The following is a 144179-nucleotide window of genomic DNA, read 5'->3' on the forward strand; positions in this document are numbered from 1 at the left end:
ACAAAGTCATTACAATTAGGTAGGGTGGTTGCTAAAGAGTAAGAAAAGTCATTAAAATTATGTGGAGGCCGCCGCCAAGACCCTTTGGGGCAGATTTAGGCCTTAAAACAACTAATTTGGGCCATTGGTTTGGACTCCAATTGAGCTCCTTTTGTAACACCTCCTTTTGGACCTCTTTTAAACTCATTTTGAGCCCATTTGGTGGACTTCAAGGGTTGATTTGGGTGACCCAATCTTCCTTCTCTTGGACTTCAATTTGAGCCACCAAATAATTGTAAAACTTAGACAATTCTTCTCCTTTGGTCTTGAGCTCTTCCTCTATAGTTAGAAGCTTCTTTATTTGCCATTGAAGTCCAGCAACCTTAGTCTGCAATTCTTTAGCTTAAGATCTTGTAAATGGCCTTCTTGGAGCTTCCAAAACTCTATCCTTATCAGTGATGCTATCAATGAATAATTTAAAGTTGAGTTATTTCCAAATTTAGAAATGTGTCATTTATTTTAGAATAGGCGAAAAAGGAAAGTACATCATCTAATTTGAAACAGAAAGAGTAACCGGTAAATAGGACCCGCCACTACGAAAAAGAAAGAGTAGTGTGAACACAACATTGACCACTAGCAGTTTAAGATAAAATCCTACCAGACTAACCTCACACTCATACGTATTATAAATATGCTCAACTACCTCATAACCTACAGCCTTAATGCTCGACCTCCACAACTTCATATCAAGGGCAATGTCCTAGGAGATCTGAAACTATGTCATCTCGTGCCTGATTACCTCTCCCAATACTTATTATGCCGCCTCTACCTCTTCTCGTTCCCACCAGAGCCAACCGCCGCACCTCCTTATAGGGATATCCGGGTGAGTAGAAGGTGGAATATTAGTACTCATTGAATTAAATTCTTCACGTTTAGTATGCTAGTTAATTAGTTATTCTTTTAATCGTAACTCTAGTTAGTAGAATTAATCAAACAAAAATCACCTTGAAATTGTTCTTGATTTGATAAATTAAAATTTGTTTTGATTTAGTTGATAACTGATCACAAGTTTTTGTGAAAATAATATTCTACTCACTCTTTTTTACTTAATTGACCACGTATATTTGCGTGTGTGATTTAAGTCATGCAAAATCGTCAGCAACCTACTTTAAATTTCTGGCACGAGGCTATTTTGCCAAAACTTTTCTTAATGGATCAAATAATTAAACGTGGCACTAGTCCTATTTGTGCAAATCTCCCTTTAGTAAAGTTTATCTTGGTATTGGCCCAACCCTGATCAACAGCTAATTTCCCAATTTCACCAAAGGGTCCCAACTAGGGTTTCTCACTCGAACCGTATCGGGAAAGGGAAGAGTAAAATCGAGACCGTAGAGATTAAGCTAAAATCGGCGGTTTGCGATGGATCTAGAGGTGGTGGGCCGCCATGCCCTACTCTTCGACGACGACGCCATGGCGGCGTTCGTCAACTCCGACGACGCTCTTGTCGAATGGAATTCTCTCCAAATTGATCGTTACGATGTCCGCCACCTTCTCTCCGCACCTCCACCTTCCCGCCGGCGGTCTCACTCTTCTACGTCTTCGAATCTCGTCGATGCTTCGATTCAGTTCGAGCTCGATCATGAACGTTACCTCGATCTTCCTTCGCCTTCAGATGAACCAGGTAAACTTAACTCTTGTTTCCTTCCTCTTTTTATTTATTTATTTTATTTTATTTAAATTTTTTTATATAAAATTCTAACATTGCGGGGATAACTTTTTCATGTATTATATTTTGTGAATAGTGTTCTGCGCGTAAATAATCAGGAAGCTAACAATCCGATAAAACGTAATGATTCGCTAGCTGATGTTAATATCGTTAAGTGGTTTATTGTGCTATATAAGTTTCAATTATCCTTCTGTGTGCTCACTGTGTTAGATTCATTTCTCTTGTGCAATACATATATTTATGCTAAATTTGTAAACTTAATATGCTGGATCTGCATCTGTAATAGTTTGTTGCGGTAGCTATATATGATGCTTCTAAATAGGATTTGCTATGCATGAACTTCCCAGGGGAAAAAAAAGATTTGTTTGCTGTAGTAAACTGATCTGATTGACATTGCGAAGCATAAAATAGTATTGTAAAACAATCTTGTTTGTTTAGTTGAGGGTTCATCCTGCACCTGTCTTTGGTTTTCTGGTCGCTGTGGAAACTTCCTCTGATGGTATGCCTCTTTCTGTTTTAAATAATATTCGTTTGCAACTTCAAGGGGACAGCTGAGAATACGATTTATTGTTATGGAAATAATGCTGTTAGCAAATGTTTTTATAGGCAGACAGTGCTTCCTAGAGATGATATTTTGGTGCTGGCGTATCTTAAAATAAGGTAGATTGAGGAAATGTAGCATGCTGGCTGCCTAGTTAATGGCTGTAAAATGTTCTTTTCGCAACGTGTTTTTAGTTACTGGACCTTTTAATTACACATTTTCTGTATCTCACAAGGAGTAAGATCATCTTTACTTATCCGTGCAAGTATCATTATTTTAACCTAATCTTGTTCTGTCTGGATTCTTTTTCCTGTGGCTTTGCATTAGTTATGATGCTCTTGGTCTTGGATAATACATCAATATTAATATGATTTAATGATTTCTTCCTTCAGAAGTGGAAGAAGACGAAAAGTCGGTGGATGCTGGTGCTTATCGTGCTGTTGGCTTCTCATATGGACATACTGATGATTCTGCTTACAGAAAAAGTTCTGAGGTGGGCCAGGAAAGCTCCGAGTTTCGTCCCTCCTTTCCAGTGCCGGAAAGCCTACTTCAATGCTTGGTAAGCTTATGCTCTTCAATTTGGTTTTTTGTCTGCTTTCATAAAGCTTGGATATTGTGTTTACATGCTAACGAGGTTTTCCCCATGTGGCCAATGCTACTAGTTGTCTAAAGCTTATGTTATTCTAAGGCTCACCATGTCTAAGTTTTCAGATGCTCGGAGCAGGGATGGAGTTCTTTTCATCTAAGGTTGCCATTCACAGGCACCTTATTCCCTTTTGATGCATGACCAAGGGGCAGTGCAGGTGGGATTAGGAATATTAAGAAGTTATCTTTATAAGGACAATTTGTTGCTAGTTGAGAGGGATCTTCTCTTAATTTACTTAATATTGCTCTTTTAATTTCACTAATGGGCACACATTTTTGTGGATTGGTATGTTTGAAGCTGTGATTGTATCTAAGGTTCTAGCTTATTTTTTATCCAGAATTGTGAATTCTACATTTTAATGGGCTCTTTGTTGCTTTTGGTGCTTTCTATCTTTTTGCAGCCACCAACGGAAAAGGTACATCAGATAATTGCAAGGACTGCGCTGTTTGTGAGCAAACATGGTGGGCAGTCAGAAATTGTTCTGAGGGTAAAGCAGGGAGACAATCCAACATTTGGGTTCTTAATACCTGACCACGATCTTCATGCATACTTTAGGTTTCTTGTTGATCACCCTGAACTTTTACAACCTGGTAGTGATGTGAAAGCTCAAAATGAAGTAGGAAAGGATTCCAATGAGCAGAAGGAACATGATGGTCGTGGAGGTGCTTTATCTTTGCTTGGTTCTGTATATGAGTCCGGAGAGGACGAGGAGCTTGCGAATGGGGATGATCCTGGATCCAAAGTTACCAGTGCAACACTTGATACCTTGAGTGCCTTAAATGTTTCCAGTCCAATTGAAAGGGCTGATAGTTCCAAGGAATTTGAAAAAGATGAGAAAGAAAAAGATGAGAGAGTTTCTACAAATTCACTTCGTTCTAGTAAAGATAAAGAAAAGGCTGCTGCACTGAAAAAGAATAATTTGATTAATGCTTCCAAGAGCGGAATTAGAAGTAATATGCGGAAGGAAGATGACGGTGGTTCTTCTGCTGCATCTAGAAAGACAAAGGCAGAGGTGTCTGGTCTAGGAGTGGTGTCGAAGACTGGACCTTTGGTGGAGCCTCCATCTGATCTGAAGAAATTGATTAATAAGATTGTGGAGTTCATTCTGAAGAATGGGAAGCAGTTTGAGTCAACTCTTATGGAACAGGACAGCAAACATGGCAGATTCCCATTTCTCCTTCCAACCAACCAATATCATCCTTACTATCTAAAAATACTCCAGAAAGCTCTAGAGGTGAAAGCTCTTTCTCTGTCTGGGAAATATATGTGTTGTCCTGCAGTCACCTGGCTGAAATTTTTTGTATAAATTTTGAATTTGAGCATACTATTTTATTTTCCTGAACTTATAGTACTTGCTTCTTTCACAATGTATTAACACAAAAAACCAATGACAGTATTTTTCTCTATGATTTTGGCATATTGGTGTAGCTGATGCATGTGAACCTGGTTATACTACTTTCCCTTTGGAGAGGAGTGTGTGGAATTGCTTTAACATTGTGTCTTTTGCTCTTCTCTTTGTTGTGCAGTCAAAAGTCCATGGATCAGAAAAAAGAGCTTTGAAGGAAAGTGATTCTCCCTCCAGATCTGCAGGCTATGATCTGCCATATGTATCTGATAAGAAAGAGAAGTTTAAAATGGTGATTGGTAAATCCAAGAAGGAAATGCAGGACTCCCTGACCAGAACTTCAGAGCAAGAGGTTGGAGTCAATGTGGACGCTGCTGCTGCTGCTGCTATCCTTCACGCAGCCACTAGAGGTATTAAAAATCCCAATTTGAATATCATATCAGGCTCATCTAAGAATGGTGATAGTCAGGGTCACAGCAGTGAGGGTGGCCAAGCCTCAAGTTTCCTCAATGTCCCTCCATTTAGTCAGAGGTCTGACCAGAGGATGAAAAATAGTGTTTCGATTCCAAAGGCGAAGGAAATCGCAAAGTCTGCTGCTGCTGAAGCTGCGAGTGAGGCAGACTCCTCTGAAGCACACTTGAGCAAAGAGCAGAAGCTGAAAGCAGAGAGGCTGAGAAGGGCAAAGATGTTTGTGGCCCTCTTAAAAGGTGGAGCAGCTCCTGTGAAAAGAGATTCTTCACATGGAGGGTCAGTGGAACCGCAGGAATCTGCCTTATCAGGTTCTGGCACAGAGGTTAATGCTGCTACTAGAGAAAGAGAAGGCAGTGCAGCTCCGTCAGAATTGACTGCTCTAGGGAGAGAAGGCAGTGCAGCTCCGTCAGAACTGACTGCTCTAGAGAGAGAAGGCAGTGCAGCTCCATTAATTAATAATGTGTCCAATGAAAATGAGAAATCTGAAATAAAACATAATGCTGAAGAGAATGAGCGGCGATCAAGAAGGAAATACCGGTCAAGATCTGATAGACCCGACGAGGAGGATGAAGAGGAAGAGGGAGAGGGAGAGGAGGAGGAGAAGCAGCTGTCCAGGAAGAAGCACCACTCTTCAAGAGAAGATGAAGAGGAAGAAAGTGGAGAGGTAAGGGATGATAGACGATCCAAAAAAAAGAGGCGTTCACACCGTCATAGACACAAAGATGGTGGCAATGCATATGAGGATGAAGATGATGAAGATAAACGATCAAGAAAGAAGCACCGCAGGCGGCATTCATCGCCTGAATATGATGAAGATGATGATGAAGATGATAAACGATCAAGAAAGAAGCACCGCAGACGGCATTCATCCCCTGAAGATGATGATGATGATGATGAAGATGATAAACGATCAAGAAAGAAGCACCGCAGACGGCATTCATCCCCTGAATATGATGATGATGATGATGAGCGAAGAGATGCCGAGAGACATCATAAGCATGGAAGGAAAAAGCATTCCAGTCATCAGTCTTCACCTGAAAATAGGAAAGATGATTATGAGGAGGATTATAAGCACTCCAAGAAGAAACATAGATCTCATAGAACCTCCCACCGGAGTAGAGAGAAACTCAAACACAGGCCAAAGCATTTCAGTGATGATGAGTCTGAACATGGGCATAAGCGCCCGAACTCTTCAGATGATGAAAAGCAGCACTATGGCAGGGCCAATAAGAATGAGAAGGGGACCAAAGAAAGAGAAGAACTGGAAGAGGGTGAGATCGGTACCAAAGTGTCAGATCAATCAAGAGGAAGTCCGGGAGGTTCCGTCAGCAGAGAAGCTTCGGTGGATGTATCTAGTTCCCATCAAAGAGCCGCATCTCAGCATTCTGAATCTACTGAGATATCAGATGATCTTCGGGCTAAAATCCGTGCAATGTTAATGGCAACTAGGAAGTAGTTGATGAACTGCCAATATTGGTACATTACCCCGAGAACTTCTTGCAGTGTAAAGGGCATTGTAAACGTGCTTGTGAATCTTTTGATATACTATTAATCCTTATTTTCATCCTCCTTCCTGCTATTAAAATTTCTGCCTCTTCTGTGTGACCTTCATATATTGTTAAGTTTAGTTGAAGAATGGGTTCATTTTCAGGGAGCTCTCCCTACCTTTCGTCGCTATGCCGATTGAATATCTGAGTTCTCTCAAGTTCTTTCATAATTACATTGAGTTCATTCATCTGATTAATGGACAAAAGAAAAAAAACTTTTCATAAATCGAATGTCTGCCTGCATATAATTATCAAGAGATGTGGTGAGATGAATGAGATCACCTTGGCCTTTTACCAAAGTTCTCGGGCTTGAGCCATGAGAAAGAATATTCGTAAAAAGGAGCACTTCCCCTATGTAACCTAAATCTGGATTCGTTGGACCAATGGATATTGAATATCAAATGATTAAATAAAAATATAACTGTGTATGATAAATCTAGTTTGGCAACATAAAAATGTACACTAAAAAGTAACATGGTAACCGAATAAATATATAGTTTAGTGTATAACATTTTTATGCTGTTAGTCTATTTAAGTAAAATCCTGCGCTCGTTGGACGATAACATTATCCATTTATAGAGTTTTTAGTCAAAATTGTCCCTTATGTTTGAGGGTAGGTTTAAATTTGTCCTTTATATATTATCTTGAGCACTTATTGTCCCTTAAGTTTATATAAGTTGAACACCTTTAGTCTCTGTTAACACCAAACCCAAACAGATGCACAAAGCTAACGGCTCCTTTAGTTCTGTCATGAAATGCACCTGACGCCGTAAAAACAAGACCCAAATCGAAGTCTTCTTCCTAGCTAGAGCTAATGAAACTAGATATCTGAATTTGCCAATGATATACTCTGCAACAATATCCTCTCCTTATTCCTCATAGCTTTTCGAAAGATTCTTGCCCATTCAACTAGTCAAGGAATTACATGAGTTTGAGAAAACTGATCTAGCCGACTAGTTAGCTGCACGTGGAAACTGGAAAGATTGATCTTGTGAGTGAATACCGTGAGCAAATTTGTGAAATTGCTATAGCAGAATCTGCTAAGATAACTTACACTAAAAACTTATTATCTTCAAAGCATGGATGGTTCTCATGCGTTGTTTGACCACTCAACTAAAAATTAATAATTGCAGAAGTGCACTAATGGTCCACTAGCATATTCAACCTTTTAGTTTCTGATGCAAAAATGCTCTTCAATGACTGTCTAATTGCAAAAGTAATGGTGGGAACTTTCTTTACAATCATATAGTTTTAACAAAAGAGAAAAAAAGAAGAGTTGTTAAAGAGAGAAAGAGCTCTTCTGGCACCGAAGATGAAAACAATCGACGGAGACACTGACGGCGAGAGTAGGTCAAGAAGACCCTAAGCGGGGTTTTATTTTAGAGGTCGTTCGGTAGAGTATATTAGAGAAAATAATGCATGCGTTAGCTTTGTGTATTAGTAATACTTTATTTGGTACATTTTTTTAATCTATGTATAACTAATACAAGCATTAGTTATACACTCTACTTGGTATTATTCTATATATAACTAATGCATAAAAAACCATGGTATTAGTAATACCAAGTGTATTAATACATGCATTGGCATGATTAAAGATAAAATTGTCCTTAAAGTTCCTTAAAGCTAAAAAATAATATTGGGTATTTTTGTAAACAACTAATTTATTTAAAAGTTGTGCAATGCATTTTAATACACCATACCAAATATTGTATAAAAAATAATTTCTGCATAATTAATGCTTGCATTACTAACCCATACATTACTAATCTTTGCATTACTAATATACCATATTCAACATTATTCTTATACACCCTACCAAACGATACTGTGCTATGTTCATTGCACTAGGAAAGGAACTGTTAGTTTTGTGCATCTGTTTATGAACACTGAAGAATATGATGGAAAACTATATGTGTATTGAATGCCAAGCTCAGTTTAAATACAAGTCTTCCTAAGAGTACTCCTTGAATTAGGAGACTTATTCAAATCAAAACACTATCTAAAACTAACTAACTGAATGATAAGTATGAACTAAAAGGATAACTCTAAATCTATATCTAGTCTAAGATAAGCATGAAAGCTAAGAACTAATCCAAAACAACTAGGTATAATTGTTGTTCCAATACGCCCCCCTCAAGTTATGCGATGTGTAACTAAGCCTAACTTGAACAAATTTCGGTCAAAGGCTGGTTTGGCAAATGGCTTGGTGAGCGTATCAGCTAGTTGGTCAGCAGAATGAACATGAACAACTTGAACCCCCTTCTGTTGAACATGGTTGCACACAAAGTGAAAGTCCACCTCAACATGCTTCATGCGACTATGAAGGCCTGGATTTTCCCCTATGTAAGTGACATCAATGTTGTCATAGTAGATTGTGGGAGTATCTTTGATAGAAAGCTTCATCTCAAGCAATAGGTGTTTCACCCATAATAGTTCAGCAAGAGCGTTGGCAACAGCTCTATATTCAGCTTCAGTTGATGAGCGAGCGACAATTTTCTGCTTTTTTGAAGACCAACTGATGGGGTTACAATCAAGAAACAAAATATAGCCAGATGTGGAGGATCTATCAGTGAGATATCTAGCCCAGTCGGCGTCAGAATACATGTGCAGATTAAAATCACAACTTGGGGATACACGGAGGCCAAACTGGATTGTACCACAAAGATACCTGAGAACACGTTTCACAACTTTCCAATGCAGGTCTGATGGTGATTGCATAAATTGGGACAGTTTATTGACCGCATAAGAAATGTTTGGCCTTGTAAAGGACATATATTGAAGTCTGCCTAGGACTCGGCGATAGCGAGTTGCATCTGTAAGGTCAGTCCCATCATTGAGTTTGAGTAAGTCGGAGTTACTCATTGGTGTTTTAGCACTTTTACAATCAGACATCAATTCTGCACTTAGAATTTCATTGATATAATTTGCTTAAGATAGAATAATGTCATTTGAACTGCGAATCACCTCAACACCAAGAAAGTAATGAAGGTTTCCCAAATCTTTAATTGAGAAGCGAGAAGCAAGGGAAGCTATAACCTCATTCACGGTGATAAGATTGTTGCCGGTGATGATAATGTCGTCAACATATACCAGAATGAACATGAAACTAGCGTTGCTGATCCGAACGAATAGAGAGTTGTCTGATTCAGTCTTGAAAAATCCCATGTACAAAAGATGTCCTTTGAGTGCATTGTACCAAGCCCGAGGTGCTTGCTTCAGGCCATAAATTGCCTTGCGCAACTTACAGATATGAGTCGGGTTGTTGGCACAAGTAAACCCCGAAAGTTGCATCATGTAAACCTCCTCTTCAAGATCACCTTAACGAAATGCATTGTTGACGTCAAGCTGACGAAGGGGCCAGTGAAATTGGAGAGCAACAACAAGAATAATTCGGACAGTGGTAGGTTTTACTACTGGACCGAAAGTCGAGTAAAAATCAACACCCGGCCTCTGAGTAAATCCTTTTGCAACTAGTCTTGCTTTGTAGCGATCAACCGAACCATCTGCTTTACTCTTAATCCTGAAAAGCCACTTACATGAAATAACATTTTTAGAAGGATCATTTGGAACTAGTTCCCAAGTACGGTTATTCAGCAAAGCATCAAATTCTGATTTCATAGCTTTGCTCCACTCAGGGTGTTTCTCAGCTTGTTTAAAGGTATGTGGTACAAGTGAGGTTTCTAAATGAGCAAGGTAGTCAAAAAATTTCTTTGATTTTTGAATGTTATTCTGTGAATGGGTGATAATACGATTGGGAGGGGAAGGGCAGCGGGAAAGTATGGGTTTGACTGGTGGTGCCGCTTGGTTGCTGCTGGTTCGAACAGAGACAGTAGGAGGAGGTGCCATAGGTTTGGATTGGGGTGTTCTGCGGTGATACACTCGAAGTGGGGGAGATTTTTTTGAAGGTTTAGATGTAGAAGATGGTGAATTTATAGGTGTGTTGGGGTTTGGCGGTTGACGGACAGTGGTCAAAGGTATCGGAGAAGATGCGCAGTGACAAAGAGACTCCTAGGCAATGGAAATTATAGAAGAAGAAGAAGGAAAGAGAGGATTACCTGGAGTTGAAGTTTTGGAAGAGTCCGAATTTGCTTCTGCCACTGGTACGCCGAAAATGGATGATGGTAGTAGTGGGTCAATTTGGTTTGGGGAACGAGATGTCATTTGGGTTTGGGGTTCTGCCGCAGGAGTTGGTATTTCAATGTGGGAGGGGGAAGTATAAAATATTAGAAACATTAGGGGTGAGATTGAGTGTATTAGAAAATGCACTAGTTGTCCATTCGAGGTGCCTTTTTTGAATTATAATATTAGAGAACAAAGTTTTGAAAGGAAAGTTATTTTCAACAAAATGAACATCACAAGATAAATAAATTTTTGATGAGATTGGATCAAAGCATTGGTGGCAGTGATGGGACAATGAAAAATCGAGATAAACACATGGGGTGGATTTTGGTTCAAATTTTTTTTTAGAGTATGGTTTAAGCCATGGATAACATAAACACCCAAAAATTCTTAGAGAAGCATAATCAGGTGTTTTACCAAATAATTTTTCAAAAGGAGAATTATTATTTAAAAGTGTGGTAGTGAGTCGGTTAATGAGATAGACCGCATGGTGACAGGCAAAGGACCAAAAAGGTGATGGGAGAGACGCCTCATGTAAGAGTGTTCGTGCAGTTTCAATAATGTGACAATGTCTGCGCTCAGTAAGAGCAACTCTTTGAGGTGTATAGGGTGGAGTGGAAAGGTGTTCGATACCGTGAAGCGAGAGATAAGGGTCAAGACTTTTATACTCTCCTCCACCATCAGTATAAAGCGATAGAAATTTGGTATTGAAATGTTTTTCTATCAAAGGATGGAATTTTTGAAAAATGTCTCTGACTTCAGATTTATTTTTAAGTGTGTAGAGCCAAGTGTATCTTGTGTATTGATCAACAAATATACAATAATATAGTTTTTTATTAACAGATAACACAGGAGAGGGTCCCCATAAATCACTGAAAGTAATTTGAAGAGGTTTAGAGCTTTCCAGAGTTAATGTGTGAAACGGATGCCGATGGGCTTTATTAGACAAACAAGAATTACAATAAAGAAACTTGTCTCGCTCAACAAATGGGAGCGATAATTTATTCAAGACATATGCAAGAACTCTAGAATGCGGGTGACCCAATCTTTGGTGCCAAGTGGTCAGAGAAGTTGAAGTGGTAGATATGTGAGCTTGTGGATGTGATTTGGGCCACTCATACAGTCCATTTTTGGTCCGACCTCGTGCCAGCGGGGTTCGTGTTTTCAGATCCTTCACAAGAAAAGAAAAAGGAAAGAATTCAACAGATGTTAGATTGTCCTGACAAAATTTAGAAACAAAAATAAGATTTTGTTTGATAGCTGGAGCACATAAAGTATGAGTTAGCTTAAAAATATTATTTGATGCATTTAACTAAGTAGAGCCAATATGTGAGATGAGAATTTTGTTACCATCACCCATGGAGACATCCTCGTTGCTGTGATATAATTGTAGGTTATGAGGTTTGGTTATGACATGGTGTGTGGCACCCGAGTCCACTATCCACGGGTCGGCACTAGTGTTGAAGCCTGTGATATAATTGTCTTTGGCCTCAAAATGATTATGTGACTTGGATCGACATACATTTGTAGTACGACCAATCTTGTTGAATAATTGGCAACGAATAACACCCATGGGGTTATTATTTTGGGGTTGCCACTAGATGGATGAATTGGAGCGAGTATTCTATCGCCATGGTTGGGAGTTGTTGTTATAGGATTGGCGGCGATTGTTGGCAGTGTCGTTTTGTTTGTTGTGAGTAGCAACTGCCGCTGTGATAGGACTGAGAGTTTTCTTAGCATCCTCATGTCGGATAAAGAGCTCGTGATCGAGCAATTTTTCATACAATTCCTCATAGGTGACGGTGGTGTCACATGCTCGTATGGCAGCAGATATCTTACGAAACTCAGGGCCAAGTCCACTAAGAATCTTGACGATAAGTTCAGAGTTAGTGACCGGAGCACCTACAGTGGCAAGTTCACCAGAGAGGGACCGAAAACGCTAAAGGTACTCAGTAATAGGAATTTTGTCTTTTGTGATTCGTGCAAGTTGGTCACGAAGGCTGAAGATCCGAGTCTGGGACTTGTTTGCATAAGCAGTGTGCAAGGAGTCCCAAGCATGTTTGGATGTGTTGGCAGCAACAATTGTGGAAGCAATGGTAGGGTCAACGGACGCCATAAGAGCGTTCTGGATGAGTTAATCCTGACGGAACCAAAGCGTATAAGCAGGATTAGGAGTTGTATTGGTGCCAAAAGTAGTGGTCGGTGTGGGAATCAGGGTAGACCCATCAAGGTGACCATAGAGATCATGGTCGTGCATAAGCATGGAGAACTTAGCTTTCCAAGTGGCAAATTGTGACCGTCACTAAGTTTGATAGGTAGTTGGGAAGCAGGGTTGAATTGGATGATGGTTGTGGTGCCGGTAGTGTTGTCGGCATTGACAATTCTGGTAGTGTTTCCATCCAATGAAGAAGGAAAAGAAAAAATATTGGATCGTGCTCGTTAGAGCTGTATAGACTCTGATACCATATGAACACTGAAGAATATGATGGAAAACTATATGTATATTGAATGTCAAGCTCAGTTTAAATACAAGTCTTCCTAAGAGTACTCTTTGAATTAGGAGACTTATTCAAATCAAAACACTATCTAAAGCTAACTAACTGAATGATAAGTATGAACTAAAAGGATAACTCTAAATCTTTAGTCTAAGGATAAGCATGAAATCTAAGAACTAATCCAAAACAACTAGGTACAACTGTTGTTCCAATACTGTTTGGATTTGGTGTTAACAGAGGCTAAATGTGCTCAATTTATATAAACTTAATTAAGGGACAATAAGTGCTCAAGATAATATATAAAGGACAAATTTAAACCTATCCTCAAACCTGAGGGACAATTTTGACTACAAACTCTCCATTTATACTATATCAAGTCTCCAATTGAAAAGGATCAATTTACGACTTGCGTGTTATTTAAACTCTAAAATAATATGGGACCCGAGTGTTATTAGTTGCTACCAAGAGTGTTGACAATATTTTTTAATTTACATTACGACTCAGTCAAACATAATTTACTTCAGCTTCTAAGAAACAATAAATTTATACTTCAAAAGAGTAATAAATGTTGTTAGAATGTGTAACAACTCACAAAAGCAACAAAAAAAAGAAAGAACATTCTCTGGTCTATTTTAATCTTTAATTTGTATCCACGTCTTGCTCTTATTGCTTTTAATTGCTCCAAATAAAATTTTCTTGGTTGAATATTAGTGTCTTAATTTTCTTAAAAGAATATTAATTCAGTAGAATTTCAATTTGGAGAAAAAGACAAAAAGAAGATACTTTGATGAAGAAGATCAAAGTTCAGAGTGTTGGGAGATCACAACAAAAATCCAATGGCTTTATAGAACCTCTACAATATCTAAAGAACATGCAAAATCTATTTTATGGCTCATTTATTTATTTTTGTGGCAACCTTAGTTGCCATTAGGGGTGACAAACGGTCGGGTCGGGTCGGATATGGTTCGGATCGAAAACGGGTAATAAAAAATGGATCAATTATCCAACTCGACCCATATTAAATACGGATAAAAAACGGGTTAACCGGCAGATAATATGGGTTATCCATATTATCCATGACTTCTTGTATATGATTACTTTTGGGAGAATTCTTAGTCTCTCTAACTTAAAGAACCCCCAATTTGAGGCTTTACAAATGTAAAAGTTAGACCAATTGGTTATCCATTGGTTATCCATTTTCCAAATGGATAATATTCTTCTTATCCATATTGACCCGTTTTTAAAAGTTCATTATCCAACCCATATTTTAGTGGATAATATGGGTGGTTAACTGTTTTCTTTTAACCATTTTGCCATTCCAAGTTGCCACGAAAGTTAATAATAAAATAATAATAATAATAATACAACATTGTCATATGTACATTTACATTGGTCCAAGCATTGGTGAAATATTTTCACAAAAGTTATATGTAAAAAAAAAATTGGATTAGCCAATATTTTCTATGAGAAAAGTAATAATTTAAAGAACAATTTACTTGGCTTCGAACAACTCATTTTCATGTTTGTTACTATTAGTGCACTAAAGAAAATAAGTTTTCTGTACAATATTAGTGGCGACCATTTAAGTCGCCGCCAAAGGTATAGGACGCCTTTGGCAGTAGCACCCAGCTTAAGGTTTTTGGCGAAAGGCACCTTACGGTTTTTTCTAGACCCCACCTATGAAATTATACTGGATTTATTGTTGTTGTTGTTGTTACATGATAGTAGGCGATATAGTTGATATTTACACCTTAATATGACCATACTTTGTTGTTGTTTTATAGATAAACTGCCAACAAACTGCTCTAAATAGTGTTCTAGTGTTTAGCAGGGAATATTATATGAGAGGAAGCAACATGGAGTATTTTGGAGGCGATAATGTGAAGAACAACACCCACTCGAGAAATACCCGAACACAAAGAAGCATAAATGGCCTGGGGAAGAAGGCCATCGCGACAGGTTACTGAGGCAGAAAGGTCAGCTTTCACCGCGGTCGATCGCGGTTGGCCGCGACCGCGGTGCACTGTTCACACAGCTGGAAGTTTGAGGACCAAAGTGTAACTTCGGGAAATTTTTTGTAAAACCCTTATAAGCTTTAGAAACTCGCCCAAGTGAGGATGAAGCTAATTTTAGACTATTATTGGAGGAAGAACAAGTGTGAGAAGATCAACAAAACATTAGAGTTTTTCTATCTCCTTTTAATTCTTGCAATTTTACATTATGAACAATTTAGTAGTTTTCTCTTATTTTGTTATGACTAGCTAAATACTTATCTAGGTTTGTTGGAACCAATTGTTGGTTGAAGTTTTGACTCAAGTTGTTATAATCGAGCCGGATTTATGATATGATTGTTCAACTACGTTTTGTATGGTGATTAATTGAATGGGCCCTTGATTAATCGTGTTTAATTACCTTATATTGCTTGAGAAAGAGTATTAGGTTAGACATCGGTTGAACAACACCACTTCTGGGTAATTGAAGAGATTCATTACTTAAACTTAATAGTGGGTTTAGAGATAACAAAACTTTGGTGAGATACTTTAGAGTTGCATAACTATTGTCAACTAGAGTAGTTCGAGAGAATGCTCTAGTAAATTATTGTAGTTGATCGAGAGATAATTCCGATAACCCATAGCTCTTAATCCTCATAGAGTATTATGGCGAGATTATAGCGGAAGAGTCAGGACCTAAACTAGCAATAGGGGAAATCACCGCCCTAGACCTTTTTACTATTGAATTATCTTTGTTTTAGCTTACCGTTGCTTTTAATAGTAGTCAAAGTAGTTAAACAAAAACCCAATCATTATTGATAAAAAATCGGGCATCTAGAGATTGATTGAGTTGATAATAACATTGCCGAAGAGGGTAATAGACAGGTTAGTTCCCCGAGGATTCGATTCTGGACTTAAAAATCGGATTATATTTGCAACGACCGCTTTGTCCTTTAAAAGGCATAGTTGGGCGTTATCAAATTTTGGCGTCGTCGCCGGGGAACTAACGGTGTTATTTATTACAACTTAAAAGTAGTGTTAAAATTATTAGTTCAAATCAAATTTCAAAGGTGTTAAACAATTTTTATTGAAATTCTAACATTTGAATTCTTGTGGAATTCAAGTGTATGCCTAGAAATTCTTTGAGGACTGGAGAACTGCTTGAAGGACTTTCAAACCCCGAGAAAACATTCAGGGCATTGAACTGTGCCAACAGGAGGATCCAACAAACACAACAACTACACCAGCTTGAATTTAACATGGGTAATGTAGAGAACGTCAACGGAAACATCAGGGATGAGCCAGCTGACCCAAACATCAGAGTGGTGGCACCTCTTGTGCTAGAAGCTGCACTTTATGATTGGGCTCAACCCACAGCTGACAACTTGGCAACTACCATAGCTGTGCCCGCAATTCAAGCGGAGTCATTCCAGATCACCAAAAACATGTTGCATCTGCTGCAGAATAAGGGATTGTTCTCCGGGTCACACATTGAAGACCCTCAGCAACATTTGAAAAATTTTCTGTCAATTTGTGTGACTCAAAGGCAGCCAAATGTGACCCCAGAAGCTATCAAGCTATTATTGTTCCCATTCTCTGTGACTGGGGAAGCTCAGACTTGGATGAATTCGCTCCCAATCAATTCCATTGTCACCTGGGAGGATTTAGTAAAGCAGTTCCTGAATAAGTTCTACCCGCCCAACAAGACTGCAAGGCAGATTGATGAAATATTGCAGTACAAGCAGCAGCCGACTGAGACCTTGCAAGAAACTTGGGAAAGATTTAAAGGAATGCTGGTGAAGTGTCCTCACCATGGCATTCCAGACCAGATGCCTGGCCAGAGATTCTACAAGGGGTTAGCTAACAATCTAAAGGCCAATGTGGATGCTTTAGTTGGAGGTGCATTTTTGAGTAAGACATTCACCTAGTGCAAAGTCCTTCTTGACAAGATGTCCTAGAATTCGGGGTGGATGACTAGAGGGACAACACTGACACCCATAGTGCATTCAGTTCCTCTTGACCCAAATAATTTGCATGCAGAGAATATGGCCACACTCATGACTCAGATGAGTATTTTGACAAAGAAGATAGATGAGATGGGTACCAAACAGGTGCATATTGTTGACACGACAAATGGAGGAATGTGTACAACCTGTGTTAATCAGTCTTATGTGTGTTCATGGAGCGGAGAAGGTGAAAATCAAGGGGCAAGGGAAGATATGAATTATGTTAACAACTTTGGGGGTCAGAGACAAGGAGGACAACAGTGGAGACCGACACCAAATCAACAATACAGACCTAACATGCCTCAGCCTGGGGGCATGCACGTTCAAGGCCAATTGGTGCCATACCACCAGAGACAACAGGGCTATCCACAGCAAAACCAGCAATAGTTGACATATCAGCCACCTCCTCAGCAGCAAGATAACAACATGGTAGAGATCAGGGGGATGCTCCAATAATTCATTGGGACAAATGGTAAGATGCAAAAAAAGTTGGCAGTACATGATTTAGCTATAAAGAACATTGAAACTCAGTTGGGGCAGTTGTCTATGGCTTTAAACAACCGCCCCAGGGAACATTGCCAGCGGACACAAATATTAACCCCAAGGAGCCAAACCCGAATCAGCTGATGGCAGTAAGTCTTCGGAATGGGAGAGATTTAGACAAAGAGCAGGAGGTTGCACAAGCCAGCAAAGAGACTTTGCCAGCCACTCCAATTCCACTAGAGGTAGATGAACCATCAAATCTGACTGAAGTGGTAGTTGAATAGGGTCAAGATGAAAAGGGTAAGGCTAAGGTAAATGAACAAGCTGTAGAGTAGGTGGTGCCTCTTGTGCCACAAAACCCCAATAGAGAGAAGCCAACAAATAGTGCACAAAGGGTGATACCGGCACCATTCCCTCAGAGACTGGTAAAACAAAAAAAGGAAGATCAATATAAGAAATTCATGGAGATGCTGCGTCAAATTCAGTTGAATATTCCTTTGATGGATGCCTTGAGGGAGATGCCAGGTTATGCGAAGATGATGAAAGATCTAATGTCACGGAAGTTTGATTTTCAGGACCTATGCACAGTGACTCTGACGCAGACCTGCAGCGCAGTTGTGACCAAACCGATGGCTCAAAAGATTTCAGACCTAGGTAGCTTCACTATTCCATGCACGATTGGGAGTTATGCCTTTGCAAAGGCATTATGTGATTTGGGAGCCAACATAAATTTGATGCCTCTGGCTGTATACACCAAACTGGGCATTGGTAGAGCCAGACCGACTTCGATGCTGCTGCAGCTGGCTGACCGCACCGTAAAAAGACCTACTGGGATTCTTGATGATTAGTTGGTGCAAGTGGGGAAGTTCGTGTTCCCTACAGACTCTGTTATTTTGGACTGTTAGGTAGATGAGGAGATACCTATCATTTTAGGTAGGCCATTTTTGGCCACTGGGAGAGCACTGATCGATTGTGAGACTGGGGAATTAAAAATGAGACTGAACGATGAAGAAGTCATATCAATGTTCAGCAATCTATGAGGAGACCCAGTGAATATTCTTATTGCTCTCTAGTGGAGGCAGTGGATGTGATTCTGCAAGAAGATGGCGTGACCCTGACTGTTAAAGATCCATTGGAGGCATGTCTGACAAATTTAGAAGAGATGGATGGTGAAGGGTTAGCTGAGTGGGTCATGGCACTTGAAGGCCAAGAATTCTGGAAAAGGGACCCTCAGTTCGAGTCCCTTGAGTTAGAAAAAGGGCTACACCTCCAGCAAAGCCATCAGTAGAGGAACCACCCAAGCTGGAGCTGAAGCTGCTCCCAGTTCACCTCAGGTACATTTTCTTAGGCCCTGATTCTACTTTGCCTATTATTATATCATCCAGTTTGCTAGATGTGCAGGTAGAACAACTCTTACAGCTACTGCAGGAAAGTAAGACTGCCATTGGCTGGACCATGGCAGATATAAAGGGTATCAGCCCAGCCTTCTGTATGCACAAGATTCTCTTGGAAGAAGGGCACAAACCTTCCAGAGAACATCAACGAAGGCTGAACCCGAATATGAAAGAGGTAGTAAAGAAGAAAGTGATCAAATGGTTAGATGCGTGAATCATCTTCCCCATCTCTGATAGCAATTGGGTCATCCCTGTCCAATGTGTGCTGAAAAAGGGGGAATGACTATTGTGCAAAATGAGAACAATGAGTTGATCTCAACTCGCCCAGTCATGGGATGGCAGATTTGCATGGATTACCAAAAATTGAATACATCCACCCGGAAGGACCATTTCCCCTTGCCTTTTATTGACCAAATGTTGGATAGGCTGGCCGGGCGATCGCACTTCTATTTCTTAGATTGATATTCGAGGTACAATCAGATATCAATAGCCCCCGAAGATAGAGAGAAAACATCCTTCACTTGTCCTTATGGCATCTTCGCCTTTCAGAGAATGCTTTTTGGGCTTTGCAATGCACCGACGACATTTCAATGGTGCATGTTAGCCATTTTTACAGACATGGTGGAAGATATTATGGAGATCTTTATGGATGATTTCTCCATGGTGGGAGATTCATTCGAGGACTGTCTTCACAACTTAAGAAGAGTGCTCAAAAGATGTTTGGAGACAAATTTAGTGTTGAACTGGGAGAAGTGCCATTTTATGGTACAAGAAGGGATAGTCCTGGGACATCGAGTGTCCAGTAAAGGAATTGAGGTCGACCATGCTAAGGTTGACGTGATTGAAAAACTAACACCGCCCACTTTAGTCAAGGCAGTGAGAAGTTTCCTTGGGCACGCCGGGTTCTACAGGCGATTCATAAAAGATTTCTCCAAAATTGCTAATCCATTATGCAAACTCCTTGAAAAGGATCACCCCTTTGTGTTTTCTAATGATTGCAAGTTGGCATTTGAGGAGCTGAAGAAGAGATTGGTGACTACACCCATCATTGTTGCACCCAACTAGGAGCAACCATTTGAGCTCATGTGTAACGCAAGTGACTATACCATAGGAGCAGTCTTGGGGCAGCGAAAGGGTAAACTGATGCACCCGATTTATTACGCAAGCAGAACGTTAAGCGGTGCACAACTCAATTACATTGTGACAGAAAAGGAGATGTTGGCTGTTGTTTTTGCATTCAACAAATTCAGGTCATACTTGATTGGCTCGAAAGTTATTGTTTACACTGACCATGCATCAATTAGGTACCTGATAGAAAAGAAGGAGTCAAAGCCACGCTTGATTCGCTGGGTTCTTCTGTTAAAAGAATTTGATCTGGAAATACGTGACCGAAAAGGGACAGAGAACCAAGTAGCTGACCACCTCTCAAGGTTGGAAGGAGCTGAAAAGAAGGTAGAGGTTGAGGGTATAACAAAGACATTCCCGAATAAAAAGTTACTGGCAATGACAAGGGATGAGGCACCATGGTATGCTGATATTGCTAATTATTTAGCAAGTGGTATTGTACCTTATGAACTCTCCTCAATTCAAAGAAAAAGTTCTTTCGTGATTGTCGGTATTATTATTAGGATGAACCTCTATTGTTTAAAATATGTGTAGATAACATGATCCGGCGGTGTATCCCCGAGAAAGATCAACATTCTGTTTTGCAGGCTTTCCATGCTTCACCATATAGTGGACACATTGGAGGAATTCGGACAGCAGCTAAGGTGTTGGAGTCAGGCTTGTACTGGCCTACTCTATTCAAGGATGCCCATGCTTGGGTTAAAAGCTGCGATGATTGCCAAAGGATTGGCAACATATCTCGTAGACACGAGATACCAATGACCACAATTCAAGAGGTGGAGATTTTTGACATGTGGGGGATTGACTTCATGGGGCCATTCGTCAGCTCGTATGGTAACAAGTACATACTGGTAGCAATTGAATATGTCTCCAAGTGGGTCAAAGCAATGGCTCTCCCGACCAATGATGCCAAAGGGGTACTAGGCTTTCTAAAGAAGAACATTTTCACGTGCCCAAGAGCTATACTCAGTGATGGCGGAACCCCATTCTGCAATAGAGCATTCGCACGACTGTTGAAAAAATATGGAGTTCGTCATAAAGTAACCACTCCGTACCATCCACAATCGAGCGGGCAAGTTGAAGTTTCCAACAGGGAGATTAAAAGTGTCCTCACAAAAACAGTGAATGCAACAAGGACTGACTGGGCAAAGAAATTGGATGATGCATTGTGGGCGTACCGCACAGCCTTCAAAACCCCAATTGGTATGTCACCGTACAAGTTGGTGTTTGTCAAGGCATGCCACCTCCCAGTTGAGCTAGAGCATAAAGCACTTTGGGCATTGCGGCAGTTAAACTTAGACATGGAGACAACAAGTACTAACAGAATCACTGGGTTACATGAGCTAGAGGAATTTAGGTTCCAGACCTTTGAAAGTGCTAGACTATACAAAGAAAGGATGAAATTAATATATGATAAGCACATCTTGGATCGAAACCTCAAACCCGAAGATCTAGTGTTGTTATGCAACTCGAGATTGAGATTGTTCCTAGGTAAGTTAAAGTCCCGATGGTCTGGACCCTTCAGAGTGGTGCCATTGTTCTTAAGCAGAGCTGTAGAGATTGAATCAGAAGATGGGACAAACAAGTTCACAGTAAATGGGAAAAGGTTGAAACATTACCTTGGAATGGTTGAAGAAAAAAGGGATAGAATGGTAATCACTTTGGAAGAGACCCAGTACGCGGATGAGGAATGATGATCAAATGCTTGCGTCATGTCACAACGTTAAATCAGGCGCTGTGTGGGAGGCAACCCACGAGTGTGTTGTTAGTGTGTTCATGTAACTTTATATATATAAAAAAAAATAGAAAAACAGCGCTAGCACCGCGACCGCGGTGAACCACGGTAAACCACGGTAGAAGGCAAACATTCTGCCTCAGATTTTTCACCTTACCGCGACCGCGGTGAAGCGTGAACTTTCTGCCTCGAATTTTTAAACCCACCGCAGTTGCGGTGGACCGCGGTCGACCACGGTGGGTCCCAGGTAATTTTAATTTTTTAATTTTTTCCGTTTTTCTTATTCCTTTTCCTCCTCTTTTAATTTTACAACCCAAACTCCCCCCTCTTAAACCCAACACACCCGTTCCCCTCCACTCTATTTCCAATTTCTCTCTCTCTCTAAACCCTAACCCCTCAAATACTCTCTTCTTCTTCCCTCATACTAACATCCCCCACCTCCATTCCTTTCCCCATTCTTCAACTACGGTATGTTCCTCACCTTTTCTTTCTCTTTTCTTTAGTATTGTGTTGTATTGTGTAATTTTATATTGTGTTGGGATGTAATTGTTGGTATACTCTTTTTCTTCTTATTTTTGCTTTTAAATTTCGTTTTTGAGTTTGATTGGTGAAGGGGCTGTGCATTGCATGTTTGAACGGTGTTATTGGTGGATGATTGAATGAAGTAAGTGTGGGGTGTGTTGGTGTGGTTGTATACTTGATTGGGGAGGAACTTTAATGTACCGATGAGGGTTATATGTTTCTGGATAGTGCCCTGCTCACAAGGTGTTTGGGAAATTACCCCAATAGAGATATAATGAGCTATTGTGACATGGTTATGGTGAAGTCTGAGTAACCATTCATAGTCACATATTTTGCGCACTCACTAATAGGCGTTTCGTTGTATGACAGGTACAATGAGTTCTTCCAGGAAGCGATGAAACACTGGACCCTCCACTAGTGGCCCGGGAGGCTCCTCATGAGCTAGGAGCCAAGCCAGTGCACCTCAGTTCGATAACACTCGGTTTTGTTAAATATGGCAAGAATTGATACTATGTAAATATGAAAAGATACACAAATCCCTATAATTAAGTAATTAGGAGATTTTGTAGGCTTGTAATTGTAGTCTTTCCTTATTTGTATTTCTGTCAAAGGTTATTTAAACCCATCAGCTTGAGGGAATAATCAAGCACTCTATTCACCATTTTTCTTCTCTTCTTTTTTCACATGGTATCAGAGCTAGGGTTTTTTAGTCCCTGTTCCATCTCATTTTTCTTCCTTGAATTAAAAGACTATAGAAGAACCAGATCCTCCTTGGTCGACTCTTCAGTTTTCTCTATTTCTTCATGTTTCTCTTATTTTTTGTAGTTACTCTCATTCACTTTCAGCTGTTCCTGTGTAATAAATACAACAATGGGAGATGATAAAGCAGTTGAAAATCAAATAACTGGAAAGTTGATTTTTTCCTCTTCACCATCTCCAACAATTACTACTGTTAAGTTGGATGGAAGTGGAAATTATACCTCTTAGGCAGCTTCTGTACAACTGTGGTTCATAGGTCAAGGATATGAAGATCACTTGATCAAGAATTATACAGAGATTGGAGCATCTGACATACCAACTTGGGTTAAAATAGATGCTCAATTATGCAGTCTTCTATGGAACTCTCTTGAGAGTAAGCTACTTAATCTTTTTCAGTCATGTAAGACATGTTGCAGGGTTTGGAACAAGGCCAAAACCTTGTATACAAATGACATACAACTTATTTACAAGGTAGTCTCAGACATTGTCCACCTGCAATAGAATCAACAAGACATGGCAAGCTATCTTGGTCAGGTAAAATCTTTAAAAGATCAATTTGATTCTCTTATGCCTTTTACTGACAAGTTGGATGATCAGGAGAGACAGAGAGACAGATTTTTTATGGTTCTAGCCTTGATTGGATTAAGATCTGATCTCTCCTCAGTTCGAGACCAGATTCTTTCTAGCGCATCCATTCCTACCTTGGAGGAAGTATCTACCAGATTGTTGCGCATCACATCTACACCAGAGGTAAACTCATATGACACTTCTATAATGGCTGTACAAACTAACACTTTTCAAAATGGACCCAGAAAAGGAAAAGGGAAAAACACTAAACATTGCACATACTGTGATAAGGGAGGACGATGTTTGTTGGTTGCTTCATAGTAAGCCTCCACGTAACAATGATCGTCATCGACATGCAATCAATGTGGCTCACAGCGGAGATGGTATTCTACCTACACCAGATGTCAAGGATAGATCATCTCACTCTATCACTTTGACTGGAACAAATTATAATGATTATCTTCAGTACTAGGCATCAAAGCAACAGTCATCTACCTCATCCACAGCTTGCACAGTGCAACCTGGTAACTCTTTTGCCTATGTCGCACAGTCTTCCTTTCCTGGACCATGGATTCTTGACTCTGGTGCTACTGATCATATATCCGGTAACCAAAATTTTCTTTCTGTCCTTAATTCTCCATCTGTGTTTTCTACTATTACCTTAGCTAATGGATCAAAGACTGCTATCAAAGGAATAGGTGCAGCTCACCCTCTACCTTCTTTACCTTTAACCTCAGTTCTTTTTGCACCTGAGTGTCCGTATAATCTTATTTCCATTAGTAAATTAACCAAGAACCTCAAGTGTCTTATAATCTTCTCTGAGGATTCTATTTTTGTGCAGGACCGGAGTACGGGACAGGTGATTGGAAGAGGACATGAGTCATACGGTCTATATAAACTATCTATTCCAAAACCACCAGTTGCCTTCACTTCCGCTATTTCCTCTGATTTGCTTTATTGTCAATTGGGACATCCAAGTCTTTCAAAGTTGCAGAAGATGGTCCCCAGTCTATCTAGTTTACCTTTGTTAGAATGTGAGTCATGTCAGCTTGGGAAACACACTCGTGCTTCTTTCCCAAAGCGTGTCAATAATAGGTCATCCTCTATGTTTGAAGTTGTTCACTCGGACATATGGGGCCAAGTCGTTTCAGTTCTTCACTAGGATTTCATTATTTTGTTACATTTATTGATGATTATTCTCGGTGCACTTGGTTATTTTTAATGAAAAACAGATCTGAATTGTTCTCTATTTTTCAGAACTTTTATACTAAGATTCACAATAAATTTGGTGTTTCCATAAAGAAATTAATCAGTGATAATGCCTGAGAATACTTCTCTTCTTCTCTTTCTTCCTTCATGTCATCACAAGGTATATTACACTTGTCTTCTTGTGCACATACTCCACAACAAAATGGAGTTGCAGAACGAAAGAACAGACATCTCATTGAAACGACTCAGACATTACTTATTCACAATCATATTCTTTTACATTTTTGGGGTGATGCAGTTATTACTGCGTGTTATTTAATTAATCGTATGCCCTCCTCTATTTTGCAGTACAAAATTCCACACTCAGTCCTTTATCCCAAACAACCTATGCTCCCACTTCCTCCACGTATGTTTGGTTGTACTTGTTTTGTTCATGACCTTACCCCGGGAAAAGATAAACTTCAGCAAAAGGCTATCAAATGTGTCTTTTTAGGGTACTCTCGTCTACAAAAAGTATACAAATGCTGTGATCCATCTAAAAATAGGTACTTAATCTCAGCAGATGTTACCTTTTTTGAGACTACCCCGTATTTTTCTCCTAATTCATTAAATCAGAAGGCCATATCCACAGTTCTTCCAGTTCCAACCTTTTCGCCTCCAACTCCAGCTCCAGCTCCACCACTCCAAGTCTATTCTAGACGCCCTCGACCTAATTCTCAACCTACTAATCCAGTTGATGCTTCTGATCCTAATGCAGGTACACAAAGCCCATCAGGTGACTCATTGCCTCCTCCAGCAATGTCTCATGCTTCGGTTGAGCACTCATCAAATGTTACTGATCTCCCCATTGATCTACGAAAAGGTACCAGAACTACTGCCAATCAAACTCCCTCTTATACCTTTTTAAGTTATCATCGTTTATCACCTTCATATCATGCCTTTATTACTAGCTTATCCACCGTCAAGGTTCCAAAGACTGTGGAAGAAGCAATGGCCCATCCAGGTTGGCGTCAGGCTATGATTGAAGAGATGACTGCCTTGCACGATAACGGTACTTGGGAGATAGTCCCTTTACCTAAAGGGAAAACCACAGTTGGTTGTCGATGGGTGTTTACAGTTAAGGTAGGTCCAAACGGAGAAGTTGATCGCCTTAAAGCAAGACTGGTTTCTAAAGGGTATACTCAGGTGTATGACATTGATTATGGTGATACTTTTTCACCAGTTGCAAAGATGGCATCTGTTCGTCTTCTTATCTCTTTAGCAACGATGAATCATTGGCCTTTTTTCAGTTGGACATTAAGAATGCATTTCTTCATGGAGAACTGGTTGAAGAAGTATATATGGAGCAACCACCAGGGTTTGTTGCTCAGGGGGAGTCTGGATTAGTCTGTCGACTTCGTCGATCTCTTTATGGTCCCAAACAGTCTCCTAGGGCATGGTTTGGCCGTTTCCGAACTGTTGTCCAACAATTTGGAATGACTCGAACAGAAGCTGATCATTCAGTATTCTATAGGCATTCATCTCATGGTAAATGTATCTTTCTAATTGTTTATGTTGATGACATTGTCATCACAGGTGATGATCATGAAGGTATTATCCAACTTAAGCAGCATGTTTCAAGTCAATTCCAGACTAAGGATCTGGGCAAACTAAAATATTTTCTAGGCATTGAGGTGGCACAATCTGGCAGCGGCATTGTCATCTCACAAAGGAAGTATGCCTTGGATATTTTGGAAGACACTGGTATGTTGAACTGCAAACCTGTGGACAGTCCCATGGATCCAAATACTAAACTTGTTCCGGGACAAGGTAAACCTCTAAAAGATCCAGGAAGATATCGGAGACTTGTTGGTAAACTCAACTATCTTACGATCACGAGACCTGATATCTCATTTGCTGTAAGTGTGGTTAGCCAGTTTCTCCAGTCACCTTGTGACAGTCATTGGGATGCAGCAATTCGCATCCTAAGATATGTCAAAGGTTCTCCGGGACAAGGTTTATTGTATGAAAACAAGGGACATGCAGACATTGTTGGGTATTCTGATGCAGATTGGGCAGGTTCTCCCTCTGATAGACGGTCGACTTCAGGTTATTGTATTTTAATTGGAGGCAACCTAATATCCTGGAAAAGTAAAAAGCAAGATGTGATGGCTAGGTCAAGTGCAGAGGCAAAATATCGGGCTATGGCATTGGCTACTTGCGAGCTTTTATGGCTAAGGCAACTTCTACAGGAGTTAAAGATCGGAAGGGACGAGCCGATGAAATTGATTTGTGATAATCAAGCCGCATTATATATCACTTCAAATCCAGTATTTCATGAAATAACGAAGCATATTGAAGTAGATTGTCACTTCATTCGACAAAAGATTGAGTCTGGGTGCATTGTTACGAGTTTTGTCAACTCAAAAGACCAACTAGCATATGTCCTCACAAAATCACTCCGAGGATCCAGAATTGGTCTGTAGCAAGCTAGGAGCATATGACTTGTACGCTCCAGCTTGAGGGGGAGTGTTAAATATGACAAGAATTGATACTATGTAAATAAGAAAAGATACACAAATCCCTATAATTGAGTAATTAGGAGATTTTGTAGGCTTGTAATTGTAGTCTTTCCTTATTTGTATTTCTGTCAAAGGTTATTTAAACCCAACAGCTTGAGGGAATAATCAATCACTCTATTCACCATTTTTCTTCTCTTCTTCTTTCACAGGTTTGTATCCAGAGCAGCGGAGGATAGGTACAACCAGAAAGCAGTTAAGAAGTTACAACCTGAGGTGCACATTGATCGAACAGCTTTGGAGGTGGAATGCCCCAATATGTTTAATGAGCTGAGGCGGTGTCAGCTGGACATCTTCTTCGAGGTACCGGAGGAGGCTAATGTTCAACTAGTAAGGGAGTTCTATGCGAACTTGCCAGAACATGAGAATGAGGTTGTGATGGTGCGCAATACCCCGGTAAATGCATTCCTTGACACCATTCGCAGGGTATACAAGCTGCCTGTGTTTCGGGGTGAATTTGATCCTTATCGTACTTTTAGCGGAACACGGGCCTTGTGGGGCACTCTTCTTGATACTATCTATGTGCCGGACGGAGAACACCTATGGATCAAGCATAGGATTACTCTCAACTCCCACTGTCTGAATTTGGAGGCTAAGTGTTGGCTCACCATTGTCAACAGTCGATTGTTGCCATCCAACAACATGACAAATGTTAATCTACCACGGGCGTCCACAATCCAATGTTTCATGTCCCACAGTGATTTTGATGTGGCCCGGCTCATCCATGAAGAGATATTCATTAGATCACATGAGCTAACCAAGGGCCACTACTTCCCTTCCCTGATCACCTGGCTGTGTCGTATTGCTCGAGTCCCTGAAGACCCTCGGGTCGATGGGAGATTGCCACTAAAAGCCCAGTTCCGGGCGAGAAAAATTGGAATTGGACGAGAGCCGGTAGTGAATGTTGATGACTCTGATGATGATTCAGCTGATGATTATAATGATGCTGAGGTAGCTGAGGTTCCCCCTCCTCCGAGAGCTGATATGGCAGGCCCATCACATCCATGCCAGAGCACCCTTATGACAGCTTTGGAGCAGAATATGGCTGAGTTGCGTACCTCAGTCACTGATTTGGGTGTCCGTATTGATGCGGTGGCTGAGAGACAAGTGAAATCGGAGAAGAAATTCTTGGGCTGGTTGAGAGCGCTGGGACGTGCGTACAACGTGAACCCAAACACTGTCTCCAATCAGGAGTGAGCCTTCAGGGAAGTTCCTTAACCTCACTATTCTTTAAATTTAAGCCATGGGGACATGTCTTCATTTTAAGTGTGGGGTGGGGATACTTCATTGTATGTTTGTAATTGTAATAATTGACTATTTAATTTTGCTTGTTTTGTTTTGCCTTGATTGTTTTGATGTAGAGTAATAGTTCATTAGGAAAGCTAAAATAGTAAGTGACTTGTCCCGACGACGAATCTCTTTCGACGGGGTTCTTGAGGGACTAAGTTGAGAAAAGAAAAATTGGAATATGGAGACTCTTCCTGATGACGGATCCTTTAGACAATTTTCTTGAGGGAAGTAGTCTAGAGAAAAGACCAAAAAGATTTTTTATTTTATTTTTAGGTAGTGTAGTAACTCCCCCTTGGTTTTTCTTTGGGTCACGGTTCTTTTCCAAGGGTTTAGCTTGAATCGGGTATAGGTAATTTTTGTTTTTGTTCTTTTTAGTTTTAGGTTAGGATTAATGGTCTACGAGCGAAAATTGATTTTTTACACCTGAACACAATAGACACTAGAGTCTAACGCCTAGCTTCATTGGTTAAATCCTGTTAGAGTGCCTTAAAATTGTACGTTTGTATCTAACTTGAACACTCAAAAGAGAATGTCTTGATAAACCAATCCGGAGTGAGTCACGTGCCATGTGTGTGTGAGTTTTACTGTGTTCCATGTTTCATATTTGATGCCTAGAACTTGCCCTGTGTGTTTGCAAAGCGAAATAGTAGTTTCTTTCAGTTTTAGAAGTGATATAGGCATTTCTTTGTTGAGCCAGATATATAAAGTAAACCCACCTAAATGCAATACATCGTAGTTAACCCCGCTGAACCTATAAGCCTATTTCTTTGGCAACCACATTGCGAACCTTACCCAATTGTTTGAATAGCTTGCCGTTTGAACCCTTTTACCTCCCAATAAGCACTTGAACGGTAATGGAAATATGCAAAAGTAAAAGTGTGGGGTGGTGGTTTGGTTTTTGAGTGGAACCATTGAGATAGAGAAAAGGTGTGGAATTTGAAGCATAAAAGAAAAGGCACCACGAAAAGAAAAAAAAAGAAAAAGAAAAATATGGGTCATAAACAATTATAATGGTTGATAAGTGGTGGCTTGTACAAATTGCACCTAATGGATGGGGATGTTTTAAACAAATGAGGTGGAGTGTTTGGTTGGCTCAACTATGATCTTTAAGTTTAATGTAAGTATTAAAAGTGCTTAGGGAGGTTAGTCACTATATCTAAATATATCCTACCCGTCCCTTAGCTTACATTACAACCAAGTAAAGTCCTATTGATCTTAGACTGAATGGGCTCAATTAGTAAAGTATTACACTACGGGCAAGCCTATGGTGCATCTTTGTGGCATGTGAACGTTCTTTCTGAGAGTGAGTGAATTTTGTCTATCTTAGTTCCTACTTGTTCTAATTATCATTATATGTGGAACTACTCTCTTGTGTGATGTGAGGGAATGTGATCCACAAAGGAAAGGTAAGTTTTGACTCTTGTATAGAGTAGTTTGAGTAAGTACAAATGTTGCATGGTACAAAAGGTTTGACTCTTGAGGTAAAGGTTGTTCACTACTATGTGCAAATTTTTGTAAAATGTTCATGGTGTTAGTCGTTAAAGGAAAAACTTAGGGAAGAAATTTTGATGGAGTGTGGTGGATTGCTCAAGGACTAGCAATGATTTAAGTGTAGGATGTTGATAGTAGGCGATATAGTTGATATTTACACTTTAATATGACCATACTTTGTTGTTGTTTTATAGATAAATTGCCAACAAAATGCTCTAAATAGTGTTCTTTTGTTTAGCAGGGAATATTATATGAGAGAAAGCAACATGGAGTATTTTGGAGGCGATAATGTGAAGAAAAACACCTACTCGAGAAGTACCCGAACACAAAGAAGCATAAATGGTCTGGGCAAGAAGGCCATCGCGACAAGTTACTGAAGTGAGGCAAAAAGGTCAGCTTTCACCGCGGTCGACCGCGGTGCACTGTTCACGCAGCTGGAAGTTTGAGGACCAAAGTGTAACTTCGGGAAAACTTTTGTAAAATCATTATAAGCTTTAGAAACTCGCCCAACTGAGGGGGAAGCTAATTTTAGACTACTTTTGGAGGAAGAACAAGTGTGAGAAGATCAACAAAACATTAGAGTTTTTCTATCTCCTTTTAATTCTTGCAATTTTACATTATGAACAATTTAGTAGTTTTCTCTTGTTTTGTTATGAGTAGCTAAATACTTATCTAGGGTTGATGGAACCAATTGTTGGTTGAAGTTTTGACTCAAGTTGTTGTAATCGAGCCGGATTTATGATATGATTGTTCAACTACATTTTGTATGGTGATTAATTGAATGGGCCCTTGATTAATCGTGTCTAATTACCTTATATTGCTTGAGAAAGAGTATTAGGTTAGACAACGGTTGAACAACACCACTTCTGGGTAATTGAAGAGATTCATTACTTGAACTTAAAGGTGGGTTTAGAGATAACAAAACTTTGGTGGGATACTTTAGAGTTGCATAACTATTGTCAGCTAGAGTAGTTCGAGAGAATGCCCTAGTAAATTATTGTAATTGATCGAGAGATAATTACGATAACCCATAACTCTTAATCCTCATAGAGTATTATGGCGAGATTATAGCGGAAGAGTCAGGACCTAAACTAGCAATTGGGGAAATCACTGCCCTAGGCCTTTTTACCATTGAATTATCTTTTGTTTTTACTTACCGTTGTTTTTAATAGTAGTCGAAGTAGTTAAACAAAAACCCAATCGTTATTGATAAAAAATCGGGCATCTAGAGATTGATTGAGTTGATAATAACATTGCCGAAGAGGGTAATAGATAGGTTAGTTCCCTAAGGATTCGATTCCGGACTTAAAAATTGAATTATATTTGCAGCGACCGCTTTATCCTTTAAAAGGCATAATTAGGCGTTATCATTACACCTTACGGTTTTTGATTACGACTTTAGCGGTGACACTTAAAGTCGCCACCAAAAGGTCTTATTATAGGACGCTTTTCGCAATAGAGACCAACCTTATGTTTTTGGGAGACGCCTTTCAGTGAGAAGTAGTATTATATTTAGTTCTATAAAGTAGCGACTTACCTAAAATCTATTTTATTATTTATTTTTTATGGAAAATTTTAATCGCCAAAAAAGTTAATAGGGGCGAATACACATTCACGTCAATCCAAACCTTCATGGAAAATTTTCATAAAAATTATATGCAAAATAAAAATAAAAATGAAAACAGTTTGGATTGAGCAATATTTTGTATGAAAAAAAATAATAGATTAAAGAGTAATTTACTTGATTTCATCAACTTACTTTCATGTTAGTTCCTACTAAGCACTATAGTAAAGTTTTCAGCATTTGTGGCGACCTTGTTAATCACCACAAAAGGCAAAGCTCTATTTTATATCGTTACACTAATCTGATGTTATATTTTCTCCTCCTAGACCACTCCCACCACCTATGGCATTTCATGTTAAAAAAGAATAAATAGAATCAAAGAAAGACTTCGAGGCGTGAAATCAATTTCTTTAAAGTATATTGTTAGTATATTGGTTTGAAAAAATACAAGCAAGTCACTTCAGGAATATTCAACATATCGTATGGGCTCGTTTGACATGAGTTATAAGAGATAATTAATTTCAGGATTAAATTTAAGATGAGTTTATCCCATGTTTGGTTGGGATAAAATCGTGGTGTAACTAATCATAACTAATCTCCGGATTAGCAATCCCGTGATTGTAGTATTTTTTATCCCTATGGAAGGATGTGATAACTAATTCCAGGATAACTAATCTCGAGATTACTAATCATAGAATAATTTGTTTTCCAATCAAACGACCTCAATGTGTACACACCTAATGGCAAAGCCACATGTAAGAAAGGGAATTCGTCCAAATATTGTATACCACGAAAAAAAGGCAAAAAATTAGTTAAAGTGGATTAGAGGGAGTACATGTTAAAGTCTATCTAACTGTATTATATGAAAAGGAGAATTACTCCGAGAAACCAAAGTTGAGGACCATTTAATTTCTTAGGGAGAAAGAAAATGATTAATTATCAGCTAACTGCATATAAAAGTTTTAATTTGGATGTAATGTAAATTTGGGTCCACAAATTCTAGTTGCAAGCATAAGCAAATCGAGAGCAAAGTAAATTTTATTAATTTAATGGTAAAAAGAAGAAACAAGCGGGGATAGCTCAGTTGGGAGAGCGTCAGACTGAAGATCTGAAGGTCACGTGTTCGATCCACGTTCACCGCATTCTTTTTCGTTTTAACTTTTAATTAATTTACCAGACTTTGAAAATGAATTACCGGGCTGACAACATTTGGCTTAGTCTTTGGGGTACACTGCAGCCCAAGAATATTTATGTTTTTAGGCGTATTATTACTTTTAACCTGCGTCAGAAATTATTTACATTCCGTGGTCGAAAAGTTTATAATTTTTGTATATAAAATTATATACAACATGTAAAATGTGTATATATTTTTTCGGCTATTATTTTGAGCGCGGCTAAACCGTATAATTTTCCTATGTTTTTATTGGGTTGAGTTAAATTCCAATTTTATTTTTGCTCATCGCTAATTAGAATTGATTAAGTCATTTTAGTTGAAACTTTGACTTATCCTCGACCTGGAGTATTGGATTAGTTCACGAATTTTTATAGAGACGGTCCATAATTTTAACTTGAAGGAATCAACATGTTCCGAATAATATAATATTTGTTAAAGTTTTATTGTATATCACGTTCTGTGTCGAGAAATACATAGGCCAAGATTCGTGATAGGTTAAAATGTAGCTTAGTGTTTACCTGGAAAATGGTAACTACAATTATATTTGATTTTGTGGTTCTAAAAATACGAAATTTATTCCAATACTAATTGTTAGGCATTAGATGCTAAGTACAAGTGAAGAAAATAAAAAATACAAATCAATAGGGTCACAAAGCTGGGCCTCGAGCTGGCTGGAGCATAGCCTCGAGGTCTAGATGGGGCAAATAGCAATGAACAATTGATGAAGAATTAATGATAATGAGGGCCCCCAAAGATGGTCTTTTGTGGTTAATAGTGAGCAATAAATGAAGAACAATAAATGAACAATGAAAGAATAAGCGATAAATGTGAAGAACAATTGTGTTAACAAAGAGTAGAGAATGTTGTTATTGTATTCAATATGTTGTGTAATAATCTGAATCCCTTTACAGGATGATAAGGGTCCCTTTTAAAAGTGTATTATCACTTTTAGTCTATGCCAGAAACTATTTACATTCGTTAGTCAAAAAAATTTATAAAATTTGTATAATTTTTGTATATAACATACAGAATGTGTATATATAGAAAAGAATATATATTTTTTCGGCTATTATTTTGAGAGCAGTTATACCGTGTCATTTTTTTATGTTTTTATTGGGTTGAGTTAAATTCCAATTTTATTTTTGCTCATCGCTAATTAGAATTGATTAAGTCATTTTAGTTGAAACTTTAGCTTATCCTCGACCTGGAGTATTGGATTAGTTCGCGAATTTTTAAGAGACGGTCCATAATTTTAACTCGAAGGAATCAACATATTCCGATTAATATAATATTTGTTAAAATTTTAATGTATATCACGTTGTGCGTCGAGAAATACATAGGCTAAGATTCGTGATAGGTTAAAATGGTAACCCAGTATACAAGGCATTCCACATTTACGAAGGAATTGGGAGAAGGGCCATGCCATAAGAAGCCAGTAGGTGCGATGGAGGCAATCTACATTTTAACTCGATGGAATCAGCACATTCCGAATAATATAAAATTTGTTAAAATTTTAATGTATATCACGTTTTGTGTCGAGAAATACATAGATCCAGATTCGTGATAGGTCAAAATGATAACCCAGTATACACGGCATTCTGCATTTACAAAGGAATTGGGAGAAGGGCTGTACCATAAGAAGCCAGAAGGTGCGATATAGGCAATCTACATTTTAACTCGATGGAATACGCACATTTCGAATAATATAATATTTGTAAAAAATTTAAAGTATATCACGTTCTTTGTCGAGAAATACTTAATTCATTTTCATGTGTCGAACTTGTAGGTCACAAAACTATTTTACCGTCACTATAAGACTACCCTTTATTTGCGATAGTTTAGAGACTAGAATAAAAATAGTCTAATTATGATGAATAATTATACTATTTAATTTAAAGTTGAAAGGAAAAATTGGCTAATTCAAGAATCATAGCCATATTTTACATAAAGAATGTATGATGATGTATATTGGTATAATTGCAAGAAAAGGCATAAATATTGATCTTCAAGATTTGCATAGAGAAAACTGAGGAAACGAAATCCTAAATCTTCGCTTCTGTTTATTCTTGTTCTTGAATTTAATGTCAGGGGAGGAGGACTTGGGATCGCGTAAAACACAAACATCGCCATTGCAGACGAATTCGCCAGAGTCTGAGGACTCAGGTGAGAAGCAGCTACAGAAGTTGAACAAAGCCATAGTAGGAATTGAACCTAAGTAAATTATATATCCCGATCAAAGAGCTGACGAAAGGAATGAGCAGAACGTGGAGTGTAGTGGATATTATTCGACTAACGAAGACTCTTGGAATAGTTAGAGTAAAAAGTTCCCAAGAGAGCGTCTTTATGGCGCGCGTCAATCACATACAACAAGGATCAAGGGAGATCTCGTTGTTGCATAGCATGGGCCGAGAACAGATTAGATCCTCAGATGAAAAGATGGTGTATTGGGGAATGATAAATACTATATATGGACAGCTGCAACTATGCCAAAATGGAAAGGCAATGGGATAGTTCCAGCTTGCTTGCTACAAATTTCCATGTGAATATGGCAATTAGAGTCAATTTATAGGTACCATGGCCTACCAATAACAACAACCACGGCCAGAATAATTCTACAAGTGGGGTTTGGGGATGGTAATATGTACGCATATCTTACCCCTACCCCGAGGGATAAAGAGGCTGTTCCAGGAGACCCTCGACTCAAGACCTACCAATAAGCATATCAATATTTATACTATTGTTGTAACTTACAGCTCGTTTAGATGGTTGTCACTCATTGTATCGTATTGTATTGTTATCCCAAAACAATATTTATTTTGATTGTTTCATTAAAATTGATTGTATTATATTGTATTATTAAATCTGTTGTTCGGGAACAAGGAAAAATCTCATTTTCTGAAACAACCGATTTGGTGTGGTGGAATTGTTTCCTATTTTTCTTTTCAATCATGCCCTAACTTATTACTCCATAATTATGTTTTACCCCTTTACCTTTTTTTATTTATCTCCAAATCTCCCACCTATAACCTACTTTGTCTTCGTTCCTCTTTTTTTTTTTTGAACATCGCCGTAAAATTGCTAATTTTTTTAGAATTTGCATGAATTTAATTGCTTAATCTATTTATAAGACATATTTTGTGATAAATTAGTGAAAAAGGATTTTCTTAAATTACTTTTATTCGTAATTTTTGATAAATTTAATATTTAAACAAATGAAGATATTTTAGTAAACTTATCAGTTATAGTACAATATGATGCAGTCAAACCAAACAACAAAATGTTATTTAACAACAGTAAACAATGCAATCTATCCAAACATTATATTTATAAAACGATACAATACAATATATTATAGAAAGATGGGTAATAACCATCCAAACAAGCTGTTAACATATTAAAGGACGTTATTTATTTTATTTTTCAGGTTACCAAATAGTAATATTTATATTGCACAACTTAAATCTTAATGGTATGAAATATTATATACATTGTATAGTGCACAAACTTAAAACTTTATAAAAGTTTTTTACATTATCTCATTACGTAAAAGTCAGCTAGAATAGTAAACATGAATTGTTAATTTGTAACAAAGGATAGAAAACCGGCTAAATGCCATTAAATTATACTGATAGAATGTTATTATATATAACTGGAATATTTTTTGTGGAAATTAGAAGGCATGCGCATTCGACATTATTGAATTAATTTCTATTAATTAGTTGCAACTAACAAAACGTGTATTGAATACGGCCGTCCAGAGACGGAGCTAGAGTTACGGGAGCGGATTTAGTCGAACTCATTAGTTTTAGTTCGAATTTTATATTTGTCTTAGAAATCCACTGAATATTTATAAATTATTAATTTAAAACTCAATAACTAAAAGCGATAAAAATTTCGAATCCATAAACTTAAAATCGTGGCTCGGCCAATATGCGGCCGTCTCATTGAGAGAAAAATACATATCAATGCATCTGTCAGATGACAGTTGCATGAATATGATAAATACAAATGACAAGCATTAGAATAACAGGTAAGAATGTCCAATATTTCTACGTGATTTGCGTCAGGATATTTGACTTTTTCATCTGTTTTCTTTTTCATTTCCTTCTTGTGTGCGGTTTTAATTAAAGTGGGATAAATTTCACAAATGGTTATATAATTATGATTTTTTAACGAAAATTATATAACTTTTATTTCTCACATAAAATTTATAAAACTTTAATTAACTCATAAAAAATTATAATGGCCAAAAATACAACTTTTCGGTAGTATTTTTTATTTTTAATCTAATAATAATCCAATAAAAATAGAAATGACCTGCCCGACCCATGCGACCCAATACCTATGTATATAAATTAAAATAAAACTAAAGGTGAATCCTCTTCTTTTCGAGATCTTCATTCAAATTAATAGCATTATTGTGTCAACAGCTCTCTAAGTATCCATACTTTTTATATCTTTTTTTTTTGTCAGAATCTCATGCAATGTAAACTAAGTTTTTTGGAAGGTTCACTTTAGTATTATTTTAATGGGTTAATTTATGCAAATTGGTATTGGGTTGGGTAATTCCTATTTTAAGGAGAAATTACATACGAAAATGACTGATCGATCGAAACTAATTGCATTCGCTAGCCAAAAAATATGTGTGTATAATACATATTTTATCGACTATTATTTTGGGGAACGGCTATAAATATATACTTCTCCTATTTTAATTACGTTATTATTTATTAGACTAAAATAAAAAGGGAAAAACGTGGAATAAGAAAATACTACCTGGAAGTTGAATTTTTCAGTCACTGTGGTTTTTGTGTGAGTTAGTAAAAGTTTCATGATTTTTGTATGAAAAAATATAGTTATATGACTTTGGTGAAAAAATATCATAGTTATATGACCACTTGTGAAATTTACCCTCTCAAACTGTTGTTTCTACATTTGCTATGTTTTTCGGTCCAAGTGCAACTGTGCAAGAAGGAGAGCTTTCGAGCAACAGTAAAGTTATCTTAGTGTGACCTGTAGGTCACGGATTCGGGCCGTGAAAGCAACCGCTAATGCTTGCGTTAGGGTAATATATCTACATCACACTCCTTCGGGTGCTTTGTACCCAACTCTTGCGTATTTTTATTTATATAAGTATTTTACATTTACGAAGAAATTTATGAAAATTGACCCACCACTTTTTATTTTGGACAAGGAATTCTGTCTAACTCACTAATTCGGGAGAAGATATTAAATTTTTTAATTTGAAAAAAATTTCCGTAGGGATATCTGAAGTAAGTGGCAATTCAAAAGAACTTTTTAATCATAATTTCCGGTATGAACACTATGTTGAACATGAAACTTGTGGCAGCCCTTCCTCGGAGCCTGCGCGCCACTTTTTTTTCAAGTGTGCAAGAGTGCGAATTCAATGCTTTTCACGACGAGAGCGTAATCTTGCGTTTAAGAGAAAACAAAAGCAAAAAGAACTGTTTTGTATTTGTTCAACTTTCAAAGTAGTGAATATAGTAACAGGAATGTAAGAATGCTACAGTTTTGGAATCATAAAAAATCCAAATCACATTGTTTCCAACATTCAGTGATTTGCAGAAAGGGGTAATTATCATCAAACCAATTGTGACCAAGGGGGAAAAAAGAGGAAAAATAAACCAACAAGATCACACAGCAACAACAACCCAATAAAATCCCACAAGTAGGATCTAGAGAGGGTAGTGTGCACGCTGACCTTACCCCTACCCGCAGGGGCGAAGCTATGTTGGCACAAGGGTGGTCAACCCTTCGCCAAAAAATTATAATAATAAGATAAAATATTACTTGTTATTGATTAAAAATAGACTTTGAACACCCTTGCATAGCCCACTGGCAAAGGGTTTCAAAATTTGAACACCCTTATTGAATTTCATGGCTTCGCCACGACCTACCCGAGGGAGTAGAGATGTTGTTTCGGATAGACCCTCGGCTCAAGAACACGAAAAGAGACATTATATCAGTACCATCAACAAAAAAACAAGAAATAATGATAGCATCGTAAGAACCAGAAAATAGATGAAAAGCAACAACAATAACCAGTAAATAGGCCAGGCACAATGAAAAACGGGAGAATAGTGTGAACACAATATTAACCACTAACAGGCGAAGACAAAACACTATCAAACTAACCTCACACCGATACGAAGTAGAGAAACAAGATCGCACAGCAGCAAATGGAAAATGAGTATCTTCATAGAGTTTTTAAGTATATACTTTAAACCAGTCGATGTTAACTGAAGTTAAACAGGTAGGCATCATACAGAAGACACCTTCTTGGAAGAAAGATAACGCCAGAATCCAGAGAGAAGGTATTTACAAGTTTTACTACGACCTATTTACACGAGCAGTTTGACTGCATTTTTAGAACGATCCGAATGTATTCTCTCCACTGTAAGTCATGTACAGGAAGCCATCCTCATCTTTGTGTTCCTCATAAATCGCAGACATCATGGCAGCTGTAAAACAACGGAAAGCAGACCGATTAAAAACGAAGAAATTTGGAAACGCGTAATGACAATTGTGCCAAAATATTGCTCACCTGTGGGAGGAAGTATATTTTTCACAAAGATAAAAATAGCCTTCTCAGCACTAAGTTTAATTCTCTTACGAACAACATACACAAACTGCCCCACAGTCAGATCAGCAGGAACCAAGTATCTGCAATAATTACGATTAGCAGACATTTCAAAAAGGGAAATATAATAAAACAACAAAAAAAAAAAAAACAGTGAGTTCCTACAAGTAGGGTCTAGGGAGGGTAAGATGTACGCAACATTACCCCTACCCTAGAAGGGCAGAGAGGCTATTTCCGATAGACCCTCGGCTGGAGAAAAATATCATGAAGATAAATGTAAAAGAGCTGGGCGCTAACTCAACACTGTTAACAGGAGAATGCAGATGGAAATTAAAACGGAGAGAGCAGAGAGATCCCACGTTTATGGAAGTTTGAAGCAGTGTCTTCAATTGCTGCATATCACTATCAAATGAAGAAAACAAAATAAAGAAATCCTTGTACTTCAATTATACACTTTAGAACAGACAATCACACCCTATGTTGCTCGGACTCTCTGAAAGTGTCGCCGGATCCTCCAAAAATAGTGCATTTTTGGAGGACCCGACTCGGGTGCAGCAACATTTTGGAGAGTCCGCGCAACATAGATCACACCTATCTTGTGCTCTAATCAATCTCATTGCTAGTGCAAATTAGTCCTCTTTCAACTCGAACGGTAAACACTACATCTTACAATCTTATACCGATGAAAATACTTACGAGAATCCGTTTATTCTTTAGAAAGACGTATAAGAAATTTACACGAGTCACATCATAGCTCATAAAGGTGCAGTAGCCACCCCAACACTAGCTCGAGAAAATTAAAAACTCATTATCGAACAAAACCATCTTTAGCAACATTGAGGATAACCAATGTGAATATAATAGCGGACCAAGCATAGAAGACTATCGAGATTACTAACTTTTTCTTGTCAATGTCAGGAATGTCACTTCTTTCAGCCTTCTCCACAATAACCTAAATTCCAGGAAGAGAAAAATGAAAAGCAGATTTAACAAGGCATATAAAATGTCTAGCATTAAAAAAAAAAAAAGCATCATTGCGAGAGAATAGACAAAATTGCATTGGTACCGGTATTCTATCAGGATACTTCTCCCTGATACGAGCAGCTTCAGCCTGTCGCCTTTCTAGAAAATGCAACCAGAATTAATAAGACAGGGAGATAAAGTTAGACAAAAGGAAAAACAAATGTTTACATAGGCAATGGCTATAATTTTTGATAAGGTAGGCGATGGCTATAATGAATTTTAAAAAAGAAGCCGCAAAATTTTGAAGAGAAAATACAGACGGGTAACCACAGCAATATTTTAGCAGATTCAAGCGACTAACATACTATGATATGAGCCAAGTAATTCTTCTAGATTGATGACATTGACTCGTTACAAAAATTATGTTTTTCCTCTTAATTCTGCACACCACTTTTCACCATTTAATTCCTTTGTATAAGTACTACTTTGCCGTTTGCATCAAAATTTCCACAAACCTTTGAGGGGTCGTTTGGTTTGAAGAGAAGTTATGTTAAGATTAGCTATCCCAATATTATTTCTTATTGACTGTTTTGTATGTTGTATTAATCCTGGGATTGTAAATTTTACTGCTTTTACCCTACGATAACTTTATACTGCAATTACTATTTCACAATCTGGCTAGTATAAGTTATCTCGGTACTATTTTTAGTACAGGGATAACTTATCCCAGGATTAGTAAACAAACAAGTGATAAGGCGGTACAAATTTTTTATCCCAAGGTTATTTTTGCTTATCCATAATACCAAGCGACCCCCCTGAAAGTGCAATAATAGCCACGCTTCCACACAAAAGACACACAAATAGTAGCAGTCCAACAGAAGCTTATACAATAAACAAACTTATAATTATATAAACATGTAAAAAAACAGCAGCCCAGTGCACTAAGCTCCAGCTATACGCCGGGTCCAGGGAAGTGCCGAACCACAAACGTCCCTGCATTTCTACAAGAGGCTACTATTTCCATGGTTCGAACCCGTGACCTCCTGGTAAGATATCTAAATTCCAACTCTCAATTGCACAAAATAAACTACTATGAAATTCACAAGGGAACATAACAAGAAGGGTCCAACAAATCAAGACCCCCCCCCCCCACCCACCCATCCACACACACAAAAAAAAAAAAACTCCCAAAAAATAAGAATAACTATTAGTGGATCAAACAAATTATTGAGCCAAACAAGTTAAAGATCGGATCTTGGAACCAAAAATACAATAATAATACCAAGAGGGTGTTCCAATTTGAAGGAGCTTTTGGCCATGGTGAAAAGTGAATGATCCTAGTAAATTAGGTTAGCTCTGCAATTAACAGATATAAAAGGAAATTAGGGTTTTGCCTAAAAAGGGAAAAGAAAGGAACTTCAAAGAGAGGAAGATGAAAGGATCTTACCGAGGAAATTCGTCAATTGTGAAGGTTGAACAAACAAAACTCTTTATCAATTGTCACTTTATGATACGGTGCCGTTTTGAACTAGCATTCCTTTTACCATGTGACATCTGACATGTCCCAATTTATGGGAAAATTTTATTTTGTATCTCATACACTAGTTGTATGAGGTAACTTTTTTGTCTCACAGTTTTGTGGACCCAGATTTCTATGGACCCAGAAGTGTAAGATTGGGGTCCACAAATTTGTGAGATAAAAAAGAGTCTCATACAACTAGTGTCAGTTGTATGAAACACAAAATAAAACTTCTCCAATTTATGTAACATTTTTTGCGTTTCGAAATTTAAATTTCTTAATTTTTACTATGCATTTTAACATAGAATTTTTAAATTTTCAAAATAAAATTTACATATTTGAAAACTACATAAAAGTACTATAAGTTACAATAATTATAAATAATTTTTTAATATGAAAAATTTATGGTTAAAAAATAATTTATTTGACTCTCGAAATCCAGACATCAAGGGACTAATACGGAAAAAATTCGTTTTATGTCTTTGTATATTATATTTTAAATCTCCTTAGTAGCCTAAAAGCATAACTTATTGGTCAAGGAGATTCAAAACGTTTATGAGGTGGTTGGTTTTATTTCACCTTAAAGGTAGATTATATAATTTTTGAAAAACATACCCTTTAAACAGATCAGGAGCTAAGGGACGCTGGGCCAACCAGCTCTTCCCACCAATGAACATCTGTACTTGGAATATCAGAGGGCTTAATAAGCCCTTTAAACAGAAAGAGCTAAAAATCTTTCTGAGTAAGTACAAAATAGATGTAATTGGGTGTGTAGAAACAAGGTTAAAGGAGAGAAAAGCTGGGAGAATTATACAGAAGGTGGCTAAGGACTGGAATGTTTGCTGCAATTATAAAGACCACCCAAATGGTAGAATCTGGCTAATGTGGAGAAACAATGTAAACATCCAGATCATTGAGACTACAGACCAATATATACATTGTAAGGTGCGAAAGGATAGTTTCAAATCACTGCTAACAGTGGTGTATGCCAGAAACGATGTAACTCTCAGGCATCAGCTATGGAATCAACTTGCACAAGCAGGAACAAATGTACAGGATACTTGGTTACTAAGTGGGGATTTCAACAATGTGCTAACTTCAGAAGACATAATAGGAGCACCAGTCACTCAATCAGAGACACAAGGCTTCCAAAATTTAGTTAATGTTCTTCAATTGACTCCATTAAAAAGTATATGTTAGTTCTTTACGTAGTGCAACAAGTAACAGGAAGATAAACGGGTGTATAGCAAGATAGATTGGGTAATGGGCAACTATGTGTGGCTGCAATAATATAGCCACATAAAAGTTGAATTCATGGATCCAGGAGTGTCTGACCACTCCCCAATCCTCATACATATCAGTCTACATAAGAAAAGACTGCACCCTAAGCCTTTCAAGATTTACATAAATGTCATGGAGCATCCAGAGTTCAGGAACATAGTGCAAGAAGTATGGCAGCAAGGAACTCAAGAAGAGCACATGAACAAAATCTGGAAGAAATTGTAGGCACTCAAAAATGGACTTAAAGACTTGAACAAATATATGGCTTCCTACCAGCAGAGACTTGATCAGGCTAGACAGAAACTAGAGATAATATAGGGGGAACTCAATAATTCTCCTCTAGATCAGAGCTTGTTCAATCAGGAAAAAGAAATCTTGACAGAAATGGAAAAATGGAGTCATATAGAAGAACAAGTATTACAGCAGAAGTCAAGGGCCACTTGGATTGAATGTGGTGACTCAAATACCAAATACTTTCGTGCTCAATGAAAAATGAGGACAAGCAGAAACCACATTGCATCTATCTACAACGCAAGTGGCATTAAGCTAACAGATCCAGTCCAAACAGAAGAGGAGTTTATGTCTTTCTTCACCAAACTTATGGGAGAAAGTGGAGAAGCTCATAGATGTCCAGATGCTGCAGTGGTTAAACAAGGGAGATGCCTTGACCAACAACAGAAGGAGACATTGGTTAAGAATGTAACAAATGAGGAGATCCTAACTGCTATAAAAGATATGCCTCATGACAAAGCCCCATGGATAGATGGATTTTCAATTGAGTTTTTTTACAACACAATGGACTATAGTTGGGTCTGAAGTATGTGCTGCAGTCAAGGAATTCTTTGAAACAGGCAAAATGCATAGTGGAATGAATTGTAAAGCAGTCACTATTATTCCAAAAGTGCCAAACCCCAACCAAGTAAAAGAATTCAGACCTATAGCTTGTTGTACCACGCTATACAAGATAATAACCAAAGTAATATCTTGTTTACTCATGAGTTATTCAAAGAGTGTAATAAGAGATCTCATTGAGGAGTCACAATCAGCCTTTATTGAAGGAAGAGGCATTGCAGATAACATCTTGTTTACTCATGAGTTATTCAAAGGATATAACAGAAAAGGGATCTCCCCAAGGTGTGTTTTAAAAGTAGACCTCAGGAAAGCTTATGATACTTTAGATCTCCCTCAACATGAATGGAGGGCTGACAAACTCATTTCAAGAAAGAAGAGGCATTCGACAAGGGGACTCATGCCCCCTTATTTGTTTGTCATAGCCATAGAGTATCTGCAGAGGGAACTTGCACAGCTGGCAAAGAACAAGAACTTTAAATTCCATCCTAGATGTAAGAAATTGGGAACAATTCACATTTGTTTTGCGGATGACCTGTTGATGTTCTGTAAAGCTGATATTACATCCACCAGACTACTGCAGCAAACATTCCTCAAGTTCTCTAACTCATCTGGCCTCCAGGCCAATGCAGAAAAAAGTTCCATCCAGCTAGCAGGTATCTCAGATAGCACAAAACAAGACATTATGCAAGAGTTGGGATATACCGAAGGTACTATGCCATTTAGATACCTAGGTGTACCACTAGCATCCAAGAAGCTGTCTATTATCCAATGTTGGCCATTAGTAGAGAAGATTACACAGAAGATCAACTGCTGGATAGCCAAATTGCTTTCATATGCTGGTAGGCTCCAGTTAATTAAATTAGTCCCGTTTGGGGTACAATCATACTGGGCTCAAATCTTTCAACTGCCTAAGAAGATATTGAAGATGATTGAAGCCATGTGTAGATCATTTTTATGGTCTGGCACATCAACTATAACCAAGAAAGCACTAGTTGCTTGGGACAAAATATGGACAATGAAGAAGGACAACTTATGGGTCTGATGGGTTCACACCTTCTACATAAGAAACAGGACACTGGAAAGTAGTCCAATACCCAAGAATGCTGCTTGGGTGGTCAGAAAGATAATGGAGACATGGAACCTTGTTCTTGAATTACATGGGGATTCATGGGGATCTGGTCAACACACTTGTCCAACTACAAAAAGGAGGGAAGTTCAGTATAAGCAAGTTATACCACATGCAGCTTCCTCAATTACAAAAGGTACCTTAGAAGAGTATCACTATGCAACCTTATTTGCACCCTAGGTATAAATTCATACTATGGATGGCACTACAGAAGAGATTAGCAACAGTGGACAGACTCATCAAATTTGGAGTTCAAGTGTCCCAGCAATGTGTATTTTGTAAGCAATCTGATGAACTATTTGAACACTTATTTTTTTGACTGTCCAATAGTAAGAGAAATATGGACTAGACTACTCAAATGGTTAGGCCATTCTAGACCTATTCAGACTTGGCAAGATGAGGTCCAATGGATCAACAAAGGTTCAAAAAAGAAATCTGGTCACTAGGCAATTGTTACATGTGTATTTGGTATGCTGGTGTACACAATTTGGAGGGAAAAGAATGTGATTAGATTTCAAGGGGGAGTACTAAAAAAGAACAGTATATACAGAGAGATTGTAATGCATATACATACCAGAGGGAGGACAATCAAGAGCTGGCAAGGAGTATTGCAACAATTAGACTATTTTCCACTAAGCTCTTAGACTTGAAGTATGCAGAATGCTTCTGTTTTTTCTTTTTCTAGTGAAGCTTTAAGCTGATGTAAATAGCAATACAGTAGAGATGTCATTAGAGCATCAGACTTAGTGTAGATAGAAGATAGAGATATAGATGGTCAGCATCTACCTGATTTGTAAAGCTGATTTTTTTTTTGAATGAATAGAAAGTCACTATTTACCACAAAAAAACATACCCCTTTCTATTACCCATCAAGTTAAAAATTATTTCTCATATCCTAAGTTACGAAATTATTCCTTCATTTCTCTACTTTATTCAAATTAAATGGTTCTATCATATCATGCTGAGATTTCGTGTAGTTAGTTTATGATAAATGATGAAAAATACTAGACTTTAGGTATAGCTTCATATCATTTTGTATGTAAGTTGTGGGGTATTACATGTTTATTAACATAAAATATACTCATTATATGTTTATTGTATATAAGAATGAGTTTGGATGGAAGTTGGCGAAAATCAGATGATTTGATGCAAAAAAAAGTTGAGAGGCAAGAGCTGGGAGCGTGCCAAAAAATTATAACAGTAGAGAATACTTGGGCGAATTATAACAGACGTAGCGGGAATGATTCTGACAATTGGGAAAATCATAACTCTGGGCCTCCTTAATCTTGTTTCTAACCCTTAGTATCTTTAGTTGTTAATTTACTATTTTAATTTGTAGTTAATTAGTTAGATATAAGAATCTTAATATTTTTAACTTAGAAATTGTTCGAGCTTGCCTTATTGGTGATATTGAACAGTTATAGAGATACTTTAGTTCTCTGTGGGATTCGACTCCGAACTTTTAGATCGGATTATATTTACAGCAACTGCTTATTCTTTTTAAGACTAGAGTTAGGCGTAATTAGTTTACCACACTAAAAATTGCATGTAATGTTGACTATATATTGTATAACCTTTTCGACAATCAGCAAACATTGTAATTTACATTAAAAGTAATTCATATAATTTTTAATTAACATCTTAAGATTACAAGTCAAATACATATAATTAATGATGTCATTTGCAAAGCTTAGAGAACGTGCTATCACGTCGTTAGAGGAATGTAATTATTTGGATATGTACAATTATTAAACACCTTTTTAATTTTTTTTAATTCTGAAAGTTTGTTTATATTGATAGAGTTAAGTAGGGTGACTAGATTATTCTGGCTAAGCAAAAAGTCATCATCATCAGAGCTTCAATATCAAAGTCACCTTGAAAATTTGGTTTTGTATTTGTAAACAAGGGTTAATGTAATGATAAAAACTAGGTTTAAGCTCAAGATGATAATGTAAATTATGTCAAAAAAATACACGTGAATTGCAATAAATAGCCCTAATTAATAAGTAATGTATGACAATCATCTAATTCTTAATTAACTAGTTTAAATGAAACACTATTTTGATTGTATGCAGAGGCCGAGCTAGCGTAAGTTTAATGGATTCGGTCGGATCCAATAGCTTTGGTCCAAACAATGTATTTAATTTAAAAAAAAAATCATTGAATATGTATAAATTATTAATTTAGAACCCAATTACTTAAAAGAACTACAATCCCGAACCCATAAGCTTCAAATCCTAACTCCGTCTTTCATTGTATGCTCTTTTTTGTTTAACTTATCCGGTATTCGGAACCCAAGGATCCTAACTCGATCGCAGAGTCACAACGAATGAAAAGGTTTAATTGAATCCCGTAGTTGAAAAATTGTATTGTATATATAAATAGGGCGAAAATAATTTTTTATGAATATATAAGCTTTTGATTCCCTTGATATAGGGAAATTTTTCATATTGTGGCAAAAATAGTTCAAAATTACTTGACAGGTTCGAATTTTTTAAATTTCCTTACTAAAATTTTTGGCTCCGTGCTTCGACTAATTTAAATTCATATCGGATAGGCTCACTAAAACGTAAAGCGCTTCCTACCAAAAATTTCTCCACTCAACCTTCCCCTATAAGACCGTCAACCTTTTCTTTAAAACAAAAATAAATTAAAAGAGTAAAATAAACCTGAAGTCTATTATTTAAGACATCTCTTAGGACTGAAGTTAAAGTCTTTCTCTCTTCTTGATTGCTTACACATTTTCTCTCATTTGGCTCTCTCCTGAGAATCTTATTCATGTATAGAGAGGACTAAAGTCTTGTAATATATGCAGATATCAAATCTCAAGTAGTAAGCTATCTGTTGCAAGTTCCAATTGAAGAAAAAAAATTCATTTTGGTAAGTAATTCTTGCTTATATATGCATAATCTATTATAATGTCTAATTATCTGTAACAACTCAACCCCTTGTTTTGTATTCTATATTGTGTTTTTGATATGTTCATGGTCACATGACCTCCAGAAGGTCACGGGTTCGAGCCGTGGAAACAGTCTCTTGCAGAAATGCAGGGTAACAATGCGTACGATAGACCTCTTGGGGTCCGGCCTTTCCCTGGACCTCGCGCATAGCGGGAGCTTGGTGCACCATGCTGCCCTTTTATGCCTATTTGTCTCAAGCTTACTTTGTTGTTTTTTTATTTGAATCGAGGGTCTATCCGAAACATCCTCTCTATCTCACACAAGGTAGGGGTAAGGTCTGCGTGCACACTACTCTCCCCGAATCCCATTTGTCATATTACACTAACTATGTTGTTGTTGTTGTATTCCTATTTATGACTTGATTGTATGGTTTGAATTGAGACTCGAGGAGTTTAGATGTCTTTTGGGAGAGAAAAAAAGGGATTCTATTTACATAAATTTTTTTTGAATTAGTGCATATATGCAACTTGGTTGACTTGATTGAATTTTGTGTTTTTCAGAAGATGGCTTCATCAAATGAAGGGACATATAATTTCAAGAATGAAGAATTTCAAGAAGAAGACATTTGGGGTAATAATAATAGTGTTAATGAAAAAAAACAACTTAGTTCTAAGTTCATAACAAGTAAAGATCAACCATTATTTACTTTGAACTCAAGAAGGCAAATACCAACTGCAGCCAAGATTATGATCCCAAAGTCAAACAAGAATTCAATTCAAGAATTCAAAATAATTCAACACTCAGCCCCTGTAACAATACCAGATTGGTCAAAAATTTATGGGACAAGTTTAAAGAAAGATATTGGTAATTTTGTGACAAATAATAGTTGGGAAAGTGATGATCAAGAAATTGAAGAAAATATGGTGCCTCCACATGAATGGCTTGCTAAAAGATTAGGGAGAAACCAAATTTCTTCTTTTTCAGTGTGTGAAGGTGTTGGAAGAACATTGAAAGGAAGAGATCTAAGTAGGGTAAGAAATGCTGTTTTAACCAAAACTGGATTTCTTGAATAATTTCTCATTTATCATCAATGTTCATTAGATGGGGGTGAAAAAAGTTGAGTTGGGTCCCAATTAAATCATGGTGGCGGACCGGCGGTCTTAGAATTTTCTTTTTTTAAGCTTAATAAGTTACATCGATACTTTTTCCTGTACTTAAATTTTAAAAGTTCGTCGATACTTGTTTTGATGAAAGATGGTAAGTAACTGATGAAAATAATTCAGATGTGTGCAAGCTGACGTGGAGACTCAAAAATTGTAGTTTCTTTTTGTACATTTCTAATTGCTTCTTTTTTTTTTCTTTTTTTTTTTTTGCTTTACTTCATGAGGTAATCTTATAGTTACAAGGGAACCAAGAAAAGAAAGACAAAATAGAAAGAAAAAAAAAACAAGCCTCATTGTGTGTGTATAATTATCCTGGTGGCTTTGTAATGTTGCTAGGAGAATAAAGATCCTTTTATGGAGCAAGCAAGCAATGATTTTGAGTCATGTTCTTTTATCAATTATCATTGTGCACATGATTATGAAAGCTAGAATTTTGGAGTAGCTGTCTTAAGTAGCTAGGGGATGGTGAAATTATTTAAATATGATCAAGTACCTACCATATAAAATGTCTTTTAATGAATCTTACGAGACATGAATTCAATTTAATAAAATAAGTGAGAATAAAACATCGAGTAGGAAACCAAAAAGAAAATGGTGAAAGTAAAATTTTCGGTGGGGTTGACCTTCTTCAACAAACAAGTCAAAAACTTAAATCTTAACCGACTCAAACATAGACAAGAAAATAATCTTCTTTTGTAAAATATCTTGTTGAATTAAAATATTTTAATTTGTTGCAAATATTCTACGTCCAATCTTAACTACTTTAATTATATCTATCATCAATTTCTTCATCTTATATCTACTTTCTTGTCTTGAATAAGTGTCGTGAGAGGTGGGCGGAGTTAGAGTATTAAGTACGGAATCATACAACTTTAGTAGCTTTTGCTTAAATTTTATATTCTGTATTTAAGTTGTCATCGGCACTCCTTTATCGGAAAATTACAGTGTAGATAGGTAATTTTTTTTAAATGTATATATTCTATATATTGATATCCCTTGGCTTTTTCGAGGGTTTACCTCTTTATATATTAATCACTCTTAGTGAAAATCTTGACTCCGCCATTATTTGTATTTGTATAAGTAATCCATTAAAAATGTATATAAATTACAAATCCAATAATTAAGACGAGATATGAATATAATAGTAAGTTCAAAGCTCATAAACTTCAAGTTCGACCTCAGCGAGAAGGGCAAGTGTAACGATCCGACCGGTTGTTTTGAGCTCTAGCGCGTCGTTCGACAGTTTGAGGCCATGAGCAGTTTCACTTCAGGTATTATGACTTGTACGCGTGGGCGGAATTGAATTTCGGGAAGCTCGGAGTTAATTTGAAAATGAAATTCTCATTTTGGAAACTTTAAGTTGAAAGAATTGGCTAAGATCGAATTTTTGAGTAAACGACCTCGGAATCGGGATTTGAAGGTTCCAACAGGTTCAAATGATAATTTTGGACTTAGGCGTATGTCCGGATCGGGTTTTGGATGACACAGAAGTGTTTCGGCGCATATTGTGGAAGTTAGCCATTTTGGGAGAATTTTATAAGTTTGGGTTGAAGTGCATTTCTGTGTTATCAATGTCCATTTGGGATTCCGAGTTTGGGAATAGCTCCTTATGGTGATTCTGGTATTGGGAGCGCGATCGGAAGTAAATTCGGAGGTCCGTAGGTCATTTTGGAGTCATTTGGCTAAAGTTAGGAATTGGAAGGTTTTTGAGAAGTATGACCGGAGGTGGACTTTTTGATATCGGGGGCAGATTTCGATTTCGGAAGTTGGAATAGGTCCATAATGTCAAATATGACTTGTGTGCAAACTTTGAGGTCAACTGGACGTGATTTGATAGGTTTCGGCATCGAATGAAGAAGTTTGAAGTTCTTAAGTTTATCAAGTTTGAATCAGAGTGTGATTCATGATTCTTGCATTGTTTGATGTGATTTGAGGCCTCGAACAAGTCTGTAATGTGTATTGGGGCATGTTGGTATAATTGGTTGAGGTCTCGAGGGCCTCGGGTGGATTTTGGATGGCGAATGGATCGGTTTGGACTTGAAGGAAGAGCTGAAGAGGGGGATTCTGGTTGCTGGTGTAACTGCTTCTGCGGAAGCTTCAACGCAGAAGCAACCCCGCAGAAGCGGCTGGAAGTAAGGGGGTCAGAGGCCGCAGGTGCGAAGGAATTTCAGCACCTGCGTGATCGCAAATGCGGTTTGGGCGGCGCAGAAGCGAACTGGGGCAGCTGGAGGCTTTCCCGTAGAAGCGGAATTGGAACCGACCCTGCAGAACTGTAGAAGCGGTCAAGTGACCGCAAAAACGAAAATTGGGTTGGGCAGTGTGTTCTTTTTAAAGTGAGGGTTTGGCTCATTTTCACCATATTTCCTCTATGGGAGCCGATTTTGGAGCAACTTGTGAGTCCCATTTTCATCACTAAGCATGGGGTAAGTGATTTATGCTAGTTTTGAGTTAAATACATGATTATATTCGGGTTTGGACATGAAAATTAGTAGAAATTTGAGATTTTGAGGAAAACCTAGAAATTTTGTATTCTTGGATTTTGACCACGATTTTGGGCATGAAATTGAGAGTAAATTATATATTGGAGTTCGTGAGGTTGTGGGTAAACTTTATCTTCAAAAATTTTTGGAATTCGGGCACGTGGGCCCTAGGGCAATTTTGTTAACTTTTCAATCGGGGTTAGAAATTGTTATAGATTGGACTATTATGAGTAATTGCGCATAAATTAACGGGTTTGCATAATTATTGGCTAGTTTTGGAGCGTTGTGCGTCGATTTGAGCCTTCGGAAGGGCGTGGAATGTCGGGTATGGAACTTTGGAGCGAGCTGAGTCTCATTTCTAACCTTGTAAGAGGGAATTGTCCCCATATGTGAAATAATTAACTATGTGCTACTATTGTGGGGGCTACATACGCACGAGGTGAAGAGAGTTCGTGCGTAGCTACTATTATGCTTAAGTCCGGATAGTGTAGGAACCAAAAGTATGCTTTACTTGTAAATATTTGCAATCTTGTTGTCAATTTAAATGCTTAAAACATATCGAACTTTGTAGATAAATTTCTAAATGACTAGACATCATTTTCTGAACTTTTAAATGAGAAATTGCTTTTCCTTGAATAATTGCTCCCTAATAAATTCTTGATTGTTTGTTTGTTGTGTTTATTTATATTTGACCACGTCACATGTATGATTCACGAGCGGGGTAATAGATGCATCTATGGTTCGCGCCATTCAACTTTCTGGTAGTGCACAATTTAAATATTATATTGGATCGGGTCGTACGACCTCGACATGATTTGCGCATGCTTGTATTACTTGACTTGTAAGTTTATAAATGATGATATTGTCTCCCTGGGTTGAGATAAATGTATAAATAGTGAAATGAATTTGGAAAATTTCTATTACTAAAAGAATTGTTTACTTGCTTCATGCTATTAAGTTACAACTGTTTTTATAAAAGTCCTCGATTTACTATATTATTGGTATATTATAATTGAACCACTAGTAAGCGTTGAAGTCGACCTCTCGTCTCTGTGAGCACGTGATTTTTGCCCTACAAGAACTACTCCCAAAAATTCAAAAATAAAATGGTTTTGTATTGTTTGTGATTTATTTGTATTTTTGTCTGTGCATGTTTATTTCTACTTTAATTAAGAAAATACAAAAAAAAATATGTGTTGCATGTGCATTTAGGATTTAATTTTACAATTAGGAATTAATTAAACAATATTTGGATTTGCGAGAATAAAAATCACAAAAATATGTACTTTGCATTTTTGGCGTTTAATAACAAATTGTGTGATTATCTTTGTATTTAATTTTGTGTGATAAATATCATTGAGGGTTAATTAGTATTTTTTCTAAGTTAATTTTGGTTTTACAATTTATTTTGGAATTTTTGGTAATTAGGAATTAAAAAGAAAATAAAAGGAAAAAAGAAACAAGAGAAGAAGGGTAAAAATCGGACTGGGCCAGTTTTAAAATGGAAATGTTCAGGCCCAATGTCACACTCCATGTCCAGACCCAACCGGCCGGTCCAAGAGACCATACCAAACGACGCCGTTTCATCGCCAATCAATCTCGACCGTTCAATCATCCAATCCAACGGTCTATATCACCCCTCCCATAACCTGTGTTGACCCATTCCCCATACCTGTTCCAGTACCCGGACTGCCCTAGTACTACTCCAAACGACACCGTTCCTCCTTAGTGAAGTGATCAAGGCCGTTGATCGTGAATGATCCAACGGCCAAGATCAAATCCCCACCCCACTATATATTCCTAAACCATACCTCGCCCCCTAAGCCATACCCCCCCCCCTTCGCCTTCGTCTCTAACCTAGAGACAGACCCAACAACCTCCGCCTTCAACCACAGCCCTCCGCCCACCGAAAATCGCCTCACAGCGGTTCCGGTGGTCCAAACAGCCCCAAAATTACACTATAGCCTCCCCACGACGTCCTCTTTCCAAATCCTGTATCGTTCCCTCGAATCAGTACCCAACGTTTCGAATCTTAGATCGAAGAATCGAACCAAACCCTAATCCGTCCAAACGACCCCATCTTTACACCACTGATTCCCCTCGACCTCCCCATCCCGAATCCCTAACCCTTATCCCTCAAATCATCCTATAACCTCTCGAATCTTCAATCGAAGATCCTCGTCCCAAACCCCAGCCTGTCCACTTAACCCCAAAATCACACCCAGTAATCACCTTGACCTCTTCGTCGCTAATCCCTAACCAAATTGGATCGAATCTGAGTAAAACTCGTCGAATGACGGATCTAGGGTTCAAACGGTTCGGGGCTGTATCAAAGCTGTCAGGGTCAAATGGGTTCTAGTTAGTATTATAAGCCTATTTCTAACGAAATAGACATATGATACTAACTGGAACTCAAGTTCGAAAAAGCATGTTGGTGGGATCCGAGAAAAGAACAGTGAGTTCTTCTTAGCCTCTTCTTTTCTTTTTTCTATATGTTTGTTTGTCTGTTTTAGTCGTAATTAGTCGTTGCTTTAGGTTTTCAGTTTTAGTTAATTCTTAATTCAGTAAATATTCCGCCTCTCTTTCTGATTCTTGTTTAGTTTAAATACTCCAATGTTCGTTTGAGTAGTTCGATCGGCTAACTGTTAGCCTTATTGTTATTATAGTCCGTGTCTTTAAGTGTATGATTTTAGATTTTAGGTTGATTTTCTTTGTTGTGATTCAGTGCCTTGAATGCTTCATTTTTCTTTTTAGTTATAATCAAAAACTGCCACTGAGCATCAGAAGTCCAGTTGTCTTATAGTTGAATTGCTTCTAATTTGTGCTAAAAATCCGGACTTTTATTTTTTCCAGTATGTGTTTATTGTTTGATTGTTTTCACTCATACCTATCTGCAATGTGATGTTTGCCTCATTTTGTAACTAATTGGAACTCCCAGGACCTTAGTTGAATAATTAGGACAGTAATTTCAGGAACTTTAGAAGGGTAATTTGGGGTTTAAAGGTTTAGCAAAATGGTCTTGCTAAGTGGGCTGACAGTAAAACACTTAATTAACCCTTAATCTAATGTGTTAGTGGGGAACACAACATAATGGTATGGGGAGGGTCACAAGGACTTGATTAAAATATAGCATTGCCCATACACCTTTAAACTAAATAATGAAATTAGATACTTAGGAGTGACTGTCAGGGAATATGATGGGAGACACACATTTCTTAATTCGGCCTAGTGTTAAAATAGGCTGGAAAAGGGGCTATAGTTGGCAGATAAATAGGGGGATTTGTTTTGGCAGAAGGATCAGTTTTTTGGGGGTCAGTGTTATAGAAATAGAGAGAGTTCTTGGGAGTTTCACTAGTCCTGAAGAAATCAGCTGATTGCTAGCCACTGGAATCAGTAGTGTTTTCTACTTAGTTTTCCAGTAGACTTTTGGTTTCAGTCAAGACCTTCTCGGATCAGTTTGAGTGTTTTGTTGTTGTGGTATGTTTCTAGGGTCAATTTGAAGGTCATTTGGGTTTATTCGAATCGGTTTTGGGTTAATCTATTCATCTTGTTGGTTCAAAACATTCTTGAACTCTTCCTGGATTGATAAATATATTTCTGGGCTGAACTGGTTCTGTTTGTGGCTGTTTGGAATTTCAAATTGCTGTTGTGAACTGATGTTGTATTGCTGCTCGCATTTCTGCTGCTGCTGATCTTTCTTCTACTTTATTTCTGTTCCAATTCCAGGTACACTTCCTTGATTTGCTTCCATGTAATTCCAAGTTGAAGTTGAAATGAAAATTGCTACCAGATCTCTGCACTTTGGATGCTGTCTGATATAGTTTAAGTGGTTTAAATCATTACTTGTTGTTAGTCGCGATATTGATTTGAGCAATAGACTGAGTTGTAATAATGTGGAACGTTAAGTGAGATTGCCCTAGGTTAATCTGAATTATATATTGCAACAGACTGTTAGTCAGCTTAAAGATATCGAGTTTGTTGATTGGGTTAGATCGATGAGTGTGGAATGAAATTGGTTGTAGCTAACTTAGTTTGTATGTTTAGTCTAGAGTTATCGAACTGTAGTAATGTGAGCTGAAATTATCCTTCAGTTTGGCTAGTTTAGTTTTGTTCCTGATAATTTGATTATTAAAGTCAGAAGGCAGTAGAAATAGGAAATCACTTCGAGTTCTTGAATTCTCATGTGTACTGACAGTAAACTTGCATGAAACCCTGAATCGTTTGAGGATTGATTTAACATCCTCAGAATATGTTTTCTTTCACCTTAATAGTATCCAATAGCTCATCAAAAGATAAGTAGAAATAATTCGAGCTTTAAGCTGAAATCAGAAAGGATAGTTGTTTTATCAATCTGAATAGGTAAATCACGTTTTTCCTTTGTTGTAAATGGTGAGATACGAATAACTTGAAGCTGTCCACGAATACTTGAAATTCATTTTGAATGGGCGATCAAGGCTTAACAACCTATCTCGAATGGACTGGGCTCCGATGCATTTCAGGCGGCCCAAGTTTGGTTTTAATTAAAACGCCCGTGTAAACCTGGGCTCAGGCCTAAGACTGGATTGCTCTCGTGTGTGCCTGGATTTTGGCCCATTTAAACGTGCGGTGCTTCAAGCCCAAGCTGGCTGACAGTTCAAGTAGCGTGAATCCATTGACCTCAAATATAGTCGTTATTAATAAGGATTTCTTTTTTAGAGACAAGAAAAATCATAGTCGCTTTAGGATCAGTCTTTAAATAAAAATGAGACGAGCCTCGACAAACAAAATACACGAGTTGTGGGGCCCTCTATACGTGTTGGTAAAATTACTTAGACTTCAGGATGGGCCGTTTAACAAAGTTTCACGGCCTTACCCAAAATAATGATACGCTAGTCGCTTTAGGCGCGCCCTTAATAATTTACTTTCTTAAACTCGGGTGCACATTTATTTGACCCAAATCCAAATCTCAACAGAGTTGAAATGTGTCAATAACCACGGGTGCATTGATGTAACGTGGTTCGAGATGTATTTTCACGACGTTGCAATTCTCGTTAAAAATAACAATGATAAAAGCGGTAAACAGTAAAAAATTTGCACATAGGTTCAACATGTATTAAAATCAGATAAACAAGCCAAATATGACAGTTGAGCGACCGTGCTAGAACCACGGAACTCGAGAATGCCTAACACCTTCTATCGGGTTAACAGAATTCCTTATCTGGATTTCTAGTTCGCGGACTGTAAATACAGAGTCAATCTTATCCTCGATTCGGGATTCAACCGGTGACTTGGGACACCATAAATCTTCTAAGTGGCGACTCTGAATCTTTAAATAAAATCTCATTTCGATTGTCCTTTAATTGGAAAAACTCCCTCTGCGCCCTTTACGGGGGTGCGAGTGAAAAAGGAGGTGTGACAGTCTCTATCTCTTCGAGATTAGACGGGATATTTAATGGGTACACGTTATTTTTGTACTCATACTACACTTGCTGTGCGTTTTTGTTGCACAGGTTCATGTATGTCTAGTGGCCCAGTTCGGCGTAACAACATGGTTGATACAGAGACTTAGGTGAGCTGCACTACTCGAAACGACCCGCAGCCAATAGGGTCTCCTTCTGAGTACTGTATTGTATTTTCTCTTCTATCCAATTTGTATTCCGGACGGTTATTGTATTACATCGTTTCCCAGAAATAGCTCATGCACTTGTGACACTGGGTTCTGGGATGATTATGGGATTATTCAATATTAAGTTTGTTAAAGACATCATTATTATTTCAGTAAATTTCATTATTTATTGTTTAGTGTATAAAAGAAATGATTTCAATAAATACTAAAATAAGAATTTAATTAACTCTTTGGTGTTGGCTTGCTTGACAGCGGTGTCCGACGCCATCACGACGGTTAGTAAAATTTGGGTCATGACAGCAAGTCAACAATTACTTTAAGATGAAGAACAATAATGGAAGGAACAAAGAAAGAAACATGAGGCAGTGATGCAACTCTTAATACTTCGAAAAAATATTTAATTCCTAATACAAATCATATGCTGGCTAGTGGGATTCAGATTAAACAATGAGAATAGAAAGAGATGTTCCACCAACTTTCCTTTTTCTATAAAATGATACTCTCTCCGTTCCTTTTTAGTTATATGCTTTAGATTTTTCATATTTATAAAATATGTATTTTATAATTTTACTCATAATAATGATAGCATTTTCAAAAGTCTTGGAAAATAATTTGGGGAATGAGTAGTTAATGATAAGAGTAAAACAAGGAAAACAAAAGATTGTCTTTCTCTTGATTTAGAATAGTGAACAAATAAAAGTGAAAATATATTTTTGGTATAGAGGACAAGTAAAAGTGAACGGAGAAACTATGAGATAAGCTTTTTTTTTTTGGCTCTTTGCATAAATACAATTAATACATACTTAATAGCAGTGTCAAATTAAACTCATTAATATCGCGATGCAAATCTCTGTAAGTACAATTTTAGGGGTCGTTTGGCTAAGAAGCAAGTTATGCAGAAATTATAATACATGAATTAATAATGTAAAAATAATTTTTTTCCAAGAATTTATTTTTTTCTGTATTAAAAATGGGATAAATAGGATAAAATTTAAAATGCGATTTTATTTTTTAAACTTAATAAGCTTAATCCATGTATTGATTAATTTAATATATGTATTGCTATTCAATGTTACGGTATGACATGAGGGGGAAGTGCATGGTTAGCCACTAATAACACATATATTTACTTTTAAGCCACTGTTTAAAATGTCTTTAGTCTTTAGCCACTACTTTAATAAACTTTACCTGCCCGGACGAAAATATCCTTCTGCTCATAAAAGTTCAGGACCAAGTGTCCTTAACTTTTGAACTTGCAACTCTAAGTTCACGACTACATGTCCTTAACTTTTGAACTTAGAACTCGAATCAGGACCACCTGTCCTTAAGTTCTGTGCTTGTAACTCTAAGTTAAGGATTACTTGTCCTTAACTTTTGAACTTGTAAGTCTAAGTTCAGGACCTATTGTCCTTAACTTTTGAGCTTGTTAGTCTAAGTTCAGACCAAGTGTCCTTAACTTTTGAACTTGTAACTGTAAGTTCAGGACCAAGTGTCCTTAACTTTTGAGCTTTTATTCAAGACCTATTGTCCTTAACTTTTGGGCTTCTTAGCCTAAGTTCAGGACCTATTGTCCTTAACTTTTGAGCTTGTTAGTCTAAGTTCAGGACTTCACGACCTATTGTCCTTAACTTTTGAACTTGTAACTGTAAGTTCAGGACCTATTGTCCTTAACTTTTGAGCTTGTTAGTCTAAGTTCAGGATGAAGTGTCCTTAATTTTTGAACTTGTAATTCTAAGTTCAGGACGAAGTATCCTTAACTTTTGAACTTATAATTGGTGGGATGCAATTTTCCGGTCTACAACTCAGGTTTGTTCTTCTGTGGTCGTCTTTGCGCATATATCCCTCTAATAGGTTGAAGGCTATCGATTACTGTTTTTGCTTTCTCATTTATTATCTATATATGCTCATCTCTATTTACTTGTTTGTGTACCTTTTAGGTTTTTCTTGGAGGATGGACAGCGATCATGGCATCTCTTGACAACGTTGGGGTATGGAACCTCAGAGCAGAAAGGGTAAAAATATTTTTTCGTATTAATTTTAATAAAGTAGTGGCTATTTGTGCTCAATGGTAAAAATACTGAATAAAAATTAAATTTCATGTTAAAAAATGGCTATCCCATGCCATTTCTACATGACATGATACGCCAATTGGTGGGGGAAGTGCACGGTTAGCTACTAATAACACATGTATTTACTTTTAAGCCACTGTTTAAAATGTCTTTAGTCTTTAGCCACTGCTTTAATAAACTTTAACTGCCCGGACGAAAATACCCTTGTGCTCATGTCCTTAACTTTTGAACTTAACTTCAGGACTTCAGGACTACATGTCCTTAACTTTTGAACTTGTAACTCTAGGTTCAGGACTTCAGGACTACATGTCCTTAACTTTTGAACTTGGAACTCTAAGTCTAGGTTCGGGACCAAGTGTCCTTAACTTTTGAGCTTGTTACTCTAAGTTCAGGACCTATTGTCCTTAACTTTTGGGCTTCTTAGCCTATGTTTAGGACCTATTGTCCTTAACTTTTGAGCTTGTTAGTTTAAGTCCAGGATTTCAGGACCTATTGTCCTTAATTTTTGAACTTGTAACTGTAAGTTTAGGACCTATTGTCCTTAAATTTTGGGCTTCTTAGCCTAAGTTCATGACCTATTGTCCTTAACTTTTGAGCTTGTTAGTCTAAGTTCAGGACTTCAGGACCTATTGTCCTTAACTTTTGAACTTGTAACTGTAAGTTCAGGACCTATTGTTCTTAACTTTTGAGCTTGTTAGTCTAAGTTCAGGACCAAGTGTCCTTAACTTTGAACTTGTAATTCTAAGTTCAGGACCAAGTATCCTGAACTTTTGAACTTGGAACTCGAAGTTCAGGACCAAGTGTCCTTAACTTTTGAATTTGTAACTGTAAGTTCAGGATCTATAACGTAGCAGAAAACCAAACATTATTTGTATCTTTTCACAAAAAAATAAAAATAATAATAATTGCATATAAGATTGATGTCAAATGAAGTGCACAAAATTCTTCCAGAATCATCGTAGTTTGCTATTACCTATGTTTCTGCCCCGTTTTTGTTACTTATATACTAGATAGAGACAATCATGACACTCATCCATTATAATATGTAGGAAACCATACAATCTTGGCAACAATTATGAACAACGAGCAGTCTACCAACTATTGTGTTAAAAAATCAGTGAGAAATTAAAAGAGAGAAGAAAACTCCCACTTGAACGAGGGAAACGTAAACTTCCACGCAATAGTTTCCTACGCTTTACCTTTATGAAATTATGAAAGGGTAATACTGTCTTTTTATATTAATTTTAATAGACTAGTGGCTAGTTTTGCTCAGCATTAAAAATGCTGGATAAAAACTAAATACAACTTTAAAAAGTGGCTATTCCACGCAATTTTTACCCAATTGGTGTCGACAATAAATGGGCCTAGATTCAGTCCAGCAAAACATTTGGGCCTATGACGGGCTTTAGGTCCGGTAGCCCATGCCTAGCATTACGGAATTAGGCAGCAATAAAAGGAAGGGAAAAAACAGAAAAAAGGCCACAGAAGAAACATAACAGAGAATCGGAAAAATGACGTGGGCCGCCGCAGCTAGTCGCTTCCAAATGCCAACAATGGACGTCGCCGCCCTACGCAGCCGAGCTCCGTTAGCGTTTGGAGTGGGCTGTGTCTCACTTGCTGGTGCAAAGTTTCGTCGGTCTATTTCACCAGCTCAATCAAAGCCTTTCGCTTGCTTAAGTACTTCCACTGATACCAGTGAGTCCATATTATCCTCTTCCTCAAAATAGCTGAAAAATTACATACTAATATAGGTTTTTTATTCATAATTAGAGCTTAACTTTGGTTTCCGGGGAAAGCAAGGAGAGGGAGAAAAGAAAAGAAAAATGGAATCATTTTCTTTCCTTTTTTTTGGGGGGGGGGGGGGTGTGTTTCTTCTTCTATTTACCTACTTTTTTTAAAAAACAAAAAATGTGTTCTGATACCGTCCAATATAGAATGGAATGAATATAGTGGATTCTTATAGCTGATTCTGACTAGTTTGGATTGAGGCATAGTTGATTGATGTAGATATCCTACCTATCAAATTTGCCTTATCTATCCTATGCAGGACTTATTAATATTGCGGTTTATTTGCTGATTGATCTTGTGGGATTATACTGTTGTTGTTGTTGTTGTTGTTGTAGTATTTGCTGATTGATGAGTCTTGTTGCTTCTCAGTAAGGCATAATGGATAAAGAGTATTCATTTATTCAACCCGAATCTGTTTAAATCTTATCCATAGTAGTTGCTGTGTTATTGTCATGTGCAGTCTGCATTTTTTGTGAGTTTTTACGTTTTCTTTGTATTTTAAAATTAGTTTTCAGGATTTATTTCGACAGAATATGCAGTGGTTTCTAACTTGGGAAACTTAGAGCTCGTTTGGTACGAGGGATAAGGGATAATTAATCCCGGGATTAAATTTGAGATGAGTTTATCCCACGTTTTGTTGGGATAAAATCGCGATATAACTAATTCCTAGATTGTAATGTTATTTTTATCCCTATGGGAGATGGTATAGCAATCCCGGGATAATTAACCCTGGGATAACTTGTTTCCCATCAAACGACTCCTTAGAGTTTATTGTAATCTGGGCGTGGATTATAATCCTACTTTAGGAATGCAACATGTTGAGTAACGTTTCATGAGTTATCACCAAAGACATGAGAATTTGATGCTGGCTTGCAGAAAAATTGATGCTTGATTGCTTTTTGCTGATGAATAACTGATAAAGTAATTAGTTAATTAGAGAATGAATAAGTTATATAAGCTGAATGTATAAAGTTATTTTACACTTTCAAGTATTCTTTCTCAAAGAGTTCTTAACCTTATTAACAAACATCTGTATGTCAATAGGTATAAAGGAGGCTGTTCACACTGATAAGGCTCCAGCAGCACTGGGGCCATACTCTCAAGCCATCAAAGCTAATAATTTTGTTTTCGTCTCTGGGGTTCTGGGTCTTGTTCCAGAGGTTCGTGATATTATCGAATCAGTTCTTGCAAATACTTACTCTTATCAAAAGCTTGAAACTATCCATGTAATATTTCCATCACGTGCCTTTGCTTTATGCAACGTTTAACTAACTTCAAACTGAATGCAGACTGGCAAATTTGTCTCAGACAGTGTGGAGGATCAAACAGAGCAGGTATTTTAGTACTCGGTCATCTTTGCATTTTGTTATGCATCCATATGTCATGATTATAATTAGGGTTATTGATATTAAATTGTTTCAGATTCAAAACACTGACTCTAAGATATCTGAGCTTAATATTGATTTCCAGGTTCTCAAGAATATGGGGGAGATACTTAAAGCAAGTGGCGTTAGCTACTCTGCAGTTGTTAAGACAACGATCCTGTATGATCTTTTGTTATTTCTTCTCCTGACCCCCTAAATTTGTGCTCTCATTATAGTCTTGATTATCGATTTTGAACAATTCTATCTCTACAGGTTAGCTGATCTGAAGGACTTCAAGACAGTGAATGAGATTTATGCTAAATGTGAGTCATGATACTGAGAAAACTAGTTTTGATTTTTGTGTAGTGTTTATGAATGAGATTCTTCCCATGGTTTTTCACAAGCAAGATCATCTTGAAAACTTGAACACTGAATTTAAAAAAAAAGAAGAAGGTCTGTGGTCTAAACAGTAGTCAAGCAGAAATATAAAGCTAGATGTACTACATTTGATACTTCTTAGTTGGTTGCAAAAGGCTCGTTTCTTGCCCTGCCTACTTTTCTTTTGCCAATTCTGTTAGGGATGTCTAAGAGATTGTGCATAAACTTTTGGACTGATCCAACTTTATTTTCTGCCAAAAACAATTACAAGTCTTACAGTATGCTCTTCCATAATGAAAATTCGTCGAGACCTGAAAGGAGGTGATTAGGATGAACTTAAACCAGTTTCTATTTGCTGGTAGAAATTGTGGGTGCCTATAATCGGACACCTGTACTTTGAACTCTGACGGCGTAGTAAAAACAATTGTGACATTGTATTCTGCATTTGAATGCTCCTTGTATAAACTTTCTGTTTGTGCTAGTCCCCTGTTAGTAATTAGACTGTTAGGAATCTCGAAGATGTGTTTAAAAAAGGAAAAGTGACCATATAATGTTCTAAACTCTCAGATGAAAAATGCACATAGTAAGATGAGTATGGTCACTTCTGTTGTCACTGATGATTGGAATTGCTAATTTGTGAGAAAAACTATACCAAAGCTCAATAGTGGAAAATAGTCATAGCCGGTTTTGCATGTCAGATAAAGAAATTCAGTGTTAAATCTTTGTCCACTTTATACTAGAACTAGCCACTTTATAAAGAATGTCTTCTTTAGCATGCTGCTTCATGTACTCAACGCAATGTGAGATGATGGAAATCTAAATTTGGCTATCTCGCAGATTTTCAATCTCCTGCACCAGCTCGTGCAACTTATCAGGTGGCAGCACTGCCAATGGATGCAAGGATTGAAGTCGAATGCATAGCAGCATTATGATTGCGCCCTTCATTGTTGCATTCAACTTCTGATTAAACCTCGAATGGAGAAAGTCTTCTGACTTCCTAGCTAAATTTGTTAGATTTAATAAGCGGATAGCTAGCTATTAGTTCGGGAGCTTTTGTTCTTCTTCTTTTAGCTCCAACTTCCCCGAGCTGAGAATAGACGCTATTTAAGAACGTACTGTAGCTGAGCGGCCATGAATTTTACATGTGATTGTGCTACACTATTGTGAAGAAAAAACTTAGTGATATGCTGGCCCTACTATATCCTATTTAGTCGTTGCAGAGTGCCTTGTCATTTCTTCAACCTGTAACCGAAAATCCAAACTGAAATTTTCATATGTAATTTGAACTGCCCGCACGGCCATCCCTGGTAGGGACTGTGTTAAAGAAGGAAAACATAAAAAAGGTGTAAAACCAACCATTAGAGAAAAAGATGTGCAACATTGATAGAGGCTCTTATGATTTGACTCAAAATTGGGGTCATTAACAAGTTCTACTCCTTCCTATTCTTCAAATCTTGGTTTAGAAAACTAAAAAAAAAAAAAGGATGTCCCATAAGCATGAGATATCTCGGTAAATAAACAATTGGGAAAAATTTAGTCACACCGTGTGTTCAGGGGCGAAATTATGTTGGCCCGAGGGTAGTCAATTGAACACTCTTTGTCGAATAATTATACTACTATATAGGTAAAATATTACTTTTTATTGATTAAAAATAGATTTTGAACACCTTTGAATTTGAACACCCTTATTGATTTTTCTGTCTTCGTCACTGCGTGTGTTTGTATCAAACTAATTGATTATGATATATGTTTTGTGCAGAGACTTATCTTATTTAATTATGGTTAAGTAATACATATTCTCACCCAAGTAAGTTGATACGATTTGGCGTCGACAAATGATGGTTGTTCTTGCTGATGGTTTCTGCAAGACAAGGGAATTCTTTTCATCCACCCCTTAATCAATTATCCACAAGACCACAAGTAGGGGTGTACAAAGTAAACCGACAAATCGTACCAACCCGATAATCCGAGTCAAATCGAGAAAAAAACCGACTATGGTTTGATTTGATTTGGTTTGGTGTTGGAAAAAAAACTCGACAATAATTGGTTTGGTTTGGTTTTAACTAAAGAAAGTCAAACCGAAACCAAACCAACCCGACATTACATATATAGAAATTTTAGATATATTTAATATATAAATATACTTATTGTGATATAATTTATAAATATTTCTTAAAAAATTTCATAATTTTATCTTTTAAGATATTATTTCAAGGTTGGACTTAGAACTTTTGAATGTTCCAATAAGTTTTATAGCCATTAATATTCGTAAATTAAATATGCTAACAAAAGCCAAAACCAAAATCAAATCAATACTAATGCTAACAAAAGACATTCAACTCAATACTATGAACGAGAATGTATTGAATATTTTTTTTTTGTCTTGCAATAATTTAGATAAAAATGCATAACCTATTTTTATTTTTTCTTTAACGTTTAGTCATGTAATTAATACTCCCTTATTAGTCTACTTATTTTATCATGACTTAGTACTTTTAGATTATACTTATTTTTATTATGACTTTTTAATTAGCAATATTCATATTACATAATTTTATTGTCTATATTGTAGAATATTTTAGGATAATGCCATGACACATCTCATATTTCGTATTATTTTTTTGGAAAATATTTTATATAGTTGTATCTTACTAGGATTAAAGAAATATTTTAAGCATAATTTATATTTTTTGTTCTACGAAAATTTTACCGTAACCCCCCCCCCCCCAAATTCGAATAACCCGAAAATCCGAGAAAATACGATAAAAACCGAGAGTTAAAAACCCGAGTTTTATTGGTTTGGGTTGGTCTTTAAATTTAATAACCCGACACAATTGATTTGATTTGATAATTATAAAATCTGAACCAACCCAACCTATGTACACCCCTAACCACAAGTAGCAATTCTAGCAAAATGGTGAATTGACTTTAGAGTTTGTGAAGAAAAAAGTCATATTCAGCTTGGAATCAACAAACTTGTGAGCCCTCTGTTGGTCATCCATTTATATCCCAGGATAAATGACATTATATAGTTGTTGTAAAAATAATAATCGAAAAATATTTAAAATTTATATATATTTTGTATATATATATATATTTATATATCATGTCATATACAAAAATTATACACTTTTTTGATTATTAGACGTAAATAATTTTTGACGGAGACTAAAAGTGATAATATTACTTTATCCAACTTTTAGTCGATAAATCATATCTAAGGAGTTTGTCTTCTACAAATTTGTTTTTCACTAGCTCATCACTTTATCATTTTTCATATTTGGAACCTACTGACCCACTAATCTAGAAAAGGCGGTACGATGCTAATTTAAGAGGAAAGTACTCTTTATTAAAACGAATTTATTTTCACTGCTCAAACTCATAATTTCTATATTTAGAATATAATCTATGGGTTCACCAGAACCCATAATTTCAGTTCAGACCTTTTATATATACTAGAAAACTTATTAAAATAATAAATTTTGAACATATTAATTAGATGAAATGTGGTAGAATTTAGAATCTGAACCCATAAAGTGATAAGTATGGGATCGGTCACATGAATACTCACTAATCATGTTTCTCTAGTTAGTGGGCGTTTCAACATAAAAATTATAAAATTTCAGAAAAAGTGAAAAAATAAAATTTTAAATGAAAATTAGAGTTGTGTTTAGACATGAATATAAATTTAGGTTATTTTTGAATTTTTGTGAGTGATCTCAAGTAAAAATTTTAAGAAATAATTTTTCAGAATTTTTCAAATTTTCAAAAAATTCCGAAATTTATCTTCAAAATGAAAATAAAAAATTTCAACGCCAAATATTAATTTCGAAAAAAATAAAATAAAAATCGGAAAAAGGAATCTTTTTGTGTGGCCAAACGGGACTTTATTTCATATTAGGCCAATAATGTACAAAACAACAAGAAATACAATAAATAGTGTTATTAGTTTTCTATATTTTCTTTTGGCATAAAAATCTCAATCAGAGCTAAATGACACAGAAAAACATAAAACTTAAAGTACACATTTTAACCACATACACCCAACTCATTGACTAGTCAGAATCTTGCCTAACCTCAAATATTATGCATAAAAAATTATTTTATCCATAAGCGGAGCCAGAATTTAAAGATTAGAAATTCGGAATTATAACTTTTTTAAATTAGATTCTAAATTAATAATTATTATATAATTAATAAATTTTATAAGACAAATACATAATTTGAATCAAAATTAGTTTATTCGACCGAAACCGTAGCGGATGGCTGGTTCCGCCCATGTTTATCTTTGTACTGAAGGAACATTATTCTATTGAGAAGAGAAAATATATATTAATTGGCTAAAGAAAAGGATAAAGAGGGAAGTGATAAATAAGGGAGATTCCAAATTTCAGTACATACAGTTTTTGTCAGTAAACAAAAATTCTTGGATCAAAGATGAAAATATTAGTAGTATTACTCTGTTTGATGGCTACTTTGTTCATCGATGGAACAGTAATTGCAGCAGGTGAATATGTTCGTCCTCCGCCTCGTAAAACCTTTCATCTGCTATGGAATTCTAGGCCTTCCTCACAACCTCAGCAGGTAACTATTATTTTGAATTTAAAGTTCATTTCTTTTGTTTTTACTCTGATTTTAGCTCTAGTTTTTTTGTTTTTTTATAAATGAATCGGGTTAAAACCGGAAGGTTACTATTCGGGTCGGATATATGAATCGGTTTTGCTCTAATTGGTAGCTTTAACTAACTTATGGGATTACACTTTCTTTGTTAACTGGATTTGGTTCCATCTTAGTGTTGTGAAAAGAAAGAATGAAACTTCTTATTGCCTGTTGTAAAATTTTGTCCTTTTGAAGAGAAAATGGACGAATTTGTCACTGTACGAAATTGAGCTACTGTGAGCTCTGTTAGGGGGTGTTTGGTACGATGGATAAGCAAAAATAATCCTCGGATAAAAATTTAGTACCTTCTTATCCTTTATTTGGTTACTAATCTCGGGATTAAAAATAGTACCGGCATAACTTATACTTGCCAGAGGGCGAAATTAATAATAATGTCAGGATAAGTTATCTGGGATAAAGTAGTAAAATTGACAATCTGAGGATTAATACAACATATCAAACAGTCAATAAGAAATAATACCATGATAATTAATCTCAGCAAAACTAATCTCCCTATAACTAATCCTAGCATAACTTGTCTTCAAAGCAAACGACCCCTTAGACTTCTGATCTAATCTTGCCCTGCTTTTATGAAAGGGTTTTGTTTTTGTCCTTGACCCCTAACGGAACTTCAATCTTAAGGTTATTTTAAACCAAAGTCGAAAGTTGAGAGGTAGAGCAAATTTGGACCTTTTCCTTGTTAAAATAATTTGGCTTTTAGCACCTAGTGATTAATGAAGCTGAAGGGATATCAGGGATTAAATCCTAAGCAGAGCAACAAAAACAATGTGGGTGATTTTTTGCATTTGTCCAAGACTTGGTGGACAGAGTTATTGGTACCTATAGGTGAGAGGTAGCAAGTCTGTCTGCAAAGCGGGTGCGGATATCACTGTTATCCCAAATAAAAGTTGAATGATCATTTTTGGTTTTGATTTGTTAAGGCCCTTACGGAATCCTATGTTATGCCTCTATGATCAGTTTGAGTCTGCTTATATAGACCATCTTTCGGTTCCTTAAGTTACTGAATATTGACCTGGAGTCAATATTTCTTTCTTCACAGAAAGGTACATTACCAGTTACTAGTATAGATTTTATGTGTTTCTTTGTACGACAAGCATAATTAAGTTAGCCGTGGTATGCCCGAGGTTCATTTGAATGACATCACTAAAGCTTGTAAGCCCCTAGAACTATATATTTTTTGTTTCATTTATGTTTGTCTAAATTTGTTATTAATGTTATTTTATGTTTTCAAAGACCTGTTGACTTTAGCGTGTAAAGTGATTATTTTGCATTTGGGTTCACGGTTTGAGCCGTGTGGACTTCATCAACGGAATTGATTCTCTCGTTGCAGGTTCACATCTCCTTAGCTGGGGACAAACACATTCGGGTCACATGGGTCACCACTGATGCATCTTGTCCTTCTATTGTTGAATATGGAACATCGCCTGGAAAATACAGTGCTACAGCTAAAGGAGAAAGTACCAAGTATAGTTATCTATTATATAGTTCGGGGAAGATACATCACACTGTCATTGGACCATTGCAAGAAAATACCACGTACTTCTATAGATGTGGAGGAGAAGGTCCTGAGTTCCAGCTGAAAACTCCACCCTCTAAATTTCCAGTTACTTTTGCTGTGGCCGGTGATTTAGGCCAAACTGGATGGACTAAGTCAACTTTGGACCACATTGACCAATGCAAATATGATGTTCATTTGCTCCCTGGTGATCTTTCTTATGCTGATTATTTACAATATAGGTGGGACACATTTGGTCAACTCGTTCAGCCGCTCGCTAGTGCTAGGCCATGGATGGTGACAGAAGGGAATCACGAAAAAGAAAGCATAATATTTCTAGAAGATGGGTTTGTCTCGTATAACTCAAGGTGGAAGATGCCATTTGCGGAAAGTGGATCCACTTCAAATCTCTACTATTCGTTTGATGTTGCTGGGGTTCATATCATTATGCTCGGTTCATATACTGCTTATGATGAATACTCTGATCAGTATAGCTGGCTGAAGGTTAGTAAAATGAACAATGCTCTATGTTTGAAGAAATTTATGATCAGGAATGAAAGTCATTAATTTGCTTTTGTTTCACAGTTTCACTTATGATATTTGAGGAATTTCCGATCTTTTGGAAGTTCCAACATATGAAGGTTAAAAATAATTTTGTTGCTTATACTTCCAGATTTTATAGATATCTTTGTCCGATGTTATATTAAGAGATTTTAAAACTTACATGAAAAACGGACCTAGTATCTGTAGTGAGGAGAGAATGAGCCGAGGCATGTAGTTTTTGAAGCAGTCGGACTTAGAATCTGTACTTTCAGGATAAAAAGCCAACATGTTGATTATGCCGAGGTGGTGAGCAGGCAAGAATCCAGTTTGGTTGGGGAGTGGGTTGAGATCCAAAGTAGCTTCCTTATAATCTTCAACCTACAGCTTTGGGTACAGAAAGACTACTTCTATTTGTATTTCATATCATATAATTAGAAGACATCCTCTTATCTAAGCTCTCAGCATTGTTAGTATATTATTGTTGAAGGAAAGATTAGAGAACCAAGAATCTCTTCAGATTCCATACTTCTTTGAAAATCACAATGACCTACTATCTAATTTAGTCAATTATGGACCTTGAGCTGCAGGTTGATCTTCTAAAGGTGAATCGTAAAAGAACACCGTGGTTAGTTGTGTTATTCCATGTGCCATGGTATAATAGTAATAAAGCCCATCAATGTGAAGGTGATGACATGATGGCAGCTATGGAGCCTTTGCTGTATGCTGCTGGCGCAGATATAGTAATCACTGGGCATGTTCATGCTTATGAGCGCACGGTATGCCTTCATTGCTTTTGCTTTTTCTACTTGATTCAACAACAACAACCCAGTATAATCCCACAAGTGGGGTCTGGGGAGGGTAGTGTGTACGCAGACCTTACCCCTACCCTGGGGTAGAGAGGCTGTATCTGATATACCTTCGGCACAAGAAGATGAAATGAGACACTTTTTCTTCTTGATTCCTTACCTAATTGTATCTATTTGACAACAGAAACGAGTTTACAATGGTAAACCTGATCCGTGTGGCGCTGTCCACATAACAATTGGCGATGGAGGAAACAGAGAAGGTTTAGCACGCAAGTAAGTAGCCCTTGTAGTAATTTCTCCCGTCATCTTGAGCATATTAACCATATAATGACAATGGCTGTAGCGCCAACAAGTCGAATTCTTAAATGATCTTTGTTTCTTTTCGGTTTGGACTGGATTTAGCTCAAGAGGTTTTACCATAGTAGTTGAGCGACTTTGACAACAAAGGAGAGAGTACAAACAAAAAAAGGGCAAGCACTTATACCGGGCTTTGTGAAGCCGAAGGCTCACTTAAACTGTTCTGGAAACTTAATCAAGTACTACCCCATAGGAAAAAAAGAAGTTTCCTCCCCCCCACCCCACCCACCCCCCCATTTTGAGTTCCAAAATTTTAAAGCACTACTAGTCCTAGCATTGCTTGTGCCGTTTTCATAGGACTCTTTTCCTATTCTCTATGTTGATAACTGTAGTTAAATATTAAGCATTAGTGTAAAATATGACATGAAGTTTACATGTCTTGGCACATTTAACAGGTACAAACAACCCCCGCCAGAATGGTCAGTCTTCCGAGAAGCGAGCTTTGGTCATGGTGAACTTAAGATGGTTAATTCAACTCATGCGTTTTGGAGTTGGCATAGGAACGACGATGATGAACCAGTGAGGTCTGATCAGGTTTGGATAACCTCATTGATCAGTTCAGGGTGCAATACTGGAGATAGCCATGAACTGAGAAAGATTCTTATGGCCTCTTAGTCCTGCATTCAACTGTATTCTATAGGCATGTAGATACATACAGGGGCGAAGCTACACTCTTTTAAAGGTGTCGGAAAATTACATTGTATATATAGGCATAATATTAGGTTTTACATGTATATAATATAGATTGAACACCTTTTGTCGATTTTTTTTAACTTCTTTCAAGTTTGAACACTATTGGAGAAATTCCTGGATTCACTACTGGAGACATAGTCAGATAATTGATTGTACTAATGTTGTATCGGGCAACCACATAAGAAACTGCGGAAAATTTTATTTTGTGTCTTATACAACTGACACTAGTTGTATGAAGTATCTTTTTGTCTCATAGTTTTGTGACTTCCTTCGTTCCAATTTATGTGAACCTGTTTGACTAAGTGCGGAGTTTAAGAAAAAAATGAGAACTTTTGAAATTTGTGGTCAAGAAAAGGGCCCAAAATATTTGTGTGGTTATAAAAGCTTTCCATTAAGGGTAGAATTGTAAGTGTAAGCTAAATTGTTACCAAATTCAGAATGAAGTCATTCTTTTTGAAATGGACCAAAAAGAAAATAGGTTCCCATAAACTGGAACAGATGTAGTATCTTCTATTAACTAAGCAATAAAACAAACATATAAAACTAATTCAAATTAAAGATGTAATAAAACAGATATAATAAAGTTCTTCCTTTCTTTTTAAACTTTTTAAACCCTTTTTCTATCTTGTTGGTTATAAGGAATTGTCTTCTAATGAAGGTTTAAATTGATGGATACATAAACATCAGAAAAGGGCCAAAAATACCCCTAACGTATTGAAAATGGTTCAAAAATGCCCTTCATTAACCTTTTGGTCTAAAAATACCCCTAACGTATTGAAAATGGCTCAAAAATACCCTTAACGTTTTATTCTAGGCTCACATATACCATTGAGACTAACAAAACATGGATGGTAAATTTTTGGCTCACCTTCCATCAAAATACCATATATTTTCTTATATGTATTTTATACCACATATATAAATTATATATATACATCATAATACGTGTAAACAAATAAAATATCCCATACATATTCTTTAAAGTTGTGTATTTTATAAATTATATATATCATTATTAGATAATTTATCACATATACTATTATAATAGAAAATATATAAGAACTATCGGTCGAAGTTATAACATGTTAAAATAAGGGAGCAGTTCCGCTCCATTACAATTTGTTCCATTAGATGTCAGTATTGCTTTGAATAAGTAACATATGTCTTTGTAAATTTTTAAAGGATGAGATTTTTTTATTTATTAATTCTCTATTATTATTATGGTTAAGTTTCTAAAAAAATATGTGAATGACCCGTCAACATTATGTTCTTCCCAGAAAGTAATATATATGTATATACATACATATATACATATATATATATATATATATATATATATATATATATATATATATATATATATATAGTATAAAATACATATAAAAAATATTATATATTGATGGAAGGTAAACCAAAAATTTACCATTCATGTTTTGTTAGTTTCAAGGGTATATGTTATAACTTCGACCAGTGATTCTTATATATTTTCTATTTTAATAGTATATGTGATAAATTATATAATAGTGATATATATAAAGTATAAAATACACAACTTTAAGGAATATGTATGGGATATTTTGTTTGTTTACATGTATTATGATGTATATATATAATTTATATATGTGGTATAAAATACATATAAAACAATATATGATATATTGATGGAAGGTGAACCAAAAATTTGCCATTCATGTTTTGTTAGTTTCAAGGGTATATGTGAGCCAAAAATAAAATATTAAGGGTATATGTGACCCATTTTCAATATTTTAGGGGTATTTTTAGACCAAAAGGTTAACGAAAGGGCATTTTTGAGTCATTTTCAATACGTTAGGGGTATTTTTAGACCAAAAGGTAAACGAAGAGCATTTTTGAACATGTTAGGGGTATTTTTGGCTCTTTTCCGCATAAACATTAATGCATGGAAACTGTTGAATTTGGGCAAAACTATTTGTCCCACATCGGTGGGAAGAGAAGGGTTGGGGGGATTTTCCCCCTATAAAAGAAGGCTTAATGTTTAGGATTTAAACACACCTCTCATTTGCCTTCTCATCTGTTTAAGGCATTTGTATCTTCTCTCTTTAGTATTATTTCACTTGTATTTTTGGAGTGAAATAAAATATTGGTTGTGTCCGAGGAGTAGGCAAAATTAGCCGAACCTCGTAAATTCTGGTGTTCCCTTTATTGTTGCTTTATTGTCTTATTTATTATTTGGTGGCTGTCATAATTTTTGGTATAGTAGTTGTGACTTATTCACACTATATACATTTGGCTTCCGCAACAATTGGTATCAGAGCCAAGGTACTGTCTAAGTATGCTCTGTGGTTGCAGCATAGTCTGATCTTCCACATCAGAAAAGATTTATCTTGGTAACTGAGTCAAGGTTCTGTCTGAGTATGCTCTGTGGTTGCAGCTTAGTCTGATCTTCCACACCAGAAAGGAAATAATCTTGATTTGTGTCGTCAGCTATTAAATAATATTTGTGTCAAAGATGGGAGACAATAAACAAGAAGAATCTACATCAAGTGTCAACAATACGTCATCATTGGCATCTTCGCTTATGACAAGAATTGTGTCAAATGCGAAATTTGCGGTCGAAATATTTGACGGGTCCGGACATTTTGGGATGTGGCAAGGCGAGGTTCTAGATGTCCTTTTTCAACAAGGGCTAGATCTGGCCATTGAAGAAAAGAAACCAGATGTTATTGGAGAAGAAGATTGGAGAATTATCAACCGTGTTGCTTGCGGTACTATTCGATCCTACCTTGCTAGAGAGCAGAAATATCCATACACAAAGGAAACTTCTGCAAGTAAATTATGGAAAGCACTGGAGGATAAATTTTTGAAGAAAAACAGTCAAAATAAATTGTACATGAAGAAGAGACTGTTTCACTTCACCTATGTTCCTGGTACCACGATGAATGAACATATCACCAGTTTCAATAAGTTGGTCACAGATTTGCAAAATATGGATACAACTTATGATGATGGTGACTTGGCCTTAATGTTTTTGGCGTCACTTCCTGATGAGTACGAGCACCTTGAAACTACTCTACTCCATGGAAATGACGAAATTTCTCTCAGAGAAGTTTGTTCGGCTTTGTACAACTATGAACAAAGAAAGCGAGAAAAACAGAAGGGCGGAGAAGGAGAAGCACTGTTTGTGAGGGGTCGTCCTCAAAATCAAACGAGGACAAAGAAGGGAAGATCCAAGTCAAGATCCAGACCCAGCAAAGATGAATGTGCCTTTTGTCGAGAAAAAATGCACTGGAAGAAAGACTGTCCGAAGTTGAAGAATAAGGCCAAACATAACAATAGAAAGGCTATTATGGATTCAAATGTAGCTGATTGTGATGATTCAGACTTCTCATTAGTTACAACAGAGTCATCAACATCATCAGACATATGGTTGATGGACTCGGCTTGTAGCTATCATATGTGTCCCAACAGGGACTGGTTCGTGGAATTTCAAGAAGGAGAATATGGAGTCGTCCACACAGCGGATAACAGCCCTCTTACCTCATATGGCATTGGTTCAATACGATTAAGGAACCATGATGGAATGATCAGAACATTGACAGATGTTCGATATGTACCGGATTTGAAGAAGAATCTCATCTCTGTGGGAGCCCTAGAATCAAAAGGGTTCAAAATCATTGCAGAAAATGGAGTGATGAGAGTATGCTCCGGTGCACTAGTGGTAATGAAGGCTAATCGGAAGAATAATAATATGTACCGCTATCATAACAGTACAGTTATTGGGACAGCGACAGTGACATCCAGTGATGACAAAGAAGCAGAAGCAACCAAGCTATGGCACATGCGCTTGGGACATGCTGGAGGAAAATCCTTGAAAACTCTATCAGATCAAGGATTGTTAAAATGAGTAAAGGCTTGCAACTTGGAGTTTTGTGAGCATTGTGTCAAAGGGAAACAGACAAGGGTTAAATTTGGTACAGCGATCCATAATACTAAAGGCATTTTGGATTATGTACACTCTGATGTTTGGGGTCCTTCCAAAACACCTTCATTGGGTGTGAAGCACTATTTTGTAACCTTTGTTGATGATTTTCCCGAAGAGTATGGGTGTATACAATGAAGAGCAAAGATGAAGTGTTGGGAATTTTTCTCAAATGGAAGATGATGGTAGAGAATCAAACAGGCAAGAGGATCAAGTGTATTCGCACAGACAATGGAGGTGAATACAAAAGTGATCATTTCAATAAGGTCTGTGAAAATGATGGCATCGTCCGACACTTCACTGTTAGACATACACCACAACAGAATGGAGTGGCAGAACGTATGAACCGGACCTTGCTGGAGAAGGTACAGTGTATGTTGTCCAATGCTGGCTTGGGCAAAGAATTTTGGGCTGAGGCAGTTACATATGCATGTCACCTCATTAATCGCTTACCATCTGCTGCTATTGATGGCAAGACACCATTTGAAAAATGGTATGGAAAACCTGTTATAGATTATAACTCTTTGCACGTGTTTGGCTCAACTGCATATTATCATGTGACGGAGTCAAAATTGGATCCAAGGGCAAAGAAGGCTATTTTTATGGGAATTACTTCTGGAGTCAAAGGATATCGCTTATGGTGTCCTATGACAAAGAAAGTAATATTCAGCAGGGATGTTACCTTTGATGAATCTGCTATGGTAAATAAGGTAACAGAAGATACCAAACAAAATGAAGGTGCTTCTAAGCAGGTGGAGTTTGAGGGAAAATTTATTTTTCCTACACAAGAAGCAGATGAGGAAACAAATGAAGATTACCCTATGGAAGGAGAGCCAGTAGAGGAGATTCCAACTCAGGAACCTCAACAACAACTTGAATCAATAGCAACCAGCAGGCCAAAAAGAACAATAATGAAACCTGTTCGTCTCATAGAGACGGTTGCTTGTGCAACCTCAATTGTAGCTGATGATGTTCCTACCACTTATAAAGATGCCGTCCAAAGTTCAGAAGAAGATAAGTGGAGGATTGCCATGAATGATGAACTACAGTCCCTTCATCAGAATCATACATGGAGATTGGCCAATCTCCCGAAGGGAAAGAAAGCAATTGGGTGCAAATGGGTATTTGCAAAGAAAGAAGGATTTCCTAACCAAGTAGATGTTCGCTACAAAGTAAGATTGATGGCCAAAGGATATGCTCAAAAGGAGGGAATTGATTACAATGAAGTATTTTCTCCAGTTGTAAAACATTCCTCCATTAGAATTATGTTGGCTTTGGTAGCACAATTGGATTTGGAACTAGTTCAGATGAATGTAAAAACTGCGTTTTTACATGGAAACTTGGAGGAGGAAATCTACATGACTCAGCCAGAAGGATTCAAAGTTGATGGAAAAGAAAATATGGTGTGCAAACTTGAAAAATCATTGTACGGATTGAAACAATCTTCTAGACAATGGTGCAAGCGATTTGACGAGTTTATGTTGCGGCAAGGGTACAAGAGAAGCAAATACGATCATTGTGCGTATTTGCACAAGCTTAAAGATGGTTCCTTTGTATATCTTCTCCTATATGTTGATGATATGTTGATAGCTTCCAAGAATTTGGAAGAAATTGATAAGTTGAAGATTCAACTGAAGAAGGAGTTCGAGATGAAGGATTTGGGTGAGGCAAAGAAAATTCTTGGCATGGAGATAATTAGAGATAGACGTTCAAAGAACCTCTGTTTATCTCAAAAGGAATATTTGAAGAAAGTACTTCAACGTTTTGGCATAGATGACAAGACTAAGCCAGTTAGTACTCCACTTGCTTCCCATTTTAAGCTAAGTAGTATTATGTCGCCAATGGATGAAGCTGAACGAGAGTATATGTCAAAGGTACCATACGCAAATGCTGTTGGTAGCTTGATGTATGCAATGGTTTGCACAAGGCCTGACATTCACAAGCTGTTGGAGTTATTAGCAGATATATGCACAATCCAGGGAAGGAGAATTGGCAAGCTGTGAAGTGGATTCTACGGTATATTCATAATACTGTAGATGTCGGGTTAGTTTTTGAGCAGGAAGACAATCAGTCTGTAGTTGGATATTGTGACTCAGATTTTGCGGGTGATCTGGACAAGAAGATCAACTACTGGTTATGTGTTTACTTTTGCAAAGGCACCAGTTAGTTGGAAGTCTACTTTGCAGTCAACAGTTGCTTTGTCTACAATAGAGGCAGAGTACATGGCTATTACAGAGGCTGTGAAAGAGGCAGTTTGGCTTCAAGGATTGCTAAAGGAGCTTGGTGTTGAACAAAAAGGTATCACAATTTTTTGTGATAGTCAAAGTGCTATTCAATTAGCGAAGAACCAAGTTTATCATGCAAGGACGAAGCACATTGATGTTCAGTATCATTTCGTACGAGAAATCATAGAAGAAGGTGGAGTCACAGTGAAGAAAATTCATACTACGGAGAATCCTGCTGATATGCTGACAAAGGTGGTGACTGCGGTCAAGTTTCAACATTGTTTGGATTTGATCAACATTGTTGAAAACTGAAGATTGAAGATGAAGACACAATCAAAATTTGTTATTGAGAGAAAATTGAAGATGTGGAATTTTGCCAAGGTGGAGATTTGTTGAATTTGGGCAAAATTATTTGTCCCACATCGGTGGGAAGAGAAGGGTTGGGGGGATTTCCCCTCTATAAAAGAAGGCTTAATGTTTAGGATTTAAACACACCTCTCATTTGCCTTCTCATCTGTTTAAGGCATTGTATCTTCTCTCTTTAGTATTATTTCACTTGTATTTTTGGAGTGAAATAAAATATTGGTTGTGTCCGAGGAGTAGGCAAAATTAGCCGAACCTCGTAAATTCTGGTGTTCCCTTTATTGTTGCTTTATTGTCTTATTTATTATTTGGTGGCTGTCATAATTTTTGGTATAGTAGTTGTGACTTATTCACACTATATACATTTGGCTTCCGCAACAGAAACAACTATTACTACCATTTAAACTAATCCCAGCAATATGCATGTTAGAGCAGCACCACGAGTCCATACCATCATGCATAGAGCCGGTTTGGAAGGACTTGTTTTAAGTTACCTTTAAGTCAAAATAACTTTTAAGCTATAAGTTAGGAATTTTAACTTTTTGCTTTTGACTTGTTTTTATCATTTTAACTTAAAAACAAGTGCTTAAAAGTACTTTTTTACTTTATCCAAATACTACAAAATGACTTAAAAAACCATTTAAGCTTAAAAACACTTAAAACAAGCCAATGCGGGCTCATATTCTTCGGTTTTAGTAGAGTATCTCTTTCACCCCTAACCCCACGTCCCCCACCAAATAAAATAATCAAAGTACAAAAAAGCAGCAAGTTGGCACGTGACTATTAGCCTCTGCCATTGTGTGTTAGTGTTACAAATCTAGGTCATTTCCACGAACTGATGTGGATTATCATTAATCAACTTTTCTATAGAACTCTCTTTCTTTTTCTCCTGCTCTTTCATTTTCATGTACAATAATAATAATCTAGTATAATCCCATTTAGTGGGGTCTGGGGAGGGTAGTGTGTACGCAGACCTTACCCCTACCCTGAGATAGAGAAGCTGTTTCCTCCAAGAACTTCCCACCTTGCTCTTAGGGAGACTCGAACTCACGACCTCTTCATTTTCATATACATTCCATATAAATATGAAGAAAATCTCCATACACATAACAAAGTTGAAACTATTTTAGTACCACCAAAATTATCCCCATACGCTAAAACCCCACCCAAAACATTAACGACCATTAACGCCGTCATGCAAATTCCCCCTGTCAACCTGTCAACGAACTTGTCAAGAACACCATCCCAGTAATACCCATAAAACATAACTGCCACATCACCACGTTAAATATTACCGTTAACCAGTAAGCTTTTTCACCCAAATCAAACACATTTTTACTCTTTTTTTTCATCTCCGAAAATCCACTGTCTATAGTCATTCCCGCCGTAGCCAAAACCGTAGCTGCTAATTCCATCACTATTTGCATTTCCACAACCATAGAATAGCAATAAACTTTTTTATATATTTTTTCCATTAATGAGAGATAAAGAGCGAATAATAATCCATCACCAACATTTGAGAAAAATCCTATTAAATACTTTAACTTAGTCAAACCTTTTGGGTCGTCATGGTTTGAACCTAAGGCTAATAAGACCGAACTAAGTGTTAACAAAATAACATGATTTAGATTTGCGTATGTGATTTTTTGTTTAACGATAATTACGGAAGTGCTAAGAGTGAAAACTAAATGCGATGATGTTATGAATTGGCCCCAACCCAATATGGACACTAACAAGGATGACACACAAATAGACATTGGGCCGAGAAAAAGCAATTGGGCCAGGCCTTCACCATTGTTAATATGGGATCCAGGTTGATTAACTAGTATCGGGTACCCCTATCAATAGGAGGTTGAATTATGTGCGAAGGCATTTCTGTGTTTCTCATTCTGACTCTTCTGGCATCTCATCTCCTTCTTCGATCTATCTTCTCATCCCAATCCTTATCTCTATCCTTAGTTTCTTGATATTTTAGTAGTTTTCATTGTAATACCGAGAGATCCCAGCACATATATTGAGGATACTAAGAGATCCTCGGGATACCGAGAGATCCCCAGCACACATATTGAGGATACTAAGAGATCCTCGGGATACTGGGAGATCCCCGGTTGTCATCTCTGTGTTGAGTTGTATTCCTTCTATGATTATTTTGTCTCTATTATAGTTGTTATTCTTATTATCCTGTGTTACTTCATACTGTTAGCATTTAATTATATTATCATATTCTATACTGTTGTACCTCGTTTTTCAGCTATAATCAGTAGGACCCTGACCTTTCTCGTCACTACTCGACTGAGGTTATGCTTGACATTTACTAAGTACCGCTGTGGTGGTGTACTCATGCCCTTTCTGCGCATGTTTTTCATGTGCAGATCCAGGTACTTCGACTCAGTCCTACTACCCTTGAGGCGAGATGATTTTCCAGAGACTTTGAGGTATATCTGCCGCGTTCGCAGACCGAGGAGTCCCTTTCCATTCTCTCTCATAGTATTATAACCATTAGCCTAGCTGCACCACATCTTTGTGTATGAGATCATGGAGTAAGTTTCGAGTTCATGGCTTTAACAGGTTCTACAGAATACGTGGAGGCACATACACTTTAACAGGTTCTACAGAATACGAGTTGTTTATTTGCAAAATTGTCTGATTGGGACCAGTTAGGTGGAGTTGAATTTGGTGTTGCGACCTTTTATGCCATGTATCTTGATATATGTTTTCGGGTGTCCGAGAATATTGAGGATCCACATCTTGATAATTTTTTTGTGGAGTCTGAGTGTGGACTTCCAGTAAAAGAACATGCTCTAGTTCATAAAACAATGTTTACTTCTCTGTATATTGTCTTTGATCCTGGTGGGGTTAATAATTCTCTTTGTGCGACGAGCAAACAACTTCTGTTTAGACTAATGAAAGACTTAACTACAGAAAATTATGACACCACACAACAGTACATGAAGACACAGGCTGTAGTAGATGCACTTGCTATCGTGTTACAAGAGTGGAAAGTATTTGAATTGAGGAATGGATATAAGGTGAAGCTTCGAGCAATACAGGGTATTGGTTACACATTTTCTGGTGTCATTGAAGTGGTTGAGTTGGTTGCATGTCATAGATTACATCATGGCCTGGGCGATGCATTAATTTATGGTATTCTCTTGAACAAGTATGGGTTTGTAGGGCAGGTTATAACTGAACATAATCTTATAATGCAGCAGAGTTCTAATCTAGATCGAAAAGATCATGGTTATAGTTGGTTGATAGCAGGTGCAATGAAAATATTTAGTGGAGAGCGCACTTCTAAAACTGTTTACCAGTTCTTCAAGGCGGATAATTCTAGCTTCAATGGGTGTGCGCATGTTAAGGAGTTGGGACAAGAACTCACGGTTATAGGTCTTGCTATGCATACTGATACAAAAGTTGAATTTGTGAACATATCTTCAATGGCTAGTTCTGGTGTTAATAACAGGGCAATAATCATTGTGGGTAAAGGCAATATTGTCTTAGTTAGTGATGAAAATGGTACCAGCAAAACTGGAACTACTACAACGTTTATGCTTATGCGCTATCTTGCCTATTTTGGTGGTCATAGAACCATTGAAATGCGGGCTGTGGAACAGGTTTTGGAGTCATATCCAGTTCTTGACGCACTTGGCAGTACCAAAATAGTTATAAATACCAAATCAAACCATCAAAGTGAATTTATGGAGATTCAGTTTGTCCGAAATGGAAGGACAATTGATGTAGCACCCAAGGATGAGATCAAAAGGTGTAATTTGGGGCATCCAGAATCATTTCACCATCTCAACCATTTAAAATTCTATGAACTCCTAGCTGTTCGTGTTGCTCAGAATACTTTTGAGACAAGGATGGCTATGAACATTATTGGTATTAGCAAGAAAGAGCAGGAAGCAATTTTAAGAGTTATGGCACTGGTTTTTCATCTTGCTGCCCGTGGCACACATTCGTGCCTCGTCGAACTCGCCATTATGATATTAGTGTTGCTCTGTTCGAACCTTGAGGACAAGGTTCTTATTGAGGTCGGGAGTATTGTTATGAATCGGCCCCAACCCAATATGGATACCAACAAGGATGACACGCAAATAGACATTGGGCCAAGAAGAAGCAATTGGGCCAGGCCTTCACCATTGTTAATATGGGATCCATGTTGATTAAATAGTATCGGGTACCCCTATCAGTAGGAGGTTGAATTATGTGCGAAGGCATTTCTGTGTTTCTCATCTTGACTCTTCTGGCATCTCATCTCCTTCTTCCATCTATCTTCTCATCCCAATCCTTATCTCTATTCTTAGTTTCTTGTTATTTCAGTAGTTTTCATTGTAATTCAGTAGCTTAAGAGTTATAATCAGTGTTCCGATTCTTATTAATATAGTGAGGAGTTTCACCATTGTTACATTGATGCTTTCATCGATTCGAATTCCAATGGACATCGTGGTACTAGATAAATTCATTGGCATCAACCTAGAGGGCTGGGTTTATCGAGCGGACGGTACTTCACATACCTTGGCTTCTCCGAGAAGGACTGGTTACCCCTTCCTTACTTCTACCTTGAAGGTAATGCCCTCACTTTGTTCGATTGGCTATTTCGCAATAAGCAATTCCACGATTGGAAGCATTTCAAGGATAAGCTATTTCTACATTTTCGGAATCACAACTTCAGTGCTTTGATAGGGCAGTTGGACAAACCTTCACGTGCTTGTTTAACCGAATTGGGTTATGCAACAATAGTCCCACCAGAGGACCAAGTGTCTTCCTTTCTCGATTGCCATATCCCCAACTCATACGGGTGCCAGTCTACTTTGGAAGATGAAACTTTAAATGCGAACCATCTGTTCGTTGAAAGGCTATTTACAGTTGTGAGCCTTGAAAGTCACGATTGTATATATGTAATATTTGACCCTCCCTAAGATTCTACACATTTTAGCATAAAATATTTAATTTAGGTTTACTATCGCTATTCTAAATAGTGTTGACTCTTTTACTTTATTTTATCACAAAAAATAAAAATTACAAAAAATATATTTTTTTCTTTTATTTAGCTAATTAATATTTTATCTAGTTACTTTTAATTTATCTACCTCACATAAAATTCAAAATACAAAAAAATAGTTCCACTTTGTTTTCAGAAATATTGTTTTAATTTTACAATGATTTTTTCAATTTTAATCTTTTAGTATGATATTTGAAAAATACCAAAAATAAGTTTGTTTTAACGGTTAGTTTTATTTTAACAGATATTTTACTTAAGTAGGATTAATTAGTAAATAATGTAGTATTTTTGGTCTTATTGTACAAGAAAGAGTATGAAATTTGAGGCTAATTTGTTGGTCTTAATTGAAAAGGTCCAATTCCGGATAGTCCAAAATATTGAGCCCATACCCATTCCTCATTTGACCTAACCTAATTCCTACCCCCTATAAAATAATACAATAACAACAACCCAGTAAAATCCCACAAGTGGGGTCTGGGGAGAGTAGTGTGTACGCAGACCTTACCCCTACCCCTAAGGGGTAGAGAGGCTGTTTCCAAAAGACCCTCGGCTCAAGATAAAAAAGACAAAAGGAGAGAGTATTAGATTCACCACGGAGATCATAGGGAAAAAGGAACATAAAATTCAGAAGAAAAATGCAAAGCAAAAACGATGGCTAGTAAATGGATCATGCGTCGAAAATAGAAAATAGTAAGACACGACATTACCCCTAGCTATCTTAGACAAAACCCCACCGGACTAGGCTCACAAAGGTACAAAGTAACGTAAGACTCAACTACCTCCTACCCTACAACCGTAATACTCGACCTCCATAACTTCCTATCAAGTGTCATATCCTCGGAAATCTGAAGCCTCGCCATATCCTGCCTGATCACCTCTCCCCAATACTTCTTAGGCCTCCCTCTACCTCTTCTCGTGCCTTCCATAACCAGCCGCTCACACATCCTTACTGGAGCATCTGTGCTTCTCCTCTGTACATGCCCGAACTATCTGAGCCTCGCGCATCCTGTCATCAATGGGAGCCACGTGCACCTTCTCCCGAATATCATCATATCTTATCCATCCTAGTGTGCCCACACATCCACCTCAACATCCTCATTTCTGCTACTTTCATCTTTTGGATATGTGAGTTTTTAACAGGCCAACACTCAGTTACATCATGGCTGATCTAACCACCGATTTATAGAACTTACCTTTGAGTATCGTTGGCACTCTCTTGTCACACAAGACTCCAGATGCTAACCTCTACTTCATCCATCCTTCCCCAATACGGTGCGTGACATCCTCGTCGATCTCCCCTCCCCCGTGGATAACCGAACCAAGGTACTTGAAGCTGCCTCTACTTGGGATAACCTGTGACTCAAGCCTCACATCCACGTCCACTTCCCCCGGCCCAGCGCTGAACTTACTCTCTAGGTATTTCGTCTTCGTTCTGCTTAGCTTGAAATTCTTAGACTCAAGAGTCTGTCTCCAAACTTTCAATCTCTCGTTAACACCGACTCGTGACTCATTAATCAGAACTATGTCATCAGCGAATAGCATGCACCCTGACACTTCCCCTTAAATATGGTTTGTTATCGCATCCATCACCAGGACGAATAAGAACGGACTAAGCGCAGAGCCTTGGTGTAACCCCATTTCAACCGGAAAGGGCTCAGAGTCCCCTTCTACTGTCGAAACCCAAGTCTTAGCCCCATCATACATATCCTTAATTGCCATAACATAAGGAACCGACATACCTTTTGCCTCCAAGCATCTCTAGAGAACTTCTTTAGGAACCTTGCCATACGCTTTCTCTAGGTCAATAAACACCATGTGCAGATCCTTCTTTCTCTCTCTGTATAGTTCCACCAACCTCCTAACAAGGTGTATAGCTTATGTGGTGGAACGACCCGGCATGAACCCGAACTGGTTGTCAAATACAGACACTGTCATCCTCACTCTCGCTTCAACCACCCTCTTCCATACTTTCATGGTATGACTCAGTAATTTGATACCCCTATAAATGTTACAACTCTGGATATCACATTTTTTCTTATATAATGGAACCATCGTACTCCACCTTCACTCATCCGGCATCCTCTTCGCCTAAAAAATAACATTAAACAAACCAGTCAACCACTCCCCACCTGCTCTCCCTACACACTTCCAAAATTCCACCGAAATTTCGTCTGGCCTGGTCGCTCTGCCCCACCTTTGTGCATGGGATCATGGAGTAAGTTCCGAGTTCATGCCTTTAACAGGTTCTATAGAAAACGTGGAGGCACATACACTATTTGACGCAATTGGAAAAAGATTGGAGTTGTTTATTTGCAAAATTATCTGATTGGGAGCAGTTAGGTGGAGTTGAATTTGGTGTTGTGACCTGTTATGCCATGTATATTGATATATATTTTTGGGTGTCCAAGAATATTGAGGATCCACATCTTGATAAATTTTTTGTGGAGTCTGAGTGTGGACTTCCACTAAAAGAACATGCTCTAGTTCATAAAACAATGTTTACTTCTCTGTATATTATCTTTGATCCTGGTGGGGTTAATAATTCTCTTTGTGCGACGAGCAAGCAACTTCTATTTAGACTAATGAAAGACTTAAGTACAGAAAATTATGACATCATACAATAGTACATGAAGACGCAGGCTGTAGTAAATGCACTTGTTGTCGCGTTACAAGAGTGGAAAGTATTTGAATTGAGGAATGGATATAAGGTGAAGCTTCGAGCAATACATGGTGCTGATTACACATTTTCTGGTGTCATTGAAGTGTTTGGTTTCACGTCATAGATTACATCATAGCCTAGGCGATGCATTAATTTGTGGTATTCTCTTGAACAAGTATGGGTTTGCAGGGCAGGTTATAACTGAACATAATCTTATAATGCAGCAGAGTTCTAATCTAGATCGAAAAGATCATGGTTATAGTTGGTTGATAGCAGGTGCAATGAAAATATTTAGTGGAGAGCGCACTTCTAAAACTGTTTACCAGTTCTTCAAGGCGGATAATTCTAGCTTCAATGGGTGTGCGCATGTTAAGGAGTTGGGACAAGAACTCACGGTTATAGGTCTTGCTATGCATACTGATACAAAAGTTGAATTTGTGAACATATCTTCAATGGCTAGTTCTGGTGTTAATAACAGGGCAATAATCATTGTGGGTAAAGGCAATATTGTCTTAGTTAGTGATGAAAATGGTACCAGCAAAACTGGAACTACTACAACGTTTATGCTTATGCGCTATCTTGCCTATTTTGGTGGTCATAGAACCATTGAAATGCGGGCTGTGGAACAGGTTTTGGAGTCATATCCAGTTCTTGACGCACTTGGCAGTACCAAAATAGTTATAAATACCAAATCAAACCATCAAAGTGAATTTATGGAGATTCAGTTTGTCCGAAATGGAAGGACAATTGATGTAGCACCCAAGGATGAGATCAAAAGGTGTAATTTGGGGCATCCAGAATCATTTCACCATCTCAACCATTTAAAATTCTATGAACTCCTAGCTGTTCGTGTTGCTCAGAATACTTTTGAGACAAGGATGGCTATGAACATTATTGGTATTAGCAAGAAAGATCAGGAAGCAATTTTAAGAGTTATGGCACTGGTTTTTCATCTTGCTGCCCGTGGCACACATTCGTGCCTCGTCGAACTCGCCATTATGATATCAGTGTTGCTCTGTTCGAACCTTGAGGACAAGGTTCTTATTGAGGTCGGGAGTATTGTTATGAATCGGCCCCAACCCAATATGGATACCAACAAGGATGACACGCAAATAGACATTGGGCCAAGAAGAAGCAATTGGGCCAGGCCTTCACCATTGTTAATATGGGATCCATGTTGATTAAATAGTATCGGGTACCCCTATCAGTAGGAGGTTGAATTATGTGCGAAGGCATTTCTGTGTTTCTCATCTTGACTCTTCTGGCATCTCATCTCCTTCTTCCATCTATCTTCTCATCCCAATCCTTATCTCTATTCTTAGTTTCTTGTTATTTCAGTAGTTTTCATTGTAATTCAGTAGCTTAAGAGTTATAATCAGTGTTCCGATTCTTATTAATATAGTGAGGAGTTTCACCATTGTTACATTGATGCTTTCATCGATTCGAATTCCAATGGACATCGTGGTACTAGATAAATTCATTGGCATCAACCTAGAGGGCTGGGTTTATCGAGCGGACGGTACTTCACATACCTTGGCTTCTCCGAGAAGGACTGGTTACCCCTTCCTTACTTCTACCTTGAAGGTAATGCCCTCACTTTGTTCGATTGGCTATTTCGCAATAAGCAATTCCACGATTGGAAGCATTTCAAGGATAAGCTATTTCTACATTTTCGGAATCACAACTTCAGTGCTTTGATAGGGCAGTTGGACAAACCTTCACGTGCTTGTTTAACCGAATTGGGTTATGCAACAATAGTCCCACCAGAGGACCAAGTGTCTTCCTTTCTCGATTGCCATATCCCCAACTCATACGGGTGCCAGTCTACTTTGGAAGATGAAACTTTAAATGCGAACCATCTGTTCGTTGAAAGGCTATTTACAGTTGTGAGCCTTGAAAGTCACGATTGTATATATGTAATATTTGACCCTCCCTAAGATTCTACACATTTTAGCATAAAATATTTAATTTAGGTTTACTATCGCTATTCTAAATAGTGTTGACTCTTTTACTTTATTTTATCACAAAAAATAAAAATTACAAAAAATATATTTTTTTCTTTTATTTAGCTAATTAATATTTTATCTAGTTACTTTAATTTATCTACCTCACATAAAATTCAAAATACAAAAAAATAGTTCCACTTTGTTTTCAGAAATATTGTTTTAATTTTACAATGATTTTTTCAATTTTAATCTTTTAGTATGATATTTGAAAAATACCAAAAATAAGTTTGTTTTAACGGTTAGTTTTATTTTAACAGATATTTTACTTAAGTAGGATTAATTAGTAAATAATGTAGTATTTTTGGTCTTATTGTACAAGAAAGAGTATGAAATTTGAGGCTAATTTGTTGGTCTTAATTGAAAAGGTCCAATTCCGGATAGTCCAAAATATTGAGCCCATACCCATTCCTCATTTGACCTAACCTAATTCCTACCCCCTATAAAATAATACAATAACAACAACCCAGTAAAATCCCACAAGTGGGGTCTGGGGAGAGTAGTGTGTACGCAGACCTTACCCCTACCCCTAAGGGGTAGAGAGGCTGTTTCCAAAAGACCCTCGGCTCAAGATAAAAAAGACAAAAGGAGAGAGTATTAGATTCACCACGGAGATCATAGGGAAAAAGGAACATAAAATTCAGAAGAAAAATGCAAAGCAAAAACGATGGCTAGTAAATGGATCATGCGTCGAAAATAGAAAATAGTAAGACACGACATTACCCCTAGCTATCTTAGACAAAACCCCACCGGACTAGGCTCACAAAGGTACAAAGTAACGTAAGACTCAACTACCTCCTACCCTACAACCGTAATACTCGACCTCCATAACTTCCTATCAAGTGTCATATCCTCGGAAATCTGAAGCCTCGCCATATCCTGCCTGATCACCTCTCCCCAATACTTCTTAGGCCTCCCTCTACCTCTTCTCGTGCCTTCCATAACCAGCCGCTCACACATCCTTACTGGAGCATCTGTGCTTCTCCTCTGTACATGCCCGAACTATCTGAGCCTCGCGCATCCTGTCATCAATGGGAGCCACGTGCACCTTCTCCCGAATATCATCATATCTTATCCATCCTAGTGTGCCCACACATCCACCTCAACATCCTCATTTCTGCTACTTTCATCTTTTGGATATGTGAGTTTTTAACAGGCCAACACTCAGTTACATCATGGCTGATCTAACCACCGATTTATAGAACTTACCTTTGAGTATCGTTGGCACTCTCTTGTCACACAAGACTCCAGATGCTAACCTCTACTTCATCCATCCTTCCCCAATACAGTGCGTGACATCCTCGTCGATCTCCCCTCCCCCGTGGATAACCGAACCAAGGTACTTGAAGCTGCCTCTACTTGGGATAACCTGTGACTCAAGCCTCACATCCACGTCCACTTTCCCCGGCCCAGCGCTGAACTTACTCTCTAGGTATTTCGTCTTCGTTCTGCTTAGCTTGAAATTCTTAGACTCAAGAGTCTGTCTCCAAACTTTCAATCTCTCGTTAACACCGACTCGTGACTCATTAATCAGAACTATGTCATCAGCGAATAGCATGCACCCTGACACTTCCCCTTAAATATGGTTTGTTATCGCATCCATCACCAGGACGAATAAGAACGGACTAAGCGCAGAGCCTTGGTGTAACCCCATTTCAACCGGAAAGGGCTCAGAGTCCCCTTCTACTGTCGAAACCCAAGTCTTAGCCCCATCATACATATCCTTAATTGCCATAACATAAGGAACCGACATACCTTTTGCCTCCAAGCATCTCTAGAGAACTTCTTTAGGAACCTTGCCATACGCTTTCTCTAGGTCAATAAACACAATGTGCAGATCCTTCTTTCTCTCTCTGTATAGTTCCACCAACCTCCTAACAAGGTGTATAGCTTATGTGGTGGAACGACCCGGCATGAACCCGAACTGGTTGTCAAATACAGACACTGTCATCCTCACTCTCGCTTCAACCACCCTCTTCCATACTTTCATGGTATGACTCAGTAATTTGATACCCCTATAAATGTTACAACTCTGGATATCACATTTTTTCTTATATAATGGAACCATCGTACTCCACCTTCACTCATCCGGCATCCTCTTCGCCTAAAAAATAACATTAAACAAACCAGTCAACCACTCCCCACCTGCTCTCCCTACACACTTCCAAAATTCCACCGAAATTTCGTCTGGCCTGGTCGCTCTGCCCCATCTTTGTGCATGGGATCATGGAGTAAGTTCCGAGTTCATGCCTTTAACAGGTTCTATAGAAAACGTGGAGGCACATACACTATTTGACGCAATTGGAAAAAGATTGGAGTTGTTTATTTGCAAAATTATCTGATTGGGAGCAGTTAGGTGGAGTTGAATTTGGTGTTGTGACCTGTTATGCCATGTATATTGATATATATTTTTGGGTGTCCGAGAATATTGAGGATCCACATCTTGATAAATTTTTTGTGGAGTCTGAGTGTGGACTTCCACTAAAAGAACATGCTCTAGTTCATAAAACAATGTTTACTTCTCTGTATATTATCTTTGATCCTGGTGGGGTTAATAATTCTCTTTGTGCGACGAGCAAGCAACTTCTATTTAGACTAATGAAAGACTTAAGTACAGAAAATTATGACATCATACAATAGTACATGAAGACGCAGGCTGTAGTAAATGCACTTGTTGTCGCGTTACAAGAGTGGAAAGTATTTGAATTGAGGAATGGATATAAGGTGAAGCTTCGAGCAATACATGGTGCTGATTACACATTTTCTGGTGTCATTGAAGTGTTTGGTTTCACGTCATAGATTACATCATGGCCTAGGCGATGCATTAATTTGTGGTATTCTCTTGAACAAGTATGGGTTTGCAGGGCAGGTTATAACTGACCATAATCTGATAATGCAGCAGAATTCTAATCTAGATCGAAAAGATCATGGTTATAGTTGGTTGATAGCAGGTGCAATGGAAATATTTAATGGAGAGCGCACTTCTAAAACTGTTTACTAGTTCTTCAAGGCGGATAATTCTAGCTTCAATGGGTGTGCGCATGTTAAGGAGTTGGGACAAGAACTCATGGTTATAAGTCTTGCTATGCATACTGATACAGAAGTTGAATTTGTGAACATATCTTCAATGGCTAGTTCTGGTGTTAATAACAGGGCAATAATCATTGTGGGTAAAGGCAATATTGTCTTAGTTAGTGATGAAAATGGTACTGACAAAACTGGAACTACTACAACGTTTATGCTTATGTGCTATCTTGCCTATTTTGGTGGTCATAGAACCATTGAAATACGGGCCATGGAACAAGTTTTGGAGTCATATCCAGTTCTTGACGCACTTGGCAGTACCAAAATGGTTATAAATACCAACTCAAACCATCAAAGTGAATTTATGGAGATTCAGTTTGTCCGAAATGGAAAGACAATTGATGTAGCACCCAAGGAGGAGATCAAAAGGTGTAATTTGGGGCATCCAGAATCATTTCACCATCTCAACCATTTAAAATTCTATGAACTCCTAGCTGTTCGTGTTGCTCGGAATACTTTTGAGACAAGGATGGCTATGAACATTATTGGTATTAGCAAGAAAGAGCAGCAAACAATTTTAAGAGTTAGGCACTGGTTCTTCATCTTGCTGCCCGTGACATACATTCGTGCCTCGCCGAACCCGTCATTATGATATCAGTGTTGCTCTGTTCGAACCTTAAGGACAAGGTCCTTATTGAGGTCGAGAATATTATTATGAATCGGCCCCAACCCAATATGGACACTAACAAGGATGACACGCAAATAGATATTGGGCCGAGAAGAAGCAATTGGGCCAGGCCTTCATCATTGTTAATATGGGATCCAAGCTGCTTAAATAGTATCGGGTACCCCTATCAGTAGTTGGTTGAATTATATGCGACGACATTTCTGTGTTTCTCATCCTGACTCTTCTGGCATCTCATCTCCTTCTTCGATCTATCTTCTCATCCCAATCCTTATCTCTATCCTTAGTTTCTTGTTATTTCAGTAGTTTTCATTGTAATTCAGTAGCTTAAGAGTTATAATCAGTGAATCGATTCTTATTAAAATAGTGAGGAGTTTCACCATTGTTACATACGATAAAACAAGAGAATTTGTCGAAACGAGAAGATAAGAATTTTGCCCCAAGAAAATAAAAGGTTGTTAAAACCTAATAGAAAAACCAATGAGAATAGAGAGTGACAAGATTTTAGGAGCGAAACCAGTAAATGGTTTCTATCAGTGAATTTAAAAACATAAAAAGGTAAATAAATAGGGAGAAGGAGAAAAGAAAAACCAGCAGATTGAACCCAAGGATAAACCCAACGACTTGCACCTTTGTGATTGAAGTAGAATTCTGAGAGTAGGGTTGATGAGATTGAACCAACAAAAATACACAAGTAGTTAATTCCTAGGAGAAAAATATAATATTTTTTAGTGGTGGAAGTAGTGTTTGTTGTTTTTTGGTCATGTGTTTGGACTCTACTACCACTTTTTTGGTGGTGTTTTTTGTGTCTATAATCATAAGTTCTCTTGAAAAATTTGCTTGATCTTGATCATGTTCTTGTTGTGAGTGTTGGGCTAAGAAATCCATTGGACAATGAAAAACAAAGAAAAAGAAAAGCCGCAGATAAATAAAAGGATACAAAGTCTATGTTTTGTGGTTAGTGAATTCTTTGTAGTGAATATATATATATATATATGTATATATATATATATATATATATATATATTTAAAAAATATGAGGGTTCTTCCTGCATAAAAGGTTTATTTTCTATGAAATTTACTGGCTCGACTAATATAAAATTAAGTCGTAAATTAAAAAGTCAATTACGAAAGTTTAGCATTCTCTACTGAAGAGTAATGTAATTCCTAGGTTTGAATCCAAAATCTCAAATTAAGGTTGAATCGATTTTTACATTATTCTACAACATAATTTAGTGAGTTTAGTTAATTTCACCTTTTTCCTAAAAGAATGTAGTTAAATATTCATTCAATGACAAGACACAATATTTTTAAAAAATTCTGGTATTATTTCCTTTGTTTCATGTTATGTCATACACTAACATTATTACTATTTAGGAGAGTCAAAAGAGGTCTTTCCTTGAACATGATATTTTAATTAGTAATTTTAAATATTTTAAGTTATTAACTATTGTCATTTATATTACTTTTTCTATAATTTTAAAATATATAAAAAAATTAAGAAACTTGAAGATTCTATTTTTGTATTCATTACCAAAATTAAATAGTTTAACCATTATACTCTAAAGTCCACCATTTTAGAATAGAACGAGGGATATAATTTATAGATCAATTACGGTGATGCACAATAATCTGGGACTTGTTGTCCAGTTAGTATTATTTTTTCTTCTTTTGTCTTGAGCTGTAAATATTTCACAACTTTGATAAATAAAATTCTATAATCACCAGAAAAAAAATTGGGGTATCTACAATAGTTTGTATGATTTATATTAAATAGCACTAGTAAAGGTGAATATCGATAACCTTACTTAAATATACAATAAGTAATAACTGATATTAGTTAATTAAACTCGATTTTAAAATAAATTAATGAATATTGTAAAAATATTCTTGCTTAAAATTATTTTTTTATTTTTTCCCCAGCACCATCACACAATCAAGAAAGGAAAGCAAAACCTTTAGACTAATCATAAGGATAGAGAGCGTGACGACCCGGTCAGTCATCTAATGAGTTACCGCTTCGTTTCCCCCATTTCTGCTTCTTATTGCTTAGCTTATCGGTTCTATGTGTGATCGGGTTGGTTGGCTCGGGTTCGGAAAGGATTTGGTAAGGTTTGAGCCACTTAGTCTCTTTTGAGGAAACTTAAGTTGGAAAAGTCAATCGGATATTGACTTATGTATTATAGGGCTCAGATATGAGTTTCGATGGTTTGGTTAGCTTCGGAGGTGATTTGAGACTTAGGAGCGTGATCGGAATATGTTTTGGAGGTTCGGAGTAGATTTAGGCTTGAATTGATGAAATTGGAATTTTGGCGATTTTCGATTGATAAGTGAGATTTTGATATAGGGGTTGGAATAGGATTTCGAGAGTTGTAGTAGTTCCGTTGTGTCATTTGGGATGTGTGCGCAAAATTTCAGGTCATTCGGACGTGGTTTGATTTTTTTTTTATTATCAAAATCGTAATTTAGAAGATTTTGGGATTCTTAGGCTTGAATCCGATGCGAATTTGGTGTTTCGATATTGTTTTGAGCGTTCCGAAAATTGGAGCAAGTTTGAATGATGTTATGGATTATGTTGCCATGTTTCGTTGAGGTCCCGGGGGCCTCGGGTGAGTTTCAGGTGGTCATTCGGACCATTTCATGTTTTGGAAAAATTGCAGAAAATCTGCTGAAGTGTTGCAGACATTTGGCCTTCGCATTCGCGAGTGGGCCCTCGCGTTTGCGAGTGGGCCCTCGCGTTCGCGAGTGGGCCCTCGCGTTCGTGAAGGGTTAGGCTGGGAGGCTGTGAAGTTGGCCTTCGCGTTCGCGAAGGGGGTCTCGCGATCGCGAAGGGTTGAGGCTTGTGGTCATTGCGTTCGCGAAGGGTTAGGATGTGAGGTTGGAAGATTGGCCTTCGCGTTCGCGAAGGAGTCCCGTGTTCGCGAAGGGCTGGGGTCTTTGAGCTACGCGTTCGCGAGAGGGAAGCCGCGTTCACGATGGGCCGGGAAGCTGAGCCTTCGCGTTCGCGAGAGGGGAGCCGCGTTCACGAAGAAGGAAAATTGGTCAACTCAAATTTGTGCTTCACAAACGCGAGGCGTTGACCGCGTTCGCGATGAAGGATTTTTAAGTGCTGGGCAGAATGTTTTAAAAGGCCTATTCCGCGATTTTGAGCATAAGTTCCTCAATTTTTGGGCAATTTGAGAGCTTTTCGAAGAGGATTGAAGAGAGATTCAAGGAGGAACACTTGGAGGTAAGATTTATGGACTTAATACTTGATTCTTATGTGATTTCTATCTAATTAATCATGGAATTTAAGCCTAATATTGAAAAACTAGGGCTTGAGATTTGAGACCTTTGATTAGGATTTGAGGGGTCGTTTGTGGTCGGATTTTGATGCATTTGGTATGTATGAACTCGTGAGAGTATAAGGATTCTAATTTTGTGATTTTTGTCGAAATCCAAGACGTGGGCCCGGGGGTCGGGTTTGACCAATTTCGGGATTTGTGTTGTAATTTGATTTCTTTCGAGTAGGCTTTGTTCTCTTAGCATATTTTGATAGTTTTGTACTGATTTTGGTTAGATTTGGAGCATCCGGAAGCCGACTCAAGAGGCAAGGGCATCGCGGGCTAGAGTTCGGACCGGATAAAGGTGAGTAATGATTGTAAATATTGTTCTGAGGGAATGAAACCCCGGATTACACATCATGGTGCTATATTGAGGTAATACACACGTTAGATGACGAGCGTGGGGTCGTGCACTGTTGGGGATTGGGACTTAGTCCATCCCAAATGATTGTTTTACCGCGTATTTGACTAAAACCTATTTACTATCATCATGTTTTGGGCTGAATGTCATATTTGGGCCTTGTGACAACAATTTGAACCCTTAGGGGATTTTTACTGATATTTCCTCACTGTTTTGACTTTACACTTGAACTCAGTCATGCTATTTTCTACTATTTTCATAACTCGACCATGTCTACTCTGTTTTAACACATTAAATGATATTTTGGGCTGAGCATCATGTTTTACTATTGCCCGAGGGGCTTATGAGATTCTGACTGAGTAGGGCCGATGGTCTATGTTGTGAGGAAACACTGATTATGATTATGAGGCTGAGGGCCTGAGATTTGTACTCCACGTGGTGGCTTGTTGATATGAGGCCAAGAGCCTATTTGATTATGCCACGAGATGACTTGATATTGCGCTTGGGCTGTAAGGGGCCCCTCCAGGAGTCTGCACACCCCCAGTGAGCGTGAGTACCTAGTGTGATGTGAGATATAGCCCGAGGGGTTGGTATTGTTTCTGAGATATTGCCCGAGGGGCGGATTTGTTGACATTGAGCCCGATGGGCGATCCTTTATGTGTTTATCTTTCTTATTTTCCTGTCATTTACTTGCTTAATTGTTAAAAAGGCATTTTTATGAAGTTTAACTGAACTTAGTGACTTTACACCTCTTTACTGCTTCACCGTTTCTACTAGCTTTTACTGCTTCCTTATAGCCTGTTATGTGCCTTTCATGATTTCTTATTACTTAGTCTGCATTTATTATTATTACTCACTGAGTTGGAGTACTCACTTTACTTTCTGCACCCTGTGTGCAGATTCAGGCGCTTCAGGTTCTGCTAGAGAGAGTTGATAGCTTGCAGCAGATTTTCGGAGTCCACTAGGTAGCTGCTCGGCGTTCACAGCCTAGTGTTTCTCCCTCTTATAATATTTCTTTCTCTTGTACTAGATTTTGTAATAGACTGTGTAGGCCATTTTCTGTGTTTCTAGACTTATGTTAGATGCTCATTACTAGTAACACCCCGATATCAGGCTGTGTTGGGTGTGTTTTTTCGCAACTGTACTGTTCACTGCTTATTTTGAGATTCTATCATGTTTAACACTTAATACTTATTGTCTTAATTGCTTAAAAACTGGATTGGAAATGTGTCGACTGGCCTTGTCTTCACGAGAGGCACCATCATGATCGGGTCCGGGTTTAGGGTCGTGACAAGTTGGTATCAGAGCCTAGGTTACATAGGTCTCACGAGTCATGAGCATATTTAGTAGAGTCTTGCGGATCGGTACAGAGACGTCTGTACTTATCTTCGAGAGGCTGCTGAACCTTTAGAAAAACTTCATATTCTTGAATTCTTATCGTGCGAATCTGTTGATCCAAGTACTAAACTTCTGTTATTCTATTCTCTCACAGATGGTGAGGACACGAACAATCGGTCAGGATGGACGACCACCAGTGCCACCAGCTGTGGCCACTAGAGGTCGAGGACGCGGTCGTTGTCGCGGTAGGGGTAGGGGTGTGGCCCGCACAACAGCTAGGGAAGCACCTGCAGATCCACCAGCCGCCCTAAGTTTAGGATCAGGTTCTGGTTGTAGATGGTCCAGCAGGACCAGTTCAGGCACCGACTGTGCCCATTGTTATTCCTGGTCTTCAGGAGACCTTGGCTCAGATCTTGACCATGTGCACTAACCTTACTCAGGCGGTCACAGTTTCTTCTATAACAGCTACTTCTCAGGCCGGGGGAGGCACCCAGACTCCCGCCGCTCGTACTCCTGAGCAGGTTGGTCAGAAATTGCAGACACCGGAGGCACCTCCAGCCCAGCCGGTTGCAGTTGCTCAGGATTTTGTAGCTCCTGCCATGCTAGAGGACGAGCAACGCAGGTTAGAGAGGTTCAGTAGGCTTTAGCCTCCGACGTTCAGTGGTACAGAGGGCGAGGACGCCCATGGTTTCTTAAACAAGTGTTAGAGGATTCTTTGCACAGCGGGTATTCTGGAGACCGGCGGGGTCGCTTTTACTACTTTTCAGTTTTCTGGAGCTGCCTTCACTTGGTGGGAGACCTTTGATAGGTGTAGTGTTACACAACGCCTTCCTGATGTTCTTTGGAAGGGCAACGTAAGGCTAAGCAACCGATGTCAGTACAGTTGTTGTCCGCCAATGAGGTCCCCTCCGTACGCTAGACTAGATTGTCAGTGCCGTGCGGGAAAACCAATGTCACGAACAATTGCGGCTGAGAGAGAATTGGGTTTTGAATGATGATGATTTTATTGATGAATGAAATACTGATTACAAAAGATGCGGTGTCGAGGGGGAGAGACACCAGTACAGAAAATTGCTTGCTTGAAAATGTTTGATTGTTTGGTCCCCCTTAATAATGCTTAAAAAAAATAAACCAACATTACATGACTAGTCCTAATAAAGCTGTAGAAGCACACTGAATGGAAATGATGTAAACTAGCCTATAATTACAATGAAAAGGACTTAGTTTATTACAAGGTAGAACTAAGTCCGATGGCAGCAACTTTGTCTTGCGGGTTAGGGTCTGCGCGCGCGTTGCTGTGGGCGCGCGCGACACTTGTTGTGTTGGCCTGAGGCTGGGCGCTGGTGCTTGGCATCAGGGTATGTGCACGAGGCGCTGCTGGAATGGGCCTGTAGCTGTGCGCTGGCGAGGCATCAGGATCTGCGCACACGACATTGTCAGGGCGCGCGACGGTGTTGTCGTTGGCCAGCCCTTAGGCACTGGCGAGAGGCATTAGTGGGGCGACAGAGGCACATACGCGCTTGTCACTTGGCGCAGCCAAGACCACGGGGCCGACCATGGCGCTAGGCATTGTGAGGCTTGCTAGGCCGCCATGGGGCGCGACCAAGGGGTCATGAGGCGTGTCTGGAAAGCAGCCCATAACATTCTCCCCCACCTGAGTTGGCGCCGTCCTCGGAGCCTTATGATGATGATGATGCTTCTAGTGGTTGCTGGATGGGAGATCTGCGCCCCTATGTTCTGTGAGCTTGCTGTTGTAGCGACGCAATGATTTCATGCGGCTGACATGGAAGACTGGATGGATCTTCCACCAGGATGGAGTTTTCACCTGGTATGTGGACTTCCCAATGCGTTTTTCGATGGGCAGGGGACCGATGTATTTTTGTTGCAGGCAAGGGTCATGGGTCCTCTCTGCAAACAAGTATCGCTTTGAGATGCATAGCATTACTTTGTCCCATGTTTGATGTTGGGAAAAGCAAAGATTTTGTTCGGTAAATCTTTTTGCCCGCTCTTGGGCTTTGACGAGAAAGCTCTGCACTATCCCCATGTTGCGCTCCCATTCACTCGAGAAGTTGGAAGCTCGAGGAGATTTCGGCATGGTTGATGCATTCACCGTTTGCGGGAGAAGCAGTTGCTGTCTGGTAACAATTTCAAAAGGACTTTTGTTTGTATGATGGCTCTTTTGAGAATTGAAACACAGTTGAGCAGCATCCAGGAGCTTGACCCAATGCTTCTGTGATCCGGTTGCAAAGTTGCGGAGATATTCCTCCAGCATGTCATCGAACCGGTCTGTCTGGCCATTCAATGATGGATGGATGTCTGAGTTGTGACTCAATGTATACCCAAAGCACCTGAAGAGATGAGTCCAAAAGTTGCTAGTGAAGCGTGAGTCGCGCCTACTAACAATGTCTTTGGGCAGGCCCTAATGTTTGATAATGTGCAAGAAGAAGAGTCGAGCTGTATCTTCTGCTCATGCGTTTTGCGGGGCTGCTATGAAGGTTGCATAGTTTGAAAACTGATCTATGACAACTATGATGGATGCAAGATTACCGACTTGGGGCAATCCCGTGATGAATCTGAGGGAAACACTTTCCCATGGTCTCTGTGGAACATATAATGGCTGCAAGGGTCCCATCTGTGATGAGCGATCCGACTTGTCCTTGTGGCATGGCTGACAAGTCTTCACACGCCGATGAGCGTCACCAGTATTTTGAGGCCGATGACATGATGGCTGATTGTTGTTGCGAAGGGTAGCCGGAACCAGGGGTTCATGTCTGTTGACTACCTTCTCCAACTGCATGGCCGAGATATTTTCAGCGGCCATCTTTATGGGAAAGCATGGTATGGTGCAGGGCTTGGCCCCGTTTCCTCCCATCATCAAGAGCATGTTGGCATATGGTACCGGTATGGTGTTGGTTTGCCTCATGAACTCCAAACCCACTATGATGTAGAAATCATCTATGATTGCGATGCGCAGGTCGATGCTTCCTTTGTATGGGCCAAGCTTCACTGGGACATTTGTAGTTGTTCCACCCAATGTTTGGGGTGGTGAGTTGATAGCCTTGACGCGACCTTTGCTCTTTTGCACAACAAGACCCATGCGCTCTACTTGAGTTAACGATAAGTAGTTGTGGGTGGCACCCGTGTCTATCAATGCGTGAAGGGGCTTGCCGTTCACTTTCAATTCGACGAACATTAGGGTCCTCGCTTGTTTATGAGGTCTCTCGTCCATCTTTTCCTTCCCTTTCTTGGTGATTGGGACTGAGATTTTCTTAGGAGGACATGCACTGGTCCCCGCTAAGGCATGCGGGATAGAGCCAACAATTGCATTGAAGGCGCCTACCTGGTCTTCTTCTGATGTGTCTGATGCGTCTGACTCATCCTCGACAGTCTGATGAGCATTGACCTTTATGTTTGGGCATTCATTGTTCAAATGTGCCCCGCCGCAATGATGGCATTCTGAAGGAGGCTTTCTCCCCTGATTGTTGCTGTTGGAGGGAGGAGTCTTAGTTTTGGATGCACTCCGATCTCCCCCACTTTTGCTTGGGCCACCATTGCTGGGATGGTTCCCGTTGAATCCCCCTCAGACAGACGGCTGGGGCCTGTCATTCTGAGTTCCCAAATGATAATCACCAAGGCATTCTGCAGCTTGAATGGCCTTGGGCAGGGTGTCTACCCGTTGTCTCTGTAGTTCCATACGGGCATAAGGTTTCAAACCTTCTATGAATGCGAAGAGTTTGTCATTGTCCCCCATGTCGCGTATGTTTAGCATGAGTGCGGAGAATTCGCGCACGTACTCCCGCACTGATTTGGTGTGGCGGAGTTCCCGTAGCTTTCTCCTTGCATTGTATTCCACATTTTTGGGGAAGAACTGCAGGCGTATGGCTACCTTCAATTCATCCCATGTCTGGAGAGTATCTTCACCGGCCTTGATGGCTTCCTATTTGACCCGCCACCAAAGTTTGGCATCGCCATGAAGATACATGGCAGCAGTCGCTACCTTTTTGGATTCTTCCAAATGGCCCATGGCATCAAAGTATTGTTCGATGTCGAAGATGAAGTTTTCCACTTCTTTAGCATCCCGGGATCCGTCGTATAGCTTTGGCTCCGGTATCTTAAGCTTCTGTGGAATGGGGGTGAGGTTTACTGCACCGCTGATGTGGTTGTCGCCTCCTCGAAGTAGGCTATGTAGGGCAACATTGACAATATTGAGCTTGCCTGTCAAGTTGTCTATGGTTTGCTGCATGGCAGTTAGTCTATCTGCCTTTTGTTGCCGATGGGCTAAATCGTCGGCACGCTCCTGTTGAAGGTCCTCAAATTTGCCATGAATATTGGTAGTTTTGATGGCTGCCGTTTTTCGGTCATCGTTAGAGTCATGACTGATGTTTGCAATGTCATTTTCTGCCTGTCGCATTCGGCGGTCCAGGTCGTCCTACCTTTGAACTAGGTTGTTGTTTTGATCAGGCACCGTATCCACTATGGGTCGTAATCGGTCAATCGTCTCTTCTAGGGATGCTAGACGCTCCCCATGATTCACCATGGTCAGAAATGGTGATGATGGCAAATGTATTCCCTTGTCCGATGTCGAGCCTAGGCTCTGATACCTACTGTTACGTAATGCCTTCCTGATGTTCTTTGGAAGGGCAACGTAAGGCTAAGCAACCGATGTCAGTGCGGTTGCTGTCCGCCAATGAGGTACCCTCCGCACGCTAGACTAGATTGTCAGTGCCGTGCGGGAAAACCAATGTCACGAGCAATTGCGGAAGCTGAGAGAGAATTGGGTTTTGAATGATGATGATTTTATTGATGAATGAAATGCTGATTATAAAAGATGCGGTGTTGAGAGGGAGAGACACCAGTACAGAAAATTTCTTGCTTGAAAATGTTTGATTGTTTGGTCCCCCTTAATAATACTTACAAAAATAAACCAACATTACATGACTAGTCCTAATAAAGCTGTAGAAGCACACTGAACGGAAATGATGTAAACTAGCCTATAATTACAATGAAAAAGACTTAGTTTATTACAAGGTAGAACTAAGTCCGATGGCAGCAACTTTGTTTTGCGGGTCAGGGTCTACGCGTGCGTTGCTGTGGGCGCGCGCGACACTTGTTGTGTTGGCCTGAGGCTGGCCACTGGTGCTTGGCATCAGGGTCTGTGCGCAAGGCACTGCTGGAATGGGCCTGCAGCTGTGCACTGGCGAGGCATCAGGATCTGCGCGCGCGGCATTGTCAGGGCGCGCAACGTTGTTGTCATTGGCCAGCCCTTGGGCGATGGCAAGAGGCATCGGTGGGGCGACAGAGGCGCATGCACGCTTGTTACTTGGCGCAGCCAAGACCACGGGGCCGACCATGGCGCTAGGCATTGTGAGGCTTGCTAGGACGCCATGGAGCGCGGTGATAATAGGCTAAATTGTTTAATATAGCCTATGTTTTAGCTCAACTTAAGGATGGTTTACTATTGTAAATGTTCAAATAATGCAAAAATTGGCTCTAATCATGACTTTAATGTCTCACAGGAGTTCAATAAACAAATGAGGATTTACGATGGTAATCAAGTGAAAAATGGAGTCAAATGACGAAAAGTTGAGCAGCAACATCTTAACAAGAGAAAACCCCACTAGCGCGGGTCATGCGCTGGTCATGCGCTCCCGCACTAGTTCAATTGTTTTGGACAGAAAGAAACCCCACTAACGCGGGTAATGCGCTCCCGCGCTAGTCCTGTCCGAGAAATAAAATTATTTGGGGGTAAAATTGGAATTCCATCTTAATCCCACTCAATTTACATAAAGTGAAGCTCCATTATTGAGAAAGAAGATCAGATTTTGAGGGAGAAAAAGCCATAGAAGAAGGAGGAGCTTCATCTTGGAGCTAAGAAAGGAGAAGAAGAACATCATTTTGGAGCAAGGATTCAAAGAGTTCTTCTAAACTTTCTTCTATTTGCTTGTTAATATTATGTTTAAAACTTTTATTGTTGATTTTTGTATGATTATGAGTAGCTAAAAACTCTAGTATTCTTGGGTCATGGATGTTAGATAATTATGTTATTTGAAGCTTAGATTGAAGATATTGAATTGATGGTTATGGGTTGTTTATTTGATTCTGCTTCTAATTATTTTACTGCGTAGCTAACAGTGAAATATTATTTATGAATCTTGAATTAAACTTGAAAAAGGAAATTCTTGGTTGCATATAGAATCAAATAGAACAAGTTTTGAATCTCGGGCATCGAGTGAAGAATTCGCAATTAAGATAGACATATACTTAATTGCCTTGTTTGGTTGAAAAATAGGAGTTGTAAATGTATTCTTGCTAATATTAATACCATAGACATATAGGTATTAGTTTAACTTGAATAGATGCTTAAAAACTCAAAAGATTCTTATGAATATTATTAAACCTATAATCAATAACCCGGATAATTCAATAAATCAATCTTAAGCTAAAATAATAGCATGATCTCTAGCAAGTCCATGACCCTAGAATATCTTTACCCAAATTGTTTTCAAAATATTGTGTAATTGGTGTAGTAATTTTGTATTGAATTATTGTTTAATTACTAGGTAAATTGTAAATTGGTTCTTTATATATTTTGTGATAATTTAGCTTGAATTGATAATTGTTTGAGTCTACATCAGTCGAGAAGTTGATCACAATTCCTCGTGGGAACGATACTTTACTTACTACTATATTACTTGTCGATCACGTACACTTGCGTGAGTGTTTTGGCCGCAACAAGTTTTTGGCGCCGTTGCCGGGGAATTGAAATTAGCTACTTGACTGTTTTAAGATTTTATTAGTTGTTAATAAAAACCTAAATTTTCCATCTACTTTGTTTGTGTTGCGCAGGCTCTTCTCTTGAATGCGGAGGAGTAGAAGCACAAACAACCTCTTCCCTTTTGATCCTGAAATTGAACGAACAATTCATAGAACAAGGAAGGAGTGGGAAGCTAGAAACAGAACAGAAAGAGAGTTGGACATTCAAGTTCAACCACTGCCAACAGTGATGGTAGGTAATCAAGAACGTGCGGTGATAGAAGCAGCAAGGCCAAACCTTGCTAATATGACTCAAGCCATTGTGAAGTCTGAAATCACCGGTCACTTTGAGCTTAAACAGTACATGGTGCAGCTGATACAGTCTACTGGGCAATATGTTGGTCTATCTCATGAAGACCCACAAAGGCACATTCATTTTTTTTTTGGAAATAACGGATACTTACAATTATCCAAATGTTTCCAAGGATTATGTCAGGCTGACCTTATTTCCCTTTTCATTATTGGGGGATGCTAGAGAATGGTTGCAAAAAGAGCCAGCTAATTCAATCCACAATTGGGATTATTTAGCAAAGAAATTCCTAATCAAGTTTTTCCCCACCAAAAAGACAAAGTTTTTGCGGAGTCAGATTCTTGGGTTTCAATAACGGGATGGTGAAACTCTTCGCCAAGCTTGGGAAAGATATAAGAAGCTACTTCGGGATTGTCCTCATCATTGTCAAACTGATGAAGTATTGGGCCATAATTTTGTTGATGGATTAGACGAAACTTCCAAAATGAATCTTGATTCAGCTTGTGGAGGTAGTTGCATGGCAAAACCATACAGTGAAATACAACTTCTGCTGAATAACTTTACTGCTAATGATCATAATTGGCAAGGTGAAGGAGAACCAAGGAGAGCAATGAAACAGAAAGCAGGGTTACTTGAACTGGATGACATTTCCGCCATGAGAGCAGATTTAGCAAAATTGGCAAATCAAATAACCAGAATGACAATGGGACCATCACAACCAATGCAGCAGGTTCAACAAATGTCGATTTGTTGTGAAATGTGTGGCGATAATCACACAAGTGACATGTGCCCAATGAATCCTGAATCTATTTATTATGTGGGGCAACAAAGCAGAGGGCCGATGAACCAACAGGCACAATATGGGAATACTTACAATGCAAATTGGAGGAATCATCCTAATTTCTCTTGGGGTGGAAATCAATCAAATCAGATTCAATATAGGCCCCAAGGAATTTTTAATCAACCACAAAGGCCACCTCAGCAGGTAGAAGAAAATACAAATGATTTGTTGAAGAAATTGTTGCAAGACAACCAATAACTCAGAACTGATTTTAGAAATCTTGAAAGACAATTGGGACAACTAGCTGCAAATCCAAATACTAGGCCTGCAGGTGCTCTTCCAAGTGATACAGAGAAAGATCCGCAAGTTAGGGCAATTACACTTAGAACTGGAAGGGAATTAGACGAAGTTCCAAAGAAGAGAAAAGACAAGCCTGTACCTGAGGGTGAATTGATTCCCAAAGCAACACAGGAAGTAAGGAAATATGATACAATTTCAGCACCTATGAATGTTCCAAGGCCACCACCACCTTTTCTACAAAGATTGTAGAAAAAGAATGACGATCGCATGTTCAACAAATTTCTCTCTATGTTGAGTCAGATTCAATTGAATATTCCGTTGGTAGATGCGATTTGTGATATTCCAAAATATGCCAAATACATAAAAGACATTGTGGCTAACAAGAGGAGACTGGCTGAATTTAAAACAGTTGCACTTACTGAAGAGTGCACTTCAAGGGTCCAAAATAAGCTTCCTCAAAAGCTTAAGGACCCTGGCAGCTTTACTATCCCTGTGGCAATGTTGATGTAGGCCATGCACTTTGTGATTTGGGAGCAAACATAAATTTGATGCTATTGTCTTTGTACAAACAATTGGGTTTGGGGGCTCCAAAACCCACCACTGTGATATTGCAACTAGCAGACAGGTCCATAGCTTACCCGGAAGGGGTGATAGAAGACGTGCTACTGAAAATTGGGAAATTTATTTTCCCGGCTGATTTCATTATCTTGGATTTTCAGGCCGATGAAAAAGTTTCTATTATATTGGGAAGACCTCTCTTGGCTACAGGTGATGCTATAATTAAAGTAAGAGAAGGAAAAATGATCATGAGAGTTGACAACGAGGAAACTATTTTTAATGTATATAAAGCAATTCAACTTCCTCGGCAGTATGAAGAATTGTCTATGATATCTGTCATGGAGATTGATGAACAACTTATTACCCCAAGTGTATATTTGCAGGATTCTTTAGAAAAAGCAATTGTGTTGTTTGAAAGTTTGGAGATTAATGATGAGGTTGAGGAGATGAAACATACTTTGAATGCAATATGTGAATATATAAAATGTTTAAATCCCTTTGAACCTTTGAACAAGCCAGATGGTCCTCCTCTGAAGCCCTCAGTTGAAGAAGCTCCCAAATTGGAATTAAAGCCTTTACCTTCTCACCTTCATTATGCTTATTTGGGTAGTTCTGAAACGTTACCTGTTATTATTTCTGCTGACTTGTCTGAATTGCAGGAGGAGAAATTGTTAAGAGTACTACGTGAGCATAAAAGAGCAATTGGGTGGACAATGTCTGACATAAGAGGTATTAGTCCAGCTTTTTGCATGAATAAAATTCTCATGGAGGAAGGGCACAAGCCAAGCATAGAACAACAACGACGCCTAAATCTGAACATGAAAGAGGTGGTAAGAAAAGAAGTGATTAAATGGCTTGATGCAGGTATTGTATTTCCAATATCTGATAGCAAATGGGTAAGTCCAGTCCAATGTGTTCCAAAGAAAGGAGGAATGACCGTAGTGACAAATGAAAATAATGATTTGATTCCCATTAGAACTGTTACTGGGTGGAGGATTTGCATAGATTATAGAAAATTGAATAATGCCACCCGAAAAGACCATTTTCCCCTTCCCTTTATTGACCAAATGCTTGATAGATTAGCCGGGCAGGGATACTACTTTTTTTGGATGGCTACTCGGGATATAATCAAACTGTTATAGCCCCAGAAGACCAAGAAAAGACCACATTTACATGTCTGTATAGGACATATGCATTTTAAAGAATGCCATTTGGTCTTTGCAATGCACCTGCGACTTTTCAAAGGTGTATGATGGATATTTTCACTGATATGGTTGAAAGATTTGTGGAAGTATTTATGGATGATTTTTCTGTATTTGGATGTTCTTTTGATGAATGTTTAATGAATCTTGATAAGGTCCTTGCTAGGTGTGAAGAAACAAATTTGGTACTAAATTGGGAAAAATACCATTTCATGGTAAGAGAAGGCATAGTCCTAGGGCATAAAGTGTCCAAGAACGGATTGCAGGTGGATAAAGCAAAGGTGGAAGCAATCGAAAAATTACCTCCCCCGACATCAGTTAGAGGCATTCGCATTTTCTTAGGCCATACAGGTTTTTACCATCGTTTCATCAATGATTTTTCAAAAATCTCATCTCCTTTGTGCAGGCTTCTTGAGAAAGATACATCTTTCAAGTTTGATGATGCTTGTCTGAAAGCAGTTGATGAGCTGAAACGAAGATTAGTTACTGCACCGATTATCATTGCTCCAGATTGGAAACTTCCATTTGAATTGATGTGTGATGCAAGTGATATAGCCATTGGAGCTGTTTTGGGGCAGCAGAAAGAGAAAATATTTTGTTCCATTCACTATGCGAGTAGAACTCTTAATCCAGCTCAAATGAATTACACTGTTACAAAAAAAGAGTTGCTCGCAGTAGTATGGGCATTTGATAAGTTTAGGTCCTATCTAGTGGAGACCAAAGTCATAGTTTACACAGATCACTCAGCTATAAGGTATTTATTTGCAAAGAAGATGCCAAACCAAGGTTAATTCGATGGGTTCTTCTTTTGCAGGAATTTGATTTGGAGATTCGAGATCGAAAGGGAACAGAGAATCAGGTTGCAGATCATTTATCCAGGCTGGAAAATAGAGGCCATGTCACTGAAGGAGAATCAATCAAAGAAACATTCCCTGACGAACATTTGCTTGCCATCACTTCGGATGAAACACCGTGGTATGTTGATTATGTGAATTTCATTGCAAGTGGGGTGACTCCACCAGAATTCATAGCTGACCATAGAAGAAGGTTCTTACATGATGTGAGATTCTACATGTGGGACGAGCCTTTTCTATACAAGCAATGCGTAGATCATTTGGTAAGAAGGTGTGTCCATGAGGAGGAGATGAATGCAATATTGTATGACTGTCATTCTTCTCTTTATGGAGATCATCATGGTGGAGACAGAACTGCACAAAAGGTTTTGCAATCAGGTTTTTACTGGCCAAAATTATTTAAAGATGCACATGCTTTTGTTAAAAATTGTGATAGGTGCCAAAGAACCGGAACGATCACGAAGAAGCACGAGATGCCTTTACAAAATATTTTAGCAGTAGAACTCTTTGATGTCTGGGGAATAGATTTCATGGGACTATTTTCGTATTCTAATGGGCACAGATATATTTTGGTTGTAGTGGATTATGTGTCTAAGTGGGTTGAGGCCATTGCTCTTCCTACTAATGATGCGAAGGTAGCGGTAAGTTTTGTGAAAAAGCACATTTTCACACGCTTTGGAACTCCAAGGGTGTTGATAAGTGATGGAGGAATACACTTTTGCAACAAATTGTTGAAAAATTGTTATAGCAAAATATGGTGTAAGACACAAGGTTGCCACTGCATATCACCCTCAAACGAGTGGTCAAGTTGAAGTGTCAAACAGGGAGGTAAAACAGATTTTGGAGAAAACTGTGAGCGCAAATAGGAAAGATTGGTCCGGTAAGTTAGAAAATGCATTGTGGGCTTACCGAACTGCATACAAGACTCCAATAGGTACTTCTCCATACAGGTTGGTTTATGGAAAAGCATGTCATTTGCCTGTTGAGATAGAACATAAAGCTTATTGGGCTATCAAAAAGCTAAATATGAATATGGATTTAGCTGGAGAAAAAAGAATGCTACAACTCAATGAATTTGATGAGTTTCGATTGCATGCTTATGAAAATGCCAAGTTATATAAAGAAAAGACCAAAAAGTGGAACGACAAACACATCCAACATCGTGAATTTGAGCCGGGTCAAGAAGTTCTCTTGTTCAACTCAAGGCTAAAGCTTTTTCCTGGAAAGCTTAAGTCCCGTTGGGCAGGCCCTTTTGTTGTAGTAAGTGTAACTCCTCATGGAACAGTTGAATTGCGAAACATTAATTCAACAGGCACGTTCTTGGTAAATGGGCAACGAATTAAACACTATTGGGGTGGTGACATTCAACGTCACAAAACCTCAGTAGATTTAATTGATGTATAATGCAATATGGAGTCGTGCCGCGACATTAAATAAGGCACTATGTGGGAGGCAACCCACAAATGTATTGTAAATATAGTTTGTAAATGAGAATTTATAACTTGGCCTTCTTGAGAGGCTATATGTTAAAAAAAAACAAGAGAAGCGTTCAGTGATTAGCATGGGAGCGCATAGCCAGCGCATAGCCCGCGCTAATCGGGTTTTCGTCTGCCCTGACCTTCAGTGATTAGCGCGGGAGCGCATGACTAGCGCATAGCCCGCGCTAATTGGGTTTTAGTCTGCCTCGGGGAAAAATGACTAGCGCGGGAGCTCATAACCAGTGCACGACCCGCGCTAGTCACAGGTAACTTTGTTTTAAATTTTTTTTTACTTCTTTAACTTAATAATCCCCCCCCCCCCACAACCTAAAAACCCCCATTCTACTAAATCAATCTGAAAACACTCCCCCCCTCTTCTTCTTCTTCATCAAATCTCCCCACCTCTTCATTCACCCCATACCCCATATCCTCTAAGGTATGTCTTCTTCATCTTCTTCTTATTAGTTAATTTTCTGGTGAATATAGTTTAATGTCTTCAATTTTCAGATTAATTTCGTTTTTATGGTGAATATAGTTTTAATTTTCTATTTTTTCGTTCGATTTTCAATTTCTTTGCATATATTTAGTATAATGTCTTCAATTTTTTCTTTTTTTAGTTTTATTATGTAACATTATTATATGGTTGTCAAGATTGTATATTTTTAGGATAGTTTCTTAAATTTTTTTCTTATTTAACATTAGAATGTAGCATTTATAGAAGATTTAAACATATGTTTGATGTGTGGTTGGGTTGAGGAAGTGAAAAATTAGGAGTATGGTGGTGTAAAATAGTAATTGAGTTGGTTGATGGTGAATACATTGTGACATAGGGTTGGAAAAAGCTTGAAACTCAACATGCTCACAATGTGTTTGAAAAAATGCCTCTTTGGAGGAAGTGATGTGACCAACTATGTGGTGAAGTCTAAGTAGCCCGGTTTGGTTACCCAAGTGAATAGGGCTAACTCTAAACTACTTGCAGGTACACGCCCAGCTACAACAAATGTTGGTGGACGGCCCAGAAAATCAGTTGATACTAGGCCATTCAACAGTCAAAAGTTTGTGTCAGCCAAGGCACAAGACAGATTTAATAAAAAGGAGGAGAAAACAATAGTGCCTGAACAAGCAATAGATGCAAATGCTTTGGGTATTAATTGTCCCAACATAGCAAACGAGTTGAGGAGGCGTGGGCTTGACATATTCTTCGAGGAGCCAATCGCGGCGAATGTAATGCTAGTGAGGGAATATTATGCCAACCTTCCGGAACATGATAACTATAGTGTTACAGTCCGAAAGCGACAAGTCAATACATCTATAGAAATAATTCGGGATGTGTACAGGCTACCCCCAGTGGAGGAAGATTACATGGATATGTTCCAGGCATATAACAGCAAGCTAATACCATGGTCCACGTTCACCGACATAATTTGTCGCCCGGATGCAGATATCCAATGGTATAAATATGGGAACAAGTTCCACGCTAATGCCCTGAAGTTCGAGGCCAAATGTTGGTTGTACTTCATCAACAGCCGTCTCTTGCCTTCCAAGAATTTGTCTGAAGTAAACATCCCTCGAGCTTGCTTAATATGGTGTTTTATGAATAGGGCATGGTTTGATGTGCCATTGTAGATACATAAAGAAATGTTCCAGAGGGTTAGAATTCAACGCTACGGGTTGTATTACCCATCTCTTGTCACCCTACTGTGCCTTCGAGCCAATGTACCAAACAATCTTGCTGCAGATGGACGACTAGCTAAAGTCAATCCTTTCACGGCTAAAATGGTCACCACAGGTAAGGAAGTTGTACATCCAGCTGAATTGGTTGCTCCTGATTCTGATGACAGTGACGATGAGGAAGGAGAGGACCAACAAAAAGGAGCTGACGATGTGGAGATGGGAGAAGATGCACCACCTGCACAATCACAAGCTTTTGATGCAGCAGGACCGTCTAGGGCTAGTCGGGGACAAAGGATAGACCGCATGGAGTAGGAAATCACTGAAATTAAAACATCAGTGACAGTTCTGGGGAGACGTGTTGATGAAATGCAAGATCAACAGAAGAAAACGGAAAGCCGGCTCTTGGGTTGGCTTCGTGCAATTGGTCGGGCATGCAATGTGGATACCGGTTCTGTCTCCGACCAGGAGTGACTTCTCGGGGAAGTATCTTTGCTTAATCTATTGTTTATAATGAAAGACATGGGGACATGTCTCACTTTAAGTGTGGGGGTGGAGGATTCCCTTAAACATATGTTTAACTGTTCTTAAATGTTTTGGATGGTAGCAATTATTATGGATTTTTAGGTTGCTTCAATTGTTTTGGATTGTTGGAATGTTTTGGTGGTGTGGTACAATATATAATGTTTTGGGATTGCGTGACTATTTCACTTTTGTTTTTAAATGTTTTGGTGATTTAGTATTGTTGGAGTAATTGTTGTCTGTTCTTAAACATTTTTATGTTAGTAGTTATATTGGCGCGACCCGATGACGGATTCTTTTAGATAGGAGTTCTTGAGGGACTAAGCTTATAGAAAACAACAAAAAGATTTTTGTTTTTATTTTTTATTTTTAGGTAGTATAACAAATCCCCCTTGGTTTTTCTTTAAGCCACGATTCTTTTCCAAGGGTTTATTTTGAACTGGGCATATGTAGTTTTTAATTTATGTTTTCATTTTTTGATTTGTATATTAAATAAAAGGAGTTATAAGCTATAGAAAAGTTAACCCATAGCGTTGACACACCTGAACACAATAGACCCTAGAGTGTAACGCTTAGTCTTAATTGTTGAATCTCACTGAAAGTGCCTTAATTTGTATGTTTGTACTGAATTGAATGCTCGTAATGGAGTGTCTTGATGAGCTGATCTGGAATGAGTCATATGACATGTGTGGTGAGTATTTGTGTAGTCCATGTATTGTACTTGTATCTAGAACTTGCTCGGTATGTGAGTTGAAGCGAAATTTGAGGTGATGCTCGGTTTGAAAAATGATGTTAGGCTTTCTTTGACCTTTTTGAGCTTAATTGCTTATTAAAAATAAAATTTGTCCCTAGTTAACCCTTTTGAGCCTTCAGACTTTTTGTTTGGCACCCGCATTACAAGCTTATACCCTTTTGTTCTTAATTGACATTGTTTAAATCCTTTTACCTCTTAAAGCACTTTAATTGTGAGAAGAGCGCTAAAAGAAGTAAGAAAGAGATAAGTGTGGGATGGCTTTTGAGTGTAACCAATAAAAGGATGAAATGGGCACTTATGTTGTAAATGAATACACCACTAGCAGAAATTGAGTGACAAGAAAAAAGAAGAAGAGATAATTACATTGTGTTTTGCTCTAGCTAGTGGGAATGAATTAATAGAGTGCTTAAAGAAGAAGGGCATATTTGTGGGATGATATTGTGTATAAATGAGAAGTGGGTTGAAGAATTTATGCTGAAAATTGCTCGTGTGATGTGTTAAAGTGCTTAGGGGTTGATGCACTATTCCTAAATACATCCTACCCGTCCCTTAGCCCACATTACAACCATGAAAAAGTCCTAATTGATTTTGGATTGAGCTAGCCTACATTAGTAGAGATTTACATTAAGGGCAAGCTTATGGTACCAAATTGCATGCATGTGACCTCTTTTGTGAGAGTGAGTGATTTCTTTGATATATGTGAATATATGAATTAAATGTGATGGATTGAACTCAGTTTTTGTTGATGTAATTGTGAGGGCATATGAATCGTGACGGAGAAGCAAGTCTTGATTTCTGTGTAGAGTACTTTGAGGAAGTGTAAATATTGCATGACACTTGAGAGTTGACTTTGAGGCTAGGATTATTCACTGCTAGGCGTAATATATGTACAATGTTCTAGGTATAATGCGTGAGGGGAAATGGTTGAGTGAAGAATTCTCTAAAAAGAATATAGTGGATTGCTCGAAAACTAGCAATAAGCTAAGTGTGGGGTATTGATAATAGGCTAGATTGTTTAATATAGACTATGTTTTAGCTCAACTTAAGGATGGTTTACTATTATAAATGTTCAAATAATGCAAAAATTGGCTCTAATCATGACTTTAATGTCTCATAGGAGTTCAATAAACAAATGAGGATTTATGATGGTAATCAAGTGAAAAATGGAGTCAAATGACGAAAAGTTGAGCAGCAACATCTTAACAAGAGAAAAATCCCACTAGCGCGGTCATGCGCTGGTCATGCGCTCCTGCGCTAGTTCAGTGATTTGGACGGAAAGAAACCCCACTAGCGCGGGTCATGCGCTGGTCATGCGCTCCTGCGCTAGTCCAGTCCGGGAAATCAATTATTTGGGGGCAAAATGGGAAATCTGAGAGGATCCACTCAACTTACATAAAGTAAAGCTCCAATATTGAGAAGATAGATCAGATTTTGAGGGAGAAAAAAGCCATAGAAGAAGGAGGAGCTTCATCTTGGAGCTAAGAAAGGAGAAGAAGAACATCATTTTGGAGCAAGGATTCAAAGAGTTCTTATTAATTTTCTTCTATTTGCTTGTTAATATTATGTTTAAAACTTTTATTGTTGATTTTTGTATGATTATGAGTAGCTAAAAACTCTAGTATTCTTGGGTCATGGATGTTAAATAATTATGTTATTTGAATCTTAGATTGAAGATATTGAATTTATGGTTATGGGTTGTTTATTTGATTCTGCTTCTAATTTATTTTACTGCGTAGCTAACAGTGAAATATTATTTATGAATCTTGAATTAACTTGAAAAAGGAAATTCTTGGTTGCATATATAATCAAATCGAACAAGTTTTGAATCTCGGGCATCGGGTGAAGAATTCACAATTAAGATAGACATATACTTAATTGCCTTGTTTGGTTGAAAAATAGGAGTTATAAATGCATTCTTGCGAATATTAATACCATAGAGAGGAGCTACGCAGGGAGTTTGAGTGGTTGCGTCAGGGAGAGATGACTGTGATGCAGTATGAGATGAGGTTCTCTGAGTTAGCTCATCACGCGATTTGGTTGGTCCCGACAGATAGAGAGAGGATTAGGAGGTTTGTTGATGGCCTCACTTATCAGTTTCGTATTCTTATGACCAGAGAGAGGGTTATTGGTGCTACTTTTGAGGAGGTTGTAGACATCACTCGTGAGATTGAGTCAGTTCGTCACTAGGAGCTAGATGAGAGGGAGGCCAAGAGGCCTCGAGGATCTGGTAGTTATAGTGGTGCTCCTTCGAGAGGTCAGTTTCAGCACGGTAGAGGCCGTCTATTCAGGCATGCTCAGTCAGCTCGCCCAGGTTATCGTGGGGTCATTGGGTCATGGTTCTCACAGTTCTCATCAGGGCCATTCATTACTTAGTGCCCTTCCAGCTCAGAGTTCGTCCCGTGCTCCATTAGTTCAGGGCTTTTCTATGCTAGGTGCATCAGCTAGTTATTCCGGTGCTAGGGGTTCCCTTCAGTCCCCTTCTCCAGCACCCGAAAGTTGTTATGCGTGTGGAGAGATGAGTCATATGTGGAGGAAATATCCTCGTCGTCTTTCGAGTTCATCTCAACAGAGGAGTCAGCCATCGGCTTCAGCGCTAGTTATTTCACCACCACCCACCCAACCAGCTAGGGGTGGAGGTCATTCAGCCAGGGGTCGCCCTAGAGGAGGAGGCCGATCAGGTGGTGGTCAGGCCCATTTCTATGCACTTCCAGCTAGACCCGATGCTATTGCTTCAGATAATGTGATTATAGGTATTGTCTCAGTCTGTCACAGAGATGCCTCTGTGTTGTTTGATCCTGGTTCCACTTTTTCTTATGTGTCATCATATTTTGCTCGTTATTTGGATATGCCCTGTGAGTCTCTTATTTCATCTGTTCATGTATCTACTCTGGTGGGCGATACTATTGTTGTGGATTGTGTGTACCGGTTATGTGTGGTGACTCTTGGGGGTCTAGAGACCCAAGTGGACCTTTTGCTATTGTGTATGGTAGACTTTGATGTGATATTGGGCATGGATTGGCTATCTCCGTGTCATGCTATTTTGGACTGTTATGTTAAGACAGTAACGCTGGCTATGCCAGGTGTGCCACGGATTGAGTGGCGTGGTTCGACTGATTATGTTCCCAGTAAGGTGATTTCATTTTTAAAGGCCCAACATATGGTTGAGAAGAGTTGTCTTTCTTATTTGGCCTTTGTGAGGGATGTCGGTGCAGAGACTTCCAGTATTGATTATGTTCCTGTTGTGAGGGATTTTCCCTATGTATTTCCTGCAGACCTGCCGGGCATGCCATTGGACATGGATATTGATCTCGGTATTGATCTGGTCCCGGGTACTCAGCCCATTTCTATTCCACCATATCATATGGCACCAGCGGACTTGAAGGAGCAGCTTCAGGAACTCCTCGATAAGGGGTTCATTCGGCCTAGTGTGTCACCTTGGTGTGTGCCGGTTCTATTTGTGAAGAAAAAGGATGGCACTATAAGGATGTGCATTGATTATAGGCAATTGAATAAAGTAACAGTTAAGAACAAGTATCCTTTGCCTCGCATTGATAATTTGTTTGACCAGCTTCAGGGAGCGAGAGTGTTCTCCAAGATTGATCTCTGTTCAGGTTATCATCAGTTAAAGATCAGGGACTCGGATACTCATAAAACATCTTTCAGGACCCGATATGGTCATTATGAGTTCCTTGTGATGTCTTTTGGGCTGACCAATGCCCCAACATCGTTCATGCATTTGATGAACAACGTATTCCAGCCTTATCTCGACTCATTTATCATAGTCTTCATTGATGATATTCCGGTGTATTCGCGTAGTTAGGAGGAGCACGCGGAGCATTTGAGAGTTGTGTTGCAAAGATTGAGGAAGGAGAAGCTTTATGCAAAATTCTCCAAGTGTGAGTTTTGGCTCAGTTCAGTGGCTTTCTTGGGACACGTGGTGTCCAGCGAGGGTATTCAGGTTGATCCGAAGAAGATAGAGGCGGTTCAGAGTTGGCCAAGACCGTCCTCAGCCACAAAGATTCGCAACTTTCTTGGTTTGGCACGCTATTATCGCCAGTTTGTTCATGGATTCTCATCTATCGCATCGCCCTTGACCAAGTTGACTCAAAAGGATGCTCTATTCAGGTGGTCGAATGAGTATGAGGACAACTTTCAGAAGCTCAAGACTGCCTTGACCACAACTCCAGTATTAGTTTTGCCATCAGCTTCAGGTTCATATACCGTGTATTGTAATTCTTCGAGAGTTGGTATTGGTTGTGTATTGATGTAGGAGCGTAGAGGTATTGCTTATGCTTCTCGCCAGTTGAAGCCCTGTGAGAAGAACTACCCCGTTCATGATTTGGAGTTGGCTGCCATAGTTCACGCATTGAAGATTTGGTGGCATTACCTGTATGGTGTGTCTTGTGAGGTGTTTACTGATATCGTAGCCTCCAGCACTTATTCAAGCAGAAGGATCTAAATTTGAGGCAGCGGAGGTGGTTGGAGTTGCTAAAGGATAATGATATTACTATATTGTACCATCCGGGGAAGGCCAATGTGGTGGCCGATACTTTGAGCCAAAACACGGTGAGTATGGGGAGCTTGGCATGTATTCCAGTTGTGAAGAGACCTCTTGTAATTGATGTTCAGGCCTTGGCTAATCGGTTCGTGAGGTTGGATATTTCGGAGCCCAGTCGGGTATTGGCTTGTGTGATTTCTCGGTCTTCTTTATATGATCGCATCAAAGAGCGCCAGTATGATGATCCTCATTTGCTTGTCCTTAAGGAAAAAGTTTAGCATGATGAAGCTAGAGATGTGACTATTGGTGATGATGGGGTGTTGAGGATGTAGGGCTGGATATGTGTGCCCAATGTAGATGGGCTTCGGGAGTTGATTCTAGAGGAGGATCATAGCTCGCGATATTCTATCCATCTAGGTGCCGCGAAGATGTATTAGGATCTGAGACAACATTATTATTGGAGGAGAATGAAGAAGGACATTGTGGGATTTGTAGCTCGGTGTCTCAATTGTCAACAGGTGAAATATGAGCATCAGAGACTGGGTGGCTTGCTTCAGTGGTTAGATATTCCAGAGTGGAAGTGGGAGCGGATCACCATGGACTTTGTAGTTGGGCTCCCATAGACTTTGAGGAAGTTCGATGCTATTTGGGTGATTGTGGATCGGCTGACCAAGTCCGCGCACTTCATTCCTGTGTGTACTACCTATTCTTCAGAGCGGTTGGCAGGGATCTATATCCAGGAGATTGTTCGTTTGCATGGTGTCCCAGTTTCCATCATTTCAGATAAGGGCATTCAGTTTACTTCACAGTTTTGGAGGTCAGTGCATCGAGAGTTGGGTACTCAGGTTGAGTTGAGCACGACTTTTCACCCTCAAACGGATGGGCAGTCCGAGCATACTATTCAGATATTGGAGGACATGTTGTGCGCTTGTGTCATTGATTTTGGAGGGTCATGGGACCATTTTCTACTGCTCGCAGATTTCGGTCGAGTATTCAGATGGCTCCATATGAGGCTTTGTATGGGAGACAGTGTCGGTTGGTTTGAGCCGGGTGAGGCTAGGCTTTTGGGTACAGACTTGGTGCAGGACACTTTAGAAAAGGTAAAGGTAATTCAGGAGAGGCTTCGTACAACGCAGTCGAGGCAAAAGAGTTATGCTGACAGGAAGGTTCGGAATGTGTCCTACATGGTCGGTGAGAAGGTTCTGTTGAAGGTTTCGCCCATAAAGGGTGTTATGAGATTTGGGAAGAAAGGTAAATTAAGTCCTCGGTTCATTGGGCCTTTTGAGGTGCTTCGGAGGATTGGGGAGGTGGCTTATAAGCTTGCTTTGCCACCCAGCTTATCGAGTGTGCATCCGGTATTTCACATTTCTATGCTTCGGAAGTATATTGGGGATCCGTCTCGTGTTATGGATTTCAGCACGGTTCGGTTAGATAATGATTTGACTTATGATGTGGAGTCAGAAGCTATTTTGGGGCTTTAGGTTCGAAAGTTGAGATCAAAGGATATAGCTTCAGTGAAAGTGTAGTGGAGAGGTCGGCCCATGGAGGAGGCTACCTAGGAGACCGAGCGGGAGATGCGGAGCAGATATCCTCACCTGTTTGAGGCTTCAGGTATGTTTCTTGACCTGTTCGAGGACGAACATTTGTTTAAGAGGGGGAGGATGTGACGACCAGGCCAGTCGTCTCATGAGTTACCGCTCTGTTTCACCCATTTCTGCTTCTTATTGCTTAGCTTATCGGTTCTATGTGTGATCCATTTGGTTGGCTCGGGTTCGAAAAAGATTTGGTAAGGTTTGAGACACTTAGTCTCTTTTGTGGAAACTTAAGTTGGAAAAGTCAATCGGATGTTGACTGATGTGTTAGAGGGCTCGAATGTGAGTTCTGATGGTTCGGTTAGCTTCGGGAGGTGATTTGAGAATTGGGAGCGTGATCGGAATGTGTTTTGGTGGTTCGGAGTAGATTTAGGCTTGAATTGGCGAAATTGGAATTTTGGCAATTTCCGGTTGATAGGTGAGATTTTGATATAGGGGTCGGAATGGGATTCCGAGAGTTGCAGTAGTTCTGTTGTGTCATTTTAGGATGTGTGTTCAAAATTCAGGTCATTCGGACGTGGTTTGGTTGGGTTGTTTTTTATCAAAAGCGTAATTTAGAAGATTTTGGGATTCTTAGGCTTGAATCTAATGCGAATTTGGTGTTTCGATGTTGTTTTGAGCGTTCCGAAGATTGGAACAAGTTTGAATAATGTTATGGGTTATGTTGGCATGTTTGGTTGAGGTCCCGGGAGGCTCAGGTGAGTTTCGGGTGGTCATTCGGACCATTTCATGTTTTGGAAAAATTGCAAAAAATCTGCTGAAGTGTTGCAGACATTTGGCCTTCGCGTTCGCGAATGGGCCCTCGTGTTCGCGAAGGGTTAGGTTGGGAGGCTGTGAAGTTGGCCTTCACGTTAGCGAAGAGGGTCTCGCGATCGCGAAGGGTTGAGGCTTGTGGTCATCGCGTTCGTGAAGTTCATGCCGCGTTCGCGAAGGGTTAGGATGTGAGGTTGGAAGATTGGCCTTCGCGTTCACGAATGGCTGGGGTCTTTGAGCTACGCGTTCGCGAGAGGGAAGCTGCGTTCGCGATGGGTCGGGAAGCTGAGCCTTCGCGTTCGCGAGAGGGGAGTCGCATTCGTGAAGAAGGAAAATTGGTCAACTCAAATTTGTGCTTCGCGAACGCGAGGCGTTGACCGCGTTCGCGATGAAGGATTTTTAAGTGCTGGGCAGAATGTTTTAAAAGGCCTATTCCGCTATTTTGAGCATACGTTCCTCCATTTTTGGGCGATTTAAGAGCTTTTTGAAGATGATTGAAGAGGGATTCAAGGGGGAACACTTGGAGGTAAGATTTATGGACTTAATACTTGATTCTTATGTGATTTCTACCTAATTAATCATGGAATTTAAGCCTAATATTGAAGAACTAGAGCTTGAGATTTGAGTCCTTTGATTAAGGATTTGAGGGGACGTTTGTGGTCGGATTTTGATGCATTTGGTATGTATGAACTCGTGAGAATATAAGGATTCTAGTTTTGTAATTTTTGTCGGAATCCGAGATGTGGGCCCGGGGGTCGGGTTTGACCAAATTCGGGATTTGTGTTGTAATTTGATTTCTTTCAAGTGGGCTTTGTTCCCTTAACATGTTTTGATGGTTTTCTACTGATTTTAGTTAGATTTGGAGCATCCGGAGGCCGAGTCGAGAGGCAAGGGCATCACGGGGTAGAGTTTGGACCGGATAGAGGTGAGTAATGATTGTAAATGTTGTCCTGAGGGTATGAAACCCCGAATTACACATCGTGGTGCTATATTGAGGTGACGCACACGCTAGATAATGAGCGTGGGGTCGTGCACTTTTGGGGATTGGGTCTTAGTCCATCCCGAATGATTGTTTTACCGCGTATTTGACTGAAAACTGTTTGCTATCATTATGTTTTGGGCTGAATGCCATATTTGGGCCTTGTGCCAACTATTTGAACCCTTAGGGGATTTTTACTGATATTTCCTCACTGTTTTGACTTTACACTTGAACTCAGTCATGCTATTTTCTACTATTTTCATAACTCAGCCATGTCTACTCTGTTTTAACACATTAAATGAAATTTTGGGATGAACATCATGTTTTACTATTGCCCGAGGGGCTTATGAGATTCTGACTGAGTAGGGACGAGGGCCTGAGATTTGTACGCCACGAGGTGGCTTGTTGATATGAGGCCGAGAGCCTGTGTGATTATGCCACGAGATGGCTTGATATTGCGTTTGGGCCGTAAGGGGCTCCTCCAGGAGTCTGCACACCCCCAGTGAGCGCGGGTACCCAGTGTGATGTGAGATATAGCCCGAGGGGCTCGTATTGTTTCTAAGATATTGCCCGAGGGGCGAATCTGTTGACATTGAGCCCGGGGGCGATCCTTTAAGTGTTTATCTTTCTTATTTGCCTGTCATTTACTTGCTTAATTGTTAAAAATGCATTTTATGAAGTTTAACTAAACTTAGTGACTTTACACCTCTTTACTACTTCACCATTTCTACTGGTTTTTACTGCTTCCTTATAGCCTATTATGTGCCTTACGTGGTTTCTTATTACTCAGTCTGCATTTATTATTATTATTCACTGAGTTGGAGTACTCACTTTACTCCCTGCACCCTGTGTGTAGATTCATGCGCTTCAGGTTCTGCTAAAGAGGGTTGATAGCTTGCAACAGATTTTCGGAGTCCACTAGGTAGCTGCTCGGCGTTCGCAGCCCAATGTTTCTCCCTCTTATCATATTTCTTTCTCTTGTACTAGATTTTGTAATAGACCGTGTAGTCCATTTTTTGTGTTTCTAGACTTATGTTAGATGCTCATGACTGGTGACACCCCGGTATCGGGCTGTGTTGGGTGTGTTTTTCTGCAACTGTACTATTCACTACTTATTTTGAGATTCTATCATGTTTAAGACTTAATACTTATTGTCTTAATTGCTTAAAAACTGGATTGAAAATGTGTCGGTTGGCCTTGTCTTCACGAGGGGCGCCATCATGACCGGGTCCGGGTTTAGGATCGTGATAGGGAGATAGGCTACTTGAGTATCCAGTATCGCAATCTAACATGCATGATGATGATAATGATGTATTTTTATCATATGATACATTCAACAAGATTTTCTTTTAAAACAAGTAGGAATCATGATATGTGAAAAAAAATATATGGGACAACTACAAGAAATTAAGAATTTTTTGCTAATGCTGACTTGAATTTTTATCTCTTGATTCAAACTCGTGAAGTTACTATTTAAATAGTCCAGATCAACGAGACTTATAATTTACATGTCACGATCCTAAACCCGAACCTGGTCGTGATGGCGCCTCTCGTGAAGACAAGGCCAGCCGACACATTCCCATTTCAATTTAAGCAATTAAAATAATAAATATTAAATCTTAAACATTATATAATCCCAAAATAAGCCGTGAACAGTATAATTTGCGAAAAACAAACCCAACACAGCCCGATATCGGGGTGTCACCAGTCATGAGCATCTATCAATATACTACAAGTCTGAAGTGTCTACAAGGCTATTACAGAATTACTGAAAGAGATAGTAATGAGATAAGGGGGGGGGGAAGCACGGGACCGTGGACGCCAAGCAGCTACACCGTGGACGCCAAGCAGCTACCTCGTGAACTCCGAAATCTGCTGGGAGCTCTCAACCCTCGCTAGCAGGATCAGCAACGTCTGAATCTGCACACGGGGTGCAGGGAGTAAAGTGAGTACTCCAACTCAGTGAGTAATAATCATAAATAAAGACTGATAAATATGAAATCACATAAGGCACATAACAGGTTATAAGGAAGCAGTAACAACCAGTAGAAACAGTGAAGCAGTAAAGAGGTGTAAAGTCACTAAGTTCAGTTTAAACTTCATAAAAATTCCTTTTTAACAATTAAGCAAGTAAATGACCGGCAAATAAGAAAAATAAACACATAAAGGATCACCCCTCGGGCACAATGTCAACATATCCGCCCCTCGGGCAATATCTCAGAAACAATACTAGCCCCTCGGGCTATATCTCACATCACACTGGATACCCGCGCTCACTGGGGGTGTGCAGAATCCTTAAGGGGCCCCTTACGGCCCAAGCGCAATATCAAGTCATCTCGTGGCATTATCATTAGGCTCTCGGCCTTATATCAACAAGCCACCTCGTGGCGTACATATCTCAGGCCCTCGGCCTCATAATCATAATCAGTGATTCCTCACAACATAGGCCCTCGGCCTTACTTAGTCAAAATCTCACAAGCCACCCAGGCAACAGTAAAACATAATGCTCAGCCCAAATATCATTTAAAAATCTCATTTTAAGTGTGAAAATAGAGTAAACATGGCTGAGTTATGAAAATAGTAGAATATAGCATGACTGAGTTCAAGTATAAAGTTAAAACATTAAGGAAATATCAGTGAAAATCTCATAAGGATCCATAATTGGCACTAGGCCAAAATATGGCATTCAGCCCAAAACATGATGATAGCAAACATTTTTCAATCAAATATGCGGTAAAACAGTCATACGGGATGGACCAAGTTATAATCCCCAACGGTGCACGATCACACGCTCGTCATCTAGCGTGTGCGTCACCTCGATATAGCACAACGATATCAAATCTGGGGTTTCTACCTTCAAGACATCATTTACAATCATTACTCACCTCTATCCGGTCCGAACTCTAGCCCGCGATGCCCTTGCCTCTCGAATAGGCCTCCGGATGCTCCAAATCTAGCCAAAATCAGTGCAAAACCATCCAAATATGCTAAGGGAACAAAGCCCACTCGAAAGAAATCAAATTACAACACAAATCCCGAAATTGGTCAAACCCTACCCCTGAGACCACACATCAGATTTCGACAAAAATCACAAAACTAAAATCCTCATACTTTCACGAGTTCATACATACCAAATACATCAAAATCCGACCACAAATGGTCCCTCAAATCCTCAAGTCTAGGTCTCCATTACCAAGCCCTAGTTTCCCCAATTTTAACCATTAAATTTCATTAATTACAGCTTTAATCTGTGAAATATACCATATGAACGAGTTTTAGGTCCAAAATCCTTACCTCAATGAAGTTCTCTTGAAATCCTTCTTCAAATCGCCCAAAAAGCTCCAAAGACCGACTTAAAAATGGTGGAGTAGCTCAAAAATCGCAAAGGAATGAATTTATATCTTCTGGCCCAAGCATTTTCGCATATGCAACCAAATTACCGCTTCTATGGTACCGCATTTTCGGTCCAAGAGCCGCTTCTACAGTTTTCACTTATCCTCCAACTTTCTGCATCTGCGATGCACCAGCCGCAATTGCGCCATCGCAGGTGCGGTTCATCAACCGCTTCTGCGATTTCCGCCTCCCTCACCTTCTTCTGCTTCTGCGGTCTTCCCCCTCACATCTGCGGCATTGCACCTGCGGTCCCCAATCCGCACGTGCGAAAACACAAGAAGCAGAAAATCTGCTGCTTCACCAAAAATTCCAAACTCTCCGACAACCATCCGAACTCGCCCTGAGGCCACCCGGAACCTCAACCAAAAACACAAACATATCCCATAACCTTATTCAAACTTATACCAATCTTTAAAACACCTAAAACAATATCGAATCAACCAAAACACATCGGATTCAAGCCTAAGTTTCCAAAATCTTCCGAATTTCGCTTTCAATCGAAAACCCAACCAAACCACGTCCGAATGATCTGAAATTTTGTACACACATCCCAAATGACACAACGGAACTACTGAAACTCTCGGAATTCCATTTCGGCCCCTATATCAAAATCTCGCCTACCAACCGGAGATCGCCAACATACCAACTTCGCCAATTCAAGCCTAAATCTACTCCGAACCTTCAAAACTCATTCCGATCACGCTTCGAAGTCCCAAATTACCTCCCAAAGCTATCTGAACCATCAAAACTTGCATCCAAGCCCTCTAACACATAAGTCAACATCCGAATGACTTTTTCAACTTAAACTCATTCCAAAGAGACTAAGTGTCTCAAACCTTACCAAATCCTTTTCGAATTCGATCCGACCCACCCGATACCACAAAACACGAATCAACAAAACATAAAGAAGCCGAAATGGGGGAAATAGAGCGGTAACTCATGAGACGACTGGTCGGGTCGTCACATTACACTACTAGAAATTTGATAAATACCGACCAAAAAAACCGACCAACTTTGGTCGGTTATGGCCAATTACCGACCAAAACGCGATCAAATACGCTTGGGCGGTATTTTGATGGTCATTTTAATATACCGATCAAAGTTGGTCGGTCAACTAAATATTCACCATCTAGAAATTGAACCAAGGTGTGTGTTGTGGCAGGATACTATTCTACCACTAGACAATTGGTGCATTTTGTTTTAAGACTGTCTTATTTTTTATTTATACTCTTTAATTGTATTTTCGCACGAAAATAACCAACCAATGTTGGTCGGTTTTATTAAAAATTAAATTACCGACCAAAGTTGGTCGGTTTTTTTTAATATTAATTTTTATTTATTTTAATTGCAAAAACCGACCAAAGTTGGTTGGTTTCTTGAAAAATAAATTTCGCGGGACTCAAAAATAGTTTCCCGCATTTTTGCACTAAAGAAAACCGACCAAAGTTGGTCGGTTTCATAAAAAAAATAAAAATTAAAATATTTTTAAAAACCGACCAAAGTTGGTCGATTTTTGGCCGGTTTTTTGACCGACCAAAGTTGGTCGATTTTTGCCGAATTTCTAGTAGTGTTAATCGTATCAATAGAAGTTTTTCACATGATAAGTGTGAATTCGATTCTTACTATTCGTTTTTTCCTCCAATTCTAGCATTGTATTTAAAGTAACAATACGATACGATACAATAGGCAACAATCATCCAAACAAGCTGTTAATAATAGGTCACCTTTATAAACGTATAGTATTAACTACTTGACATAATCTATACTATATTAAAAGCACGAAGGCCCTTAGCGAAATATCGTTCGTCTTTTTTACCCTTTTGAGTTTACCTTGTACAAAATAGTCATTTTATTATTTACCTAATATTTAGAGATAAATATTTAATTATTTTCCTACTATTTAAGTTTTCGAAAATAACTAAATTTGGTGTATTAAGTTCTTCCTTACTTAAAGTTTGTACAATAACAACAACAAACACCAACCCAGTGAAATTCCACTAGTGGAGTCTGGGGAGAGTAGTGTGTACGCAGACCTTACCTCTACCCCGAAGGAGTAGAGAAGCTATTTTCAAAAGACCCTCGGCGCAAGAAGACAAAAAGACAAAAGAAGACAATATCAGTAACACCATAGAAATAATATGAAAAATAGGAACAACATGAAATCAAGAAGAAGGATACAAAGCAAAAGCGAAATAGTATCCCTACCAAACTAGTCTCACAAAGTTATGGCATAAGGCAAGACTCAACTACCTCATAACCTACAGCTCTAATACTTGACCTCCATATGTTCCTATCAAGTGCCATGTCCTCGGAAATTTGAAGCCTCGCCATATCCTACCTAATCACCTCCCCAATACTTCTTAGGCCGCCCTCTACCTCTTCTCGTGCCCTCCACAACCAGTCATTCTCACCTCCTTACCGGAGCATCTGGGCTTCTCCTCTAAACATGCCAGAATCATCTGAGTCTCGCTTCCCGCATCTTGTCATCAATGGGAGCCATGCACACCTTCTCCCGAATATCATCATTCCTAATTTTATCCATCCTAATATGTCCGCACATCCACCTTAACATCCTTATTTCGGCTACCTTCATTTTCTCGATATGTGAGTTCTTAACCGACCAACACTCAGCTCCATACATCTTGGTCGGCCTAACCACCGCTTTATAGAACTTACTTTTGAGTATCAATGGCACTCTCTTGTCACACAATACTCCAGAGTCTAACCTCCACTTCATCCATCCTATCCCAATACGGTGTGTAACATCCTCGTCGATATCCCATCACCCCTTGATAACCGACCCAAGGTACTTGAAGCTGCCTCTACTCGGGATGACCTGTGATTCAAGCCTCACATCCATGCACACTTCCCCTGCTCAGCGCTGAACTTACACTCCAGATATTACGCCTTCGTCCTGCTAAAGTTGAAACCTTTAGATTCAATAACATGTATCCAAATCTCTTGCCTCTCATTAACACCGGCTCGCGACTCATCAGTCAGAACTATGTCATCGGGGAATAGCATGCACCATGGCACATCCCCTTGAATGTGATTTGTTAACGTGTCCATCACCAGGGCGAATAGGAACGGACTGAGCGCAGAACCTTGGTGTAACCCCATAACAACTGGAAAATCCTCATAGTCTCCTCCTACTGTCCTAACCCGAGTCTTTGCCCCATCATACATGTCCCTAATTGCCATAATGTAGGGAACCGACACGCTTTTTTCCTACTTCCTTGGACACAATTAATATTTTATTCCACTCCAAAATTATAAGTGAAATAATACTAAAAAGAGAAGATACAAATGCCTTAAGAAGATGAGAAGGCAAATGAGAAGTGTGTTTAAATCCTAGACATTAGGCCTCCTTTTATAGGGTGAAGTACCAACCAAAATTGGTACTTCATCGATGTGGGATGTCTGCCATTGAACAAATCTCCACCTTGACAAAATTTCAAATCTTTTATTTTCTCTCAATAAAATTTTTTTTTGGTTGTGTCTTCATCTTCAATCTTCAGTGTTCAACAATGTTGATCAAATTCAAACAATGTTGAAACTTGACCGCAATCACCATTTTTGTCAGAATATCAGCAGGATTCTCTATAGTATGAATTTTCTTCACCGTGACTCCACCCTCTTCTATGATTTCTCATACGAAATGATACCGAACATCAATGTACTTCGTCCTTGCATGATAAACTTGGTTCTTCGCTTATTGAATAGCACTTTGACTATCATTAAAAATTGTGATACTTTTTTGTCCAATATCAAGCTCCTTTAGCAACCCCTAAAGCCAAATTGCCTCTTTCACAGCCTATGTAATAGCCATGTACTCTGCCTCTGTTGTAGACAAAGCAACTGTTGATTGACTTCCAACTAACTGGTGCCTTTGCAAAAGTAAACATATAACCAGTAGTTGATCTTCGTTTGTCCAAATCACCCGCAAAATCTGAGTCACAATATCCAACTACAGATCGATTGCCTTCCTGCTCAAAAATTAACCCAACATCTACAATATTATGAATATACCATAGAATCCACTTCACAGCTTGCCAATGCTCCTTTCCTGGATTATGCATATATCTGCTAATAACTCCATCAACTTGTGAAATATCAGGGCTCGTACAGACCATTGCATACATCAAGCTACCAACAACATTTGCGTATGGTACCCATGACATATACTCTCGTTCAGCTTCATCTTTTGGTGACATAGTAGTATTTAGCTTAAAATGGGGAGCAAGTGGAGTACTAACTGGCTTAGTCTTCTCATCTATGCCAAAACGCTGTAGTACTTTCTTCAAATATTCTTTCTGAGATAAACAGAGTTTTTTGAACATTTATCTCTTATTATCTCCCTGCCAAGAATTTTCTTTGTCTCACCCAGATCCTTCATCTCGAACTCCTTTTTCAGTTGAATCTTCAACTTATCAATTTCTTCCGAATTCTTGAAAGCTATCAATATATCATCAACATATAGGAGATGATATACAAAGGAACCATTTTTAATCTTGCACAAATACACACAATTATCGTATTTGCTTCTCTTGTACCCTTGCTGCAACATAAACTTGTCAAATCGCTTGTACCATTGTCTAGAAGATTGTTTCAATCTGTACAATAATTTTTCAAGTTTGCATACCATATTTTCTTTTCCAACAACTTTGAATCCTTCTGGCTGAGTCATGTAGATTTCCTCCTCCAAGTTTCCATGTAAAAACGCAGTTTTTACATCCATCTGAACTAGTTCCAAATCCAACTGTGCTACCAAAGCCAACATAATTCTAATGGAGGAATATTTTACAACTGGAGAAAACACTTCATTGTAATCAATTCCCTCCTTTTGAGCATATCCTTTGGCCACCAATCTTGTTTTGTAGCGAACATCTACTTGGTTAGGAAATCCTTCCTTCTTTGCGTAAACCCATTTGCACCCAATTGTTTTCTTTTCCTTCGGGAGATTGGCCAATTTCCATGTATGATTCTGATGAAGGGAATGTATTTCATCATTCATGGTAATCCTCCACTTATCTTCTTCTGAACTTTGGACTGCATCTTTATAAGTGGTAGGAATACTATCAACTACAATTGAGGCTGCACAAGCCATCGTCTCTATGAGACGAACTGGTTTTTTTATTGTCATTTTAGGTTTACTTGTTACAATTGACTCAAGTTGTTGTTGAGGTTCTTGAGTTGGAACCTCCCTCTCAACTGGCTCTTCTTCCAGAGGATGATCTTCATTTGTTTCCCCCTCTGCTTCTTGTGTAGGAAAAATAAATTTTCCTTCAAACTTCACCTGCTTAAAAGCACCCTCATATTGTTTAGTATCTTCATATGTTACCTTATTTACCATAGTAGATTCATCGAAGGTAACATCCTTGTTGAATACTACTTTCTTTGTCATAGGACACCATAAGCGATATCCATTGACTCCATTCTGTTGTGGTGTATGTCTGACAGTGAAATGTCGGACGTTGCCATCATTTTCATAGACCTTATTGAAATGATCATTTTTGTATTCACCTCCATCGTCTGTGCGAATACACTTGATCCTCGTGCCTGTTTGATTCTCCACCATTGTCTTCTATTTGAGAAAAATTCCCAACACTTCATCTTTCCTCTTCATTGTATACACCCACACTCTTCGAGAAAAATTATTAACAAAGGTTACAAAATAGTGCCTCCCACCCAATAAATGTGTTTTGGAAGGACCCCAAACATCAGAGTGTACATAATCTAAAATGTCTTTAGTATTATGGATCGTTATACCAAATTTAATCCTTATTTGTTTCCCTTTGACACAATGCTCGCAAAACTCCAAGTTGCAAGTCTTTACTCTTTTTAACAATCCTTGATCTGATAGAGCTTTCAAGGATTTTGCTCCAGCATGTCCCAAACGCATGTGTCATAAACTGGTTGCTTCTGCCTCTTTGTCATCACTGGATTTTACTGTCGATGTCCCAATAACTGTACTACCGCACTACCGGTACATGTTATTGTTCTTCCGATTGGCATTCATTACCACTAGTGCACCATAGCATATTCTCATCACTTTATTTTCTGCAATGATTTTGAACCCTTTTGATTCTAGGGCTCCCATAGAGATGAGATTCTTCTTCAAACCTAGTACATATCGAACATTTGTTAATATTTTGATCATTCCATCATGATTCCTTAATCGTATTGAACCAATGCCATATGAAGTAAGAGTGTCGTTATCCGCTATGTGGATGACTTCATATTCTCCTTCTTGAAAATCCACGAACCAGTCCCTATTGGGACACATATGATAGCTACAAGCCGAGTCCATCAACCATATGTTTGATGATGTTGATGACATTGTTGTAACTAATGAGAAGTCTGAATCATCACAATCAGCTACATTTGAATCCATAATGGCCTTTCCATTGTTATGTTTGGCCTTATTCTTCAACTTCTGACAGTCTTTCTTCTAGTGCCCTTTTTCTCGACAAAAGGCACATTCATCTTTGCTGGCTCTAGATCTTGACTTGGATCTTCCCTTCTTTGTCCTCGTTTGATTTTGAGGATGACCCCTCACAACCAGTGCTTCACTTTCTCCGCCCTTCTGTTTTTCTCCCTTTCTTTGTTTATAGTTGTACGAAGCCGAACAAACTTCTCTAATAGAAACTTCGTCATTTCCATGGAGTAAAGTAGTTTCAAAGTGCTCGTACTCATCAGGAAGTGGCCCCAACAACATTACGGCCAAGTCACCATCATCAAAAGTTGCATCCATATTTTGCAAATCTGTGACCAACTTATTGAAACTAGTGATATGTTCATTCATTGTAATACCATGAACATAGGTGAAGCGAAACAGTCTCTTCTTCATGTATAATTTATTTTGACTATTTTTTTTTCAAAAAATTATCTTCCAGTGCATTCCATAATTTACTTGCAGAAGTTTCCTTTGTGTATGGATATTTCTGCTCTCTAGCAAGGTAAGATAGAATGGTACCCCATGCAACACAGTTGATAATTTTCCAACCTTCTTCTCCAATAATATCTGATTTCTTTTCTTCAATGGCAAGATCTATCCCTTGTTGAAAAAGGATATCTAGAACCTCGCCTTGCCACATCCCAAAATGTCCTGACCCGTCAAAAATTTCTACCGCAAATTTTGCATTTGACACCATTCTTTTCATAAGCGAAGATGTCAATGATGACGTATTGTTGACACTTGATATAAATTCATCTTGTTTATTGTCTCTCATCTTTGACACAAATATTATTTAATAGCTAACGACACAAATCAAGATTATTTTCTTTCCGGTGTGGAAGATCAGACTAAGCTGCAACCACAGAGCATACTCAGACTGAATCTTGACTCAGTTACCAAGATAAATTTTTTTCTGATGTGGAAGATCAGACTATACTGCTACCACAGAGCATACTTAGAGAGTACCTTGGCTCTGATACCAATTGTTACAGAAGCCAAATGTATATAGTGTAAATAAGTCACAACTACTATACTAAAAATTATGGCAACCATTAAATAATAAATAAGACAATAAGACAACAATAAAAGGAACACCAGAATTTATGAGGTTCGGCCAATTTTGCCTACTTCCTCGGACACAACCAATATTTTATTCCACTCCAAAATTACAAGTGAAATAATATTAAAGAGAGAAGATACAAATACTTTAAGAAGATGAGAAGGCAAATGAGAGGTGTGTTTAAATCCTAGACATTAGGCCTCCTTTTATAGGGTGAAGTACCAACCAAAATTGGTACTTCACCGATGTGGGATGTCTGCCATTCAACAGTATTATGAGGTTGGTATGCTCCCATTGCTATCTCTGTGTCTCTAGTGCCCTCTAGCGAGCGTTGGTTGATGTTTGCAGATCCCAATATGACATACTCATCATCCACAATCATGCCTTTAGAATGAACATATATCATAAATCTTTTGTATTTTCTACTCACATCATATTAAAACCATGTGATTAGCAACGGTGAAGTATGCTAGCTAGAGTCTAGGCAGAGAGTTTGACAACAAATACAGGAGAAAACTAAAAGGCAAAGCTCCTAATACTAGGTGGTTTATGAAGACTTATCCTTCAAAGAAAAGCATAAGCAAAGGTTCCATCTTGCGATGATTCGTTTAGGCAAGAAGAGATGAGCAAAGTAAAGAAAAAAGAGAGAATTCCAAAAATAGATTGAATTTTGGGATTGTTTGGGTTCTTTTTTCAGAGAAGGGACGTAACAGGGAAGTACCTGGGGAGTGTTAGCAACACCGGCATTCTCATTTTCCCCTTCATCGGCCTCACGGACAGAAGAAGTTCAAATAATCTTATGGCGAGAAAGCAACCTCGAGTCCAACCTCCACTAAACACTTGTAAATAGTCTCATACATCATTTGCATTGTCTTATGCTGCACAAATTATTACAATTAGCAAAAAAAGGTTGATTACTTGCTAAGCTAGAAACTTCATATTCCACAATATTTTGGTCACAGTCTAATAATGTTAGAAGATGTAGCATGGTGACTGCATCTCGATTCTTCGTAATCAACTTAGCAATTTAGGTAGTTTTAACCTGCCAAAAAAGAATTCTCTGTGTAGCAGCGCCAGTTGGATCACTCTCTGGCCACATTGGGATGACAATATATGCTGCAAACCTTTGATGTGCTCAAATCTTTTCGCAAATTTTAAGTGCAATTTCCATTGGAATCAGATTATTGGCACCTGCATAAAACAGAATGCTCAGGTATCTGAAATGCTAATGCGACACAAGAATGAGGAAGCCTTTAAAGTATTATGTCATTCTTCCATGATATGTTAAATGTCGAAAGGCAAGATCAGTTAATCAAACAAAGATGCAAATATGGTTGGAATGGTAGGATATCAAACCTATACGCAGATGGGCTTACCTACAAGAATTGACATTTATCTTAGATCTACTTATTCATCATAAGGTGACATTTCATTACAGTGCTTTACATAGAGAAAGAACAATTTTTTACCAACATCATTATATTGACTCCAATTGTATGAGGAACCAATGAAGTACTGATTTTCAATGTAAATGAAGTGTTGCGCACGAATGGCTTTCACATATATATGTTGTGTGGATGCTCATGTCAATAAGTACATTTTTCCCACATACCAGGCTCTGCAAGATAAAAAAACACAAAATTAGAATAACTGTAAATAAAATATGTGACACCCCTTTTCCAGCTATCTTTGTCACCTTCATTATAGCTTCTTTAGGATCCTTGGGAAAGCCTTTGACTGAATTTGAGTCAATAAAGCGCAAGATCTGTGTAGGAAAGGAAAGAAAACACATCTATAAGACCAATGCTAACCTTCCAATTAAATCTCTAAAGCTGTTGATAGCAAGTTATTAACTTACCTATATCAGGATCAGTGCTGCTGCTCGTAGATGAAGTCTCAGAAATACCAAGAATTTCAGCCATTCTTTCTATTCGGAGCAAAGAATCATCATATTTCTTCGACTTTCTGATACCCTGGGGCTTCGAAGCCTTCAACCAGCATTCCTTGAAATTGGTCAGAACATCATATGCTGTTGGACCACCGACTTTACAGTTCAAGTCATGCCATATATGGTTCTCTTGGACAACCAGTAGTACTTCCCTGTTAAATCAATTCAGATGGATTACTGTCTAAGAAACACAAAAAGATGCTATTTATTTGTAAGATAGAAAGGGAATTGTTAGGACAAGAATTTCTTTTCCATCTGTAAACAAACACAACTATAAGATGCACTATTAGGCCTGAACATATGATTTTAGACATCACGATTGTGATTGTAAAGCTTCGTGTAGGAGGGACAAATGACAGCAACCTGCTCTTAGACTAATTTATAGCAGCTCATATTTTTGTAATAAACAACAACAATGACCCAGTGAAATTCCACTAGTGGGGTCTGGGGAGGGTAATGTGTACGCAGACCTTACCCCTACCCCGAAGGAGTAGAGATGTTGTTTTCGAAAGACCCTTGGCTCAAGAAGACAGAAAGACAAAAGAAAACAATCTTAGTAACACCACCGAAATAATATGAAACAAATATGACAAATAGAAACAAAAATCAAGAAGAATGATACAAAGCAAGGTAAAAGCAAAATAGTATCCCTATTAAACTAGTCTCACAAAGTTATGGTATAAGACAAGACTCAACTATCTCCTAACCTATAACCCTAATACTCGACCTCCACATGTTCCTATCAAGTGTCATGTCCTCGGAAATCTGAAGCCTCGCCATATCTTGCCTAATCACCTCCCCCCAATACTTCTTAGACCGCCCTCTACCTCTTCTCGTGCCCTCCATAATCAGACGTTCGCACCTCCTTACCGGAGCATCTGGGCTTCTCCTCTAAACATGCCCGAATCATCTGAGTCTTGCTTCCCGCATCTTGTCATCAATGGGAGCCACGCATACCTTCTCCCGAATAACATCATTCCTAATCTTATCCATCCTAGTATGCCCACTCATCCACCTCAACATCCTCATTTCTGCTACCTTCATCCTCTGAATATGTGATTTCTTAACCGGCCAACACTCATCCCCATACATCATGGACGACCTAACCACCGCTTTATAGAACTTACCTTTGAGTATCAGTGGCACTCTCTTGTCGCACAATACTCCAGATGTTAATCTCCACTTCATCCATCCTACCCCAATACAGTGTGTAACATCCTCGTCGATATCCCCTCCCTCCGGATAACCGACCCAAGATACTTGAAGCTGCCTCTACTCGGGATGACCTGTGATTCAAGCCTCACATCCCCGCCCATTTCCTTCTACTCATCACTGAACTTATACTCCAGGTATTCCGTCTTTATCCTGCTAAGCTTGAAACCTTTAGATTCAAGAGACTGTCTCCAAACCTCCAGCCTCTCGTTAACACCGGTTCGCGACTCATCAATCAGAACTATTTTGTAATGAACAAATAAATATTTTAAGTGACAAACTGTTATTCACTGCTAAGTATCCTTCTGTAAGAAAGGAGGAAAAATGGCGTTCACATACATATCATAAGTGGTGGAAAGTCGAGAACCAAAGGAACAATTCCTTTATCAGTATATTCAAAAAACAGCTAAGTGATAGCAAGGATATGAAGTTACTGTATAAGTGGGATTATGATAGTCATCTGAGTGCATTGTCTGCAATGTTCTAAATATAGGATGTTCTGGAGTATCATATCGCCTATCGCACAAGTCCAGTCCTCCCACAAATGCTATGATCTTTCTCCGATTGTTTCCAGCATCAGCATCCACTATCACAGTTTTCTGATGATGTGTATAAATCACTCCAACTTCCCGAGTACCAATTTATAAGTCATTAATCTTCTGGAAATTTCATCTAACGTATTTAGATTTAGTAGTATCTGGCAGAACGCCACCAGGATATAAATTTTGTATACTAAAGAAAAGTCCTAAAGAACTGAGGATTTTCCCAAAATGCCACAAATTATGCTAAAACAGATGCAGTACATTGTCAAAATGAGTATCAAAAGTAACAATATAACTATCATACCCTCTGCTTAGCCCAGCTATGATATTTTCCTGCCACACGAGGACAAAGCAACACTTGCACAGATGAATGCTTGAAAAAGCGACGGGTCTCTTCATCGTGGGTTTGCATTACTCCGTCCTGGATGTTTCAAACTAAAATCATTAAAAACTAAAGCTACATTAAGTTGACAAAAGAACATCAACCCAAATGCCGCCAAGTTCACATGAAAATAAAAAAGATCAAAGAGGCCTAATATATTAACAACAACAACAACAAACCCAGTATAATCCCACAAGTAGGGTTTTGGGAGGGTAGTGTGTATATAGACTTTAATTACTTCTATCTTGTGAAGGTAGAGAGGTTGTTTCTAATAGACCCTCGCTTGCCTAATATATTATCATAATTAAATAAATGCTAAAAAGGTACATCATTAGTTCATCCCATTGGAATGAATACAACAACAACAATAACAACAGCGACCCAGTGAAATCTCACTAGTGAGGTCTGGGGAGGGTAGTGTGTACGCAGACCTTATCCATACTGCGAAAGAGTAGAGAGGCTGTTTCTAAAAGACCCTCGGCTCAAGAAGACAAAAAGACAAATGCATCATCCTTAGATATGATAGAATTCCAAGCAATCTTGCAAAATTGATGAATGGATTCATTCCAGCTGTATTAGATGATGCAACAAATTTTACTAACTATCAACCATAAACTCATTCTTCTTTGTAGTTTAAATTACCTGTCAATTTACTACATCAAAGTGCCTATTATATGTGAATGTGAATACACAGATATGTACTTCTAAGACTCTGTATCATCATCTGAAAAGAAAAGGGGTAACTGAAGAAATCTATATCAGACAATCAAAAAATTCCTTGGTACCAACAACCTAAGACATAGATTCATTCGAGTCCCCCGAAGATTCTTGAATATGCAATTACAACACTTAAAAGAGTGTTAGGAGTTCATCACAAATACATTGATTTACCGTTTTATAGCCAAGGATTCTGCTTCTTGAAGTGGGGTCATCCCACACGAGAAGCAACACTCTCACTCCTTTTTGTAATTTTGACTTCAGATTTTCCCCAAGAGAGCTAGTTCTACAGAATCATGATCTCTAACTAGTCTCACTTTATGCCACACTGACCATCAAGTAATATAAATCAATCGTCGAGCTTGGCATATTGCATCAAATATGTGACGGTGTGCATCTCATTCGAATGGTTTGGTAGCCAACAAATGGTATCAGAGCCAAGGTTCTGTCTGAGTATACTCTATGGTTGCAGCACAGTCTGAACTTCCACATCAGAAAAGAATTACTTTGGTCTCCTAATAAATAGTATTTGTATTTGTGATAAACGATGGTAATCAACACTAGTAGAATAGTTACTTTGAATGACACAAATTATGTCATTTGGAAGGGCAAAATGGAAGATTTGCTTTATGTCAAGAATTTTCACCAACATGCCTTCACCACTATAAAGCCTATTAATAAATCAGATGAAGAGTGGAATTTGTTACACATACAGGTTTCCGGCTTTATTAGACAATGAGTTTACGATAATGTTTTGAACTATATTTTTTGGGGAGACACATGCTCGGACCCTATGAGAATACCTTGAAAGTTTGTATGCTCGGAAAACTGATAAAGCAGATGTTGGATTTAAAATACCATGATGGTTCCGCGATGACAGATCATCTGAATAATTTTCAAGGGATCATGAACCAGTTATCTGCTATAGGCATTAAATTTGATGAAGAAATTCAAGGTTTGTTTCTACTTGGTTCCCTAACAGATTCTTGGGAAGTTCTTAGAACTTCATTATTAAATTCTGCTCCGGATGGTGTGATCTCTATGGATCTTGCCAAAAGCAACCTTTTAAATTAAGAGATGAGAAGAAAATCTCAGGGTTCCTCCTCATCAGATGTCTTGGTGACTGACTTTAGGGGGAGAAGCAAGAATCGGGGTTCTCAAAATAGAGAACATAATAGAAGCAAATCCAGAAGCAAACTTAAAGATATTAAGTGTTATCATTGCGGGAAGAAAGTGAACATAAAGAAGTTCTGTCGGATTTTGAAAAAGGAGAATAGAGACAAGGAAGAAGAGAAAGAAGATGGCAATCGTGTGGCCACCGTCACTACAGAAAATCTTGTTACCGTCCTTGATGTGGATCTGATAAATATTGCTTGTGATGAGTCAAGCTGGGTTGTGGACAGTGGTGCCGCATCTCATGTGACATCAAGGAAAGAATTTTTCTCATCCTATACTCAGGGTGACTTTGGAACTTTGAGTATGGGTAATGAGACTGTATCTAGGGTGGATGGTGTTGGAATGATTTGTTTGGAAACTAGTATTGGAACTAAACTAGTTTTAAACAATGTAAAGCATGCATCTGATGTTCGTTTGCACTTGATCTCTGTTGATGTTTTGGATGACGAGGGATATGTCAGTACCAATGGTGCTGGAAAGTGGAAGCTCACTAAGGGTTCTATGATTGTGGCTCGTGGGGAAAAATATCGTGGTCTATACTGGACTATGGCCTCTACCTACACACACACACACACACACACACACACACACACACACACACACACACACACACACACACAAATATATATATATATATATATATATATATATATATATATATATATATATATATATATATATATATATATAGAGAGAGAGAGAGAGAGAGAGAGAGAAGCATGCATGAGTATTTGTTACAATTTTTCTATAATTTTAAAGGCTTCAGATTGATTCATTTCTTCCTTTTTTACTTAAAAAACTTCCAATAATTATCCTTCAAATTGTTTTTGTGGTGATTTAGTCATCTAAATTCTATATTTATGCCAAATATTATTTAAATATTTTTAGTACATTTTTATATAATTGCATTTATATTTTTAAGCTAATTTGCATATATTTGAAATATTAGCCCTATTAATGCATAATTACTTTATTAATACGTAAAATGGTCTTTTATATTTTTAAAATGTTAAACAACTATTTTTAATTATTTTAGTACATGAAATTATTTTTTAAAAAATTATTTATTAATTCTTATAAATTATATAGTATTAAAATGGCTATTTAAAATATAGCCTAATTTTATTTCAATTTTAGACCAAATTCAACCCCAATACCAGACCAAATTTTAAACCTAAATTTACCCAGGCCCAATACCCATCTGCCCAACCCAAATACCCGGCCAAATCCTGGTCGTTGATCATTTTGATCAATGGTCTAGGTTTCCCATTTCCTTAATTAAACCAAACTATACCCCAAAATCCTAATTCATTTCCCACCTTATACCGCCATCACCTAATCCTCTCTGCTCTCAAATGCTCTCAACCTAAACCCTAATCTCCAAACGTCATCACTTATCTATGACCGTCTCCTGTGACCTCTCACCACCTCTCAAGCCTCCAATGGCCTCCCTCACATCATTCTTGCCATCTTCAGGGCCCTCAAGGGACTAGGGTTAGCGACTTGCACCTATGGCTCCTCCCTCGCCTGTTTCAGGCCATTCAGGTGTGATTCTGAGTGAGATCATCTTATATTGACTTCGATCTACGGCTTTGTAAACAGGTTCATTCACCTCTCTATGTTTCTTTTAGGAACCCTAATTTCTTTTACAGATCTAAGATGATTTGGGATTGTTTCATGTGAGTTTTACAACAGCCTTGGGATTCTTTACAAGAATCATGTAATTTTCAAACGATTTTCATCTTTTCCTAACACTAGGGTTTCCGGAATTTCTTTTAAAATTTGTTTGATGATTTTTTGTGTTTAAACTTCGGCTTATCATATATTTTGACTAATTAGCCCGTTTGTACTGAAAGCCCTAATTTTCTAGGGTTTTTCGTTTGGTTTCTGAGTACTGATGCATCTGACTGTGTTCTTGTTTTGGGTTCTTTTGATTTCCTGTGATTTTCTTGTCCTAATATACTTTTACTAAAGTTCTTAGTTCGACCTTTCACTGATTTTATGTGCTTGTGCTCGTTCTGAACATTCATGCTAATACTTGTATATTTCTCCTTGAATCGGTGTCGTTTAATTATGTGTTTTGTTAAAGCTATGTGAAATCCTGACTATCCATGTTCTACCTTATTTTATATGCTGACTCTTTCATGAGTCTATAAACCCTTGATTACTCTGAATCCCATATTTTCTGGTTTAATTTGAACGCTTTCCTTTAAATGTTTGATTCTTGCCTCTTTACTCAATTTGATTGAATTTGCTTGCCTTAATTGTTTTTCCTGTCTTGTTTATATTCCGCTGATTATTACTGATTTATTTTCTTAATTAAACTGATATTCATTTACACCCTAATTACCTATTCTATACCTAAACTTTACTTGATTCTTTTCCTTAAATACTTAGAATATTTTACCGTTGATTTAATTGTCCCTTGATTAAGGGAAGATCTTGCTAATTTATATACGACTTCCTTGATTTTGCTACTTAATTGATCTCTTACCTTATGTGTCAAGATTTTGATTACTATATAAACCTCCTCTTATTTTAAATTATGGACAACAACGAACGCTAGTTCATCTATACTATTATACTCTCAAAAGCTCTCTACTCTCTTCTATTCCTTGCAATTCTTATTAGTTCAGCCGGCTGTAAGCCAAGGGTGGCTACTGGCATTATCTCTACTCTGTATTCTATATACTCTCCTTAACTGGTATGTTCTGATTCAAATCACATCCTAAACTATGTGTTTACTTTGTTCCTGTAGTTTATCAATATTGATTTCCAGTTCTATGAGCTATTCTACTTAGTATGCAATCAGCATGCCTAGATTACTGTATCACAAAACATGTTTAAGCTTATAGCTTTATACTGTTTGACATGCCAATCATGCTTTAAATAATTGGTTCACTAGCATGTCCCAGGCTGTATTGTGTGCTTATGAGTTCACCCAGCATGACCAAATCCTGCTTGTTCTAAAATCTTGAATGTTTCCATGAACTGTTTGTCTAGTCTAGTTTGTTCTATTTCACTAATGTAATTCTATTTGTGTCTTAAACCTATGTGTTCTCAACTTAACTTTGCAACTACCATCTATGTATTTGATTGCCATCACTAAGGTGTATGCTAGGTGTTCCCCCTACGTTTTTCCTTTGTGTGAGGTCTGGTCTAAAGTTGTATGTCCTCTAACCTGCTTTCTGATTGTTTTAAAATGTTCTTCATGTCTTCTTAAACTATTCCTACTCTAACTATGTTCTGACTTTCATAAAAGTTCTTTTTACTATTAAGACCTTCTTTCTCTATTTACCAAACTCTTTCAAAATCATTATGCACTCTCACATTACTCCTAAAATATTAGGTTCTGCCCCTCTGGCATGTGTACTGCCTTAAGGTCCTTGATATATCTTTGAACTCTGGCATGTCAGAGCTGGCCCTTCCACACTGCACTTAAATCAACTATTGTTGAGAAAAGTCTAGGTGTGAGTACTGTCCGGGATCCTTGATGTCCTTAGGAACTCTGACACACCTAGACATGATACTGTCTATGGAACTTTGGCATTTGAGGCTATTGGGAGCTTGGAAGTCACTTGGGCCTGCTTCAGACTCCCTATTGTTAACTTCTTCTCTTTTTTATTTGTCTGTGTAATTTATTCAACTGGTCTGTAATAATTCTTTGTAAACAACATTGGGGTGATTAGTGAAAAGGGTTGGGTAGTTATATATGTTGGGTAAATCGGGTAGATACCATGCCTATAGGATCTGTGTTAATGCAATTGCTATGTTTGCTATACTTTCACAATATTAGAAAACATGCCTATAGGACCTAAATGGCTTCAATAATAGAAATCATGTCTATAGGATTAAAATCAACTTAAAAATTAGATACCATGCCTATATAAATTAAAACCAGAAATCCTGCCTATAAAGCTTAAAATCAGTTTAGTTAACAAATCAGCTTAATTCACGTTAGTTCATTCTGAATTGGCTTAATCAACTGTCCGCTTCTTTAAATGAGTTTTCAAACACTACCTTAAATCAATACTGCTAGAAAGCATGTCTATAGGATTCCAAGTGTCCGTTTAAAACCTGTTCATTATTTTACTGCATCAATGTAGGTATCATGCTCTTAGGACATCATTGTTCTATGTTTAGTCAAGCCTATAAGGCGATTTAAATTCTACAACTCTAAAATTGTGCTTTGTTATTTAAAAATGTTCAGATTTAACAGGTCTAAATCAGTAGGCAAGTTAAATAGGATTTTGACACTTTTTCCTAATTCAATATTGTATAATCCCTGCTCACCTAGATATCATGTTCTAGGATTTTCTCTTAAATACCTGACTATTGTTTGAAGAAGTGCATTTACTTGTTATATTTGTGGAGGTAACTGTGAGCCTCTAATTTGTTTTCTTTAAATGCATTCCTAATTGTTCTTGATTGACGCCTAGATGTTTATCCTTTAAAACCTTATGAAAGTCTAGAACTATCCAAAAGTAGAGGTCCTAAAGTACCTCCAGGGCTATGAGGAAGGAACGGGTAGTGCACGCATAGGACATTTATCAAGGCTATTAGAACTCTTTAGGTTATGATCAGGGGGAATTGGGTAGTAAGGATATGATGACTACGCGTTAATGTCACGTGTAGCCCCTCATTGAGGAGTGATTACCGAACATTGTGTGGGGTGATCCTGTAGGCTAACCAACCTAGGACCCCTCTTTCCCAATTTCCAATGCTTAAACTTTACCTTCTCTCTATGTATGCAACTTGTTTTAGTCTTTTTTAATCTTATTACTTGAGTCATACAATGTCCAAAACATGCCTTTATTTGCAAGTATGTGTTTAAATCATTTGTTTGATAAAAGGACTAACTCACATAGTTTAAGTTCGGTCGGGACCTACCGTTGTAGACCGAGAGGGGTGCCTAACACCTTCCCCTCAAGGTTATTTCGAGCCCTTACCCTAAATATCTGGTAATGCAAACTAGTCTAAGAGTTAATCGCTCTAGGTGCCCTAACGCACTATAATCCGTTAGGTGGCGACTCTTCAAAAACCCAAATTACCAAAAAGAAATGAGTTATTACCCCCATGAATGTCGAAACCGGGACTCCCCCCCCCCTAGAGAGGGGAAAAAAGGGGGCGCGACAGCATGGCGACTCTGCTGGGGATATTTTTAGGCTCTTACCATAATGAACTTATCTCTTGTGAATTAGTCCAAGCATGCTCTATCCCGTACCCTTCCACTTATTTGAATTTAACTGTCTATTTTCAAGGATTTATCATTCTTTTATTCTTGAAACTGACTTGTCTCTTTGTTTTTTTTGTAGCTGTCTTTCAATTATTTAAATACTGTATTTATTTTTCGTACATGCAAATACTTGAATACATGCTATTTATTGCAACATATATCATGCTCCACATCATATTCCACTCGTGCGTATCAAATCCTATAGCAACGCTTGATGGGTGGTTGTGCTCTTCCTATTTATTACCCTTAAATTCGGAAAGGCTTATTTGCGGTAAAACTAGTCGATCAGCGGTACGGTCGAAGGTTCTGTGTCTTTCCCCCTCAAGTTGTCCGCTTGAGGGTACCAGTCTAGACCCATATAGTAACCTTACTATGATTGAAATTGTGCATACATCATGGTCAAATCTAGTCTGATCAATATGTTGTCCACATAATGGTCCCTAAGATAAGCCTTATCCAAAAGTCCACTAGGGTTTCCATAATCCCAACGGACACAACCATGTTCTGTGCATTAATTTGGAGATCTAAATGATAATATGATAATAATGAATGTATAAATAGTCGAGTCTGGTGGGGGAGAATGGCCTAACCTTTTTTATTTTTACAAAATGAGGCACAAAGTCCCCAGATTCGGTATGGTTAGCAACATTCTACCATTACTACTAGATTGGTGGGAGGACCTTTCCTCAAGTGATAATAAATATGTAAAAAAGTACATGGGTAACTTGACTTTCCTGCTAGACATTCAGCCAAACAACAGGTTGATCGAGGCTGCCACTTTATTTTGGGACAGTGAAAGGGATGTGTTCCATTTCGGCCACATAGAGATGACTCCACTCCTAGAGGAAATTGGGGGACTTGCGGTATTGACTTTGGATAGCCCTGCGTTATTAGTACCGGAGAACCGTACTGGTAAGGGGTTCCTAAAGATGATGGGGTTGAAGAAAAATGCTGACTTGGGGTGCTTGGAGAAGTCCTATATACCCTTCGAATACTTGTACGAGAGATAGGGCCATAGCAAGTCCTTCCGTACCCTCCATGGCAAGATTTCTATCATTTCTCTGGGACACATCCACCGCAGAGTGTTCGTGTTCATTCTGTGCTTCTTGGGACTGATAATGTTCCCAATGAAAATGGAAAGAATTGACACTAGGTTGGCTATGGTCTCCAAGACTCTGATGGAAGAAATCAACGGACAAACATACACTATAGTCCCCATGATCATAGCCGACATCTATAGGGCTCTGGAGCGCTGTCAATGAGGGATCAAGCATTTCAAGGGGTGTAACCTGTTGCGACAGTTATGGTTATTAGAAAATCTTCAAAAGGGGCACTATAGCCAAGAATTCCCGCGAAGGGCTTGGAACGACCACATTGCCTTCCATCACCCCAAGCGGATGACTTACATTCCGGACATGTTTGCTCATCTCGAAAGTGCCAAAGAATGGGTAGAGTTCTTCGACAATCTGACCGAGGAATAGGTGCAATGGATGTTTGAATGGTTCCCAACAGACGAATTCATCATCAGATCCAGAGATGCCCCACACCTGGTGTTGATTGGGTTGAGAGAGATATACCATTATGTCCCTATCCAAGTTATGAGGCAAGCAGGCAGGAAACAAGTTGTACCAAGAGTTGCCAAGATGAGCCATTTCAGAGCATACTTTCAAGACAACGACGTCCCTTACAAGTGCCAAGCTCAGCACATGTGGCACTACAAGATCATTATGGAAAAGAACACCATTGAGCCAGACAGTTACCATGCAGGGTGTGAACCTATCTACCCAGAATGGTTAGAAGACAATATGAAGGGAATGGTGAGGCCAAGATCCGGTCGAGGAAATAGGATCATAGACGAAGAAGCTGAAACTCAAGTCAAATACAACAAGTTGTGCAAGAGGGTCCACGACTCTGAGAATGAGCACTGAGAAATACACGAGAAAAATATGAGATTGATCGAGGAGTGGAAAGAGATGGTTATCACCTCCAATAGAAAATTGGAATATATGGAGCGAGGATTAGTGGAGCTGGAGGGTAAAGTCATAAAGAGGATTGAGGATTGCTAGAACGCTGAAGGAAGTGAAGGAGGACATTTGGCCAGGGCCTAACTGCTGCTGGGTCTGAACGAGTTAGGGAATCTATATGATGAAGCCAAGGAGATCGAATCTGGGGAAGGTCCTTCTGGGACCAAGTAGGCAAGATTTATTTGCTTTCCTAAATGTAATAAGGCCAAGTGCCAATATTGACTTGCTTTTCTATTGTCTTAGTATCATTTTGAGATTCGTGTATTTTCACATTATGAAATGAAGCATTTACTGACATCTAAAGTTCTCCAAATTTACTTGTCACTAGGCTTACCACGGGCACAACGAGGCTCCCAAATTAGGACACATATTTACATTCCCGCAATAAGTGTTTAAATACTGCAAACATTTTATAATCCTCACTGACTTGTTACCTTTTTGTTTTTCCTTATTTTGATTATTCTCATCCCCTTAGGTTGGTTCGCTCATACTGGCATCATCGACATATCTGATAACTAGGGATTATAGTTTATTTTACAGTCCTTCTTACTTGAGTTTTGATTAAAAATGTATACAAAAAAGTCCCAAAGGCTTACATGTTGTACTTGTTTGTAGGGTTTGGTCAAAAAGGTGACAATTAGTCAAAACCGGCTCAAAAAGGAGTGAAACATGCACAAGTA

At 38.4% G+C, this 144179-nt stretch overlaps 5 protein-coding genes, 1 non-coding gene and 2 pseudogenes across 7 annotated transcripts; 5 read left to right on the top strand and 3 right to left on the bottom strand.

The window, feature by feature from the left end:
* The first annotated feature begins 1202 nt into the window (after positions 1-1202).
* On the top strand, positions 1203-6287 carry LOC142182631 (uncharacterized). 2 transcript variants are annotated; one of them, XM_075256918.1, is made up of 5 exons: positions 1233-1660; positions 2639-2805; positions 2958-3049; positions 3293-4126; positions 4419-6287. In XM_075256918.1, exons 3-5 carry the CDS (start codon positions 3026-3028, stop codon positions 6162-6164), a joined length of 2604 nt encoding a protein of 867 aa, XP_075113019.1. In that variant the 5' UTR covers positions 1233-1660; positions 2639-2805; positions 2958-3025; the 3' UTR covers positions 6165-6287. The 2 variants fall into 2 exon arrangements, with proteins under 2 accessions (XP_075113016.1, XP_075113019.1); XM_075256915.1 differs by lacking the exon at positions 2958-3049 and having other exon boundaries at positions 1203-1660.
* Positions 6288-32635: 26348 nt separating this feature from the next.
* Positions 32636-32708, top strand: TRNAF-GAA (transfer RNA phenylalanine (anticodon GAA)). Its single transcript has one exon. It is a non-coding gene; the product is annotated as a tRNA-Phe (tRNA).
* A 6233-nt stretch (positions 32709-38941) lies between these two features.
* Positions 38942-45831, bottom strand: LOC107769966 (autophagy-related protein 8C-like). The gene is made up of 6 exons (XM_016589225.2): positions 41752-45831; positions 41587-41660; positions 40408-40463; positions 40241-40293; positions 39306-39424; positions 38942-39222 (listed from the first exon to the last, which is right to left on the bottom strand). Exons 2-6 carry the CDS (start codon positions 41621-41623, stop codon positions 39128-39130), a joined length of 360 nt encoding a protein of 119 aa, XP_016444711.1. The 5' UTR covers positions 41624-41660; positions 41752-45831; the 3' UTR covers positions 38942-39127.
* Positions 45832-60767: 14936 nt separating this feature from the next.
* On the top strand, positions 60768-64012 carry LOC107769967 (reactive Intermediate Deaminase A, chloroplastic). Its single transcript, XM_016589226.2, has 6 exons — positions 60768-60994; positions 62132-62247; positions 62377-62421; positions 62558-62631; positions 62725-62774; positions 63667-64012. Exons 1-6 carry the CDS (start codon positions 60811-60813, stop codon positions 63759-63761), a joined length of 564 nt encoding a protein of 187 aa, XP_016444712.1. The 5' UTR covers positions 60768-60810; the 3' UTR covers positions 63762-64012.
* A 3062-nt stretch (positions 64013-67074) lies between these two features.
* On the top strand, positions 67075-71641 carry LOC107769968 (purple acid phosphatase 18-like). Its single transcript, XM_016589227.2, has 5 exons — positions 67075-67413; positions 68840-69508; positions 70135-70323; positions 70538-70626; positions 71106-71641. The coding sequence occupies exons 1-5, from the start codon at positions 67267-67269 to the stop codon at positions 71323-71325; spliced, it is 1314 nt and encodes a 437-aa protein (XP_016444713.1). The 5' UTR covers positions 67075-67266; the 3' UTR covers positions 71326-71641.
* Positions 71642-78996: 7355 nt separating this feature from the next.
* LOC107777035 (putative purine permease 4) lies at positions 78997-92901 on the bottom strand (annotated as a pseudogene).
* On the top strand, positions 79795-82357 carry LOC107777034 (uncharacterized). Its single transcript, XM_016596998.2, has 2 exons — positions 79795-80384; positions 80518-82357. The coding sequence occupies exon 2, from the start codon at positions 80646-80648 to the stop codon at positions 82113-82115; it is 1470 nt and encodes a 489-aa protein (XP_016452484.2). The 5' UTR covers positions 79795-80384; positions 80518-80645; the 3' UTR covers positions 82116-82357.
* A 38089-nt stretch (positions 92902-130990) lies between the features above and the next one.
* On the bottom strand, positions 130991-135715 carry LOC107780778 (phospholipase D beta 1-like; annotated as a pseudogene).
* Positions 135716-144179: the final 8464 nt, after the last annotated feature.

The sequence above is a fragment of the Nicotiana tabacum genome, chromosome 1 (assembly GCF_000715075.1).
Source record: "Nicotiana tabacum cultivar K326 chromosome 1, ASM71507v2, whole genome shotgun sequence".
Classification (NCBI taxonomy): domain Eukaryota; kingdom Viridiplantae; phylum Streptophyta; class Magnoliopsida; order Solanales; family Solanaceae; genus Nicotiana; species Nicotiana tabacum.

Coding starts and splice junctions, on each gene's coding strand:
- LOC107769966 (XM_016589225.2), bottom strand. CDS start 41,623: ATGGCCAAAAGCTCCTTCAAATTGGAACACCCTCTTG. Junction 40,464..41,586: donor CAAATTGGAACACCCTCTTG/GTATTATTATTG, acceptor TGCATTTTCTAG/AAAGGCGACAGGCTGAAGCT. Junction 39,223..39,305: donor AAATATACTTCCTCCCACAG/GTGAGCAATATT, acceptor GTTGTTTTACAG/CTGCCATGATGTCTGCGATT.
- LOC107769968 (XM_016589227.2), top strand. CDS start 67,267: ATGAAAATATTAGTAGTATTACTCTGTTTGATGGCTACTTTGTTCATC. Junction 67,414..68,839: donor CTTCCTCACAACCTCAGCAG/GTAACTATTATT, acceptor CTCTCGTTGCAG/GTTCACATCTCCTTAGCTGG. Junction 69,509..70,134: donor ATCAGTATAGCTGGCTGAAG/GTTAGTAAAATG, acceptor CTTGAGCTGCAG/GTTGATCTTCTAAAGGTGAA.
- LOC107769967 (XM_016589226.2), top strand. CDS start 60,811: ATGACGTGGGCCGCCGCAGCTAGTCGCTTCCAAATGCCAACAATGGAC. Junction 62,248..62,376: donor TTCTGGGTCTTGTTCCAGAG/GTTCGTGATATT, acceptor AACTGAATGCAG/ACTGGCAAATTTGTCTCAGA. Junction 62,775..63,666: donor GAATGAGATTTATGCTAAAT/GTGAGTCATGAT, acceptor GCTATCTCGCAG/ATTTTCAATCTCCTGCACCA.
- LOC107777034 (XM_016596998.2), top strand. CDS start 80,646: ATGTATCTTGATATATGTTTTCGGGTGTCCGAGAATATTGAGGATCCA.
- LOC142182631 (XM_075256915.1), top strand. CDS start 1,399: ATGGATCTAGAGGTGGTGGGCCGCCATGCCCTACTCTTCGACGACGAC. Junction 1,661..2,638: donor TTCGCCTTCAGATGAACCAG/GTAAACTTAACT, acceptor TTCTTCCTTCAG/AAGTGGAAGAAGACGAAAAG. Junction 4,127..4,418: donor TACTCCAGAAAGCTCTAGAG/GTGAAAGCTCTT, acceptor TTTGTTGTGCAG/TCAAAAGTCCATGGATCAGA.